General features: G+C 39.6%; 1 protein-coding gene across 1 annotated transcript; it reads right to left on the minus strand.

The window, feature by feature from the left end:
* Positions 1-15,098: 15,098 nt before the first annotated feature.
* On the minus strand, positions 15,099-60,362 carry ECHDC3 (enoyl-CoA hydratase domain containing 3). Its single transcript, XM_072653337.1, has 5 exons — positions 59,874-60,362; positions 53,253-53,374; positions 51,286-51,383; positions 42,130-42,330; positions 15,099-15,778 (listed from the first exon to the last, which is right to left on the minus strand). Exons 1-5 carry the CDS (start codon positions 60,041-60,043, stop codon positions 15,464-15,466), a joined length of 906 nt encoding a protein of 301 aa, XP_072509438.1. The 5' UTR covers positions 60,044-60,362; the 3' UTR covers positions 15,099-15,463.
* Positions 60,363-144,179: the final 83,817 nt, after the last annotated feature.

Below are 144,179 nucleotides of genomic sequence, written 5' to 3' on the forward strand. Positions count from 1 at the left end.
CTTCTTATCTTATTTTATCAATTTTTTTTGGAGGGGGAAAGGCAAGACAATTGGGATTAAGTGACTTGCCCAAGGTCACACAGCTAGTTAAGTGTCAAGTGTCTAAGTTCAGATTTGAACTCAGGTCCTCCCAACTCCAGGGCTGGGGCTGTATTCACTACACCATCTAGCTGCCCCCCAACCCTCTTATCTTGCCAAAAAGCAAACTGAGTCCTGAGGAAGTTAAATGATTTACCCAAGGTCACTCACAATTTCTCACATTAGTGCCAGTGCTCTTCTAGGGGACTACACTGAGGCTTTCCCTTTATTTTAGTGATGAAGATATTGAGGCCTAAGGAAGCCAAGCCACATCCTCTGACTCTGAGGACAGCTAGGTGGCACAGTGGATAGAGCACTGGGTTTGGAGTCAGCAAGATTCTTCCTCATGAGTTCAAATCTAGCTCACATGTTTACTACTTGCGTGACCCTAGGCAAGTCACTTAACCTTGTTGGCCTCAGTTTTTCATCTGCAAAATGAGCTGGAGAAGGAAATGGCAAACCACTCCAGGATCTTTGCCAAGAAAATCCCAAATGGAGTCACAAAGAGTTGGACAAAGAGTGTACTTCCTTTTGAACCACCTCATGAAACCCCTTTCTTTTACTGATGAGGAAAGTGAGACCTGGAGAGAATGTGATTTATCCAAGGATGCACAGGTAGTAAATAATGAGGCAGGAATTCAACCCAGTTCTTTAAGTTCCAAATCCAGGACTGTTTGTTTGTTAACGTGTTCCTCTGTGCCACAATGGAAAAGAATTGAGTTTCGCTTGCTCGACACAAAACCTTTTCCCGGACTAGCTAGAAAGCGTGCTTAAATTTGAATACTAGGCTTTTCTTTCACATTCTTTTCCCAGAAACCCACCTATCTGCCTCACTGGAAGGAACATTTTCCACCACAAACATAGCCTAATGGTAAACACATAGGCAGATGAGTCAGTGTGTGGCTAGGCGAGGTCATTCTTTAGATTCTATTATCATCCAGGTCATTAGTGTCTGGCCACACCTCCTACCTCTTCCTGTTCTTGGAGAGATGCATGATTAAGAACTGACATTAAAGGATGTTATTCAGGAAATATATGATTGGGAAAGGAGGAGGGCTGGCCACGTGACAAGAACAAGGCACAACAGATGGACAGCCAGTGTGCCGCACTGGTAAACCCAGATTGTAAAAACATCTTGAGGAAGGCCTCCAGCACATTGGGTGGATCCTTTCTGGAGAACTGATGGAAGGACATGGAAAAGAAACTCCCAGGAAGAGAAGACACGGACGAGTCACTCTGTCTGCGCCGATGGGTTTCTATTGAGAATATCACAGATGTGAACAAGTATGGTGGTTTTTATTTAGTTGGGTCTGACTCCACTGGGGTTTCCTTGGCAAAGATAATGGAGTCGTTTGCCATTTCCTTCTCAGCTCGTTTTACAGATGAGGAAACAGAATAATTGAGTTCAGTGACTTGCCCAGGGTCATACAGCTAATAAGTGTCTGAAGCCAGATTTGAACTCAGGTCTTTCTGACTCCAGGTCCAATACTCTATCCACTAGGCCACCTAGCTGCCCTAAGAAATATGGAAGGAAATATGAATGTATTCTAATCTGTTAGAAATCTTACTCATTTAATTGTTCCCTTGAACCTGTGTTTAAATTCCACTCTGACACCTACTGTGACTCTAGGTGATCACTTAACTTCTGAGTTTGATGGGGAATTCTTAAGTCTCTAAGTTGCAGAGAAGGTGTCCACCTGCCCAAAGAGTTTCCCCACTTGGGAGCGCCTTTCACCAATGAAACCACAGGTATGGTCCCTAGCTCTCTCTCTTTATCATTATTCAATTATATAATGAAAGCCGGCCTGCAGAAAAAAGATGACATCACCAACCCAGCACCACTAGAACCTGGGCTTTGGGTTTTCTTTTTCCTGCTAGTGAAGATGGTTTCTCAGTTACTTGCCTTCTCAACCCTATTGTGGCCAAGGACAGGGATTTGTTTATAAAATGGTATATGATCATGATGGAATATAAGAAATGAAGAGTTCATTGATTGTAGAAAAACATGGAAAGACTTGCATGAAATAATGAAGAATGAAATGAGCAGAGATAAAAGAATGCTGGGGTGGGCAACCAGTGACCTGGAGGCTACAGGAGGCTTTCTAGGTCCTCAACTTTGAGTGTTCAGTCAAAGGGTTGTAGTTAAGATCTAGACGGCCTCCTGTGACCTTGAGGCTGCAGGTTCCCCACCCATGTATGTATATAGTAATAGCCATATTGTTTTAAGTACAACTTTGAGTAACTAAGTAATTTTGACTATTATAAATACGTAAATGAACTACAAAGGACCTATGAAGGAAGCTGCATCCACAGAAAGAACTGATTATAGATGTATACATAAAAGGATTTTACATATATATGTGTGTGGATATATTTATATATACATACACACACACATATTTTTCTAATGGTAGCCGTCTCAAAGTTGGGGGTGGGGTAGGAGAGAAGGGAAAAAAGGAAAAAAAGAAAGTCACATGATAACTTTATTATCTATTTAAAAGAAATAGTTGAAAATAGTAGATTTGCAGTTTCATGGGGGATCATCTTTTTTTATTATTCTACTATGTTATGGAAATACTTGTGTTATTTCATAAATTAAATATTAAAATAAAATAAGATGGCTTAGCAAACTTCCCTCCTGACTGGGAGGTAACAGACTAAATACACAGACTGAAGAGCACATTTTTGAACATGGTCAATATGGGGATTTGTTTTGCTTGACGATGCTGTTACAAAGGTTATGTTTAATTTTGTTCTTCAGGGACATGGGGCGATATAGATGGGGAAAAAATAAATGCTTGACCCATTTTTAAAAAATAAACAAAATACCTAGCTATTCTCCGTTCAAGACCAACTGGCATAAGGATTAAAATAATTTCTTTGCCTCACTAGCACCAGGCTTTACTTAAATGAGCTAACAACTCTGTCATAGAGAAATCTCTTTTTTTTCATAACATTCCTATGAGTTCAGCAAAGTCTATTGAGAAAAAGTCCCATCATGACCTTACTTCTCCTTGGTGACTTTAACTGTCCTCACCCTCTTTTTCATTTTTTTGCAAGTTAACTAGGGAGCTTAGGGTAAAATAAGGCTCCTGTATTCTCCTGAGGGGAAAAAAGATCAAACTCCAGGTGAACCTGAGTAGTAGCAGCTGCTTGGAGTGCCTACCTGGGAGTTTTCCAAATATGAATAACCATTGCCCTCTGCTGGAATATATTTTCACTGCTCCTTAGTATTTCCGTTAGGTGTTACGGAAAGAAATGAACAGGAAATGGATCAATCATTAGGTTACTTTCATTTAGCAACCTCTGCCATCAATGACTTATAGATCATATGTAAATGCCTAGAGGCCAGTCTTATTTAAACCACTTAACATGAAAGGCTATGTGGTGTAATGGCCAACTTGGATTCAGGGAAGTCTAGATATAAGTCTTGCCATCTATGAGGGACCTAGATGGCTCAGTGGATAGAGCACTTGGAATCAGGGAGATGTGAGTTCAAAGCCAGTCTCAGACATTTACTAGCTGCGTGACCCTAGGCAAATCACTTCATCTCTGCTTTAATGTACTGCAGATGGAAATGGCAAACCACTCCAGTATCTTTGCCAAGAAAACCCCTTGGACAGCATTGATGAGCTATGGTCCAGTGGATCATGAAGAGTTGTACACAATTGAACAACGACACTGACATAAAGACAAGTAAGTCATTTAATGACTCAGTGCCCCCATGACAATAATTATGACAGTAAGTTAGTTATGTCATGGAGCAAACACCACCACCAAAACAAAAACTCTGTCTCCCCTGCGAACTCCAGTCTTTCATCACCCAATGTCTGTTGGGCATTTTGAATTGCATGTCCAGTAGGTATCTCAACCTTAATGTATCCAAAACAGACCTCATTCATTTCACCCCAAACCCACCCTCCCTCTGGCTTTCCTTATTTCTGTCAAGGGCAATGGCATCCTACCAGTCTCCAAAGTTCTCCATCTTTGGCTTACACTTGACTTCCCTTTTCCCTTCAGCCCACATATTCAACCAGTTGCCATTTCTTGTCTTTCCTTCCTCCAAAACTGCTCCCCTCTCAGACCCCTTCTAACTACTTGTATAGCTACCACTTTAGCTCTGACTCCCCTCCCCTCTCCCCTGGACTAGTGTAATAATGACCCGATTTGTCTCCCTTATTCAGTTTTCTCCATTCAGCTGCCAAAGCAATTTGTCTCAAGTGCTCTCTGACTATACCATGTCCCTACTTAGTAACCTCAGGTGGCTCCCTATTACCTCTAGAGTAAAAAATAAACTCCTGTTTTTGACTTTTTAAGCCCTTCTGCAATCTGGCTTCATCCTACCTTTCCGTCCTCATTAGACATGATTCATTTTCTCCCTCAGTGGTTCAGTCAAATTGACTTCTCTTGCTGTTTGTTCCTCATGCACATGCCATTCCCTTTTCTGTCCCCTTGCCTTGGCACTGGGCTGTCTCTCATGCTTGAAATATCTTCCCTCCTTATCTCTACCTCTTGGAATCCCTTCTCTTTTAAGATTCATCTCAAGTCTCACCTTATACATGAGACCCTTCCCTGATCTCTCTTGAAGCTTGTGCCCTTCCTTCCAGAATATATGTATATATACATATATATGCATATATATACACACATATATACAAAAGTATATGTAACATGTGCATATATAAAACACATAAATATATATATTTATGTTAACATACACATAAACATATGTACATAGATTTCTACACATATGTACCCTTTAGATACTTATATATGTGTCAACTTGTCTCCTCCAATAGAATGTTAGCTCCTTCAGGACAATTTTATTTTTGTCTTTGTATCCCTACTATCTCTCATAGTGCCTGGTACATGGTAGGTGTTTAATTAATACTTGTTGATTGAATAATTGATTACTCTAAGTTACAGCCTCATTATCATCAAAGGAGGAAAGTTCTGCACTGGAAGTTGCTCATGCCAGAAAAGTAGCAGCTCTAGACCGAAAGCCAAATTCCTAGCATAGTCTGAACGTGTGGATGCTTTTCCTTTGTTGATGGTAACCCAAGATTTTTCATTGTCATCTGTACAAATACAACTAATTCGAGGTTTGCTTAAATATTCAAATGGATACGTGAACTTCTCTACCTGAATGTTCCTCTAACATAACAATATGTGAGAACTGTTTTCATGCCACAGCATAAAGTAATTGGGAGATTGTACTAGATGATGGTATCATTTGGGCCCAATTTCTCAGGTGTCAGGGTTTGAGCCAAGGAAGATACCAGTTCACTAACTACTGGCAGATCTAATCAAATTATTTATTAGGAGAAGGATCCAAGAAGAACACTAGGCAGAAATGAATGTTCCCTCAGCATCAGCCATGCAGCCATTCTCCACTCACACTCCACACTCCTGGATTCCAGACTCTGGTCTAGAGTGTGCAGTTCCATAGATGGCAGTGAAGTATTTACCAATCTGCAGGCTGAAAAGCACGAATTTGGGATGGACTCTTCATTTGGGATAGACTCAATGGGAGTGATTAGGAATGCAAGCTGTTTAAATGCAGTTTCAAATAATATAAATCCATGAAAAAATCACAAATATTGTAAGAATCAGTTTCCAGCATTAAGAATGGTCCAACTGGGAATATCATGACCAACCAGCAGTAAGAATTAGAGCTAGGCCATCCAGGGAATTGGGCAAATTGAGAAAGTGGTTCTGGGAAACCCAGACAGGACAGAATATCCAGATGTGCCAAAAGCAGCATAAAGGTCAAGAAAAGCAAACAATGAGAAAAGGCCATTGGATTGAGCAATTGGGAGACCACTGGTAAACATGAAATCGGCAGTTTGTCTAGTGGTGGGGTCAGAAGCCAGATTTCAAGGTGTTGAGATGTGAGTGGATTAAGAAGTGCAGTGTTGATTTTTCCCCAGAGCTTATATATGAGAAAAGAGATATAGGACAAGGCTTGAGTGGAAGCTAGGGTCAAGTGGTAGTTTATTTAAGCATGGACAAGATCTCTGTATGTCTACAGATAGCAAGAGGGAGCCAAAAGAGAGACTGAAGATTAAACAGAGGTAGGGAGTGATTGAAGGGGCAACCTCTGAGAGAAGATGGGTAAGGGGAACGGAAACAAGGGCACAAAGAGAGGGGCTACTATTTGCAAGGAAAAGGGCCACCTCCTCTTTATAAACTGGAGTGAAAGAGGAGAAAATGGAAGATGTTGTTGAGGATATCTGAGTTGTGGAATTCAGGGGAAGAGGGGCCTCATGATGGATGACCTCAGTTTTTTCTAAAGCATGGGGCAAGTTTCTCTGATGAGGCTGTTGGGCATAGGAGCCTTTAGGAACAGAGGATGATAGGAGGGGGATAGAGTCAACCTGAAGAGGATAAGTATTTGTACACACCAGTGAAAGCCCAGCTGGGATGAGATAATATAAATTTATAGCAGATTCCATCAGTTTGGTTGTGAGACTTTGTACAGCAACAGTCAGCAGTAACAAATTGTGGAAAAAGTGAATGGCAGGAAGTAATCCAATGCTGGGGTTTGGAAAGGAGCAAATGTGAGAAGACAAGCGGGGGAGAGATTCTAGGGGAGAAAACATCATAAAGTGGAACTGTTGAACTGTAGAGTCAAGGCTGGGAAGAAAGGTTCATGAGCCCAGAGTAGGAGTGATGAATTGAAAAAGCCTGGATTAAAATCACAAGAACACAGTAAGGAAGAAGAGGAATGAGGTGTGTGGAAAGAGGGAAGAATAGGAAATTATAATCAGATAAAGGAATTTCAGAGTTCTAGATTGTAGAGGTGGAAGTCAGATGGGTGATGATGAGACTGTGAAGGATATGACTTCCTGGAGGTGGCTGAGATGGATTGAAGGTGCAAGTCATGGGAATTGAGTAGGTTAATGAATTGGGAAGCTAGAAAGTTTGAGAGCACATCAACATGTATATCAAGCCTCTTAAGTATAAGGGTAGGGGTTGGGATGATGGATAACTTCCCTAGGATCTGGATGAGGGGATAATTGATCTGGATGGAGTGAACTTCAGAGGGGTTAGTGCATGAGAGTGGCAACACTAGCACTGAGTAGGCTGCAGTGTGTCCATTGTAATTGGAAAAGGTGTATCCAGTACTGGAGAGGGTGCCTAGGAATGCCGTTTCTACTGAGGGGAGCCAGGTTTCTGTGGTTGCAGGAAGACAAAAAGTGTGAGAAGAAGTTTAACATGCAGGGTCATTTTTCACCAGTAGAATGGGGTTTCAGAAGGAAGAAAACAAGTATTTATTATGCACCTACTAAGCATCAGGATCTGTGCTAAGTGCTTTACAACTGTTATCTCATTGGATCCTCACAACCCTTGGAGGTAGGTATTATTATATCTCATTTTATAGTTGAAGAAACACAGGCAGACAGAGGTTAAGTGACTTGCCCAAATGGCTGAGGTTAGATTTGAGATAGCACACTGGATAGAGCATTGACCCTAGAGTCAGAAAGACCTGAGTTCAAATCCAGCCTCAGACACTTACTAGCTGTGTGACTCGGGCAAGTCACTCAACCCTGTTTGCCTCAGTTTTCTCATCTATAAAATGAGTTGGAGAAGGAAATGGCAAACCACTCCAGTATCCCTGTCAAGAAAGCCCCAAATGGGGTCATGAAGAATAGGACATGACTGGACAACCATTGATTTCAGGACCAGTATCTGTGTGCTGCATCACCTAGATTCCTTGAGAGCTGAGCAAACTCGAAACTCAGAAGAGAGAGAGAACAGACCTGGATGGTGATGAGGGAATACAAAGTGGTAGCAGGGGAGTGTCTGGGCAGACTCCAGATTCATTAATCATTACACATGTCCCACTCAGCTAAATGCCTTGTCTTGCTCTTCTCCAAAATACTGTGCAAAGCTCTAGGCTACATCTCTCCAGTCATTTCCAGACCCTGGAAATATGTTTATGTATTTATGCATTCTAGGTACTAGGTCCTTTGAAAAGTAGAGAGGCAGATGACAGTCCTTAAAAGCCTATGTGTATTTTGGCACAACTGTGACTGATAATATAATAATTTGTAGGCAACTGATGGTGATTTGGGTTTGATTTCTGAATCGTAGGTTCATAGTTTTAGAACTGGCAGATAGCTTAGACAGCCCATAGTCTGGCCTCCTCATTTTACAGATGAGAAAATTGGGACTCCGAGAGGTTAAGGGATATACCCAAGGTTACACAGTATGGATTTGAAACCTGTTCCTCTATCTCTAAATCTGGGTATTTTCCCATTGCCCCTTAACATCTACTCTGCAATACCTGCATCACTGCATTGGAACAAACTGTTTGGTTTAAGGAAGAGCTGTAGAGTTAATATACACAGATGATAGATCTAGTTATTGATTGGAAGAGGCAGCCTAGTATGGTAGATAGAGAGTTGGTCTCAGTCAAGAAGACCAGTCTCACTTGTCCCACATCCTGGCTCTATGACTCTGGACAAGTCAGTGCCCTAGGCAACTCTATAACACTATAAACTGCAGAGCAGGTGAGTGACCTCTCTGGTGCTTTCCCATACCAGCAAAATGACAAGTCTGATCAAAACATTTTAAAAATGGATGTTAAAACAAAGGATCCAGGAAGGCTGCATGTCATTCCATGACATAGTCCCTCCTGCTCTGATCCAGCATATTAGGGCCATTCAGCTGCTGATCCACTCTGCCAGGAGCACCAACTGACCCTAATGACTCCTGATTTTTAGAGCTCACACTGTTTATACTTAGGAGGATAAAGAAAACTAGAGTCCCGGCCAAATGTACCTATTCTGAGTAAGTGGGTCCCAGATATTTGGGAAAAGACCAATCATGAATAAGCTAGATAAGGAGGCCTGCAGAGGTGTAAGATTCCTTTTGCACTCAGTAGTTACACGTTTGATTTTATCAGTCATTCTGGTTCAAAGGATCTTTCCTTTTCTCTCTGAAGGGAAGTCTGACCAGGAAACTGGATTGAGTCTCATGACACTTCTTAGCATACAGTAGATACACAGATAATAAAACTGGAGCATAAAACTGAAGAATTTTCTCACTGTTCCATAATGCCTCTTAATGGTGACTACTAGATTGGTCCAAATATGGACTGACTCCCTCAAATGAGATTTCTTCAAGAGGCAAAAATTATTTGCTATGTAAGAAAAAAATTACTTAAAATAATGTTAAATATATGCACAATTACTGTATTAAGCTAAAAGTTTCTTTTTGGGGGTTGTGGTGAGGTGGGGGAGGCTTTCTTTGTATCACTTGTTTTTAATACAGTGTCTAACTCATCACAGGTGCATCAGAAATGCTAGCTGATTGACTTCAGTAGATTTTTTCCCATTTCTTTCAATTCAAATAAAGATATCTTAATGAATTTTTTTATCATCACTACAGAAGATAAGAGTATGATCATAGGGTACATATTTAGTTTGGGGAAGGGAGGATGTGTGTGGGTTGTGTTGCTTTGCCCATTTAAGTTGTGTGTCCACATGGATCTATCTAGATGTGGCTCATGGGGAGCCAAGAATAGATATCTCGAATCTTCTCCCTCTATCTTTCTCCAAGGGAGACTTTAATATCTACCAGAAAGGGAAGAAGGAGGTTGGGGCCAGAGACTAGCTTCTCTGCTCTCTTCAGAAATAACAGGTACTGGGCTAGGATTATATCTATCTGCTCCTTTAAATATTATTAGGAGAATTCATTTTTAGGTTCAAGTTGAATTCCTGATTTCAATTCCTTAATGGGAAAAGAGGTTCCTAAGCTATATATTGTTTGGATATATAGATGCCAGTTCTATAATGAACACACAGAGCAATTACCCAAGGGAAATTCCCTGAAATCTCTAGTGTAGCAAGTTAGGGATAGGGACATGATAGTGATTGTCAACTCTTCTATATATTAGTATCTTCCTAGTCTTTTTCTCCCTTCAGGGACCTGAAGAGTGATTGGAATGGGACATCTCTCTCAAATCTGAAAACCAGAAGACTAGGATTTCTCTTCTCTCAACCAGCTCCACCTGTCACACAGGCAAAGAACTCGGAACATTCAGTCTCTGCCAGTGAAAACAGTCCCATGCCACTGCCTTCTGAACCAAGAGTTATATTAGGTTTTAAACGAGCCTGATTTAGAGGACAGTGGGAAAGCCTGGACTATATTTCACAGGGTAATTGATTTAGAACCGAAAGAAATGTTAGAGACAAAATCCAACTTCTTCACCTTACATATGGGGAAACTGGCACCCAACAAATTCAAGTGAGTTGCTCAGAGTCACCCACTCAGCTAGAGTTTGAGACCTGATTTGAACCCGGGTTTTTCTGCCTTCACACTGCCTTTCAAAATGGCACTGAACCAATTCCATTCCCACTGGGAACCATCCCATGGTTTTTGCTTTCCATTTTGACCTTCTTTCTATTGACCCTGTTTACCCTTTGGGAGGTCTTCATAAGTGTACACCAGAGGAAAAAACAAGGTTCTTGTGTAAGTGGACTTATCAATAAAGTCTGACTCAGCAAATCATAACTCTGTTAACACATTCTATGGGCCATTTATTCAAATCTTGGTCTTCTCCCACTTGATGTCCATGTCTTCTTTTAAATCCTTGATTTTCATCTTTCAGCATGAAGGCATAGGAGAAAAATACCAACCTTGATTTTAATATTAAACGCTTGGTGGAAAAACCTTAATAAGTTTCCTCTCAATGCCCTTCCTGGATCATAATTGGTTTAAGAAGGTAGATTTAGCATAGGAAATAAATAGTCCATTAAGAAGGCCTTATATTTTCATTTCTAGCTTGTCATTCCCAGCCTTCTTCATGTCAGTCTTATTATTCTTATATATAATCTGTCCTCAAAAGCAAGCCCTAGCGATTATTTCACCAAGTTCTCTATAACTAGTTTTTTAAAAAAAGAATCAAATCCAAAATCTATTTGTAGGAGAATGATAGAGATGGGATACAGAAAGATGAGCTACTCATTAAAGACCATTTGTCTGAAGTCTCTGTTAGTGCTCCAAGGCAGCTGTCAGCATATTGGGGGAGTATTTAAGCAGGATTATTGAAGCTTTATGCAGCTCTAGAGATGGATAGTCTCCATGTAGAATCTTGCCTATTTCCAGTGACCAAATGTGATATTGAACAAAATAAGTCAGAAAGAATGTCACCAGGCTCTTAATGAGAAGTTGTTGACAGAAAAACTGCTCTCACATTCATCAGAAAGGCAATAAATGTCAAGAAAGGGACAGATTGGAGATACAGTAGCTCATAAATCCCTTCTTTCAGACTACCCTAGGAGAATTTAAGGACAGTACACATGCCATGTTCTTCTCAAAATGATGGAGAACTTTCAGAAATTCTAGGACAACTGGATGGAGAAGTAGTCACTTATTCATTCATCAAGCCTTTTTAAAGCACCTATTATGTTCAAGTGCTAGGTTCAAGTCTCCCTTCTAACACATACTGGCTGTGTGACCCTGAGTCAGTCACTTAACCTGTGAGAGCTCCAGGCAATTCTCTACAATTGCAAATTGCAGAGTAGATGTGCACCAGCAGAGGGAGTTTCTTTGATGGGAGGTCCTTTTAACCAATGAGATCACAGGTCCGGACCAAAAATTAATTATGTTAGTTGCTGCAGAAATAAAGACAGAATAAAAAAGTCCCTGTTTTCAAGGAACTTTTACTCTATAGAAGGGTATTACACAATATAATTTGAGGAAACAGTGAGTAATAACAAGAAAGAGAATCAGGAAAATCCCTTTCCCCATCCTCAAATCCCCCCACAAACTGACCCTGAAGGAATCTAAGGCATTTAAAAGACATCCAAAGACTTGGAGGAGGTAGATGGAGAGCCAAACTCAGAAAACAACAGCTTGACTGGAATGTAGAGTCTGAAGGGGATAGTATAAACTCTCTGGAAAGGTGAGTAGTAGCTAGTGTGAAGGGCTTATGACCAAATGAGTTCATGAAGGCAATAGGGAATGGGACAGACCCTGAGAGCAGGGCCTGTTTGGGCGTAATTTCAGCCTGGAGTTGGCTATGGGCTTGTGCCAAAGGCTTCTAAGTCAGAACAGAACTGACTAGCTCTGTATATTTAATAATGGCTTGACATACTCTTTAGAGTACAGTATATTCACATCATGCTATAATGTGTCAGTGGACCAACAGTTTTACTAGTAATTTCTACTGGAGGAAATACAAGGGTTACGTAACATCTACAAATTCAAACTAAAATCATTGAAAAAAAATCGTCATCTCTCCCTTCTCTGCACTTTAAACTGTTGTGCCAACCTATGGTCATCAATTAATTATGTATTGTTATTAATTATTCACATATTGATTGATATATAATTAATTATGATATGTAATTAATTATATATTGCTGTGTGACAGCTCTCCTATTGTTGCCTGGAATTGTGACTTACATCTTCAATTATTTATAATCAAATGAGATAGTATATGTAAAATACTTTGCAAACCCTAAAGCGTTACGTAAATGCTAGCTACTATTAATAAGTCCTATATTTTTGGTTTGTTTTCCCAACTTGCTTGCAAATGCTTTGAAGACAAAGTAGATAGTTTTATACGTCTTCACCCCTATTCCTCTGAGTTTATGTTGTCTTGCAATAAGGTTTGTTTGCACCTGCCCTGAGGGGGGAAAATCTGGCTCAGAAAAGGGGAGATGGCATTGAAGAGGGAGAGGGTAGAATGGAAGGGAGCATTTGGGGGAATTAAGGAAGGTACTGCTGTGTTGGACATAGGTGATGAGCATCATAGGATCCAAAGATCATGGACTTAAGAGCTAGAAGGCTCTTACACGCAACAAAGTCCTATTCTCTCATCATACAAAAATGGAGACTGAGAGGTTAAATGACTTGCCCAGTGTCTTTGGAATTTGAGGCAGAATTTGAACTCAGATCTATCTACCTCCAAGCCCAATACTCTAGCTATTGTACTCTCAAGGGTTCTAGGATGTGACCCACTTTAAACCCTTCAAATGGTTAGTCTCACTGCTTGACCTTATACCATGGTCACCTTATATCTATCATGTTATATCCTCAATTTTGGAAACCACTGGTTAGGGGCAGCTAGGTGGTACAATGGATAGAGCACTGGTGCTGGAGTTAGAAGGATCTGAGTTCAAATTTGGCCTCAGACTTACTAGCTGTGTGATCCTGTGCAAGTCACTTAACTCTGTTTGCAAAGAAAAAGAAGGAAAGAAATGACTGGTGTCATAGACATTTTTCATCTGTTGGGTTTTTTCCCATGGAAGGATGTACCTTTTAAGTAAGACTCCAGCAAAGTTGAAAGTTTTAAGGGTCAGAAACTGAGATAATGTGATATAAGGGTGAAGCCCTTTTAGGTTTAATTACAGCATTCCACACCTTATAGGGGTTCAGAGATTGAGGAGATCAATGGCATATGAAAAGGCTGACAGAGACTCATGAACTTGTCCCCAAGAGATTGTCTTAAAGGTACAATTATCAAATGGTCAGAATGGGAAAAACACCACTCAGTTCATTCACCTGGGGATTTGAGATTGAATTCCAAACACTCTCAGTTTAATCATAAGAAGCTCAACAGCAAATACATTTGACCTTTTGTTTTCTCTCCAATCAAGCACCAAGTGCCTCAGTAGGTCTACTAGGTCACTTTGATATTCTGAGATATGATACCAGATATAAAGATAAAATGCTTTTTAAAACCCCTGGGCTTGATGCCACTGTAATGGAGCAATGACTTCTGGGAACTACGGACTCTATCAATCTAGGCTCTTACACAGATACATTTACTCACTCTGCCAGAGGAATCAGGAAAATCCTTCACTTTATTAATTTTTTTTCCTCTAGCTATGTGTCCTCTACAGAAATTATTTGAAAAAAATCACAAAACTGTGGACTGGGAATTTTTGAATTTATTTATGAGATCTAACTTCTTCGAGGAACTCCACATAGGTAACAGCAAGGCTAATCATCCAAGCCTGATTAATCCACTGGTGGTAGGAGCTCTGCTGGTTTAGTGCTGGGAGTCAGGGAAGGGCAGCTGGGACAGAGTAGAATTCAGATCTCCAGCCTTACTATTCCTACTTCCCTTTTTGCCCCACACCCATCCTTCCATCTTCTGGTTTTTCTCTACTTACTGTTCAGTCATTTTTCACTCATGTGTGATTCTCTGTGACCCCATTTGGGGTTTTCTCTGCAAAGATACTAGAGTGGTTTCCCATTTCCTTCTCCAGCTCATTTTACAAATGAGGAACTGAGGACAACAGGGTGAAGTGACTTGCCCAGGGTCACACAGTTACTAAGTGTCTGAGGTCACATTTGAACTCAGGTCCTCCAGACACCAGGCCTGGTGCTCCATCCACTGTGTCACCCAGCTCTCCCTTTTCTACAGGTAGCCCTAATACTGTATATGCTAGATCCTAGAAGCTAGGAGGCAACTAGCCTCAGGTGAATAAGACTAGCCCTTTAAAAAGGGAGAAGGTGAATTTCTGCCATTTGAAGTTTTGTCTGGGGGAGTAGGTGTTAGAAACTCTACCCCTTGCTCTGGGCTCTCTGGGGACATCCTTTCCTGATCTGCTATACTGATTTTAGGAAGGGGACATTTTATATCCTTTTTACCCCTAGAAACTTTGTTCTTTTAATATTTTTATTAGTAAAATTGTCTTTTATTGAATTTTAAAGATTGAGAGCATTTTAAACCTGAAACCTGGGGAAGATATATTGGGAGAAGGGGCAGGGGTCAGGGGATCAAATGAGGGAAATTTTCAGTATGGAGATTTCCAGCACTTCTGACATCTTATCTCAGGGACATTACCAATTGTTTCATTTCACTTCACATCTGAAGATAACTAGAGTCAATTCATTCAACCTTGTAGAACTACAACAGGATGGGGCATCTTTCTTTTTTATTTACTTGCATCCTTTCCATAGATTGGTGCCTGTCTTTGCTCATTCAGGTTCCTCTGAACTATGTCAAAGTCCATTCTTTGTAGAACAGAGTAGGTATTCAATAATCTTTCATCACATTTTACTATTCTGAATAATGTTTCATTTTTATTATCTATTTGGATGTCATACATCATTGAATTAGAATCTTTAAAGTGAAATAAATTTCAGTCAGACTAATTTCAAGTCAGAAATTTCAACTTTTTCAACAATGTCCTCGGTCTCATAGAACAATGAATCATTGTTCTTGAGAGCTAGAGGCAGATGTAGGAGACGGGAAGAGAATTCCACAGTGAAGGCCCTGACTCTGAAATCAAACTCATAAGATTACACATAAGGCATTACAGATAATGAAATAAAAAGGTATCATTCTATTATCACTTGGGGAGGTTTGGGCTTTCCTGGGCTGACTTCATTTCTTCTGGATACCTCCAGTGGTTCATGCCTATAAGTGTGACCATACAGGCTTGCGCTTCTGGATAAAGGCTGTGATTCCCTCCTGCCCATCCCGAGTGGCCAAATTGTCCAGCATGGCTTGGGAGGTGAGACGGTAGGCACTCTTCAGGTCCTGGGTCAGCTGTCTGTAGAAGATGGCCTTGCCCATCGCCACAACAGACCGGCTTGATGTACAGATCTTTTGGGCTATTTTCATGGTCTCCTCCTCCAACTTCTCTTCTGGAACCACCTTGCTGAGCAGCCCATGAAGCAATGCTTCCTGGGCTGTGATGGGTTCCCCAGTAAATAGCATTTCTAAGGCAACCTGAGGAGGAAATCAAGTCAGGCTATTAAAGCACTTGGAAACTGTATGACCCGGTCACTCAAGCTTTCTGGTTTCCTCTTCCTCCCCCTTTCCCCAAGATTATATATGCTTTGACTCACCCACAACATTGGGCCAAACTAGAGGAAAGTAGTTGGTGTGGTAGATGGAGTGTCAGACTCCAAAGTCAGGAAGATAGGAGTCTGAATCTTGCTTTGGATACTTACTAGCTATGTGACCTTGGTCAAGTCATATACCCTCTTCTTAAGTTCTTACTTCTAAAATGGAAATAATAATGGGATCTACCTTATAGGCTGCTAGGTGGTGTGGTGGATAGAATGGTGGAGTTGGACCTGAATGCAAATCCAGTCTCAGATACTTACTGACTGTGCGACCCTGGCAAGTCATGTAACCTATGTTTCCCATCTGTAAAACTGAGATTAATTGCACCTGCCACCTGGATTGTTGTAAGAATTAAATGAGATAATATTTGTAAAGTGCTTTGCAAACTTTGAAGCACTACATGATTGTTATGATTATTAATTATCTGTGTGACCTCAGGCAAGTCACTTTCTTTCTCTTTGCCTCAGTTTCCTCATCCACAAGATGATAGGGTTAGCCTAGATGGCATCTGAGGTCTTTTCCAGTTCTACTGATTATATAATATGCTTAATTATATTACAGAGAGATATCATATATCTCTTTCTATACAAAACACGCTGGTTGTATGACCCCTGGAAAATGACTTGACCTTCAGTGCTCTAGGCAACTCCATTTGCAGAGACCTGCACTGACCCACAGTCATTAGGCTTTACATCCTAATTCCTGTTGCCAGTAAAATCACAGCTCTAGTTCCTAGTTCTATCTCTATCCATACTGTTATTTCATCATTTTTCAGTCATGTCCAACTCTTTGCAATCCCATTTTGGGATTTTCTTGGTAGATACTGAAGTGGTTTGCCATTTCCTTCCTCAGTGCATTTTACAGATGAAGAAACTGAGGCAAACAGAGACAAGTGATTTGCCCAGGGTCACACAGCTAGTAAGCTATTTGAGGTCAGATTTGAACTCAGGGTCTTCCAGGCTCCAGGTCCAGCACTCTATCCACTGAAACCACCTGGCTATCCTTACTACAATGCCACTAACTTCAGGCAAGGGCCAGACCAGGTCTTTTCAAGAGAAAAGAAAACTCACAATGACTCAAGAAAAGTCATCCTATTCTCTTTCTCCTTCCACAGAAGTGATCAACTTTCTCCTAGTGACAGTAGATCTGATCTGCCAAGCCCATGTCCCTAGCCATATCTGATTGGATAAAACACCCTAAACTGTAACCAAGAAACCAACCACCACAAATCTATGTACTAGGCACTTTGTGTAAAGGGAAAAAATATTCATTTCTCTTGACACCAAAATTCATCTTACACCATAATAACAAACTCATTTGAACCTAGTTCCCTGCTTGGGGGAGAAGAGTTTAAGGCAAATTTCTTTGAATAGATAAAGGTATGTATATAGCTTTAAATGCTCTTTTGTTACCAAACACAGAGGATGGAAGGAAGGAAGGAAGGAAGGAAGGAAGGAAGGAAGGAAGGAAGGAAGGAAGGAAGGAAGGAAGGAAGGAAGGAAGGAAGGAAGGAAAGAAGGAAGGAAAGAAAGAAAAAAGGAAAGAAGGAAGGAAAGGGGGTGGAGGGGAGAAAGGAAGGAAAAAGAAGGGAATAAAGGAAGGAAGAAGGGGAGGGAGAGAGAAAGAGAAGGAGGAATAGGGGTACAGAGAGAATGGAAGGGAGAGAGGAAGGAAGGAAAGGAGGAAGGGAGGGAAGAAGAAAGAGGGAAGGAGGAAAGTTAGAAAAGATGAAAGAGAGGAAGGGAAAGAGTGAGGGAAAGAAAGAAGAGAGGAAGAGAAAGAAGGAGGAAGAAAGAAGGGAAGGAAGGAAGAGAGGAAAGCAAAAAGGGAAGAAAGAGAGGGAGAGAGGAAGAAAACACTTATTAAACATCTACTAAATACTAGAAACTGCGCTAAGTGCTGGACATATAAGACAAAAAATGAAACATTTCTTGCCTGGGAAGGGCTTGTGTTCCAGCCCATTTCTACCCTAAATGATATGAAACTTCTAAAATCTTCAGGGATGATACTAAGCAGAGGCAGCACAATAGAATGGAAATCCACTGAGCTGGGAATCAGAAGATGTGAGTTCTAATCCTAGTTCTTCCACCATTGAGCTACATGACCTTAACATAGTCACTTCCCCATGTAGACCTTAGCTTCTTCATCAGTAAAATAAAGAATTGGACTAACTGACCTCTAAGAACTCTTCCTGCTCCACAATGAGACTCTGCAAAAGGAGAGCCATGGAGGGACAGCTAGGTGGCACAGTGGTTGACCTAGGAGTCAGGAGGATCTGAGTTCAAATCTGCCTTTTTTAGCTGTCTGATTCAGGGCAAGTCACTTAACCCCAATTGCCTAGCCCCCCTCCCCCCCAAAAAACCAACCAAACAAAGAGAACCATGTCTCCTATGGGAACACTTGGGATTTCATAAACAGGTTTGCAATTCTTGTGGAGCTCATGATTCTCACTGATTAATGACAGAGAGGCAGGTCATAGGTTATAGGGTGTAGCAGAAAGAGCTGACCTTGGAGCCAGGAAGACATGGCTCTAATTGCCCTCTCTGGTCTATAAGGCTATGCGATGCTGAGTAAATCACTTCACCTCTCCATGTCCTAGGAAGCTCTCTAAGACTATTAGTTGCAGAGAAGATACCAACCTGCTTTGGTAGAGAGAGATCCCTCCACTTAGGAGATCACAAGCTCAGTCCCTGTTAGTGACAAACAACAGGGAAGGCGACTAGGCACCATGGACAGTTAACTGATCTGCATCAGGAAGATCTGGGTTCAGACTCCCACCTCGGTGTCTGTGTGACCATGAGCAATCATACCAATTCTCATTCTCCTCCCAGGCAAATGCCCAAGACTAGAAATGGCATTGAAGGTGCTGATTTATAGCAGTAGAGAGGTTTCCTTACTGGCAATTTGAATTTCACAGGTCCAGAAAGTCCACATAACAAATGAACCAGACATACATTTCTAGATGGATGGATAATATTTAAAATGTTAGCGCCCACCCAAATCAGAAGCCAAAGTGGAAGAAAAAGATATTCTTTATGCCCCCATTTACCCAGTATTGCCCTACTAGTACATATGATTCTCAAGAGGACTATACCAATGTGAAATTGCCATTTCTGAGAAATGTGATGCAAAATGAAAAATACCACGTGAAACATCCTCTCTATACAGTTTGGAATGATAAATGGCTCAAATATGTTACAAAGCATTGTAGGAAAGATGCCAGAGTCCTGGGAGGAGCAGCCAGCACTTAAAATCCTAAGTAGGAGCTTGTTTCAGGGTTAGTTCCAAGTGATAGAAGAAACTGTTTATTCCCACGTCGTAGAAGGTGGATGCAGGTTGGTCTCATGATGTTTCCATAGCTACATTTCCCTTTTATCTAATACCTCCTTTCTGCCTCGCACTCTGCTTTCTGACTTTTCTTTTTATGTCTCTCTCTCCTTCCTTCCCCTGTGCCTCTTTGCCTGTGTTCTCCCTTTTTATGGTCCCCATTATAGATTTATAAAGAGCTCCCCTGCCTGTCTCTTCTAGGCGTTATGGCTGCATCAGATCCCAGATGTCACAAGAAGCTTTCCACAAGAGTCTTTTAGTTTTTAAAGCTGCAGTATTCCATAGTAGGCAGAGCAAAAGATAGAGACAGGGGTTGTGGATTCTATTCCCATCTCTGCCACTGATTCACTATGTGAGCCCTGAGCAGGTCATTTTGCTCTTTCAGTTTCCTTCTTCTCAGGGATTCTGGGAGGGATGACCAGAAGGAGGAATGATGAGTCATGACCAGAAAGCATTTGATCCACATAAAGTTTGATGAAAAGGTTAGAAAATGGCACATTTCAGGAAGCCATAAACTGGCAGAGATAATTTTGATTACTTTGTTTTTGTGAAGATCTGAGGACCTAATTACAATCCTCAAGTTTATCAAAGGTAGTGACCAGGTGTTCTCTCTCATCAGTGAAGAGAAAACATGAGAACTGGCCTCAAGTTGCAAGGGGAGACTTCAAGTTAGACAGTAACAAACATATTAAAACTGAGGATTTACACCGTGTCTTTCTTCTGAAGAGCCCCAGGGAACTTTCTGAGATACTATATTACTAAGTGATAGAATCTCCTGGTAAAGTTTATGCTAGGGCAGAAATGTAGCTTTCCAAGTGATGCATCTCGATGCAGGCAGATATTTAATAATGGGCTCTCTGAAAAGGCACAACCTATTTTTAAGTTTAACATGCTCTACTAACAGCCTCTTCATTGGTTCATTAGGTCTAGATAATAAAACAATATATGAAGCCTGATTTGTAGCTTTTGTCTATTTCCAAGGTGTAAATGTTCTCAAATAAATATTCAACAATTAGTTCTCTCCAGCCACTAAGAGCTGGCTCCAGCACACCTCTGTGCCATGCACCTTCTAGTGGGAACACTTCTGTTCAATAAAAAGTTTTAGAGAAACAGGCCTGTGGCCTAGGCAGAAGCAAATAAAAGAGCAGTGAGATTTAATTGCTGGGAGAGAAGCCTCATAAAAGAAGCTGTAGCGAGGTGGAGTGGGATGGTGAGGGTGTGGAAGTTGATTCCCTTGGTTTCTTCACCTAGCTTTTGTCCTGGTTCTTACTTTCATTGGCATAGCAATCAGAAAAGATGTTGAGAATGAGGTCCACCTCACCGCCTGTGGGTTAGGACCTGTTCTTGGACAGGGCAATTGCATCGCAATCTATCAATTGATCAGCAAAAGTCCCTGACAGAATGTTAACCTGTTTGCTCTGTCCACAGCAGTTTAAAGTAGCAGTTCTCAAAGTGTGGTTTAGGGAACCCTGAAGGGTCCCTGAGACACTTTCAATGTTTCTTTGGGTCAAAATAGTCAAAACTATTTCAATAATTAATAAAACTAATGACATTTTAATTTCTAATATGATAAATATCCATAGTTATATAAGCCACATAAACAAAGGGTCTTTGCAGTCCTCAATAATATTTAAGAGTGTAAAGGGGCCCTGAGACCAAAAAGTTTAGAAACCATTGGTTTAGAGGCTAGAACCTGGCCTAGAAAAATTCAGTCAAATAAGAAATTTGGGTCATGAACAAACTTTGATACCTTTGCCCTTTATTCCAGGCCTAACCACCTGAACAGGGAAAGTTGGTCAGAAGTACAAGTGGTGCTGAGGCCAGTAAGAACTGGCCTCCATCTCTAGAAGAGGCCCAAAGGCAGCCAGAGGAGTCAGATTCTCTCTCTACCTCTCCTTCTCCCTTCTCTGCCTCATCAAAAGTCCACAATTTCAGAGCATAGATCTAGAAGAGAAAGGAATAAGCATTTACTAAGGCCCTACTATGTGCCAGGTACTGTGGTAAGTGCTTTACAAACACCATCTCAATTGATCCTCCACAACCCTAGTGGAGATAGTTTTGATTATTTTTGCCTTAAGAAGTGAAGATCAGAGGACCTAATAATAATCTTCAAGTTTATTAAAGGTAGTGACTAGGTGTTCTCTCTCATCACTGAAGAGAAAATTACATGAGGAAGGCTTCAAGTTAGTAACAATACATTAAAACTGAGGACTTACACCATGTCTTTCTTCTGAAGAGCCCCAAGGAACTTCCTGAGATACTGTGTGTTACTAAGTGATGGAATCATGTAGGTGCTATTCTGAATCCTATTTTCCAGATGAAAAAAAACAAACTGAGGCAGATAGAGGCTAAATGATTTGCCTAGGATCACACAGCTAGTAAGTATCTGAAGCTGGATTTGAACTTGAGTCTTCTTGAGTCTAGTCTCAGCACTCAATTCACTGCACCACCAAGGTGCCAAAGTATAAGCAAGTCTAAATGACAGGTAACACACTGCTTCCCTACCAATCACCACCGCAGAACCTCTGAAAATGGAGCATCCTGAATATATGTGAGACTTGCCCTGTTCAAAGACAGAAAGCTAGGAAACCATCTGTGAAGGATCCCATCATGTCTCCAGTTCTCCTTTAAAGACAGGGTAAGGGACTGGACCTGTGATTTCATTCACATAGGGAACTTCCAGGTGAGGAAACTCCCTCCACCAAAGCAGACTAGAACCTTCTCTGCAACTTAGGGTCTTCAGACAGTTGTCCTAAGCACTGAGTCCAGTAATTCATCTAGGGTCACATAGCCAGAACGTATCTGTGTGGATCAGTATATATCAGTATGTACAGCCAGGACTTATCATTTGAAACCAGATCTTCTTGGGTTTGAGGCCATATCCCTTAATAAAATCTTGTTAGGAAACAAAAGTCTTGTGAGTGGATTTTCTCATTTTCTCTTCCCAGGTTCAAGAAGCTAATTTGATAATCGTGGTTGTTTGGTTGTTTCAGTTGTGTCTGACTCTTTGTGATCCCACTTGGAGTTTTCTTGTCAGAGATACTGGAATGGTTTGCCACTTCCTTTTCTTTCTCCTCTTTCAATAATAATAGCTAGCATTTAGATAGCAGCTAGGTGACACAGTGGATGGAGTGCTGGATCTAGAGTCATCAAGACCTGAGTTCAAATCTTGCCTTAATACTTGTGTGACCTTGGGTGAGTCACTTCACTTCTGTCTGCCTTGGTTTCCTCAATTTTAAAATGGGGATCATAATAGCACCTAACTCATAGGACTGTCATGTGGATCAAATGAGATAATACTTGTGAAGGGCTTAGAATAGTGCCTGGTGTTTAGGAGGCACTATATAAAATGCTACCTGCTGCCATCATCATCATCATCTCAAAGTTTACAAAGCACTTTACAACTGTAGGAGCTGAAATGCATAGGAGCGAATCAAATCTTTATTTTAAAACTCCTAGATCTCGCACAAAAAGCCTTCTTCCAAATGATTGCGCTGAGGGGCTCTAGTTCATCCAGCCTCCATGCAGTTCCTGTGGGGCCTTTAAAAGTCAGATTCTCCAAAGTAGATTCACAATCAGGGATGTCATAGGAGTTATAAAGAATATCTTAGTCCTAAATTACATAGTTGTATGGGAACTATAGTCTCTGAATCAGCCCCAGAGACAATTAAAACAATAATCTAGGGGCAGTTAGGTGGACCAGTGTATAGAACACTGGCCCTAAAGTCAGAAGGACCTGATTTCAAATCCAGCCTCAGACACTGGACATTTATTAGTTATGCGACCCTGGGCAAGTCACTTAACTCTAAATGCCTCCCCAAATAAATAAAAGAATAGTCTTTAATCTTAGTCAGGGGCATTCTGCTAGCTTCAGTTGGCTGCTTAGATGGATGTGGTGGCTCAAAGACCTCAACTAAACAGTAAAAGGACGATAGTCAGGGAGAGGCTTTTCAGCTATTACATCCTAGCTGATGATAACTAAGCAGAAACTGAGCAGAAACTCTTAAAGAGGTTAGCTTATTGAAGCCTAAGGCAGGGAAGGTATCCAGAAGAGATGACATGAGGAAGGATATATATATATATATATATATATATGACACCGAGCTCTCTGATAATAGCACCAGAAGAAAATGGCTACTTCAGAGGTGTGGGCCATCCCAGTCATATACATGATCCTATACATGTGCCCTCCAAGAACATGTCTTGGTCACAGAAGCTCCAGATATGTGTGCCTTCCATGTGTTTTTTTCTTGTCATATATTTTCTGCATGTGAATTCTCTCCCTCTCTTTACTGCTAGTGAGGTACTTGTAGGAGCGCGCTGCCTACTTGTATACAATGGGGAGGAGGAGAGGAAGTAAACCTTTTGTTACCACTTTAATTGCTGTGCTATATGCTTGAATGACTTCTGATTTGAACTAATTTTTTTTTTTTTTGTCTGGGCTGGTGAAAGAATGGGTACTGACTCATAGAATAACTAACACCTGTAGTTTTTTTTCAGGCCCACATATGAGGAAATGCCCCAAGTAATAACAGACTGGATAGACAAGACCTGTAATTTCGTTAGTATAGGAAACTCCTGGATAAGGAGACTCCCTTTGCAAATCTAGGCCGCCACCTCTACCATTTATAGTTTTAGTTGCTTAGAGTCTTGAGAGGTTTATGACTTGTCCAGGACCACAAGGCCTATATTAGTCAGTAGGTCTTTCTGATTCTGAGGTTAGCTCTCTAGCCATTACTCCATCCCGTCTGTCTGCACAAAAGATCTCTGTATGGGAGGCAACCAGGAGGTCTAGGGGATAGGCTCTTGTACCTGGAGTCAGGAGGACCTGAATTCCTATTCTGCCTCCAACTTATTAGCTATGTGACCTTGGGCAAGTCACTTAGTCATTCCTTCCTAACTGCTTACCTGAGACTTCATGATCTCCAGAAACTCATTATGCTACAAAATGAAATCAACTCTGAAACTGTCACCTCCTTAGCAACCTCCCTCCCTCTGATTAGACAGAATGGAGGGTGGATATTGAAGATCTCCTCCCCGATCCTCTACCACATAAGAAGGGTTCTCTGGCAATTCATCTCATCATTTCCTATCTAGCTGCTGCTTTCCTGGACTTCATGATCTCCAGAAACACAATTCTGTCAGATGAAATCAACTCTGAAATTCTTACCTCCTCTCATCACCTCCCTTTCTGGCTGCAAGACTTCATCGTGCCCCCTTATCACGTTTTGTGTGTTGTCTTCCCCTTAGATTGTGAGCCCCTTGAGGTCAGAGGCTGTTTTATGCTTTTCTTTGAATCCTGGGCTCTTAGGACAGTTGCTGGCACATAACAGTAGGCACTTAAATATTTATTGACTCTTACTTAATGTCTGTCAGCTTGTTTTTTCAACTGAAAAATGGGAATCACAATACCAACTACCTCATCAAGTCGTGAAGATGAAGGAGGTGATATTTATAAAAGTGCTTAGCCTTAGCACAGTGTCTGGCTTCATACATCCTTCTTCTCTCCTCCACTTCCTCTCTCAAAATAAGAGGCCACAGGGTTAAGTGCAGAGTGAAGCATTTGGATTGGACAGAAGGCAGAATTTCTAGATGATAAGGGCTGATAACATTATCCTAGGTCTATAGGATCATAGCTCTGAAGCTCAAAGAAAACTTAGGAGCCATCTAGTCCAATCCTCCGTGTCCATCAGCTCCCTTTCATGGCTATATTCGCTGTCCCTGTGCCCCCCCCAAACTACAGCTTCCTTCCTTGGCCACCGCTGCCCTTGTGTGCATTGTCTCCTCCACTGCCATATGTGATTTTTGAGAACAGGGGCTGGTTTTGCCCCATTTTTGTTCAGACTTAGCCAGTGCCAGGCACGTAGCGACTCCTTATTAAATGCTTGTTGAATCATTGATTGATTTATGTTTAGCTACCAGATTTTATTGGCTCTCATTCTGTAATCTGTCTGCATGCACCCTTGGGCATTTCAAGAATCAACATATTGAAAGGACCACCAACTTTTTAAAAACAGGAGCTAATCAGGGAGGGAAAGGTAGGGGAGAAGCTAAGAGAGGGAAAAGCTGGTTGAATAGTTTCCTTATTAGCAACTAATGAGCATGTTTCAATCAATAGGAAGCCCAGAATAGATTTGTTGGGGGACTTGTGAATATGCACATATCTCTGTGGTAGAAAGCCAATTTATACATGAGACTTCTCTGCCAAATTAGAAAATAAACCTGGACAGATAGGAGAGAGCTAAGTTACATGTAGTTTTTTTTAGCTTGGCACATCTCCATCTTCCCTTCAGGCTGGAAGACTAAGAAAAGTTTTCTAATGGGATTAATGTTCATTGCTGAGAAGTAGCATGAACTAGGCCTGGACTCAGTTTCTAACGCTGCCTCTGGCTTTCAATATTCCTGTCTCTAAGTCTCTAGATCTTCCTTTCATCATCTAATATCATATCTGATCAGCACAATATTTTGCATATGCTGTTTGTTTTCAGTCTTTTCAGTTATGTCAGACTCTTGTGACCCCATTTGGAGTTTTCTTGGCAAAACTACTAGAGTGGTTTTCCCATTTCCTTCTCTAGCTCTTTTTACAGATAAGGAAACTGAGGCAAACAAAGTTAAGTGACTTAACAAAAGTCACACAGCTAGTAAGGGTCTGAGGCTAGATTTGAAATCAAGGAGATGAATCTTCCTAACTCTAGGTCCAGCATTGTAACACCTAGCTGCCCGCTTAAGAGATGTGACCAAAGTAAAATTGTCAGGTCTTGGCAAAAAAAATTGGATATGGGGAGGAGGAGAGAATAAGTAAGAGCTTAGTAAATGCTTCATTCATTCATTCATTCATTGTCTAAATAGATTAAGTAGAGAATGGCAGCCCAGCCCAGAACACCAGAATCCATAAATACCTAGAGGCAATATTACTGATAATAAAGGATGTTCTTAACCACTATTTAAGTGATCAGGTGTTTACTATGCTAAATATCAGCACAGAGGAGAAAAAGGGAAGAGATTTATCCATTTCACTCTATTCTATAAGATCAAATTTAAGTAAAATTTATACTTTACTTCTCTTTGGTACTAAATGAAGAACTTGACACACTCACCTGAACGCTCATTTGACCTTGGCTTTCTTTTTCTTTGATATACATTCTTTTGCCTCCTCTTCCATCCCCCCCACTAAAGGTACTTTCATGAAACTCAATAACATAGCCATTGACTCATCACTCCCAAGTACTGAAGAATAAATGGAACAGGAAGAACTGTCATGGGTAGAGCCAAGACGACCAGAGTACAGGCAGTAACCCAGTTGGGTTACTCTCCCAACATTCCCCTCCAAATAACTTTAAAAATGCCTCAAATCAAATTTTGGAGTAGCAGAGCCAACAAAAGGTCAGAAGGAGACATTTATCCCCCCTAAAACAGCTTAGGAGTTTGGCAGGAGAGGTCTGTGACACCAAGGTTGGGGCCAGCCAAGAGTGTGGCAGGAAAACCAGCAGTGAGCCTTGTAGGTGGCTAAAACAGCAGCAACAGCAGCAGCAGCTTTGAGAACCCTTAAGTCCAGAGACAGGAAGGGGGTCAGAAAACTGCTCAGAAAGAGACTACTGGGGACACTTTGTTTGCGTTGAGTGTAGCTGGTACTGATTGGCAACTCTATTGTCTACAAACATTTCTCAGTCCCAGTTCCAGGACAGAAAGGAGCACTTGTGATTGGTCACAAGGGATCAGGAGCCTTGCTCTTGGGTCAAGAGAAGGGCTAGCACTTATGACTGCAGGACCACAGAGGACCTGGTTACAGTTCCAAGGGCAAGAGGAGCACTAGTACTTATGGCTGCAAGGGAAAGGGGGCCTATCCTGAGTAAGCTTCAAAATGCAGACCAGAAGAACAGTGATCACATCTCTAGGATAATACTACCTTGGAAGGACCAAAAACTTGCAGACTGCCTTCCTCCCCAAACTAGCTCTAAAAATAGCAGCATGAAAAAGTTAAAACTTGGCATATTGTCCCCTTACTACCAGGTGAGCAGAGCCCAATTTTAACATAAAGTTCAAAGTGAAGAAATAGGCTGGGAAAATGAGCAAACAACAACAAAAAAGAAGCTACTATGCAAGGGAAGACCAAGACATAAACTTAGAAGAAGATAACATTACAAAAACAACCACAAGTCTTTGCTTCAAAGAAAAATGCTAGTTGGATCCAAGACCAGCAAGAATTCCTTGAAGAATTGAAGAAAGAGATGTGTGGTAGAGGGAAAATTGGGAAAAGAAATGACAATGATGCAAGAAAATTATGAAAAGAGAATTAACAGCTTGGTAAAAGAGGCACAAAAAATACTGAAGAAAATATCACAGAATTGGTAAAAGAAGTACAAAATTTCAGTGAAGAAGTAACTGCTTGAAAAGCAGAACTGGTAAATTGGAAAAAGAGGTACAAAAGCTTACTGAAGAGAATAATTCCTTAAAATCAGAACTGGAGCAAGTGGAAGCTAATGACTCCATGAGAAATCAAGAATTAATAAAACATAGTCAAAAAAATGAAAAATTTGAAGAAAATGTGAACTATCTTATTGGAAAAAAGTAACCTGGAAAATAGATTGAGGAGAGATAATTTGACTAGCATCTGGGGACACCCACTTGGGTGGGGAGCACTTTGACAACCACATAGTCAACCATTTCATTACCTAGTTTAAGTGATAGCACAAGAAGGACATCAGTGAGAACAAGAGGTCTGTTCACCATCTGCACACCACTTGGGAAGTGTAAAGTGTACCCTCTCTTCCAGTAACCAGGCCAGTATTGAGACTGACTCCCTCTATGAAAGTATTGACTTCTATACATCAATCACCCAAGCTCAGTTCAAAGAATTGAATGCTGATCTCTTCCATGGCACCCAGGACTCTACGGAAAAGGCCTTAAGAGATGTCAAGCTAGACAAATTACAGATTCAAAACATCACCCTGGTGAGAGGTTCCACAAACATACCCCAAGTCCAGAAGCTTCTGCAAGACTTCTTCAATGGTAAGGAGCTCAATAAGATGATGAGCTCTTGATAAGGCTGTTGTCTATGGTGCAGCCATTCAGGCTACCATTTTGTCTGCAGATAAACTGAGAATGTGCTGGACTTGCTGGTTGGATGTAACTCCCTTTCCCTTGGGATTGAAACTGTTGGTGGAGTTATGACCGTTCTGATTACATGTAATACCACCACCCCTACCCAGCAGATACAGACTTTTACCACCTATTCAGATAACCAGTCTGGTGTACTTATTCAGGTTTATGAAGGTGAGAGAGTAATGATAAAGGATAACAACCTGCTTGGCAAGTCTGAGCTCAAAGAAATCCCCCCTCCCTAGCACCCAGGGATATTCCTCAGATTGAAATAATACTTGACACTGATGCAAATGGCATCCTCAGTGTTTCTGCTGTGGATGATAGCACAGGCAAGAAGAACAAGGTCATCATCACCAGTGACAAAGGTCATCTGAGCAAAGAAGACATTGATACAAGAAGCAGAGAAACATGGTGTCTTCTAAGAGTTCTCTTGAATATTATGCTTTCAACATGAAGCCTACCGTAGAAGATGAGAAACGACAAGTCAAAATTGGTGAAGACAAACAGAAGATCCGTGACAAATGAATGAAATAATCAGCTTGCTGGATAAGAACCAGACTATTGAGAAGGAAAAATTTGAGCATCAGCAGAAAGAATTGGGGAAGTTCTGCAACCCCATCATTACTAAGCTGTACCAGAGTGCAGGAGGCATGCCAGGAGGCACACATGTTGGGTTCCCAGGAGGTGGAGCAGTCCCATCTGGAGGTGCTCCTTCTGGATCCACCATTGAAGAGGTCAACAAATGCACCAGAAGAAATAGCATTCCACACAGTCTTCCAAAAATCAAAGGATTAAAATTTGTAGCCAAGACAGTAGCAGTTTAAAAGTAACACAAGTTACTGTATAAATCTGGGCTTTCTGAATACTTGAATGTGTGCAGAGGGAGAGAAGTGAACAATATTGAACTTTATCAGTACTGTAAACAATTGGAAATACAATTCTTGTCCTGGAGAATAAAATCTATTTAAAATTGCACCATCAAAAAAAAAAAAAGGATTACACTACCTGAAGGCTATGATAAAAAAGAAGACTTGGCATCACATTTCAAGAAATTATCAAAGAAAACTTCCATGATATCTTAGATCTGAGGGTCAAATTGAAATTGGAAGAATTCACTGATCACCTCCTGAAAGAGATCCCAAAATTAAAACTCCCAGGAATATTATAGCCAAATTTCACACTTCTCAGGTCAAAGAGAAAATACTTTAAGCAGCTAGAAGGAAACAATTCAAATATCATGGAGCCACAGTCAGGATGATACAAGATTTATCAGCTTCCACATTAAAGGAATGAAGGGCTTGGAATATGATATTCTGAAGGACAAAGGAACTAGGATTACAACTAAAAATAACCTACCAGCAGAACTGAGTATAATCCTTCAGGGAAAAATGGATATTTAATGAAATAGAGGACTTCCAAGCATTCCTGATGAGATCAGAGCTGAATAGAAAATCTGACATTCAAACAGAAGACTCAAGAGAAGCATAAAAAGGCAAGAGTAATCATAAGGGGCTCAAAGGAGTTAAAGTATTTACATTCCTCTATGGGAAGATGGTACATATAACTCCTAAGAACTTTATCATTATTACAGTAGCTAGAAGCATTTTATATAGACAGAGGGTATGGGTGTGAATTGATTATGTTGGGATGATAGCCAAAAAAAAAAAAAGAATGTAGGGGTGAGAAAGAGGGATGCACTGGGAGAAGGGGTAAGGGAAAGGTAGAATGGGGCACATTTTCTCACATAAAGGAGGCATAAAAAGAAGAGCTTTTATGGTGGAAGGGGAAGTGAGGGAGTGGTAGTAGGCAATACTTGAACCTCATTGGAATTGATTCATAGAGAGAAGAATATATATAGATATACACTCAGTGGGTTATGGAAACCTATCTTATCCAATATGGAGACAGGAGAGGAAGAGGATAAGGGGATAAGGAGGAGGACAAATTAAGGGAGGCTGTGGACAGAAGCAAGAGAGATTTTTGAGGAGGGACAAAATAAAATGAGAGAGAAAGAAGGACAAATATAGGAAAATGGTGTGGAGGGAAATGCACAGTTAGTGATCATAACTGTGAATGTGAATGGATGAAATAACCCATAGAATAGAAGTGGACAGCAGAATGGATTGGAAACCAGACAGTATGTTGTATACAACAGATACATTTGGGATAGAAAGACACAGACAGAGTAGGGTTGAAGGGCTGGAGCAGAATCTATTATGCTTCAGCTGAAGTGAAGAGGTCAGAGGTGGCAATCATGATCCAAAACAAAGCAAAAGCAAAATCAGACCTAATTGAAAGAGATAGTCAGGGAAATGAAATCTTTCTAAAAGGTACCGTAGACAATGAAGTAACATAAAGAAAAATTTACAGAGAATGATAAAGGCCTCATTTCTCAAATACACAGGGACCTGAGTCAAATTTATGAAAATAAGAACCATTCCCCAATTGATATATGGTCAAAGGATATGGACAGTTTTCAAAAGAAGAAATAAAAACTATCCATAGTAATATTTAAAAATGCTTTAAATCATTATTGATTCAAGAAAGGCAAATTAAAACAACTCTAGGCTATCACCAGACACCACAGCTGTCAGAAATGACAAATGCTAGAGGGGATGAAGGAAAATAGGTACAATGATGAATTGTTGGTTAAGTGGTGAACTGGTCCAACCATTCTTGAGAATAATGTGGAACTATGCTCCCAGGGCTAAAAAACTGTGCATACCATTTGATCCATCAATACCACTACTAGGTCTATATTCCAAAGAGATCCAAGAAAAAGGAAAAGGATTTATGTGTACAAAAATATTTATAGCAGCTCTTTTTGTGGTGGCAAAGAACTGGAAATTGAGGGGATGCTCACCAATTGGGAAATGGCTGAATAAGTTGTGGCATATGATTGGGATGGAGTACTACTGTGTGTAAGAAATAACTACTGTGTGTAAGAAATAAGAGAAGAACCAGATCACTGCACACAGTAATAGCAGTGTTGTAATGACAATCAGCTGTGAAAGATGTGGCTATGCTGATCAATACAGTGATCCAAGACAATTCCAAAGGACTCATAAAGAAAAAACGCTTCAGAGAAAAAACTGATGAACTCTGAGTACAAAGTACATATAATTTTCCAGTTTTCTTTATTTTTCTGCTTTTTTTGTGATATGGCTAATATGAAAATGTTTTAGATCATTTTACATATATAACTGATATATTGCTTGCCTTCTTATTGGGTAGGGAAGGGGTGGGAGAGAGGGAGAGAATCTGAATTCAAAATTTAAAAAGAAAACAAAGTTCAAATAAATAAATAGTATTTTTTTAAAAAATGATTAAATAGAATAAGTGCAAAAAATTATTAAGAACCTATTATATGCTAGGCACTATGCCAGGTGCAGAGGATAGAAATCTACAGCCCCTGCCCTCAAGGAACTTACATTTGAATGGGACAGCTAGGTGGTATAGTGGATAAGACCTGAGTTCAAATCTGGCCTCAGATACTCACTAGCTGTGTGACTATCTGCCTCAGTTTCCTCATCTGTGAAATGCAAATAATAATAGCATTTATCTCCCAGGGTTTTTGGAAGGATCAAAAAAGTCAGTGATCATAAAGTGCTTAACACAGTGCCTGGCGTGTAATAAACATTATAGAAATTTTGACCATTACTGTTATTATTAATGGGGGCAGTATAAAACATAGAGGGGAGTGGTGGCCAGGGAAAGGCATTTTGGTCTGGGGAGTCAGAGATGGCGTGTGGAGTCATAAGGCAGTTGACTGTTGCACCCTTTCTAATAACATAGGTAGTATTAATTTGATGACTGTTCCCAGAACAAAACATGGGGATACGAGGTGGGAGAGGGAAGGTAAAAGGAAAAAATTCATGGGAGAGCACCTGGTTTTCCAGTGAAGTTAGATGGGACGTAAAAAATGTTCTTGGCCAGTGAGGTGTACTCTCTCACCAATACAGAGACATTTCAACCCCAAGGTAGAATTATGAAAACTTAGTAGATTATTTCCCCCAGAGTGGATGGCATGGTACCACAAGGTCTGGTTCTAGATGAAGAAAATGGGAGAACAAAGGCAGGGCAAGAAGGCAAAATTCCAGGGTAGATCTTAGAAATAAAAATGGATCTTCAATGGAATAGAGGACTTTCAAGTATTTTTCATGAAAAGATCAAAGGAACTTTGAAATGCAAATACAAGGGCCAAGAAAAACCTAGAGAGGTAAATTTATTTGAGCAACTGAAAGTGGCTACATGATGACTTAGGGCTAACATTCTAATAGGGAGAGAAGAATCTCCAGACCTTGTTGCTGTTTAGTTGTGTCTGATCACATTTGGGGTTTTCTTGGCAAACATTCTGGAGGAGCTTGCAATTTCCTTCTCCAGCTCATTTCACAAATGAGGAAACTGAGGCAAACAGGGTTAAGTGACTTGCCCAGAGTCACACAACTAGTAAGTGTCTGAGGTCATATTTGAACTCAGGAAGATGAGTCTTCCTGACTCCAAGATGGGCACTTTATCCACTATACCACCTAGCTATCCCAGAACCTTAATGTCTTTAAAAAGCATTGAGGAAGTTAAATAAGAAAAACAGAAGACCTAGGGAGTGGACTGGTTCTGTTCTCTGAGTTTTAAGAGGGAAAAGAGAAAGGAGAGTAAAAAGAATATAATAGTGTGAAAAGGAGGAAGAAAGAGATAGAACTTGTTATTTTTATAACTGGGGTATGCAAGAAAGAGTATATAAACTTGGAGAAAGGGATGGGAGAACCACGCATTAGATGAACCTTACTTTATAAGAACTGGAAGGAGAGATGAATATACATACAAGCCTGGTATCTACTCCAAGGAAGAAGATGCCCCACCCAAGTTAAACTCATCACCGCTAATCTCATCAGCACATTGATAACTCAAACCTTGACTGACGCCACCTCCCTCAGTCTCTTCTTTCCTCAGATTGGAGGGCTGGAGGGTGGAGTACCAAACTGCTCCCAATGTCTTCCTTTATAGAGGGCAGAAACTGGACTTTTCAGCTTACTCCGATCTGTTTGCTGTTCTGTCAGGTTTCAACTCCAGGTATTCCTGGTCTTTTGCCCCACCTTTTGCTGCCTCCTTCTGTGTGTTGTCCTCCTATTAGGTTGTATTAGTTTCTTGAGAGTAAGGACTATCTTCTAAATAATTGTATCCCTAGTGCTTAGCCTAGTTTCTGGCACATAGTAGGTACTTAATAAATGTTTATTAGATTGCATTAGATTTACTGGATGTCATGGAATATTATTGTACCATGAGAAACGACAAAAGAAACAATTTCAGAGAATCCTGGGTAATACTGATACTGAGTGAAGCGAGGAGAAACCAGAGGCTGGTTTATACAAGGATAATAACACTATAAAGAAACACAGCTTTGAGAGACTGAAGACCTGATCAGTAAAGACCAATCATGTCTCAAGAGGAAGCATGTTATCTCCCTTCTGACAAAGAAGTAATAGAATGGAGGAGTAGAAAGAGATGCATTCTGGAATGTGGTCACTGTGCAGATTTGTTTTGCTTGCGTCTAAGTTCAGAATTTTTAAAATATAAAAATAAATAGAGCACATTCTAGGACCAGTTCTCTGTGTTGCTATGTATGAAGGGACCCTTCACCGCTCTGTGCTTTCTGGTATATGGTGCATCCACTTCAAGGAGAAAGCCAGCTAATACCAGTTTTGGTGGAAGCTATGAGCAAGACAGTTACAGTGTGGAGGCTACTATATTTGGGATACAGGTAGGATGGTATATGCCCCTTCTCTAACGATGTTGGCCATATTTTTCTCATTATTCTTTCTTTTTTTCTTTTATTAACTGTGATGATAGCTCTGATAAGTCCGTGAGTGACTGTACAAAACTAATGGACACAAGGAAAACAATTTCATTTTTCAGACCATTATTTGGTGCTTGTCATGTCGAGCGCCTCCCAATTCTTTTAGTGAAGTGTTCATGATATTAAAAAGTGTGAGGCTCCTTTTTAACCCATAAGTTGACATCTACCATTTAAACAAGACAATCAAAAATGGGAAATGGACAATAGAAATGACCCTGACACTGATTACAATAATTTCATCCAGAAGTTTAACCAACATAATTACCACAAACAAGGATACTTTCTTCCCAGAGAGTGCCTTAGTCAATAAAACATCAGACTTACTTGCCAAACAGAGAGGGATGACTGCCAAAGGCAACACTGGGTTAGAATATAAACTTGTTTGTAAAATCTTATGAAGAAGAATGATGGATGATTATGAGTGGTATTGTCTCCCAAAACTGAGAGAAACAGTGGACAGTAAAACAAGTTTAAAGAAAGCTTGGCAAGCAGATCTAACTAAGCAAAGTCATCCCAAGGGCATTTAAGGATGAAAATGACAGGAGGGCAACGGAAGAAAAATGGAAAAGCTTTTGTAAAACTCATTATAAAAGACTTTTCTCTCTCAAGAACAGAGGAACTACCCTTGGATCCTAACATCACAGTCTCATATGTGTTTATAGAGGGGGTAGAAGTTGCACTGAAGAGAATAAATAGAAGAAAAAGCAGCCAGACTAGACCAAGGACATATAGAGGAGATCCTTGTGGGAGGCTGCATAATTCTGAGGGTGTCAAAGGACTGAAATATCTGATATCAAGAGCATGGATGGGGGGATACTAAAGGAGTTTGACCTAACCATCCCCACAGAAAAGAATGAGTGGATAAAGAATGTTATTTATCCAGATTACATCATATGCTTGGATGGACAATGTATATAGGATGTCCATCAGTATATGTATATGTATACACACATGAATGCATCTGTCTATCTGTCTGTCTCTCTATCTGTCTATCTCTCTATCTATCTTTCTATCTATCTATCTACTCACACATATATCTAGGGCAGACGCTATAGACAGCCAGTCAACAAGCATCTATCAAGTTCTGACTATGTGCTAGGCACTGTGATAGGTGCTGGAGATACAAAGAAGGGCAAAAAGATAGTCCCTTTTCTCAAGGAGCTCCCAATCTGTTGTGGGAAACAACATGCAAACCACCATGGACTAACAACATACATATAGGATAAACTGGAGATAATTAACAGAAGGAAGGTGGTAGCAGTAGGGGAAAGGAAAAAGAGTGAACGTTTATTAAGAACCTACCATGTGCCAGATGCTGTACTAAGTACTTTATTATTTCACTGGGTCTTCCAGCACAAGCTGGATCCAGAGTTGAATGGTAATACAGTAGGTTCAAGTCTCTTCAAGAAACTACAAAGTTGTATTAATGTAAAGGTCCATCTTATGATGATTTTACTATATGACAAAAGAACATGGAATACACCAGTCTCCGAAGAATTAAAAATGAATGTCATTCAAAGGGCAGTGAAAAAGCTCATGAGAGGTTATAGTTATATACTATATACTAACCAATAGTTATATACTAACCAATGAGGAACTCTGAAGAAAAGCAGGAATAAAAGATTTCAACAGGGAAGTTTAGGAAAGGAGAGAATGAGCTACTCACACAAGTACAAGAGATGACCAAGTGTTCCACTGGAACTCCCTATATGTTAGAAGGAAGGAAGTCTTCCAGCATGTTGGGCAGATCCCCGAGGTAAACTTATGTTTCCATGAATAATATTATTTTTATTATATACATGAATAATATTCCCACAGGTTTAGGAAGCCATGGATGGACTGCAATCAGCATCACTGAAGAGACCCTCTTAAGTGATAAGATCTGATCCATCTGAGCAAGTGAGAATGACCCTGGCCCACTAACACTATGAGAGAAAGTGTGGCAGAGTGGACAGAGAGGTGGCCCTGGAGTCAGGAATGCTTAGGTTCAAATCTCTCCCCTGACACACACTAGCTATGTGACTCTGGGCAAATCTCTTAGCCTGGAGAAAACAGGAAGCCATAGAAGGTTTTTGAATGGAGGGATGACATGATTATGCTTGTGCCTTAGAAAGGTCATTGTAGCTGCAGGCTGCTAGGTGGTACAGTGTATATGTAGAGTGCTGGGCCTAGAGTCAGGATAGACTTGAATTCAAATGTGATCTGAGACACTTATGAGCTATGTGACCCTGAGCCTGAGCAAGTCACTTAACCTCTGTCTGCCTCCGTTTCCTCAACTATAAAGCAGAGATAATAATAGCACCTACCTCCCAGGGTTCTTATACAGATCAAATGAGATAATATTTATAAGTCCTTAGCATGGTGCCTGGCACATAATAGGTATTTAATAAATGCATATTTTCTTCCCTCCCAGGACCTTAGACTACTCTCTAAGACTGTATGTTACAGAAATAATTGTCAGGATGCATTTGTATAGGGACCTTCCTCTCTGAAATTTCTTTGCACTAATGAAATCGAGGGCAGCTAGGTGGCACAGTGGATAGAGTGCGAAGCCTGAAGTCAGGAAGATAGCTTCTTTTTAAAAATTCTTTTTAAAAAATTTAATATATTGTTTTTCCCCAATTGCATGTAAAAATAATTTTCAACATTTGTTTATAAAATTGAGTTCGAAATTCTCTCCCTCCCTCCTCACCCTGTTCATTGAGAAAGCAATTTGATATGGGTTATACATGTGCAGTTGTGCAAAACATATTTCCATATTAGTCATGTTTTAAAAGAAAACATAGACCCAAATAAAACCCCAAGAAAAATGAAGTAAAAAAGTATTCTTCAATCTCTATTCAGACCGTATCACTTCTTTCTCTGGGGATGGATAGCATTAAGTCTTTCAGAGATGTCTTGGCTCACTGTATTGCTGAGAATAGTTAAGTCATTTACAGTTGATCATCTTACAATATTGCTATTAAAGTGTACCATACCTTCCTGGTTCTATATTTCATTTTGGATCAGTTCATATAAGTCTTTGCAGGCTTTTCTGAGAGCATCTAGTTCATCATTTCTTATAATATAATAGTATTCCATCACAATCACATGCCACAAATTGTTCAGCTATTCCTCAGTTGATGGGCATCCCCTCATTTTCTAATTCTTTGCTACCAAGAAAGAACTGCAGTAAATATTTGGGCATAGTTCCAAATTGCTCTACATAATGGTTGAATCAATTCACAACTCCACCAATAGTGTGTAAGTGTCTCAACTTTCCCATATCCCCTCTCACATCTGTCATTAGGATGACACCTTCTTAAGTTCAAATCTGACCTCAGATACTTACTAGCTGTGTGACCCTGGGCAGGTCACTTAACCTTAGTTTCCTCTTCTATAAAATTAGCTGGAGGAAGAAATGGCAAACTACTCCAGGATCTTTGCTAAGAAAATTCCAAATGGGGTCATGAAGAATTGGCACATCACTGAAAAATTGACTAAAATAAAATCAAAGGACTGAACCTAAAACAATTGATTCTGACAACTTTGAAGGTTTAGGTTTTTAAGATTAACCTATAGTGGCAGCTAGGTGATGTAGTAATTAGAGTACCAGACTTGGAATCAGGAAGAACTGTGTTCTAATTTGGCCTCAGATACTTACTGGCTATCTGACCTGGGGCAAGTTATTTATTCTCTTAGCCTCAGTTTCCTCATCTGTGAAATGGAGAAAATAATATCACCTATCTAACAGGGTAGATGTGAGAATCAAATGAGATAGGAAGATCAAACTGCAAACCTTAAAGCACTATGCAGATGTCATTATTTTTAAAAATACTAGATGACATTGGAGATAAAAGGCCTTACAGATAAAAAGTTTAGAAGGATGAAAGAAAATCATTTCTGTCCCTGGTGAATGAATGGCTTGGCAAAGGAGATTCTAAATTTTCCCATTCATTCTCTCTGCTGCCCAGTTAGGTCCAAGCAGGGATGGGGTCTGAAGCAGAGACCCAAAGGGTTTTCTTTACTTCCTTGAACAAAAGCCTTTTTGAACTGCAAGTGACTCACTCCTATATTAGTGTGGGTTGTAGCTGAGGTCAGTCATGGTCACTTTCTCAGGAAGGCCATAAAGATGAATTACTGAGCAAAATAATGAATAAGAGAAACACTTTCCAATGCTTAATATCACCAGAAAGGGTCAACCTGAACTTGAACTCCAGCTGTCCAAGTTTCCGGCATTTAAACTGTGCCCTGTTCCTGCCCTCTCCTGTGTGGCTGAATGGGTTTGCCTTTCTGGGCAGTAGAGGGCACTGGTGACTAGCATATATTGTGCTGAACACAATGAAGGAGGCAGCAGCTTGATTTCTGGTGCCTTTTAGATGAAGTGAATATGCCCTGATGAATGTCTGTTCCACCAAGCTACAAACACTGAGAAATGTTTTCTGATCAAGTTTGGATTTTTTTGTGGATCCATTTTTCTGAATAAGTGGACCGAATTATTACTGCAAGGAAATGGGTCCAGTTGACAGCTGGATAGACAATTCAGAAAAAAGGGGAAAGAACTTACATTCTAATATTCTTTATGTTTCAATCAATTCATCAGTAAACATTTATTAAGAGCCCACTATGTTCTAAGCACTGTGCTAAGCTCTGGGGATACAAAAGAGGCAAGAGATGATCCCTGCCCTCAAGGAACTCACAATCTAATGGAGGGGACAATATGTACTCCAATATATACCAAGTAAGCTATATCCAGGATAAAAAAGAAATAACAGAGGGAAAGCCCTAGAATTAAGAGGGGTTGAGGAAGGCTTTTACTGTGTTTTCTTTAATCAGTACTTTCAATTTTGACTCTTTAGTATTAATCTATTACTATGAGTTAAACTTTCCAGTCCAATTGGAGGAGAAAGCAATACAGAATTAAATAAAATATTTAATGAAGTCACTTTTTCTTCGCTTTAAAATACTGCCTTGCTCAGAGGTGTAGACTTAACAGCTCAGGATGGATATGGTCCACAATACTCCCGAGCATGACCTGAACCGGATTAAAATGTAATTGGGAAATATTTAACCAAAAAAAAGATACAATAAAACATAGATAATGCTAATATATGGCTTTCCAAGTCAATAGGAAGCTCCCAACAAACTGTTCCTATTATGATATTACTGGTCTAGACTGTTGATTAGGAAAAATAGGTTCCCTAAACTTAAAAAAAAAGGAAAAACACTGTAGTTAACCCAAATAGCATGGGGGCCTAGAGGGAGTCCAACCAGTACTGATACAGACAGGACTTTGAGAAAGGCAATACAAATATGACCCTTGTACCAAATTCCATTTTAAGCAATAACATCTGGACAGGGTCAGTACTTTGATGGTAAGCCACCGTTGTTTCTATAATATCCCTTTTATCCTATGGTCTCACTGCACAATAACACAGAATGGATATGGGTAGCTTTATCATTGGTGTTTATAAAGTTTCAGATCTGCTGGCTTCTTCGGAATGAGAGGCCTATTCTATTTTTTAACATTGAGGTTTGCTTCCCCCCATTTCTGTTTTCTTTTCCTTAAGTTAACAAAGATAAAGCAGTGTTCAAGTGTCTAACAGATCTTTCACTAAAAGAAGTTTTGATTTCAAATTTTTGCACAGAGAAAGGATAGAACAAAATAATAAAAATTGTGGGTGGTGTTTTATTAAGGATTTAAAGTAAATGACTTTGGTACTGCTTTCAAATGCCAGGGAGACAGACCATGAGACTAATACCCATCTCCTAAACGGATTGTCTTATATCTACCTTTTATTGTATGTAGGTATCACAATTGGATCCCCTAGTCTAAATAATAATGAGTAATATTTTATAATCAACTTCTAATGCATTTTAATATATACTTACAAAGTATAGTACATTTATTCTTGAAGACAGAATTCATTCAGTGCACTTTTATTAAGTAACAATTAAGTATAAGGCCTAGTGGAGATATTAAGACAAAGTTAAGACAGTCCCTGATCTCAAGGAATTTCCATTCTAAAGATGAAAAAAAAAGTTTGAACTTGTTTTTATCAAACTGCTGAATTCTCACTGGCTCCATTCATTCCAACTCTCAAATTCTATGACTCTTTATAATGGCTCACCATTATATCACCATTTCTGGCACAACAGCCACATTGTTATAGTCCACTTGCAGCTACTTCTCCACAAGTACGTGTGCTTACATCTGGGTTCTCCCCCAAACTTACACTCCTAATGAAGCCCAGTAAGAGACAATGTAGAGACACAGGCTTTACAAAATTATTTGGTCTGGCTGGCTTGATTTCCCTTGGGTCTCATTTTTTCTGTGCCCCAGGCACAGATGCAACTTTTTAATATATTCTAGATAGTCAATTTTCCCTTAAAGTTATTATATGTGACACTGTCTCTCACTTAACAGCAGAGGTTCTTAGCCTTTTTTTGTGTTGTGGTCAATATGGTGGGGCCTGTGAACCCCTTCTCAAAATGATGGTTTTAGGTATATAAAATGAAATGCACAGGATTAAAAAGGAAACTAATTATATTGAAATATAGTATCTATCCATCTGACTGTCTGTCATCTATCTGTCTCTCTACACACCTACACCTACACTCTCTTTCCCCTCTGTCCCCCATGAATAAATTCAAAGGGCTGACGTTAAAGACTTCTGCAGTTTACAGGCTTCCAGTATGCAGTGAAAAGTTAGTAGAGAAACTCCTTAATGTAGTGATATGGTACCTTAGTACAGGATGAGACATCTAAACCAGAGGTTCCCAAATTTATTTAGTCTACCACCCCCTTTAAAAAAAATTACTCAGCACCCCTCCTGGAAAATCTACTTTCTTTAAACTTTTAACTTTTTAAAAAAAAATTTGCATCATTTCAAACATTTTTTTAAAAATTACACATCTTAAATTTAATAATTTATTGTAAATGTGTGTATTTTTCCTGCATTGAAATTTTGATGATGTAGTATTGCATCATGTAACCGTAGAGTATCATACTGTAAACAAGTCATTACACACATATACTCTTGCTGATGCATGCTGGACTTCCCGGCAATGTGTGACATGTTTGCTGGCAACACTTGCTTTTTAAGACATGTAGGTAGACTTGACCACTGATCAGTTATAACTTGCATTTTGTTCATTTGGAAAATAATGAAATCATTACGACTTTAACTCTGTTACATAACCGATGAAACACATATGAACAGTTTTTCAAAATTTTCTCATATTCTCTTCTTTCCTTATGCTTCTACTGTCCTCTTATTTTTATTCAACACCCTCCCCCAATTGCACCTAAGGCTACTACTACCCCACCCCCATCATTCCAGCATTGCCCAGGGCCACTACTGCCCACTTTGGGAATCTATGAAAGGATGCTCAATAAATATGACTTAAAGATGGTAAAACCACAAAGTTCAACAGAGGAAATGGAAGAGCTTGTCCCTTAGGAAAGTTTTGGGAGGCATTCAGGATTTGAGGGAGAAAGGCAATTGAAGATGATGTTTCTCATCATTCCTAATGTAATGGCACCCTTTTATAACGTGGCTTCTTATTTCATAGAGTTGTCCTACCATGAGTCAAATAAAGTCCCCAGAAACAAAACTATACACAGTAAGTCTGATCAAATGTGAGTGTTAATCCTGTCCCCAAACACTAGCACGGCACAGGGGTTCTGCTAAAAAAAACCCAATTGACTGGGATACATGTGACTTCTCACAAATCTACCCTGTTATGTAGCAGACCAAGAGGATGTCAAGGAGGAAGCAGCTGGGCATTCTCGACTTCTTAGTAAATTTCCAAAAAAGGCCATGCTTCCAGATAATGTCCAGTCCTGCCATGCTGTGGGCAAAATCACTCAAATATCAGCAATTTTCTGAGGCTATGGTCAAGTGAGTTTTGAAATCATCTACCCAGGACACTAAAGGTGGAAAAAACTCTAAAGAGATTGATTTACCTTTTTAGGAACTGCTCTCCCTAGGGCAACTGCTGGAGTGGAGCAGAAGAGTCCAATGTTCACACCAGGAGTCGCAAAATGAGATTTTTCACTTGCCAGGGCAATGTCACAACTGGCAACCAGCTGACAACCTGCAGCAGTGGCTAAACCGTTCACTTTGGCAATGATGGGGACAGGGTGTTTCTGAATTAGCATCATGACCTGAAGAAACAAAAGGAATCAATTTCACTTCCACTCAGAAATTAGCTGATATTAGCAGCTCTTATAATAATGCCACTTTGCATTTCTAGAGTTTATGGTTTTAAAGGTACTTTCATAGAATAGCAAAATCATAGAATGTTAGAGTTTGAAGAGATCTCAGTAGCAATACAGTATCTCATTTAATCCTAGACAAAAAAAAAAAAAAAAAGATAAACTAGGTTCATTAGTTTAACAAAATTTACCATGATGAAATTTATAACTTCTCCAGTGAAGAAAATGGTTTATCATAGGGTCTGAGATGGCCCTTCGTATTAATGTATTCTTTCCTTTGGCACATAATTTGTGAGATTTTGAAAAGTCAGAAAGGCAAAGGACTAGTAATGGGAGTCCATAACAGAGCTTGCATGCCACTAAACTCAGTAAATCAACCTAGTCCTGGAAGCTGCCTCCTTGTCTTAGTCCAGGAGTGGATCAGCTTGGAAGTGAAATTGGTGGGGTGGCACACTCTCCCTGCGGAATGAGTTGGTAGAGGAGAGAACATGCCTCCTGGTTCTGGGGGGACGTGTTTAAACTTTGTTCTTATTATATCCTCTCAGTAAATGTCTCTTCAAAAATGCGAATTGAGGGTACACTGCTGAAATGACACTGGGATGCTAATTGCTTGTACTGATGATATTGAAGAGATATTAACTGGCATTGACAAAGGATACTGAGACAGTAATTGCTAGTGATTGACACTGGGGACAACACAACAGAAAGGGTGCTCGACGTGAGACCATTAGAAAGAAGTCCATTTCTCCTCAGAGGTATCCCTAGGACCCTGAAAGGAATATATACCTACAATATATAACCTGCTAAAGGCATACATTGGCTGGAAGAATAAGCCCAGAAACTCACTACATTTCTTGGCTTATCTTATTGATAATTATATCCCTTGAAAGTTGAAAAACCAAAAAGGGAGAAGTTTATTCTGGGTATGACTCTTACCAGCAGGAAGTAACTGTTTTAGGAAGTGAACCACTCCATCCGAGAGTGTATGGTACACAAGGAGAGGAAATACAGCCATAGTCTCACATATACCCTAGATTTTAAGAGAGCAGACTTCTAAGCATTCAGAGGAAGAAGAGGTAGGACACTACGAACTACAATTTTATAGGGGGTGTCAGTGCAGGAAGGGAAACTCTCAAGAAGGAATTTATGAAGACATAAAGGGAAACAATTCTGATTTGGAATGAAAAGGATGAAAAGGAAAAATGGGAGCTGTCTGAAGTGACTGGTAAGACTGCACAGAGAATTCACCAACCAATTGGATTTTTAAAAAGATATGGATGGAATATGGAAATGAAGGTAACAGGGTGAATTCAAAAGTATGGTATGGTACTTAAAGAATTGTGACAGGAGTGAGAAAACTCAAAATAAGCAGCTCTCAAGGAAAGCCAAGGATGACAAAATTGAGTTTTTATTAAGGAAAAGAGAGAAATCAAAGGAAAGGTGAGCAGTCCAGGATGGACAGGATGACCATTAACAACAGAGGGAAGGACTTCATTTTAACTTTGCTTCCACTTCATCTGTCAAAGAGAATGGCCTTCAGACAGGACAGAACCAAAATGGCTCATAGGAAGCAGATACCTAAGATCATAATAAGATAGTAAAAGATGACTTGGCTGCCTTTGATAGATTCAAGTCACTTGGTCCAGAGGAACTTACCTCTTCAGTTACTGAAAGAATTAGCATATATGATGGCTGGGCCATGGAGGATGGAAAAGGTACTGTAGGACTGGAGAATAGCAAATGGCCTGATTTAAAAAAAAAAAAAGGAAAATAATTGGAGCTACAAATTCTGGGCCTGTGAGGTTGTCTTAAATTCCTGGAAAATTCTAGAAGACAGAGTTAAAGATCACCACTCATAAGGTGTGTTGTAACAGAGATTAGGTATGGATTGGAGCAGATGGCCTCTGAGGTCTTCCAACTCAGAGAATCCGTGATTCTGATTCATCTGTACCTGAAAGAGAAACCTCTTTACAACTTACCCAATAAGCATGGATCATCCTGTCTTTGCTTGGGGGATCTTCAATGAAAGAGAACCCATGAAAGGCAGCCCTTTCAACCTTAGAGAACTCTAATTGTTATGGAATTTTTTCTTTACATTAAAAGAAATGTGCCTCTCAACAATATCCACTCACAGGTCCTAATGCTAATCAGTCTTCCACAGGACAGGCCTGCCTTTAAATACTTGAAGATAACTATGGGTCCCCTTTACATTTTCTTTTCTTCAGGATAAATATCCCTAGTTTCTTTAAGCAATCCTCATGTGATCTAACATTTAGATTCCAAAATATCCTGATCTGGTCTCCAATTTAATCATAATCTGTCCTAATATGTGGCACTTTTTACCAAACACAGTACTCTAGGGGTGGTCTGCCTAGGACAGAATATACAGTGAGACTATCAGATTGGTGGGCTTGTAAATGTTTAACAACAGACTCACTATCTGTGTGTGTGTGTGTGTGTGTGTGTGTGTGTGAGCGTGTCTGTATTCTCACAGAAGATTTTTAAGTTCATTCTGCATTAACAACATTTTCCCCATTACTTTCTCAAGTCTAGACAATCAAACAATAGATAAGAGTTCAGAGGAAGGAGAGGTAGGATACTAAGGACTACAGTTCTACAGGGGAAGTCATAAATAAAGTCTCAACAACTGAACAAATCAAGGCCTGACTTGTAGCAGTTGCTGATTATAAAAGCTCATACTGAAAAGTTAACAATTGGCTCTCATGAACTGGTAAGAGTTAGCCCCAGTATCCCTGGTGATAGTTCCCTTGCTATGTTTCTCTTACTGAGGCCCAAGATAGTGTTAGCTTTTTTTAGCTGTCATATCTGATTTCTGATTCATATTGATCTTGCAGTCCACCAAAGTACCTAGATTTATTTTCCCCCAGACAAACTTATCCAGCCATGTCTGCCCATCTTATATTTGTGAAGTCAATTATTTCAGTTCAAGTATAATCAGACTACTGAGATTGCTTTGACTCTGTCCTGACTTTGTCACTCAGTGTATTAGCTAGTTTTATGGCATCTTCAATTTGGTAAATATGTCATTTATGCCTTCATGCAAGTGATTAATGTGTGTGATACATCATTTTTCAGTCATGTGTGACTCTCTGTGACCCCATTTGGGGGTTTTCTTGGCAAAATTACTGGAGTGTTTTGCCATTCCCTTCTCTAGCTCATTTTACAGACAAGGAAACTAAGGCAAACAAGGCTAAGTGACTTGCCTAGGGTCATACAGCTAGTAAATGTCTAAGGTCAGATTTGAACTCTGGAAGAATTATCTTCCTGATTTCAAGCTTAGCGCTCTATCCACTGTACTACCTACCTGCCCACATTTATTAAGCAATTAATAAAAATGTCTAAAAGTAAAGATTTCTAGGGCCCTTCACTACAGACCTCCTCCCAGGCTGACACAGACCCCTGGCTTCAGCTAAATAACCAGTTTCGAATCCATCTAACTACACTATTGCCCAGCCCATATATCCCCAACTTATCCACTAGAATGGAATGAGACTTTGTCAAGTCTTTTACTAAGATTTCAGATCCACAGCAGTTGCCTGATGTAGTTTATTAAATCTGTCAAAAAAGGAAATGAGGTCAGCTTGGCATAACCTGTAACAGATAAAGCCTTTTAACTCTTTGAATTCACTCTTTTCTAGGTCTTTCTTCATCATACCTAGAATTACATGGTTGAAAATTTTGGCAGGAATTGAAGTATAACTCTCTAACTTATAATGTGCCACTTCTGTCTTTTTTAAAAAACAGTTGAGATATTTGCCCAGTCTGGCAGTCATTCTCCAAGGATCTTTCAGAGATACTTGACATGGATTTAGCAATTATATCTGCCAGTTGTTTCAATATTTTGGCATTTAATTCATCTGGGCCAAGTGAGTTGAACTCCCCAAAGGCAGCTTGGTGTTTTCTTTCTCTATCCCACCTATCCTGCTTCTCAAAACCAGTTTTCTCTGTGTCTTCAGGACACCATTCTTGAGAGCTTCCCACCTCTTCTGGGCTGATTTCCCCCCTGGATGTTTAGTTCATAGGATCCTACCTTTTCTTTCTCTGAATCCCCTAAAGTCTGCTTCCCAAATCTAGTGTGCATGTTACACTGTCTTACTTTTCTCCTTCCCCTTAAAAAAAAATAAGTTGTAATTGATGTATTTTCTTTTTCTACCTCACCAGTTTCCTCCAGCATCCTTCCCTGCCTAAAGCCACCCCATAAAACAAAGAGTCAATAAAAGAAAAAATGCAGCATGACTGATAGAAAAACTCTGAAAACATGTTCAATGGACTACAATTTGTAGACTTCCTAGCTCTCCAAAGGGGCAGGCTTCTCCCTCTTTTTTAAAAAAACAGATTCTAAAATGGAAACAGTCACTTCCCACTAAAATTCTCATCATTACCACCTAGCAGCCAACACCCAAGAGATTGCCTTAAATAATTTATTGTTTAAGGTCAATTTTCTTATTCATGGAAAATTGTGTATTTGTTAAAATTTGTTTGAGAATCATATTTAGAATAAAATTTCCCTTTGTGGATGCTTCCACTTTTTGAAAGTAAATAAGGTATTATTAAGAAACTATTAGGATATTATACTAGCATCATATGCTTCTGGCAGAGATCTATCCAATGCTTAGACAATGAAAGTCTCCTATCACTAATTACTGTCATTTCTCTGCACCAGGTTTGTGGCCTGTTTCCTGAAAGCCTTGTCTACTTCCTCTTTCAGCCAGGTGCTTTGTAGGACGCTCTGATGACAAAATCACTTTTGTTTGTCCCTCCATTGAATTTTTTCCAATACTTTCCCATGCTATTCCTGCTCTGGTTTCTGGATTTCCTCATATGAGTAATTTCCTCATGCGAGTATATACATGGCGGCAATGTGTGTAGCGGATAGACTGTTGAACTTGGAGTCAGGAAGACCTAAGTTCAAATCTTGCCTCAGACGCTAGCTGCCGTATGACCCTGGGCAATCTTGCTGTGCTTTTGTTCCCTCATCTACAAAATGAGAAGAGCAATGGAACTTCTCAAGGTTATTATGAGGATAGAGGAGACAGTAAACGCTCTGTAAACCTTAAATCGCTATGGAAATGTTAGCTATCATTATTGTTATTGTCTCTTAATATACAACGCTACTGTTTCCTCTCCGTTTTAACTCACTGGCTCCTTGTGCATAGGCTGTTTCCAGGTAGCAAGCACAGATCAAAGTTTTCTGCAGTGTCATAGATAATGGACTCTCATTACAGGATTATATGTTAATAAGTTACAGGATAAATTGTACATATTAAGACTTTAATACTTGAAACCAAATTTGGACTATGAAAGGACAATCCAAAAGATTAGAGATTGAAGGAACTCCACAGGCAGTCAATTTAGCCTAACCTCTTCATGTCTCAGACAAGGAAATCAAGGCCAAACGAGATTAGCTATCTTGCTAAAGGTCAGATAGGGAATATTTAGCGGAGCTGGGGTCTGAACCCAGGTGTTTTGACTGAAAATCCAACATATCTGGCCTATACCACGAAAGCAGTCTTCATTTAACTTCAAGAAATTGCCTCAAATAATTTATTTTTTAAGGTCAATTTTCTCATTCATGGAAAATTCTACATTTGTTAGAATTTATTAAAAATGAGTATCTCATTTTCTAATAATCTAATTTAATTTCTTTCCACTAGACTCATGAGGCTGTAATGTCACCATGATATCTATTGATAGAGTCACAGAGCTGGGGTAGGAACGACCCAAGAGTATTACTGCTGGAATACTGGCTGGGGTAATAGGAACAATTGAAATTAATATATCATGAAAGAAATTTATCCTAATACTGAGCTCTAGTCCTTCAGGAAGCAAACTAAAGCAAACACTACTAGGGAAACTGTCTGTTCAACATCACATCTCATCTCTCTGCCTGACTATCATTTTTAGGGAAACAAAGGAAAGGTGAAATAATCCAAACTGGGCAAAGGTTGAAGAAACAAGAGGCCTGGTTAATACACAAATGCAAACCCTTGATGATCCTTACTTAAGCCAACTGGCTTTTTGGTTATTTCCATGTTCCACATAAGTCTTTATCCCAGTCCCAGCAAAGCAGAAGCTGTACTTGAGAAGGAGCTTAAGCCTAGAGAAAGGCTACAGTCCTCTAGCTACAGCCCTATCTTATTTATGGAAGGTTAGGGACAGGCTCTTACTTGGACCTACATTTCAGCCCTTAAACCTGAAAAGAAAGAAAACACAAAACTACAGAGCAGGCCTCTTTGATACAGAGCCAAAGTGCGTAAGAGCCCCATCAGTTATTATCTCTGCTTTTCAAATGACCACACTTACCATTCCTGAATTAACTCAAGTTCCTTTTCCCACCCCATGCTGTAAATAATCATCTGAACTCGCATGCAACATTTGTCGTTTGTCCCAAAGTTGCTATATTTGTCAGGGGGTGAGCAAATTCAGACACCTCCTATGTCTTCCTCTCAAAAATCAAATTTTCTCATGCATGAACTCAACAATGAAATATCGAACTCATTCTGTTCCAATCTGCCTTGTTGATTACATTTGGAAATTGAAATCTTGCACAAGTTCGTGGTGCACATATTCATCCAAGACAATTTGATTTCCTCAGAAATGGTATTAAAGGAATCGATATGTTCCTTCTCCCATTCTATTGCCATGAGTCCAGGTGTGTGTTTATGAACTACATCTTTTTTGCGAGGAAGCACTCTCTGCTAAGCTGTATGTCAAGTTATTTGTAACCTGCCTGCCTAGGGGGTCAGAAGAAGTGTATTGAGGTGTGGGCTTTAACCCTCCCAAGGAGAGTGAATGATTTTATTCTCCTTCTCTGGGAAGTCTATATTAGACCTCAGCTCATGTAGGTCAAGGGGTCACGGATTTAGAGCCAATGGCTTAGAGGCCATTAAGTCCAAACCCCTCATTTTGTAGAACAGAAAACTGAGACAGAGAGAGGTTAAGTAACTGGCCCAGCAATCACAGCGTTAGTGTGCAAGGTGAGATCTGAACCCTGATTTTTAACTTTATCTACTACCAGGAGTCCTTAGCCTGAGGCCTGTGAACTTGGAAAAAAATTTTTGGATAACTGTATTTCAATAAAATTGGTTTCCTTTGTAAGCCCGCATATTTTATTTGTGCATTTAAAATATTATTTTGAGAAGGGGTTCATAGGTTTCATTGACTATCAGAGGGATCCATGACACACAAAAAAAGTAAGAGCCTCTGTGCTATGTACCATGATCCCTCTTTGAGAAGAGAACATTATCTTGTAATAAAAGACAACAACTTCTTAGTGTTGGTTTCCTGGGGGGGGGGGGGGGGGGGGGGTGTTTAAGCAACTTCCCCTTTAAATAAATAGCTTACAGGATATAAATCAGGCAAACAAACTCAGAATAAATACTAGGTACTTCTAGTCCCCAGAAGACTGGAGAAAACAGATTGGGAAAGAGAAGCAGAGAGCAGAGGTGTCAAACTCATTAAAATGTAATTGGGTGGGACAGGTAGGTGGTACAGTAAATAGAGCGCTAGTCCTGGAGTCAGCAGTACCTGAGTTCAAATGCAGCCTCAGACACTTTATACTTACTAGCTGTATGACCTGGATAAGTCACATTTCCTCACTGCCTCATCAACAAATTGTAACTGGGAAATGTTTAACATAATAAATAGAAATATAATGTAACAATTTGTAGTTTTTTAAATTTATTCAGTTGCAGGGATCTGTTTCCATTTGAATTTGACACCACTAGTCAAGGGCATAGTTTCAATGACTGGCCCATTACTTCAAATCTAGGCCATAGGGAGTTCTGAGTCTTTATCTTTGCCCTTGAGTAGGGAAGAAATCCCAGAGCCATAATAAGTTCTTGGAGTTCTTGGAGGTCAAAGCAACAAGGACCTGGCCCTCCTTTCCTACTAAAGCCTTCAATGGTTTTCCCTCTTAGTCATGTACACTGAGACAGCCTCAAGATTAGACAAAAGAGCAGAGTGTGTACAAGGAGCTGGGCCCTCCCTCTGGCTTTGCTTCCATCTTTCTTTCTTATACTTTCTTGCCACTTGTATTCTCAATTTCTTAAAAAAAGAAAGAAAGAAAGAAAGAAAGAAATACTATCTTCCCCATCATTATCAGTCCTGATGTGGAAAAAGAATTATATATCTTGGTCAAAACCAACTTTGGTATCCTCAATGGTTTCTAGAAGCAAAGACTTATACATATACTTTCAGAGCTGGGAAGCAGGGCAAAAATCATTGTCTAACTCCTGAATTATACATATGAGAGGACTACGACCCAGATTCAGTTAAATGAGTTGTCCATGGTAATACAGAAAATTAGTGGCAGAGTCAGGATTAGAACCCACATCTCCTGACTTCAGTCAACTAATCAATCACTAGACAAGAATTTATTAAATGCCTACTACATGTCAAGCACTATGCTAGGCTCTGGAGAAACAAAAACAAAAAGGGAAATGTCCCTGACCTCAAGTAGATTACATTCTATCAGGGAGACAATACGTACATGTGTAAATTTATAGAAAGTACATACCAACTTGACACAAGGTGATCTTAGGGGAGAGGCACTAGTAGTTGGAAGAAAGGGAATCTGGTTCAGTGCCCTTTCCATGGTACCAGCCTGAGTACAGAAGGTCTAATTCTGTTTCTCATTAGATCACAGACTTCATGGAAGACTCCAGGCAAGATGATCTATGACAAAGTAACATTAGTTCTCTATTTTATGGAATGGGGGAAGCTCTACTGACCCTCTACGCACACAGGCGTCAGGATGCGTCTCAATTTGTTTGTGAAATGCTATGAGCCACCAGGGAGAAAGGCAAGATCTGGATGAATACAATTAAGCTAGAAGATAAACTGCCATAATTATTTCCAAGCTTGCAATGCTGGTTACCTCACCTCAGCACATGTCTGAAATACTTCATTATGGTAATCCTGGCTTTGCTCATCAGTTAATTCCTTTAAATCATGGCCAGAGGAGAATACAGGCCCTTCAGCTGAAAAAAAAAAAAGTCCAGAGGAGAGAAAAAGAGAGAAATATAAAAGTCAGTTCTAAGAAATCCAACCCTATTTCTACCCTTTGACATTAACGTATATTCATAGAGCCCTGGCACCTGATACATTCTGATATCCATCTGCTGACTTGGACAGGTATATTTAATGTTGTGCTATGATAATTGAAGGAGGCAGTTAGGTGGTTTAGTGGCTAGAGCACTGGAATCAGGAAGACCTGGGTTCAAATCTGACCTCAGACACTTCCTAGCTATGTGACCTTGCACAAGTCACTCAATCTAGGTTTTCTTTAATCCACTGCAGAAGGAAATGGCAAACTAGTCCAGTATCTTTGCCAAGAAAACTCCATAGACAGTATGGTCCATGGGATCACAAGAAGTCACACTCAACTGAACAAAAACAAAATGATAGCTAAAAGTAATATCCTGCACAAAATCAGAATGGGAAACTGATGAAGGTGTGTGATTAAAAAAGGGAAAACTAAAATTCATTCTCCAAGACTGGATGAACATTTTCTGCATTTGTAACTCAAGTCTTTTACGACTAGACTCCCAGGCACAGATGGATCTATAAGCATTAGGTCACTGAAAACTACCGTGACTTTAACAGGGCTGCTGTCTGGGTACCCTACAAAAGCAGAAAAGTGGTCAGCAATCAGGATGGCCAGTGAGGTAGAATGGAATGAGCATAGGGTTCAGTCAGAAGATCTAGATTGAAGTTCTGACTTCCACTTATTAGCTACATGACCTTGGGCAAGTTAGCCAACTTATTTGGGTCTCTCTTTTTTCATCTGTAAAATGGGGATAAAAAAAAAAAAAACCAAACCAAAACCCTGCTTTACTAATCTCACAGGATTGTCATGACTATAGAATGAGACAAGTACTTTACACTTATAAAAAACATTACATAAATGTATCAGTATAAATTATTATTATTATTATTAGAGGCATAGAATGTTAAAGCTGAAGGTATATTAATAGTCACCTAACACAATTCCCTCATTTTTCAGTTGAGGTAGATGACCTCTGCATCATACTTATCTAGCAGGTATTCCTAACTCGCATTTATGTAGTGCTTCAACATTTGTATCAGAGTTTTTTGGGGGTTTTTTTGTTTTATTTTTTCCCACTTAATAGTATTTTATTTTTTCTAATTACATGTAAAGATAATTTTCAACATTCACTTTTATAAGATTTTGAGTTCCAAATATTTTTCTCTCTCCTTCCTTCTCCTCCCCTTTCCCAAGATGGCAAGCCATCTGATACATAAGAGTTTTGAGGTGAATTGTTCAAAGTGACAAAGCTAGGATTAGAGAACCTAGTTCTAATGGTAAATTCTCTTTCCACCACTAACACCACCATGCCACACAAATCCCCTAGTTACTTAACATTCTTCAAATAAAGATTGGTGACTAACCATTGATACAAAATTTAGGGTACACAAAAAGTCATATAAAAAAGAATTTTGAGTGTGTGCAGAGGCAGGGGGAGAAATGAATGGAGTTTTTGAGGGTGCCCTGCAAACCAACTACTGAAATTTGAGAGGGAGATCACTATTACTGAAACTGACAATATACACCATCCAACAGTAAGAAGAAGGAAAAGAAATATTCCCATTGATCAATGTTCATTATTAATGATGCTGTAATCTATACCCAGATAGCAATTTCGCCAAGGTCCTAATCACATTATCATTTTGTACACCTAGAAATTCACATTTAAAAATTCTCTATCTAAATATGAGTGAATTGCCAAATTAACCTCCAAATTTAGATAAATCTTTCTTGAAACTAGTAGAGCATTGGAATAGACAAATATACTCTCAAGACCAAACTCTTATTATTAAGAAAATACCTGAAATGATAATGACTCTTAGATCTTTGCTTTCTGCATCATGGAGAATGTCATTTTGGAGAGATTTCAGCATCGGTAATGACAGGGCATTTCTTTTCTTTGGATTATTCAAGACAATGGTCCTGTGAAGAACATTTTATAATTACTAGGTCAGGTATCCTTCAAAACAAGTTAGAAGCCCTCCATTTTCCTTTCTAAGTTGGGAATTATTTTTTTTTAAAAAGGGAAAAAAACTGATCTGGTACTACTTAGTTTCTGCAATTTAGAGTAGCTGTCAACTTGCTGAAGCCACAACTCAAGTCAAAACAAGGAAGAGAATACTTGAAAGGTAGGGTTGGGTTTATCCGCCTCTCTTGATTTGTTTCTCTTTTTTCTCTGGGTTTCCTGTCAAAAACATTGCTGTCACCTCCATGGAAAGGACAAGGCACAGTAGTTTCAAAATCACTGTCCTCTGCTGAGAAGCTCCAAGTTTTGCATGACAGTGGCAGGAGCCAGAAAGAATCTGACAAAACAGAAGCTATTTCACCTGATTCCTTCCAGCTGCTTTTCAGAATTAGGTTAGGAAAAAAGTCAAATATGACCGTAATTCTTCCTCCCCCTCCTCTGAGCTCCTCTCACCCATTCTAGGGGAGAACAGAAACTGACACATTTGTCAGAATGCCTCTGTGACAGCATTTCTCATCTCCCTTTTCATGGAGTCCTGTAATTCAGCAGAATGCTGCTAATGTGTGAGAACAAAAGGACAAAATTTATATCCGGAGAGGGACTCTTGATAAAACCATCGAACAAAATGCCTTTGTACATGCAAAGTTGCTTGATCATTGTTTCATGATACCCCATGTGCTGACTCTAATAACCTGGATCATCATCCTGGTGGCTGTATGCAGAAATGGATTATTATTACTGTTATAAAAACAGAACAGAAATCAGCAACGAGTCAAATGCAATTTCACTGATTTGACATCAGCCTCCTGTCACTCTCCACCTAGATTTTTTTATTATTACTTTCCCCGTTTTTGATGGATTTCATATTTCTCACTGCAATGTAGGGCAATTTGGTCCCTCCATAATTAACATCCCTTGCTACTATCCCCATTGGTGACTGAATTAATCCCAGTTCAATCAGAATACTAATGATTCTTGGGTAGTTTCAGGATGTCATTTCAATTTTATGGCTCTCTTCAAATGGATGTGATGTTCATTCTCTTGTTTTCCATAAACATTATTTACTTATATGTATAAAAGTTGCAGCAGTCTTAAACTAGTTCAGCTCATAATTTCCATTTGGTAGAGCCAAGAGAACTGCCATAGGATCACAAGCTTAGAACAGAACGGGATCTCCTGAGTCATCTAGTACAACTCTCTTATTTTAAAGGTGAGGAAAGTAAAGTCTAGAGAACTAAACTGTTTTTTCCCCCAAATAAACGGTCAAAATAGGATTTGACCTCCAGTCCTCTGTCTCCAAATCCAGCACTTTCACCCACTGTATCATGATGCTCCTTATAAACATTTCTATTGGAAGGACAAAGTATTCCTGCCTCAGGAAACATCAAAAAGGTTATCACCCGGACAATGATATAAGCTTAAAGTAAATTTCAGGGCCCAAAGCAAAATTTTGGAAAGGATTCAAGTCTCCTAAAACCCTTAAAGTAGGCACCATGATGCAGTAACCTCGCCCACCCCCACCCCACTCCCATCCCCAGGAGATTCCAAGCACTTCAGAGTCTACCTGGTAGTAACTATGACTATATATGTCTTGACACTTTGGCTGAATTATTTTAACTCAGCCTGTTTTAGCCTAGAATCTGGGCATATTTTTTTTTTAAAGAGTAAGGCATGAAATTCATTGTGTAGTATTTAGCAAATGATCATGAAGCAGTTTCAATAGCACTGTTCATAAGAAGAAACTTCTGTTCCAATTAGGTCTGTAAGGCTATTTATTACCAGGAACCAGGAAAGGGAAAAGGCCCATCTACTACAGTGACTGCTGGAGAAAACCTGTTACATATAGAAGAAAACTCTGCTTTCAATTAGTTGCCACCTCCATCTGAATTCTGAAAGTAATACAGGAGGAAAAAAAGGAGCATTTTATATTACTTAATCATTTATAATATAGATACCATGATAGCTCTTGGGTAATTATCTCTTAGTTTTCTCACATTCATGTTGAAGTTAAAAGTCTTGTGTGGTTGAAGCAGTATTATCAAAAGAGGGCTGATATTTCCATCTTACAAAAAGAAACGGACAAACAGTGGTTTACTATTTTGTCTAAAGTCACATAGTTTGAGCTTAGAAGTCAGTACTGACCCTATTGTAGGTACTTAAGGTGGCAGCAGCCAGATGGTTCAGTGAACAGAGTGCTAGGCCTGGAGTCAAGAAGATCAACATCCTGAATTCGAATCTGGCCTCAGACATTTACTAGCTAGGACCCTGGGAAAGTCACCTCAATGCAGTTTGAGAGGTTCAGGGACCCCCCAAAGACCAGAGTATTGGACAGGGTCATCTGGAATGAATTCACAGACTCAAGCATTCTTCAAGTCAATGTGGCAATGGTTTATTGAAGTGCCAATATGGGGTGCAGAACTCCTTAAGGAACTTGTAACTTAATTGGAATGATGTTAAAGCTTATATGGGAAAAGTAGTAGATTATCTGGCAAATATACTAATTAGGCGATAACGTAACCTTGGTCACAGGTGTCATTCACTAGTGGAAAACAGGGGAAGGGGTTCCTCAGGGGAGTATTTGAAGGTAGCAAGATAGCTTTGAGAATTGAGTGTATAGTTTGACCTCTGGATTGAACATAATAATTTTGGGAATCAATACATGATAATTCTGTGATTACCAGATAGTTCTGTATTTACAAGAGAATTTCCCCAGAGGTCAGCTTGTTCTTATGATAGGGAAAGATAGTTTGTTTTATTGGGGCTCACTCTTGAATTATTGCTAGGCATAGTGTCCTTGGGTTGGGGAGAAAACTGTCAGGGATAGTGTTTTGAAGCTAGAAAGAAATGTGATCTTGGAATTGGGGTTCAAGCATAAGTACCCAAACACCCCATCAACTTTACCCTGTATGCCTCAGTTTCCTCATTTGTAATATGAGTTGGAAAGGGAAATGGCAAACCTCTCCAGTATCTTTACCATGAAAATCCTGAAGAATTGGATACAACTAAAAAATGACTAAACAACAACAAGGAAATCATGTTGATTTGGGAATAACAAATTAGCTTTTGTGACTACTTAGGCATTGTTTTTTTTAACTAATCTATTCTAAGCATGGAGGTTAGATTTTAATGGTTTATAACATCATAGAGGATTAGAGCCAGACCAAACCTTAGCCGGACTAGACCAGCTAATATAACTCTCCTCACCAACACCTTTTTAAATTTCATAAAGAAACTGAAGGGAGATTAAGTGTTGTAGTGGCTGGAAATTAACAGGAATACTGTGGCTTCCTCTTCTTCAGTCCTTGACCAACTCTTTTCATTCTTTCAAAAAAATTCAGTGAAAAAAGTGTTTATTGCTTATATTTTTTTTAGCCTATTATTTATAGTGTTTGCTCTTGGCCATGTGCTCAATGGTTTCTAAAAATTAAGGGGAAATAAACAAAGTATAATATGAAAAAGAGCTACTAATAATGTCTTCCTAAATGAAAGGGATTCTGATGTACCTACTATATTTATTAACCATCATCATCATTATTTTTATTGTTTAGTTGTGTCCAACTCTTCCTGATGCCCTTTAGGATTTTCTTGGCAAAGATACTGGATACTTGTCCAGGGTCACACAGCTAGTTAAGTGTCTGAGGCCAGATCTGAACTCAGTAAGCTGAGTCCTCCTGACACCAGGCCCAGCACCACCTAGGTGCCCATTATTATTACAGATAACATTTTTATAATCAATCAATAAACATTTACAATGTGCTAAGTGGCAGGCCCTGTGCTTCAAGCTTTGGCAAAATGCTTTCCTTAAATTACTCTCTTTTAATCCTCATGAAATCCTACAAAGTAAGTGTTGCATTAGCCCTGCCCTTTACAGATATAAACATTGAGGATAAGAGATTAAATGAATTGTCTATGTCAGAGGCAGGATTCGCATCCAAGTCTCTCCTGGACTCCAAATCCAGAGCTTTTGAGTTCACCAGTTAGCCAGTCAGTCAATCATCATTTATTAAGTACTCACAACAAGCCAGGCAACTGTGCTAAGCATTAGGGGAACAAAGAAAGGCAAAAACATAGTCCTTGGCCTATAGCCATATGGCCATAGCTCACATTACAATTACAGAAGACAACATGCAAAGAACTATGTACATACATACAATACATAAGCAAAATGAATAAGCAGGAGGTAATCTCAGAAAGAAAGCAAAGTTGCAGGGGTGGGGGAGAAGGAGGAGGGGAGATCAGAAAAGGCCTCCTTCTATACTTACTATTGCTTTCTTATAAATGAAAATGACTGTGGCCTTAAGTTTTCTATCATGCAACTTTTCCTTCAAAACATGCAATTCAAAATGCTTGACCATCTTAAAGCCACAGTCAATAAATTATACTCCAATACATTAGTAGAAAACATTGTGAAACCAGTGATAACACTTCCATGGATTCCCAAAATACCTTAACTGGTCTACTGATATGTAGCTGCCAAAATGAGGGCAAGTACACATATGGTGTTACTGGAATATGGTACTCAGACCCAGTTGCTAGGAACAGACACATTCTAGTGATGTGGTTGGGACAGAGTTTCTAAAAAGGAAACTAAATTTTTTTTTTTAATGATGTGAAAGTTGTATAATGGAAGACAAAAATGTTTCAGTTAATTTGTGGGTCTCCCTAGGTTACAGCCTTTGACCCAATCTTTGTCACTCCACCCCCCACCTCCCCAGAAACCATGCCAGTAATCAAGCTTATGATCTTTTCTAAGTACAGCAGGGATTCTAGCTATTGAATACAACAATCGAGCAGAGATATTCTGCAAGGAGGAGTTAAAATCCATTCCCTTTCACATTATATATTCGTTCCTCAATTGTGCTTTTTAAGCAAACCATTTCTGTTGAGATAAATGTCTTAGTGTCCCCAATACTGGAAATGTTGGGGGACCTTGAATGGTTGGAGTAAGGAGTGCATTTGGGAGGGAGGATTTCCTTCAATATTCTAAAATCTCACCTTCTTCAAGATGCCTTTGCCAATTTCATTAACACTTTTCCCCTGAGATAACCTCCAATTTATTCTGTATTTTGTTTGTACATAGTTCTTTGCACGTTGTCTTCCCTATTACAATTCCAGTTCCTTCAGAGTTGTTTAGTTGTTTTCAGTTGTGTTCATGACCCCATTTGGGGTTTTCTTGGCAGACACTGGAGTGGTATGTCATTTCCTTCTCTGAGGCAGACAGGGTTATGTGACCTTCCTAAGGTCACATAGTGAGTGTCTGAGAAGAGACTTGAACTCAGATTTTCCTGACTCTATACCTGGTATTCCATCCACCACACCACCTAGCTCCTTCTTTGGAGTGGGCACTGGTCTTTCCCTTCCCTTTCTTTGTAACCTCAATGCTTACCCTAGTGCCTGGCACATGGTAGGTGCCTAATGCATGCTTGTTAGCTAACCAATGTGTTTATATGTGGTAGTGCAACTGTGTACCTGTAAGCTCCTTACAGGGAGAGAGTTTTAAAAAAGTGATATAGAAGCAGGATGGAAAGGGGGAAAGAAGTGAGTACTATTCTATATATATTTTATCCTGTTAATTACCACCACACAGGGAATGAATGTGTCCTTGGTAGAGGGAGAACACCCAAGAGTGCCAGAGCAAGACCTGACAGTTGATCTGTTGACATACTGAACACACTGTACTAAGCTGTTTGAGGCAAGTAACATTGTTTTGAAGGACTTCCTGAAAATCACAGGCCTTCCTCTGAGAGCACATGCATAGTTGCTTAACTTGGCCAGGAAGCACCTACAACTGAGGTCTGAGTTTTGTTTTGTTTTCTTTTCTCTTCTTAAAAATATGATCACAGATATGTGAGGTTATTTGGGACTGACTGTACCACCTTCCCTTAAATCCCACTAGTCTGCAACAAAGGAAGTTCAAGGTCCATCTACCCTGCCGCAGGAGGCAGTGAACTAGCTAAAACTGCCTCCTTTAAGGTCCCTTCTAGCTCTCCTAGATACTAAGTACTGGCCAAATCGGTTCCACATCAACCAGGCGGGTGCCCAAGGGTGCAGCCCCCAGGATACATTGGGGGCGGGGGCAAATAATAATGAGAATAGCTAACATTTATATACTTTTTGTTTTTGAGGGGTCTATTATAACCTTTGCCCCACCTCCATTCCTGAAATAGAGTGATTGAATGAGGAACCCAGAGCTCAAGCCCCCAGTAACCGTTCTGGAAAAGCTCGCCTCTTTTTGTGTGTTCCGCCTCCCCCCACGCCCGCTTCTTGGCCCGCTCTGCTGCCCAGGCTTCCATGGAAGCGGGCAAAGAGCTCCTGGAGGCCACCACCCAACCAGAAGACAGGAAGTCCTGGTGCCCAGGGGCAGCTGACCCCTGCGACCGCCTTAGTCCCCAGGAAACCCCCGAGAGCTAGGGACTGCGTGGGGGGCGGCTCTGCGTGGGCCCTGCGGAGCCTGACCTGATGCCATCCAGCTGCCGGCAGATGGTGAGCTGCTGTTCGGGCTGCGGCTGCCTGGCCCCGGCCGCTCCCCGACTGCAGGCGCGGGAGCCGAGCAGAGCCCGCCGGCAGCCCAGGAGGCGGCGGGGCCCTCGGGCCGTAACGGCTCGCAGGCCGAGAGCGGCGGCCATCGAACGGGAGGGCACGGCCACGGCGGCGGGAGGGGGCCGTGGACGAGCTGGGCTCGCTGCCGACGCCTAGGCCACCAGACCCGCTCTGCAGCTGTGCCAGGGGGCAGGGCCGGCCCCTAAGCCTGGCGGAGAACAGCGGGCGAGCCAGACCTGGGGTGGCCGGAAAGGCCAGAGCTCTCTCCGCCCGGGGCTTAGCTGGGGCGGGGAGGGGGCGGTGCGCCCGGAGGGCCTTCCCCTCGACCCCTTGGCACCGCCAAAGAAAGTGTGTTTGCCTGCTGTTTTCTCGAGCTCCCTGCGCCTAGGTTATCACCCCTCCCCCAGCCAAAGGAGGCGAAAGGGAAAAAAAGCAGATCTTTAATCCTGGTGGTTTCGCTCTGATTTATGGTCGATGTTTGGTTTGGCTTGGATTGCTTGGGGGGGATGGGGTGCATCCTGGTTGCATCTCCCTTTCACACCCTCCCCCCTTCTTCCTGAGGATTGCAATGCCCTCCAGCCAAGCACTTATCGGGGAGAAAAATCAGTAAGTGGAACTGAGGTATGGACACCCACCTGGCCCTACAAATTGTTCTCTCTCACCCGCCCGAAGTCCTCCGAGCGGTGGCTCCAAGGTCGTCTACGTGTGAAAATGTAGCGCAAACAGAACAACATTGTATTTTTCTCACATTCACTCATTTTAAAAGCCTTGTGGGTGCCCACAGATGTATCCCAGAGAAGATTGTATCGCTCTGGCTTAGTGGCGGGCACACTGCAAAAGCTTGGTACCCGTTTATCTTCGTTGATTTATTTTGAGTGCTCCTGAGGCCCCAAGGTCACTATCCTGTAGAGAGTTGTTGTGCATATGTCTTTACTCTTAAAGAGCTTAAATTCTAAAGAGGATTTATCACCCTCAAGACGATTTTAATATTGTTGAATGAGCGAACGAAAGAATGTCTGGGTAGCTGGATCAATGAATGAAGGGTAAACTTTCAACTCACTGAAACTCGAAAATTTTTAGTGCTATGGTTTTAATATTACTTTAATTTCTGAAAATTATGCCTTCTCCATTGTCTGAAAAACCATTCCTTGTAACAAAGAATTAAAAGGGGAGAGAAAAGCAGTTCAGCAAAACTAACCAGCACATCAATCTGGTCATCTGACAGTATATTCAGTCTTCTATCCTCCTCCGCTACAAAGAAGGGAGGGAAGTAATTTTTCTCATCAGTTTCATGGCTAAGCACGTCATTGTGATTATGTAGTAGGGCTTGGAGTCAGGAAGGCCCGAATTCAAATATGACCACAGACACTTGTTAGCGTTATGACCCTAAGCAAGTCACATAACAAAAGCATTACTCTCCAAGGGATTTCTGAGACCACTGACACATCAACAATTCATAGAAATGTGGACAAACTCCTTGTAATGGTAAAGATATTGGAAGTACACTAGGAAAGTCCACTAAAGGTATTAACTGAAGTCCATTAGAATGTGAGACCTTAAAATCATGGGCTATTAATTTCAGTTTTCTATGCCCAGCACTTAGCACAGTATCTAGCAAATCAAATGCTTGTTGTATATTTGGTGAATTTAGAACCTTTGAATGGGTAATAACAAGCAGGGAAAATAAGGATCTAAGACAGAAAGGACAAAGTTGGAATGTAGCTTGAAATAACCATTCTTTATCACTTCTTCCCCATTTAAGACAGTTTTCTTGCCTTTCTTTTTTTCTGGTTATGTCCTTTTAGTCATTCTTAATCACTTATTGTACAAAGTGCAACAGAATACGAAGAATGATGTTAAAACTCTAGGTTCAGATATGATCAAATAGTTTTGCAGATACAATTTTCAAAGAGACGATCATGTTCATTTTAACTAAACACATCCAGGTACAGCAATGTGGATGCACCTGAAAGTACTTCAGTACTATAGGATGATAGACTTAGAGCTGAAGGTGACTGAGTCTAATTTCCTCATTTTACAGATGAGAAAACTGAAACTGGAAAAAGGTTAAGTCACCTGCCCTGGATCACAGTAATAGTAAATGGCACAGTCAGAATTTGACCCAAATCTTCCAGCTCTTGAGTCCAATGTTCTACCCAGTGGTTATGAGGAGCACAGAATTAATTCAAGCCAACAAGCATATTAATCTATTAATAAATATGTGTTAAACATTATTAACAACAGTCCATCCTCAAGTTGTGTGTGTGTGTGTGTGTGTGTGTGTGTGTGTGTTCATCCTTCGTTGCCAAAGAAGACTATGCCATCAGAGAAATAATGATATGACTTGCACTTGACTTTGAGTGAGGGAGAGCTGTGCAGGTCACCAGCCTCACTTCTCCTCCAGTCATCTGAATCCAGTGACCATCTGGATATTCATCAGGATGACTGGAGATGACCCAGGATGAGGCAATTGGGGTTAAGTGACTTGCCCAAGGTCACACAGCTAGTGAGTGTCAAGTGTCTGAGGTAAGATTTGAACTCAGGTCCTCCTGACTCCTCCTCTATCCACTGCACCACCTAGCTGCTCCTCCATCCTCAAGTTATACTGTCATCAAAGATACAGTGCTGTCTGTTCTTCACTGATTGGAGTATTCACCACTGATACAAAGACATGAAAGTTCATCACAGACCATCCAGTCATGTGTTGGCCCCCATCTCTATCATCTTGGGACCCAACAGACTGTGATACAAATGTTCTGCTTCAGGCTCTTCTTTGAGCTCTGATTTCACTTTTTAGTAGTGCTGTGATAATGCTTTGTTGTTGTTCAGTTGTGTCTGATTCTTTGTGTCCCTGTGGATGACAGCATACCAATAGTTTATGGAGTTTTCTTGGAAAAGCTACTGGACTGGTTTGCCATTTCTTTCTCCATTGGATCAAGGGAAACAAAAGTTAAATGACTTACTTGCCAAGGGTCACACAGCTAGTAAGTGTCTGAGGCCAAATTTGAACTAAGTTCTTTCTGATTCCAGGTCTGCATCCCTATCTGCTGAGCTGTCTAGTTGCCTCTATGGTAATGTCTATCATCACTATAGATTTAGGGAATATTTGTTGCTAAATGTTGGATAATAAAGAGAAACTTATTACCTTTCCTATACTTGACATTCACTAGCTGTGTGACCTTGGGCAAATCACTTAACCCCAATTGCCTCATCCTGGGTCATCTCCAGTCATCCTGATGAATATCTGGTCACTGGATTCAGATGGCTCTAGAGGAGAAGTGAGGCTGGTGACCTGCACAGGCTTCCCTCACTCAAAACAAAGTCAAGTGCAAGTCATGTCATTATTTCTCTGATGGCATGGTCTTCTTCGGCAACGAAGGCTGAACACATACACCTATGCTGGATAATTATTTATATTGGATAACTTTACTTTTCATATCGCCTATGTTGGATAATAAGGAGATGATTATCACCTTTCCTTATTACTTATGTTGGATAATTATTTATGTTGGATAATATTACCTTTTATATTACCTATGTTGGATAATAAGGAGACACATTACCTTTCTAGCCTCTGAAATTGACCCCTTGAATATTTCTTTTAGGTTTTGTTTTATCCCCCCCCTCCCCCAATTAACTAGGGTGGAAAAAAGGAAAAGATGAGGTAGATAGTGTTGCATTTTTCAGGCAAATGTCAATATCACTTTTTATAATGTTAGTCCTGGCCCTTTTCACTCAAAGTACTTCTGGAAGCTTCCTCCACTTCTCATTAATTCTTGTTGAGACTTCTTGTCATTCCTCTCACCCATCCATTGTCCTATTCATCTCTTTTTTTCTGCACAAACCTTCTCTCTGACACAATTTGATTTCCGGGTTGCTGGCAGGCTTCCATTTGGCTTCGATTTATGTTCTCCTTGTCTTCGCCACCTGCTTTCCTTTGCCTTCCCGATGTATCTTTGCTACCTTTTTGCTTTTCTTTTAAAGACATGCCAATTGTTGGCAGAACACTGCAAAAATAATCTGGAATAAAAGGCAGTTCTGTGGATCCTGGTGTCTTGGGCTTGGTGCAGGAGAAGTCCGCAGGGTACAGAAAAAGGAGCTGGAAGACGGATCTGTAGATTCACACAGTATATTGTTTGAACTTTCTTTTATTGATTTCCAGGCCCCTACAAGACAAGCATTAATGAGATGATTAAGAGGTCTTATGTTAGGACTGGAAACAGTGTTAATGCAGAGTCCTTTGGCTCCCAGCTTTTCCAGGCTCTGCTCCTAGCTCTTCTCCTTTCCTCCTCCCCCACAAGTAGCAGAATGGTGTCAGCCCAGCAAAATTCCAGTGAGGTGATATTTACTAGTATTATAGAGTAGAAAGGGACATGGTGCAAAGACCTATAGATTCAATCAAGAAATGTGGGTCAAATTCTGACTTTGCTGCTTTACTATAACTGAGATGAGTCCCTTTTCTCTGGCATAGTTTCATCATTTTTTACATGGGAATAGTAGTGTCTTCTTTCAAGGTTGCTGAAATAAAAGTGTTTCTTTAACTGTAAATAACTACTTAATCTTGTCTTTTTATTATCATTTAATAAAACTGAAAAAGTCTTAAAGCACTAGTTTTCTTATTTGAATTCACTAGTCACTATCCAAATGTCTATTGCCCATCTAACTTTTTTATAGTCTTTATGGCGCATATTGGGTAAGAAGCAGTTTAGTAACATAATGAGGGGTTTGGGAGCAAGGGTTATGTCTTATCTTTGCCTCTTCCTCTTTCCCAGTTCCTAGCATAGTGTTGTGCACATGGTAGGTGCTTAAAAAACAGTTTTTAAATGAATATATGAAACAATTATTTTAGAGAATTTTCCCTATATTGTCTACCCTAGTCACTGGCAAAGTAGATGCCTGCATATCAAAATTTATTCTCCAGGAAGTATATGCAGATGACAGATGACATAAAATATATTACCTTTTGGTTTATATACACAACAAATCCTGAACTTATGACTAAATAGTGTCTTCTAGGTTTCTGTATATAATCACTATGGAGCCAGCTCATTATGACTAAAGAAGAGGATAAAGGGAGATTTTCAAATGGGATCAGGCATTTAGTGTTGGGATGAAAGTTGGAAGGGAGAAGGTCTGTCCCTATGATTCTACTTGAGCCCAAAGACTTATGGCTAAAGATTGTAGAAACTGACTTTCTTTGCCTGTACATTTTTGGGAGGGCATGCGGGTGGAGGTATTGATCGAATATGACAAAAGTGAGTACAGTAAAATTGTGGCCATTTGGGCCCATATTTCAGGAGTGTTTAGACTTCTAGAATGACTTTATATTCAAAAGTAGCCGGGGAAATAACAGAAGAAAGCGTCTTTGATAATAAAAAAAAAATTAGCTACTCATAACCAGCAATAGACTGGATTTGTTTATTATATACTTGTCCTAGAGAGGCCTAGATATTGAATAAAGAAAAGTTCAAACCATGCACTGTATGGATTGGCAAAACCACCCCCAGCCCCAACACACACAATCCTTTTTCTGTATCCTGAAGATGTCCAGGTTCTACATCAAAAACAGAAAGGAGAAGTGGAAGCCTGGAGATTACACCTGATGCACTAGGATTGTTCACTTTTCCCAAAGCCCAAAAGGAGTGTGCTATTGTGTAGTCCCTAGAAAAGGCGATTCTTTTTGTACTAATGTTGTGAAGTGACAAAGGAAAGGGAACAAATGAAGTGAAAAAAGTGGTGAAGATCGACAACCTCAATTGTAGGGATTAGAAATGGTGTGATGACCAGTGCTAGGCAGGAGATACTGCAAGAGTGGAGATGAAGAGACAGAATACAAACAGCTCTGGAGTCTTGGTAATACAAATGAAGGGAAGGGAAGGAAAGAAGCATGAATAAGTGCCTACTATGTGCCAGGAACCGTGCTGAATACTTTACAAATATTATTTCATTTGATCTTTACAACAACCCTAGAGGATAGATACTATTATTGTCCATTTTCCAGTTGAGGAGACTGAAACACATACATGACTTTCCCAGTGTCACACAGCTAATAAGTGTCTAAGGGCTGGATTAGAATTCAAGTCTTCCTTACTCCAGGACCATGTAATTGGGGAGGGAACAAACACAGAATCATAGGTTTAGACCTATAAGAGAATTTAAACATTAGGACATCTCTTCTTGTGTGAGTAGAAGGAAATAGTTACTTGTATGGTTACCTCATTTATTTTGGAAGATATATGAGTATTACAAGAGGAAAGCCTATTAGTAATTATACTTCATTAGTTGGGGGATGAAGTAGAGAAGGGAAAGTTCTCTATATATTCCAACATAGTAAAAAAGTAAGTCAAGATATAGAAGGTAAGAATACTGTAGCCTTACAGCAGTTGTTATTCAGTCATATCTGATTCTCAATGACCCCATTTGGGGTTTTCTTGGGAGTGTTTTGCCATTTCCTTCTCCAGCTCATTTTACAGATGACGAAACTGAGGCAAACACGCTTAAATGATTTGTCCAAGGTCATACAGCTAGTAAGTGTCTGAGGCTGGATTTGAACTCAGGTCTTCCCAACTCTAACCCTGGCACCTGTCCACTGCCCCATCTACCTGCCTTTCTTGTAGCAGTCAGTGGTTGCTAACTTGAAGTAGTATATAAATGTCAGCTATCACAAAAAACACTGCTATAATTTTTGTTGCATAGGTTAAAAGTGTCGTTTTTTGGTAATAATCTAGATGCCCATTGATTGGGGGAACGGATAAGCAAATTATGGTATATAAATGTAATAGAATATTGCTGTGTTGTAAGAGACGGTGAAGGACTGGTCATTAAGCCCAGGATAGCTTGCTGATGTATTTCCCTGTGTGGAAGAATTTGAAGAGTCTGTTTCCTGATGAGTTGGGATGCTCTATAATATAATGTCTTGAAGAGATTTTGGAGCATGTGTAGATATTCCGTAACTGGCTCAGGTCTGCTAACCACAGGGCAGATAGATAACAGCTTCTTTGTCTACAGTTGTCAGTTTGGAACTGGGGGCACTTTTGAACAAACTTAATGCGCCTTGGTCTTCTCATTCTCGTTTTTTCTCTGTGTGTCTCTGTCTGTCTGTTTGTCTGTCTCTCTCATCTTTGATTTCTTGTTACTGAATGGGAACAGATTTAGGGAAGACTTCTCAGGAATGTGGAGTCTGCTCCCTGGAATGGAGGAGACCTTAGGCCCTGGTTTCCATTCCCCCAGAGTCAGGTGATTTCCATTTAAGGCTATGTATTGCTTTAGGATCAATGATTGGACATGTATTTTTGTGGGCTTTGTAACGTCCAGGAGCGGGAAATTTGAACTGGGTTTCAAAAGGGATTGGTTAGATTTCCCACCTAGAGTGTAAGACCTTGCTTCTCAGCCAGTGAGAACAATGGTCAGTGGTGGGAGGGGGATTTTCGCGTCAGGGTCTATAAATTGCCATTCTGCTTCTGTAAGGTGCCTCCCTACTCCAGCTTTACTGGTGAAGGGACCGCCCGGTTTTTTGCGAGAACGAAATAAAGGAGATTTTCTGTTTTTACCTTGACATGCCTCTGAGTAGTCAATTTGAGTAGGGGTCTTGCCATCCCGTACATTACTAAAAGGTGTATAATGAGAGACATCATTTTAAGAGGAAAGGCTTCAGGCTTTCTCCCCATCTAAGGTCATACATGAACCTGTAAATATCAGTCTCCGTTCTTGTTGGCTTTGACATTTGGTTTTCATTTTATGAGAAGGGATTAGAGACTATGACCTTGTGAGTTTCAAAAGTTTGGGAAAGCAAGTCATCCACAAGTCTGGGATTCTGGGACTCTAGGGGTCTAGGAGTCAAGTAGCCAGCTGAGCATCAGGCACATAGGTGGCCCAGTGAGTAGAATGCTGGGTGTGGAGTCTGGAATACTTGAGCTAAGGTCTTCTTTAACCAGTCAGAAAAAAGAAAAAAAATCAATCTGAGAAGGAGATACCCTCAGGGTCAATAGGCCAAATCCCTCTGGCTCTCGATGATGGGCCAACAGTAGGTCCCAGGCCAAGTCCCACTTGGTCATTGTTTGGGCCTTGATGGCTCAGAGTGAGTGTAAATAGCGTTGTTTTGGTTTGGGCCAGAAACCAAAGAGACCATTCTTTTATTCATTTCTTACCTAGCCTTAATCACTGAATGGGCATGCCTCAGTGTCATTGAGCCCTGGGAAAGACCTGACCTTAAAAAGGTCAAGGTCTTCCACTGCATCCAGGACCATCTCCAGTCAACCTGATCTGTATCCGGCCACTGGACCCAGATGGCTCTGAAGGAGAAAGTGAGTCTATACTGAGCTTTGCGCAGTGCTCCCTCACTCAAATCCTCCCTGATGTCATGGTCTTTTTTGAGAATGAAGGACAAGCAACAGCAGAGGATAGATTAATATGGTATGAGGCAAAGAATGTTTTCCCCTATTGGCTTTATCATCATTTTGGACCTTAGTGAGAGATCACTTCAAAATTATAGACTTAATTTCCATCTGTAATAATTTGTGAAGTATCTGCTAAGTGCAAGATTCTTGAGGTGCAGGAACAGAAATGAAACAGTCCCTGCCCTCAAGGAGCTTATAGTCTACGGGGGAGAAACATGTACACATATAAGTAAATACAAAATAATTTCAGGAGGTGGGAAGGCATGGTCATTAGTAACTGGAGGATCTGGAAAGGCCTTATGTAGGAGGTGACCATTGAGATGACCTTTAAAGGACATTAGGGATTCTAAAATTGAGAAGTTAGGAGGGAGTGCATTAAAAGAATGGGGAACAAACAGCCTGTGCACAGGCAGAGAGAGATATTGAGACTGATAGTCACGTACAAAGAGCAGCAAGTAAAGCAGATTGATTGGAACATAGAGTATGTGAAAAAGAATAATGTGTAATGTGTAATTAACCTGGAAATGCAGGCTGTAGCCAGATTGTGAGGCCAAACAGAGGAGATAAAAAGCTGAGGATTATAAAGCTATTCTATTGCTAGACAATTCTAGAGCTTATCTAAAGGAAGTAGGGTTAGTGTCTGGTAATATTTTTATCACCTTCCTGTCCTCTGGTGTTATTTCAGTGATCCAATGTATGTACCAGAGTACTATTCAGAATCAGGAAATCTTACTACAGTGGATTTTATGAAAACATCCATCCATCATTCAGGCCTTACTTACATAGGATGTTCTATCTCATTCTAACATTGAAGATGGAATTTTTGATATTGCCTTTGCTTGGAATTCTATTCAAAGTCAATCACTGGAACAAAAATTTGGCCTGATGTCCTGTCTGCAGAAGCATCATCTTCTTTTGTTGAATAAGCCACCACTCTAACACCATTACACAATTTCCACAGCACACTTTCATATGCAGTCACCAAAGAGTGCAATGAGATAGAAGAATACATGGTGAGGAGGAGGGACTTACAGTTCATGTATTCATGATGTGGTTCTAAAGAAAGATGGGTTGAATGGTGATGACAAGCCAAAGGACATTAGTAGACACTGAAGAAGATGTTCTAGAGGGTCAAGAAAACCACTTGGGAAAAGACTTCTTGAGTTTGAGCCCTTAGATCAGAGTCCGATTCCAGCTCTGAAATTTGCTAGCTGTGTGACCATGAACAAGTTGTTTAACCTCTCTGTATCTCTGTACCTCCTTTGTAAAATGGAGACAAAGGAACATGTTTTGCTTTCCTCGTGGGAATGCTGTGAGGAAAGTGTTTCATAAATTATTATTGTTGATTTATTTATTGATTTGGCAGAAAAGTAGCTACGTTACACTTACTTCGCAGGAGGTCAATAGCAAGTTATTGGGATAAGCACCCATTTAACTCTATGTCTCAAATCATATCTCTTCCTTCCTTTTTTGAATGAATGAAAAATAATTTACTAAGTATATTCAAAGCATCATGATAAGTGCTGAGAATACACACGGAAAAGGAAAATAGTTTCTGTTCTTATGGAGCTCACATATAGGAAGTCTCACCTGCAAGTTATATCCAAATGCCTGATAGACAGAGTTCAGTGGCATTCCCTCAGGGCAGCTAGATCCCAGCTAGGTATTAGGGGAAAAGTAATCTGATTAAAGAAATTTATACCCTCCCCCATCCAAGGGATATTGGCATATTATCCTAAATGAATCTCTTATGTAGAATTTAGGACAGATCTCTATGTCTTTTAAATCATACCTCTCACTTATTGCATCTAACAGTTCTTAGAGGAGGCATAGAGAAAGGAAAGTCTTAGATCTTTTTTTTCTTTTCAAGGTGTAAGAGGTAGCCCCTTCTTCACTTTGTCTTCCTGCCCAACCAATCTCACCAGTTTATAGACTGGAGCCAGAGGATAAGGACCCCAGTGTCCAAGTTGTCCTCTTCACAAACAATAGAGATGCAGCTGAATGAGTAGTTTACCCTAAGTCAAGCAGGGTCTTAGGACCTCAACATCTACATTTTCCCAATTCTTAGTAGTTAGGGACAGGTGAATTTGTCACCCGGGGGAACTGAATCCTAAAAACATCTTGTGTTATGGGCACCACTGTTGGAGCAATAGGGAGACGTAGCCATATGTGTCCTCCTGGGTTACTAATCTGAGGGTCTTCAGAAAGTCTGAGAGCCTTCCTACTTGTTCTCTCCTTTTTTTTTTTAAATTTTCCTGCCTTCTATCTCTAAATATGCAGAGTAGTAGGTACAGAGCAGTTATGTACAGTTAGGTTGCTTTTCCCTGAGAATCTTTAATATTTCCACATATGTCTTAGAATAGATTGAGTGATACTGCTTCAGGAAACATTTTATTATGACAGTCATTTTTAACGCAGGAGCTGATTTAATTATCCTTTACTTCAACCTTCACTTAAATCTAGTAACTCTGTGGATGAGGAGGCAAGGGAGAGGGTACCAATCCACAGGCACAGGTACCCCACTTCTCTTTTCATGTGTGGCCCTCAAGGTATGAAAAATTGTGATATGGTAGTATTGGTCCCATGATTTAAAACTTGATCATTTTAGAAGATGTAAATTATTATAATAGTAACCCATGAAGGTACTCTAACCTTCCAGTATTAAATATGGCATAATACATCAATTAAATCTAAAAGTTAAAAAAAAAGTTAAGACAAAGGGTGAGCCAGTAAGTAGAGGATCAGGGTGGAATATATTCATGCTTTTAAAACAAAAGGCATCAAATAAATAAATTTAAAAGCACCTAACACAAAATTTAAAAACAAAAGAAAACATGGGAAATTGTGAATTCTGAGTCCTAGTCTTGGTCATATTGGCCACCGTTGGACTAGAAGATAGGACTTTATAGAATGACTTAGTGGATACTATTAAAGCTTTATTGAGCAGAATTCAAGTGTCATTTCTGTTCAGAGATAGAAGACAAGAAGAGATTGTGTTGATCATCGTGTTCCCACTCATAATAGCTGCTTTCTCAGAATGAGACAGCATGAGGATTACAGACCGTGGTTGTAATGCCAATATCAATGTCTCTCCACATGGAGAACAGAGAGGAAAATCCTGTCAAGCTTTTTTTTTTAACCTCTTCACAGAGAAATTGAGCCACAGATGAGAAACTGCTGAACAATAAGTCTAGTGCAGAAATCTCATCTTGAAATCCAAACAACAGGCTTTCAACCACCTGGTTTGGATCCTGCAGTGCTTGTTTTTTCCAATTTTTATTTTCTTAAAATATATGTAGTGTCTCAAAGGCCTAACTTATACTCAACACCCAAAGCACCACTTTCTTCTCTCTTCTGATCTGTGTCTCTCTCCCTCTTTCCATTTCTTTTTTCCTTTTTTCTCTCTCTCCTTCTCTCTCTCTTTATTTCTGTGTCTTTCCCCCTCTTTCCTCTCCTCTTCCTCTCAGTTTTTCTCCCTGTCTCTCTTTTCTTTCCCCCTCTCTTTCTTTTTTCTTTCTCTTTCTCACCTTCTGTTTCCCTGTCTTACTCTCTCTCTTTCTCTCTTGTCTCTTTCTCTTTCCTCCTCTGTCCTCCTATCTCTTTCCTCCTTTCTCTCTTTTCTTTCTCTTCCCCCTCATCTTCTCTTTCCACCCTTCTGTCTTTCTTCAAATTTCTTGATTTTTAAAAAAAATTCTTTTGTTAACTCATTTGTAGTTAGAGTTTCATTTCCAGTTAAGAATGTATTTTTTTTCCTTCTTGATGTCGGAGATTCCTGTTCCTTGGATGACATTAATGTTTTTGTCTGATGTACTGAATTTGGAAGGATTTCCTTCTATGGAATCCAGAACTGTGTGCATAACAATAACCCTATCTACTGAAACCCGTGGAGCTTCAGAATTACTAGGCTTTACAAGTGATCGGACCATTCCTTTCATGACATCTTTTTCAGGTCCGTTTCAATGAGTCTAAGGTCCTTCTTCAAGAAAGAACAACTCAACATGAATGAAACTTCAAAAGCAAAGAGTCATTCATTTGTACATAGGGATAGAGACTCAGCCTGTGATCTCATTGGTATATGGAGATCCCAACGAGATGCTGCTTCTGCCCATGCAGATGGGTACTTTTCTTGAAATTTATAATCTTATTATCTTGCAAGACTTACCCTAGATCTCCAACCCCCACAAGGAAATCCTAAAATAATCCTATATAATTTCTTAAACAATTGTCTTTGTTTAGCTCCTTGCTAAATCTCAGGCCTGCTGCTTTTGTGTCAATAAAGCTCCCAATGGCTACAGAGAAGGTCTAAGTGAATTCATTCACATTTTGAACCAGCTCTCCCATGTCTCTCTTCAACATAAAAGAAACGATGAAATCCACTGAAGTACACAAAGTACTACAATAATTAACTAGTACCCAGGACAAACGCTGGAGTAGGAATCAAGAGTCCTCTATCTCAGGCCCATTTTCATTACTAACTAGCTTTGAAACCACAGGCAAGTCATTTAAACTATTTCCTCATCTATAAAAAAGGCCAGAAACTTGCATTATTTATCTCACAGGTTACTGTCTCAAGTGTGAAAATTTATAAAGCATAGTGTAACTGTAAATTATTATAACAAATATAAGTTTGCAAGTCAAGCGATGACTTTTGAATGTAAGAACAAAATAAAAAGTAAAGATTAAAAAAAAAGAAATTTATAATCTTAGAGTTCCTAGGGCACTGAGAGGTTAAATGACTTTCTGAAGGTTACACAGCTAATATATGTTAGAGGGAGGACTGGAACTCGGGTCCTCCTAGCTTCCTAGCTCTAGCTACTATGCCGTGACATCTCTCCATTAATGAATATTAATGCAAAGATTTTGAATAAAATATCAGCAAAGATATTATAAATGATACATCCAAAACATTTACTACCACTTAAAATTAAAATTATGCCCTAGTTGCATTACAGAAAACATATAGCCTTATAAAGTAAACAAATTTTCTTATATTAATACAATTAAGACTCTGTCAGCATTTGCAACACCCCCACCAACAGTGGAAAATAAGACAAAGATTTGAAATGGGGAGCTAAAAGGGAACAGAAGAGACACAAAAAGGGAAGTTTAAACAAAGGAGGACAAAGGACAATAATTTCAGATGCTAGAAAGCAATATGCAAGTCACAAAAACACTCTCCAGATGCATAATTTATTCATTTTTACCAATTTGTGCCTTTGTTATAACAATTGTAGGAGTTATATAGAGAAAAGTTCAAGTGGGAATTGGTTCTTGTGATTTTTATTTGTAGCATGTGGCTTCCTCAGAATAGCTTTCTGAAAGCTACGTGCAAATTCATGGTACTGTTAAGATAATCCATAACTATAGCTCTGAGCTTCTACCAATATATTTCCTTATATCAGACCAAGCAAGCCCAGTCATACATTAATTCAAAACAAAAGCCATTTAATTAAATTGAATAATGAAGTAAACAATATGGAAAACTTCCTTATAGGAAAAGGGATATAAACTTTCACAGATTCCCATACTTCCAGGGGGAGGAGGGGATGATTTATGAATTTGAAACTATGTCCAAAGGGCTATGAAATTGTGCTTCATTGATCCAGCATTACGACTACTATATCCTTATCCCAAAGAGATAATAAACAAGGGAAAAGGACCCACATATACAAAATATTTATAGCAGCTCTTTTTGTGGTGGCAAAGAACTGGAAATCACCCATCGATTGAGGAATGGCTGAACAAGTTGTGGTACATGAATGTAATGGAGTACTATTATGCTATAAGAAATGAGGAGCAGGCAGATTTCAGAAAAACTTGGAAAGACTTACATGAACTGATACTGAGTGAAGTGAGCAGAACCAGGAGAACATTGTGTACATTAACAACAACATTATTCAATGATCAACTTTGAAAGATTTAGCCCTTCTCAGCAATACAACGATCTAAGACATTTCCAAAAGACTCATGATGGAAAATACCCTCCACATCTGGAGGCAAAGTGAATCATACTATTTTCACTTTTTGTTTTAGTTTTTTCTTGCTCAGGGTTTTTTCCTTTTTGTTCTGATTCTTCTTTCACAACATGACTAATGTGGAAATATGTTTAATATTCTTGTACATATAGAACTTATACCAAATTGCTACCCTTCTTGGGGAGGGGTAAGGGGAAAGAAGGAGAGAGAAAAAAGTTTGGAACTCAAAATCTTATAAAAGTGAATATTGAAAATTTCTTTACATGTAATTAGAAAAGAAAAAAAATACTATAGTTAGTGGACTCTCCACTGCCTCATTGCCTCTCATGTTATCATTATACCAGGAAAGAAGTTGAAGCTCATACTGATGAAGCAACTTATCCAGGATCACATAGCACAAAGTAACAAAGCTGGGATTCAGACCTAGGCTTTTGATTCCAAGACCAATGTTTTTATTACTATGTCAGATGCAGCACACAGTGTCTACTAGAAACATTAAATTAAGAATAGATTTTTTCATTCTCTTTTTCCAGTTGTTTGTGCAATTCCTACGTACTTCTGTTTCATGGCAACTGGACTGCCCCACATATTCTTATACCATACGATGAATGGACTTTGCTACCTTTTCTCTGAAATTTATCCTGTTGTTGAGTTGGTTCAATTGTGTCCAATTCTTTGTGATCCCATTTGGGATTTTCTTAGCAAAGATACTGGAGTGGTTTGCCATTTGCTTCTCCAGCTCATTTTATAGATGAGGAAACTGAGACACACAGGGGTTAAATGACTGGCCCAGATGTGACATATAAAAAGTTTGAGACAGTTTCTGAGTAATTAATCATTTTGTTAATTATGCTAACAGATAATTATTAAAAGGAGTCAGTGGAACTCTTGAATGTTAAAGATCCCTCATGCAACCCATTCAATGCTTATATACCCTTGGAAGAGTGAGTGTATCTGAGGATAGAAATCAATACTGATTGGTTAACAAGTAATGAGAGAATGAATATTATAATGAGAGGTGGGGTTATTCTAATGAGGGTTGGGAGACATGATTCTGATCACTCAGTCTTGGACAAAGACACTTATTTATACTCATACCACTCTGTCTAGCTTAATCTAGACAAAAAGGGGGAAGTCACTTCTAACAAGACCTGTCTGACTAAAACACAATGGGCCAGAATCCACCAATTCACCTAAACTAAAATATCTTTACCTTTTGATCAGTTTTAAATTTTCCCAGTTGGGTTTTTCTCCAATATTTCATCTCATTATAAGCCCTGCACTTCAAAGGCTGATTGAATAGTCTACAGAGGTTGATTTCTAAATGAGGTAAAGGAAGGGGAAAAACCTAAGTCCTAATTCAATAATTGGCTATTAATATAGGAGAGAAATAATTATTTCTTTCACAGGGTCACACCACTAGAAAATGTCTGGTTTGAACTCAGGTCCTCCTGACTCTAGGGTGGAGGCTCTAGCCACTTTACCCTAGCTGCTATTGGTCTACCTCCTCCCTCTATACTGAAGTGGCAGCTCTGTCTAGCCCATGACTCAGACACTACAGCAATAAGCCAGCCTTCGCCCTGTGGAGGACTTGTCCTCAGGGACTCCAAGGCCTCCTTTCCCATCTGCACCTAGTCATATCTTCCTGATGACATGACTCCTGTCCCTGTTACCCCTTACAGACTTTATCACCCAGCTATGTATCCACATCTTCAGCCTTATTTCTTCATACTACCTCCCCTCACTCTTTGTCTCTTTGTCCTCAAGCTAAGCCTCACCTAATTTCTTGTTGACTTATCTGCCTTTTTTTTTTTTTTTTTTACTCCCAGGAGACCTATGGACTGTTTATTTTGCAATAGATAACATAACTTGGTTTCAGCTGCATTTTTCCCCCTTGTGTATTTCTGATTCAGATAGCAATGAACCTGTTTAATGAGTGAACTCTGTGATCTGTTGTTTCAGGTTGGGAAAGTCCCTGGACTGTTAAATGCTACCATTATCTTTCTAAACTGTTAACACTTGTAAACCATTTTTTTTCAAGTATTAGGAGTAAGAGTGGGAGAGAAAGTATTATCTGTCTGTGTATTTCAGGTAGTCCTTCTCCTTCTCAAGTCCAACCCTTCCACATGCATCTTTGATCCCATCACCTTCCATCTTTTCCCAGAAGATGGCCTTCACCATCATCCCCACCTCTAATCTTTAGTCTCCCCCTGATCCTATCTACCTGCTTAAAAACATGCCCAAGTCTCCCTCATGTTTAAAAAAGCCTCACTTGATCCAATCATACCTACTACCAATCTTCCTTTATCTCTCCTCCCCTTTTCAGTTAATCTTCTTGAGAAAGCTGGTTCAACTGAGGTGCCTCCATTTCTCCTCTCACTCTATTCTAAGCCCTCTCCAATCTGTCTTCTAACCATATCAAGTCAATTAGAATTGTTCCCTCCAAAGTCACCAGTGATCTCTTAATTGACAAATCTAATGGCCTTTTCTAAGTTCCCATTCCTCTCGCCCTCTCTGCAACTTTTGACACTCTTAATCACCTTAGACTTAAATCCAATTCACTTGCAAGTCAAGATTTCATTCTTGTGATGTCATTGGTTCTCTTTGAGAATGAAGGATGAACAACAATCTGAGCAGTTGTATCTACCCCTTAGGGACCCAACCTGCCAGTTCCAGTTGAGCAATGATGCTATTTTTTCTTCTTCTTCTTCTCTGTCCATCTAGGGAGTAGTACCCTTACATGTGGATTCTCTGTGACATGGAATATAATTTTGGTTGTCTGTACTTGAGGAGATAAATTTTTTCCCTATTTATTTTATCATTTTTTTTAAAAAAAGCTGGGACAGTTATCTCTTTTGTCCCATGTAGTTTTCACTTATGATTTCTTGAAATATAGCTCTAAAAAAACCCCCAAGCTTTGAAAAAACTCATTGTGATTCAAATGTAGCTACTTGACTGTGCCTTTAAACCCATATCACCCTGGCTTTCATTGATTGGCCAATAATAGATCCCAGACCAAGCCTCTCTTGCTCATTGTTTGGATATTGATGGCTCAGGATAAGAATAAATAGTAATTATTTTCTATTTTGGACAGAAACTCTCCTATCTACCCCTCCTATGTTGATTCTTTTTTTTTTTTTTTTTTTTTTTGAGGTATTGGGATTAAGTGACTTGCCCAGGGTCACACAGCTAGTTAAGGGTCAAGTGTCTGAGGCCAAGATTTGAACTCAAGTCCTCCTGACTCCAGGGCTGGTGCTCTACCCACTGTGCCACCTAACTGCCCCTCCAGATTGATTCTTTTGGGAAGCAAACTAAGTTATCTTTTGTCTCAATTCCTACCTAGTCCTTACTTGTTGAGTATACCACCATCCTCCAAGTAACCTAGACTCAAAACCTCAGTGGCATTTATAACTCTTCACTCTCACTCCATATATATTTAATGGGTTCCCTAACCTTGTCATTTTTACCTTTTCAGCATTTTCCCATCTATCCCTTTATTCTCCATTCATAACATGCCATACTAATTCAATTCTTTATCACTTCTATCCTGGACTAGACTATTACAATAGCTTTCTAATTTCTAGTCTCCCTGACACATCTTTCCCCACTCAGATTCATTGTCTGCTCAGCTGCCAAAATGATTTTCTTAAAGTGTTGGCCTATCCACATCATCCCATTACTTAATAAACTCATGTGGTCTGATAGTACCCTTTGATTGGAGGCCAGAGCTATGTGCTTCAGGGTCTCCATTTATGAGGGGGCGCAGCACAGTCACAGTCTTCTCACCAATTTCTCACCTGCTATACTGCCTTTAGCCTTCTCCATCATGCCCCTATATTTAGTACCTCCTCCCCTTTTGTCCCATTCCCCTACTTCTCATCTTCCTTCTGTGAATTGCATTGTCCCATTGGATTATAAGCTCCTTAAGGGCAGGAACTCTCCTTTTTATCTATACTTGTATGTTCAGCACTTTGCCCAGTGCTAGGCACATCATAGGCATTTAACAAATGTTTATTGATGATTGACCATTACCTCCAGGATCAAATATAAAGTCTTTTGTTTGGCCTTTCAACTTTTAACAACTCAAGCCTTTCTGGTGTTTTTATACTTCACTCCTCTCTGCACTATTGTTGCTGTTCAGTCATTCTCAGTTGTATTCAACTCTTGGTAACTCCATTTAGGATTTTCTTGGCAGAGATGCTGGAGTTGTTCCCTGTTTCCGTCTCCAGCTCATTTTACAGGTGAGGAAACTGAGGCAAAAGGTGTTAAGTGACTTGCCTGAGGTCACACAGCCAATAAGTGCCTGAGGCCAGATTTGTTGAGTCTTTGTGACTCCAGGCTTGGCACTCATATCCACTGTACCTCCTAGCTGCCTCCATCTTCTATATAAATTCCTTGTTGTCCTGGGTGTGTGGTATTGTCTCTCCTGTCTTCCTTCCATTGTACTGGCTGTCCTCCATGCCTGGAATGCTCTTCTTCCTCATCCCACCTGTTAGTTTTCTTGGCTTCTTTTGACATTCTGCTCAAATATCACTTTTGACAAAGAGCTTTTCCTGGTTCTCCCATTTGCTGGTACCTTTTCCTTTCATCTCCTCTGTATACACCTTGTTATTGTATGTACCCAGTTATTTGCATGTTGTCTCTCCCATTAGAACGTGAGCTCCTGGAGAGAAAAGGATGATTTTGTGGTTCTTTGTATCCCCACCCTTAGCAGAATGCTTGGCAATTGGTCTGTCAGTTGACAAACATTTACTAGGAAGTGTCTAGGCCCCATTCTAAGCTCTGGGGATGCAAAGAAAGGTGAAACATTGTCTTTGCTCTCAGGGGGTTCACATTTGAATGGGAGAAACAACATGTAAGCAACTACGTATGTACAAGACATGTACTGAGCAGATGGAAGGCAATTTCAGAGGAAAGATGAAAATATTTGGAGAAGGGACACAGAAAGGTTTGCTGCAGAAGGTAGGATGTGGGTTTGGTTTTAAAGGAAGCCAGAAGGTAGAAGGGAGGAGGGAGAACAATTAAAGCATGTGAAAAGGCAGTTAGGAGAGGGAGTATTGTGTGTGGGGAACAGCAAGAAGGCTGGTATTGCTAGATCACAGAGTATGAAGAATAGTAATGTGCAAAAAAACTGGAAAGATAGGAAGGGGCTGGATTACAAAAGGCCCTGAATGACAAGCAAAGTATCTAATATTTTGATCCTGGAGATTGTAGGGAGCCATTGGAGTTTATTGGGTTGGGGGATGACATTGTCCAACTTGTGATTTAATAAAAATTACTTTGGTAGTGGAACAGAGGATGGATTAAAGTGGGAAGAGTCTTGAGGCAGGGAGACAACCAGAAGGGTTTTGTGATAGTGTGGGAAAAGGTGTTGAGAAGCTACATTGCACCAGGTGGAGGCTGTATGAGTAGAGAAAAGGGGATACATAGGAGGATTGTTGTGAATGTAGAAATGATAAGATTTAGCAACAGATTGGATACCAGGGGTTAATGTGAGGAGTTAATGATGACTTTAAGATTGTTAGCTTGGGTAACTGGGAGGATGGTGGTACCCTTTATAGTAACAGGGAAGTTTGGGAAAAGCAAAGGCTTTGGGGAAGAAGGAAGAGGGGAGGGTGGCTTGAATTTTGTTTTGAAAATGTTGCTGAATATCCAGTTTGAGATGTCTGGAGGACAATTGGTAATGTGGGACTACAGCTCAGGAGAGATGTTAGAGCTGGATAAAGAGATCTAGGAATCATTTGCATAGATATATTGAGTAAACCCATGGGATGTATTGGGTTTTTTCATCCTTCCTTCCTGAAGAGCATCTATGATAGCACGGGGTGATGTCTTGATTGCCAGTGAGTTGAATTGAAGTGAGGCAGAGCTGCACAAAGTCATCAACCTCACTCTCTCCTCCAGAGTCATTAGAGTCCAGTGGCAAGACATAGGCCAAGATGACTGGCAATAATCAGGATGCAGTGGGAGACCTTGGCCAGGTCTCAGTTTGTCTGAAGCGATGCCCATTCAATGAGTAAGGGCTAGGTAAGCATGGAGACAAAAGATGACTTGATCTGTCATCGCAAAAGGATCAGTCTGGGAGGGGAAAACCTCTGAGTCTAAGCCCAGTCAAAGCCCCAAAAATGAACTAGAGAAGCTTGGACTGGGACCTATTATTGACCAATCAATGAAAGCCAGGGTGATTTGGATTTGAAGGCATAATCAAGTAGTTCCATTTGCATCACAGTGGACTTTTTTCAAAGCTTGTTTTTTCCAGAGCTATATTTCAAGAAATCATAAATGAAAACTGCATGAGATAAAAGAATAAAAGAATTCCAACTTTTTGAAAAAGTTAATAAATAGGGAATAAAAATATAGTTCCCAAGCCTCAAGATACCTTGCAAAGTATAGGAGATCAAAATTATATTCCTTTTGAAAGAGAATCCACACGTAAGGGTATGACTCCCCACATGGATAGAAGGACAGAAGGAGGAGAAGGAGAAGAAGAAATAGCAGCGTTGCTAATCAACTGACTGGTTGATTCCCCAGGAGGAAACTACTACTATTCACAGATTGTCGTTCATCCTTCATTCTCTAAGAGGACCAATGACATCATGAGGATAATGTCTTGACTTTCAAGTGAATTGGATCTAAGTGTATCCTGAAGAGACTCACTCTCTCCTCTAGTCATTGAAATCCAGTGGCAAGACAAAAGTCAAGATTACTGGTGATGGTCCAGCCCATGGGTGCTGATGAAATCACTGAGGGAGAACTTTGAGGAACACTCTCAGTTAGTAGGCATGACTTGTTTGAAGATCCAACAAGGAAGACTGAGAAGAAGCAGTCCAACAGGAAGGAGAAGAACCAGAACACAGCAATGTCACGAAAACCCAGAGAGGAGGGAGTATCCTAGCAGAAAGTTAGCCCTTAAATGCTCATTGATTGACTAATTCCTATTTTCCTTCTACTTTGCTGTTCCCTGCCCTTTTTTTTGTTCTAGTCTAAGGAATAAGGAATGTATCAGGGCAGAGTCTAATTCTATTTTAGCTTTATTGAAGAAAGTACTAGCCTAGTGGAAAGAGCTCCAGATTAAAAGAGGAAGGATTTGAATTCAAGTACTAAGTTTGCAAACTTGAACAAGTTGCTTAAACATCACTGAGTTTTTAGTTTCCTCATCTGTAAAATGGGGATAATAACACACTATCACAGGGCTGTTCTTTTACAAAGTGCTTTGTAATACAAGAAACATAAATGATACCATTTTTTTCTGCTTTGCAAACTTTAAAGGGCTATATAAATGAGATCTGTTATTATTAATAGCCCTTCTGTTCTGTATTAGGAGTCAGGATCTCATACAATGTTTTGCTTTGGGCTCTCCTAGGTTTTGACTCCTGTATCTCTTCTTACTGACAAGGGACTGGCTGGTGCTCTAGTTGGCCCAGGACATTGTTCTAGCTAGAGGGCTCTCTCAGTCATGGGTGGAGCTGAACATAGATGTACCAGCAATTCCTCATCCTTTTGGATCACACTCCTTTGACTTCCTGCCCCTTGGTGCATGCCAGTTACACTTATTAAAGTACAGTCTTTCATTTGGGGCCAGATGTACATCCACCCCACCCATTCACAAAATGAAGTTCTAAGTCAAATGTGTTTCTCTTAAGCAAGGCATCCACTCCTTTGCATTCCTGCAATCACTTGTGTGTATGAGGAAGATGTTATGCCATGGGTTGGGAAAGAGGGCTAAAGTTTCTTTTTACTGGAAATTGGAGCTTAATGATGGCTTGATGCTAACACTTAGGAAAATGGAGTTCTTGAGAAAGTTACTTTTTGGGGGGAGGAGCCAAGATGGCAGAGTAGAAAGATACACATATGCTAGCTCCAAACCCACAGCCCATAAAATACCTGTAAAGAAGAACTCCCAACAAATTCTGGAGCAGCAGAAGCCACACAACAACGGAGTGGAGGAGATTTCTGTTCCAGAGAGACCTGAAAAACTGACCCGAAAGGTCCCTCGCGCACTGGACCTGGAGCAGAGCCCAGCCCTGGCTTGGCCACGTGGCACTGAGAGGTGCAGATCCGAGCAGGCTTCAGGGACAGAATCTCCAGCAGCAGCGCAGGTCCCTCCACCCACAGGTAGCAAAAGTCAGTGAGAGGGGCTTTTCAGTTCGTGGAGAGGGGAGTGGGGTGCCCCCATAACACAGGCCTCCTCGGGAGGCAGCAGCGGAGGCAGGCTCCCAGAGCAGGCAGGAGCTTGGATCCATTGTTGAAGGTCTCCACATAAACCCCCTGAGGGAACTGAGCCCCTTGTGGTGGCCCTGCCCCCACCTGAGCACCTGAACTTAATCTCACACTGAATAGCAGCCCTGCCCCACCAAAACCCTAAGGCTGGGAAGCAGCATTTGAATCTCAGACCCCAAGCGCTGGCTGGGCAAATCTGGAGGTGAAGTGGGTATGGAGAGGACACTCAGAAATCAAGCAACCTACTGGGAAAATGCCCAGAAAAGGGGAAAAAAAATAAAACCATAGAAGGCTACTTTCTTGGTGAACATATATCTCCTCCCTTCCTTTCAGATGAGGAAGAACAATGCTTACCATCAGGGAAAGACATAGAAATCAAGGTTTCTGTATCCCAAACAGGCAAAATAAATACTCAGTGGACTCAGGCCATGGAAGACCTCAAAAAGGATTTTGAAAATCAAGTTAGAGAGGTGGAGGAAAAGCTGGGAAGAGAAATGAGAGACATGCAGTCAAAGCATGAAAAGCAGGTCAACACCTTGCTAAAGGAGACACAAAAACATGCTGAAGAAAATAACACCTTGAAAAATAGGCTAACTCAATTGGCAAAAGAGGTTCAAAAAGCCAATGAGGAGAAGAATGCTTTCAAAAGCAGAATTAGCCAAATGGAAAAGGAGGTTCAAAAGCTCACTGAAGAAAATAGTTCTTTGAAAATTAGAATGGAACAGATGGAGGCTAATGACTTTATGAGAAACCAAGAAATCACAAAACAAAACCAAAAGAATAAAAAAATGGAAGATAATGTGAAATATCTCATTGGAAAAACAACTGACCTGGAAAATAGATCCAGAAGAGACAATTTAAAAATTATGGGACTACCTGAAAGCCATAATCAAAAAAAGAGCCTAGACATCATCTTTCATGAAATTATCCAGGAAAACTGCCCTGAGATTCTAGAACCAGAGGGCAAAATAAGTATTCAAGGAATCCACCAATCCCCTCCTGAAAGAGATCCAAAAAGAGAATCTCCTAGGAACATTGTGGCCAAATTCCAGAGTTCCCTGGTCAAGGAGAAAATATTGCAAGTAGCTAGAAAGAAACAATTCAAGTATTGTGGAAATACAATCAGGATAACACAAGATCTAGCAGCTTCTACATTAAGGGACTGAAGGGTGTGGAATATGATATTCCAGAAGTCAAAAGAACTAGGACTAAAACCAAGAATCACCTACCCAGCAAAACTGAGTGTAATACTTCAGGAGAAAAATTGGTCTTTCAATGAAATAGAGGACTTTCAAGCATTCTTGATGAAAAGACCAGAGCTGAAAAGAAAATTTGACTTTCAAACACAAGAATGAAGAGAAGCATGAAAAGGTAAACAGCAAAGAGAAGTCATAAGGGACCTACTAAAGTTGAACTGTTTACATTCCTACATGGAAAGACAATATTTGTAACTCTTGAAACTTTTCAGTATCTGGGTACTGGGTGGGATTACACACACACACACACACACACACACACACAGCACAGAGTGAATGGAATAGGATGGGATCATATCTTTAAAAAAATGAAATTAAGTGGTGAGAGAGAAATATATTGGGAGGAGAGGGGGAGAAATGGAATGGGGCAAATTATCTCTCATAAAAGTGGCAAGCAAAAGACTTTTTAGTGGAGGGAAAAAGAGGGAAGGTGAAAGAAAAGCATGAAGTTTACTCTCATCACATTCCACTAAAGGAAGGAATAAAATGCACACTCATTTCGGTATGAAAACCTATCTTACAATACGGGAAAGTGGGGGAGAAGGGGATAAACAGGGTGGGGGGGATGATGGAAGGGAGGGCAATGGGAGGAGGGAACAATTTGAAGTCAACAGTCTTGGGGAGGGACAGGATCAACAGAGAGAATAGAAGCAATGAGGGGCAGGATAGGATGGAGGGAAATATAGTTGGTCTTGCACAACATGACTATTATGGAGGTCATTTGCAAAACTACACAGACATGGCCTGTGTTGAATTGCTTGCCTTCCAGGGGGAATGGGTGGGGAGTGAGGGATGAAGAGAAGTTGGAACTCAAAGTTATAGGAACAACTGTTGAGTACTGTTCTTGCTACTGGGAAATAGGAAGTACAGGTAAAGGGGTATAGAAAGTTATCTGGCCCTACAGGACAAGGGAGAGGTTGGGGACAAGGGAAGGGAGGGATGATAGAAGAGAGGGCAGATTGGTGATAGGGGCAATTAGAATGCTTGGCGTTTTGGGGTGGGGGGAGGGGAGAAATGGGGAGAAAATTTGGAACCCAAAATTTTGTGAAAATGAACGTTAAAAGTTAAATAAATAAATTCAAAAAAAAGAAAAAAGAAAAAAATTAAAAAGAAAAAAGAAAGTCACTTTTTTTGGGTCTCAGTTCATTGATATATCAAATAAATGAGTTTGACTTTAGGGTCTCTAATAGGCCTTATATTGTGAGATTGTACTTTTTCTATCAACTTCCCATTGGGAAAGAGCCTGACAATGCTTAGGGGGCAACATCTAAAAGAAAGAACTGTCATTACCTTTCAGGCAACCTGAAGGCAAAGTTATCACATCCCAATCAACCCCTTAGTCCCTTTAGCTCACCTATGGACAAAAGAACTAGAAATCCTTCACAAAAAATGAAGCCACTCAATCACTACCATTGCAAATCTCATAGAGAATCACATACTCTCAGAGTTGGAAACAATCATATAGGATGACAGGATCACACATTTAGGGCGCTTTATGAAAAGACCTTTGAGGCCCAGTCCAACTCCATCATTGTGGAGTCGAAGAATTGCCCAGGGTCAGACACTGGGTCTAGTCTAATCCACTCATTTTATAATTGGGGAAAGTAGGTTTCAAAGAGGGGCATGTTCATACATCCGGTTGAAATGTCACTTGAATACAAATCCCTTTTTATGTGTAAATATATGTATCATCACGTTTATTTTAGAGAAGGTTCTGATGGGTGTAATTAAGATCCAAAGAAGCTAAAGGATTTGGTCAGGGCCTTCTGAAAAGCTACTAGTCAAGGTCACAATTCAAGTTTAAAATCCTTGACTGTTGCTTCACTCTGAACTCTACATCACTATTGCCCCTCCCTTAGGTGTGATTTTTTTTGGCAGGAATTCTTCAGAATAGTTATAATCAGTTGAACATTAATGCATTTTGTGGAATGCAAGTATGTTGTTATGTGTCTGATTGCGTGGGCATCCCTTTTATCTGGATTGCCATGGCTACCCGGGCTTTCTTTTCACTGATGTTTATATACCCTAAGAGGTGAGAGTTCAAGCAAATCAATTCCTGGCGCATGTTCTATGTACATTCCATTTCTGCTTCTTGGGGTTCCATTTCTAATCAGATGCACAATCTGGAAACTCAGATACCTTCTACCACAGCCAGGAGTTATGGGAAGGAGCCGAGCGGGCTTTGGGATGTAACACAGCTGAAATAACACACATCAAACAAATCAAACAAATATGTCAGGGACTCCAGGTTCTTCAAGGAATATTTTCCCCCGTGAAAGAAAATACAAGTTGCTGTTTGTGGTGAACTTGTGCCAAAGATGCCTCCGGTACAAATAGATATCTGGGCTTAGCTCTGTGCCCTACACTCTCGGAGTCATGTCACTTGTTCAAAGTGGGCAAAAAACTGAGCATTTTCTAACAAAGAACCAGGCAGCATGAGCAAGGCAAATATGAGTCCACTAAATGCTGCTGCTTCAACCTTCGGGCAAGTTCTGAATAACCTTCTGTGTCTAGGATGAAAGAAGCATTCTACTTTTAACCAACCAGGGGCATTCTGCCCACCTACCTCACTGTTGTCTGTTTGTTAGAAGGGTGCCAGTGATGGCAGTTTCATGTTTACCTTGGTGGATGTGCTCCACCCAAGGCTGTGGGGGCATGCTGAAAGATTGCCAATAATCCAGTGATTCTCAGAAAGTAGCTACCTCTCTCTCCTAGTACTGCCCTTTTGTGGCTGGCAACTGTTTGCTTTCTTAGGCTGAGGCTGTGTGGTCAGGGTGGATTTGTCCAATTGTAATCTTGGTTCAAGCACCTCCCCATTCCTGCCCCTCCCTACAATCTACTGGGAAATCTCTACCCTCCCCCACCCCTCAGTCAACTGTATTTCAATGAGCCCTTAGCATGTGAACATGGCATAATAAAGTTGACCACAAGCATATATAGTTTCTTTGCTTATGACCAAAAAGTAAAAGGAAAACAATTAAAATATTTAAAACTATTTCAAGGGCTACTTGCCCTCAATCCTCTCCTCAACCTAAGCATGGCTTAACCAGTCTATGTTCCAAACTCTATGTTCCTAAATGAAGTCAGTGTGCCTAGACTACAGAAGCTGTAAATCACCCCAACTGTTTGTAACATGGGTTTCAAGCTATTCCAAAGTCACGGAGAAAGCAAAATGTCAACTGTATTACATATTGAATTCAGGACTCAAAACTTTCCTAAGGATCTCCCATTGGCTTACCTACTCATGGCCTCCTAGAATATCATAGCCCCTGGAGTCAGGGACCCTAGAAATGGCGTTGGCGGGGGGCAACTCCTGAGGTCACTGGATTTTTTTGGTCCCAGATCTGTTGCATCCCTAAATCCTCTGATTTGCTCTCCATTGTTTCTTGCCACATCTGCTCACCTACTGAGCATTCCTTGTAGGCACTTCAGAATGTGTTTTTAGACATGGTCAACATGTTGGTTTGTTTTGCTTGACTCTATTTGTTACAAAGGATAACTTCTGTTGGGAGGTGGAGAGCAGGATTAGCTAGTGGGAAATGACCGATACAAAAAAAAATAAAAGAAGAAGAAATAAAAGGGCATCCATGAATTATTTGAAAAATTCAGAAGGAGAAAGTTCATGTTTGTTATTTCCCTGACACTCTCTGTCCATCTCATTCTTTGCCATCCCCTTTTACTTTTGCTTTCAATCTTTCTCAACATTAGGTCTTTCCCAAAGAGTACTGAGTCTCACTTCTCATTATGTGGCCAAAGTACTTAAGCTTTATTAGTTTTTGATCAGTATTTGACCTTGTGGTGAATAGTTTGAATTAATTTCTTTAAATATTGACTGATTTGACCTCCTTGACATCGAAGGGACTCTCACAAGTCTTCTCCAGCACCATAATTCGAAAGCAACTCTCAGTCATACAATGCTGCTGGAAAAACCATTGCTTTGACTATGGATTTTTGCTGGCAAGGTGATGTCTCTGCTTTTTAGCAGGCCGTCCAGATTTGCATTACTTTCCTTGCAAAGAGCAAGTATCTTTTGATTTTGTGGCTGTAGTCAGTGTCTGAAATGATCTTTGAGCCCAAGAATCTTAAATCTGACACTGCTTCCATTTCTTCTCCCTCTATTTGTCACTAATTTATGGAACCAGTTGCCAAGATTTTAAGGTTTTTTTGAAGTTAAGCTTACTTCAAGCCAACCTTCATGTTCTCCTCTTTCACCTCCATCAAGAAGCTTCTTAATTCCTCTTCACTTAATCCCAATAGCTCTATGAAGTAAATAGTTAATACCAATTTATTCTCCAGATGACAAAACAGACTTTGAATGGCTGACATGCCATGTAGTGAGTGTTAGTTATCAATCCAAATCTTCTATCTCCAACCCCACCATTTTTTCTCACTATATTGCAGTGCTTCTCATTTGGTAAAAAGCAAGCATCTTGCAATTTCACTGCTTCAGGTATAGTGGAAAGGGTACTGACTCTGGAGTCAAAGATCCAAGTTCAAATATTACTTGTGACACCTATGTGACCTTGAATAACTCACGATATTTCTGAGTTTCAGTTTCCTGTAAAAAAAAAAGAGGGGAATTGGATTAGAGGGCCTCTGAAGTCCCTTCCAGTTCTGTTTCTTTAACCCTTTGTCCTCCCTCCCCTCATCAAACACATGTAAGTATTAAAGTGGTGATATACAATAGAAAAAGCCTGACATAAATGTTTTCCCTGTCCCTTTAAGTATTTCAGCATCAGCCATAACGGGACCCTCCTATAAGGTATTGCAGATTGTTGGCAAAAGCAAGAGATGGAGGATGGCAACGATATGCTAGCTGCCATTTTACAAAGTGTAGTGCTCATAACAAATCTGTCACATATACAAAACAAATATTCCTATTTCCATGTTATGGATGTATCCTAAGTTGCTTTTGAATCAAACCCCAGATTTCACTCTAGGAGAGGGACTAAACTTGTGGTTTCACTGGTATTGGGAACTCCCAGGTGGGGGAACTATCACTACCAATGAAACTTGTAGTCTTAGAGAATTGTCCAGACCACTAAAGGGAGAAATAACTTTTCCAGACAGTATGTGACAGAGCGAGGGTCTTGAACCTAGGCCTTCCTGGTTCTTTACATGATCTGGGGCAGCTAGAAGACAAAGTAGATACAGCACCAGGCCTGAAGTTAGGAAAACCTATCTTCCTGGGTTCAAATTTGGCCTCAGACACTAATATGTTAGCCATATGACCCTGAATAAGTTACTTTACACTGTTTGCCTCAGTTTCCTCATCTCTCAAATGTGCTGTAGAAGAAAAGGGAAGATCACTCCAGTATCTTTGCCAAGAAAACCCCAAATGGGGTCAAAAAGAGTCAGACACAACTGAAACAACCAAACAACTGTCCATTCTACCACATGCCTCCCTATCTCCCTAGAAATTTCCTTTTTTCCCCTCCTTTTGATACTGTCTTCCTCACCCAACAGCTTCCCAGACTCATTTGTTAATTAGTCATTTATTAATACCTTAGGATTTCCATGAGTTGGCAAAATCAGGTTTCTTTTTTCTGATCTTTACATCCTAAAGGGACATTAGGACATCAGATATTTAATATCGATCAGTAAGCATTTAGTAACTATACCATGTGCCAGCTAGACATTGTGGATACAATGACAAAATAAAACAGGGAGCTTAAATTCCATTAAAAACACATATTCACATATAAGCATGTATTAAATGGTACAAATAATAGATGCAGTTGTAGAGATAATAATAACAATAGTGTTTAAGATGCAGAGCTATCAGAGCCTTCCAAAAAAAGCACAATTTTCCCTATTCTTTGTTTAATTTTATAGTCAGGATTCCTCCCCTCAGGAGGCATAATTAAGGTGATAGATTTAACACTGTATCCTTAATTCAGAAAATACATTATACCTTTATAAGTATCTCTTCTATGTAGGGCACTGTGCTAGGTACCAGGGGGCACAAAATTCATTGTCTCTGCTTTTAAGACACTTGACAGTGTAGACCATAAAGGGGAGGGTCAAAATTTAGCAGATGGAGATAAGGGAAAGAGACTACCTCATGCCTAGAGAATGACAGGAGCAAAGTTGTAGAGGCAGGAAATCACTGGTTGTGTTTTCATGTTCCTGAAGTGAGGAATAGGCCAGTGATGTAGAAAAATTAGTATGAGACAATGTAGACAGATGATGAAAATTGGAACTGGATTATAGAACACCCTTAATACCAGACTAAAGATTTTGTATTTTAGATACTGGGAAACAGGCAGTATGATGTAGTGACCAGTGGCCTCACTTTGGAATCAGGAAGACCTGGGTTCTAGGTCTTGTCTCTGACTCTGATTAGCTGTGTGGTCCTGGTCAAGTTACTATATGTAACTGGTTCCCGGGCTACTTCTCTAAGACTATAAACTGAAGGACAATGGACAAAGAAGGAATATCCCTTAAGATAGACTCCTGCAACCCTTCCAAAATATGGAGCTGTGAAAGGTTTTTGAGCAAGAGAGTGATGTGGGCAGGGTAACATAGTTATGCTAGGGAAGTTTGTAAGGTAGGAGCAGGAAGGCCACTGTAGGAATTTCATGAGAAACAGTGAGGTTTTAGACTAGCATGGTTGAAATCAAAATCATAATAGTTCACACTGACATAGGTACCAGTACTTTAAGTTTTGCAAAGCATTTCACAGATATTTTCTCACTTAATTCTCATGACAATCATGGGATGTAGGTGGTATTACTATCCCTATTTTGCAGACAAAATTAAAGGTGAGGGAGGATAAGTGACTTGCCCATGCTGACACAGCTTGTATCTGAAGGAGAATTTGAACTCAAGTCTTTCTGACTCCAGGTCCAACACTTTATCAGCTATATCACCTGGTTTCTTCTAATAAGGAGGAAAGAGAAGTACAAATGGCAAGACATAGCAACAGGTTAGATCAGATGGACTGAGAGGAAGGAGACCAAAATAACACTAAGCTGTCAAGGCTGAGTGACCAGGAGAATAAGTGGTACCACAATGGACATGGGAGGGTGCTAACTTTCTATGTCAGGGTTTCTTAACTTTTTTGTGTCAAAGACCCTGTCATGGTGAAACTATGAACCCCTTGTCAGAATAATGTTTTTAAATGCATAAAATGCAATACATAGGATTATAGTAGAAACCAGTTTTATTGAAATAAAGATCATTTTTTTCCATCCAAGTTCATAGATCTCCTGAAATTCATCCACAGAACCCTTGGGAGTCCATGGACACCGCACCCCCAACAGATCCCTTGAGGGTCATAAACCCCTCCCCTGAGGATTTTGGGAGTTCATGGACCCTGCCCCTCTAAGAGCTCCTGTACTAACACTTTGCCATTTCACTTTATGTGTCTTGGCTTTACCTTTTCCTTTGCTTATTTTGCAAGGCTCATGTACCTGGAGCTGACAAGGCCCTGACATTAATACCCATGTCCAAGCATTGTTTAGATTGGATAGCTGTGAGTCTTTCCTTCTATTAAGGAATTTGTCTTTGATTTTCCAGTTCTTCTTCCTGGCTCAGGAAAAAGGCAGCTTGAATTTCTTGAGGAGAATGAAATATGATCTTCCTCTTTGAGGGTTACATATCATATTGGTGTTCAGTAAGTGATACCAAAGAGGCAGGCTTGGTATGAAAACCTGGGCCAGCTCATCTTAACCCACCTTTTCTTCCTCTTTCTGACTCTTCAAAGCCTGCCTATTCTATTAACCAAATTAACTGACCAGAGGATGTTGCTACTCAGTCTCTCTCTCTTCTGGCTTTAGGAATCTCCTCATTCATAGCCTTTCTAAAACCTCTATCATCCTCCCCACGGATGCCTCAGAAACTAGTGGCAGAGGAAAGTTTAGAATCCAGGTTGCTCTGCTTCTTCATTCCTGAGATGCTGCTCTCAACTTTGCTGGAAGAGCATGAGCTCAGAATGATAGCTGATAGGAATGACTTTATGAAATATGGGGCTACTGACCATCAAACTCACAGGGCTTCCTAAGAATGGGAGATCTGCGAATATGTAGGCTAGAGAGAATTCTAGAATTAGCAGGGACTTTACAAGGTAGCTAGTCTAACACCTATCTTAAGCATACTTAAAGGGGGTCTGGTGCATGCTCCTGGTGTCTCACATGTTGTCCATGTGGATCAAGGTAGAGAAGAAGGCTTATCTCAACATGTAAGATGCTAAGGAGATACTTCTGGGAGAATGATGATGATCATGTAAAAGGAAAATGCCTTGGAGAGATAGACTGTAGCACATGTATAGATATTTTGTAACCAGTTTTGATTGGCTAATGTTTAAGGGAGGCTCTTTGACTGCATTCAGAGGTATTTAAAAAGGCTATTAGCTTTAGCTATGCTCTCTTTGACTGACTGCTTTTAGAAAAGCAGTGAAATGGAGCCTATGAATTCATATGTTCATATGTTCAAAAGGTCCAGAGGATTCTGTGGCATCCCATTGTTCCAGTGTCCAATTTTGAATGTGGATTCCTTGGGGATCAAGGAATAATCTTTGGGAGACACTTTTGGGACCCCAGTCCATTGGATAGACTTACCTGTCACCAATGCCACCTCTCTACATGAACCTGATGTGTCAATGCTCTATAGAAACTGAGGTGAGTTTTAAACCAACTCCCCCAGAGACCATGGTGGTGTAGGGAAAAAAATTCCCCCCAAGGAGTTGGTGGTAGTAGGGAAATATTTGCATGTTTGTTTTTATTATATGAATGAAGTAAATATTCCCCTTGTAAAAACCAATCAATGTTGTGCTTAAATTGAACTGGGGTGCTATTCACTGGTCTCCTAGCAATGAGGGTAAAATAACTTGTAGGGGCTCAAGTCAATGGGGGTAGAGAGAAGAGATGCTCCAGGCCCTGTAAGGTATCCTAAAACCCTGAGCAGGTAACACAGTAGCCTAGCCATGAGAGAGTGGAGACAGAGAGTGCTATACTACAATTCATCTTATAACATCTATAACAGATGTTTGATGATCCTTTGATTCAGCACCCTGAGTCCTCTGGATTTCCTCTTAAACTTGGCAGCAACAATTGCAATTAAAAAAGTGATACTGTGATAGTTCTGATAAATGATAATGAGGCACCCTTATCCCAAATCATTTTATGTGTAGGCTATCTAATATATGTCATTAGATGTGTGCCATCTAATCTAAGAAGAAGCCTTTGAATTGCAATTGAATTGCAGATGTGCTGTTATACTAGTAAACACATTGGACTTGGAGTCAAAAATTTCTGCTCTTCTGCTTTTGACCTTTGTAGCTTTGGCAACATAATGGTAGAATGCACAAAGCTACTTGCCTGCTTCCATCTGGCCATGTGTGGTGGCTTGGCACTAAAAGAACTGGGTGTTTTGGTATGATTTATCAAACCTATGTGGTTCCCTATTTCTCTGTCCCCAGAGCATCAGCAGGAGCATGGAATGCCATGCTAACTAAAAGGAAAGTCAGATTCTTTCTTTCTTTCTTTTTTCCTTTGATTCACCAGGATGTGTGGCAAATGATTTTCCAGTAGGTAACGGGGGAGGAGTTGTCTTTTTCCCACCCCAGCAACATAGTGATTGCTCATACATGACAATTAGAACAGGAGGGTTCTCCCAGGTGAATCTAAACCTGGGCTTCTGGCTTCTTTTTCTGCTTTGTGTTCCTTCCCTGATCACAGGTAACTTGAACATTGATCTCAAGAGGAATGTGTCCAGACTTGGAGGTAACCTTGTTAATTCAAGAGGTCCACTTGTCAGAGTTGATTGACAGTTGAGGGATTTTCTGCATAAGAGACACTATCACCTATAGGGGAAGAACTCAACCCCTGACCTGGCTTATCAGAAGATGTGACCTTGAGGGAATTGCTTAGACAGTGCAGAGCATCTTGATATTTGAAGTTTTCAACCTCCAAGAAGAATATAACAGTAGTTATAAGTGATGATATCCTGTTTTAAGTCTTTTTTTTTCTTTTTTGCCAATGCATGCTTATGGGTCTTGTATATTTTAAGTATTTCTTTTGTGCAGAGGAAATAAATAGCTGTCCCATCCTTGATTCATATTGTATATTGGAGACATTTCTAATAGACAAGACCCTAGTCATGAGCCCAAACCTAAATTTTTAGTAATTCTTTTATGACATGATGAGTTAGAGGAGTAAAGAACCAAAGAGTGTGATAAAAGGTACCTAACCCCTGTCATTAGAGGTAGGCTTCCTCAAGAATGAACCTAGGAATCAAAACTGAGGTGACCTCTTTAGTGAAAAAGGCATAACACCCAAGCCTTTTGTGCCTAGAAGCAAATACAATTGTCAAGCTTGCATTATGCTACCCACTTCACAGAGTTCCTATAAGGACTAAATGAGATAATGTTTATGAAGATGTTTATTTTCCAGTGCTATGTAAATGTAAGTTGCTATTGTTATTATGAGAAATAATGATGTACAGAGGACTTTAGTTCTAGTGGGAGGTTTACAAACACTAATGTGCTGTGTAAATGTAAGTTGTTATTGTTATTATGAAGAAATAATTATCTAGAGAGGAATTTTCTCTAGTTCTAATGGGAGGTTAGTCCTTCAAGTGCTGGTAGTGGTGGTGAAGACATGCTGAAAGCATCTTAGATTTCTGGATTGTAGTCCAGAAGAGATGAGATAGAAAGAGAATAGATTCCCTGTCCCCCAAGAGAACTTGGGATTTGCTGCTTGAGACTGGAAGACAAGTTCATGAGAGTTGGGTAGGGTCCTGTGTGCTCAACAATTTTCAGGAGCTGAGTCCAAGAGACAATGGCCAAACTGGGGGTTTAGATGGTTGCAAGAAGAGCAGATTTGGCCTGAAGTCAAGAGGGTACCCCTGGAGCCCAGACATAAAAAAGGCCTTCCTTCTCAATGAATAACATAAAGGAATTAATTTATTGTTGAACTAGGGAGTGAAAATATTATGAAAGGATGGTGACTTTGAGTTTAAGGCTAGAGGAAGAACTAGCAAATGGAATAGAGGAGAAAAGAATCAAAGCAAGGAGAACCTATTTCATGCTTTAACCATGTGCCAAACTAACTAAGCAATGTGGATTTGCTCAGTGGTTATTTTCTAATAACCTGTACCTCATCTGAAGTGTATATAGATCTGTTTCAAAATTTCTTGGCATTGCAGCAGAATATTGTTCACCCTCCAAATTTACTTTCTGTATATATTGAAGTAAAAGAGGTTAGTCTATGTACAAGGAGCATGGTCTTTGTAGGGGACATCACTTCTTTTCCAGTGGATGGTGGAAAGCAGAAAGGTAACTAGGAAACAGCAGGACAAACTGTGTTACAAGATTGCAATAGAATATTGTTGCATTGTAACAAAAGCTGAGAAATTTGGGAAGAATTGTATGTACTGATACAAAGTGAAATAAGTAGAACTGAAAGAACACTAGAAGTTTTAGTATACTTAATGGAATAATATTAGGGAAATAACATGAACATGAAGGAAAATGACAATGAAAAACTTCAGATTTGTATGAATAGAATGACTTGAGAAGACTTATGGTGAAATGTTTTTCCCTTACCTCTTGACAGTAAGGTAATGGACTACAGGTGCAGAATCAAAGTATACATTGTCAGATATGGCTAATATGTTAGTTTATGTGACTTAATGATACTTCTTTGTGGAAAGGAAGGGTTCTTTTTAGGGGAGGAGGGATTATGACAGTGTTGTGACAAAAGAGCATCAATAAAACATCATAAATAAATAATAAACATAAATACAAATAAATGTAGATAAATACAAATATAAAATTTCTGGGAAACAATCCCAGAGTCCTTGAGTAATGTATTAAATTTCTCAGTCAACTTGATGAGATATAGATGGTGAGCTTTCTTTGGAAGTACTTAAGAAGTATCTTCCCCAAAGACAGTATGGGCATACCTTACTGATAAGGCTCAGAATTTCAGCCTGGTTCCCAGTGACTACTGGGAACTACTCCTCAGATAGGCTGTCTAGTCCTCACGCAGAATTCCTGATGGGTTTTCAGTAACTAATGCTGCCTTCAAAATAATTGACTATTTAGGATTCAGGAAGACTCTTGTCAGCTGAACTGCCCCTTCCATGGTCTACAAAAAGGTGCTGAAAGATCAGCTCCGGCCTTTTTAGATTTCCTTCTTGCTTTCTCCTGTTCAGAGCACAGACTGGAATGCTGTAGAATATCCATGATGGAAGAAAATCTGTGTTCTTGCAGGTTCCTCCCCCCAGGAACTGAAAATATCTGTCACTGAGGTAGTCACAGGGGTTGTGTTTGCTTGCTGGTCACATAAAGGAAGTGCTCCTGTGAATGGACTTTCTCAACTTCTTGTGAATCACAACCAGCCAATCATCTTAGTGGTAATCCTAGTCACTGGGAGCCAATTAGCTGTCTGTGTCCTCTCAGTAAGGAGCCAGTGGGTATGACCACACTTTCCAGGAAGGAGGCCCTAAGATGTTTATCAAAAGTCTTATACTCTGAAATATTCTTTTGGCTAAGGAATGCATCAAATTGGTCAGGGAATCTCCTGATCTAGCCTACTTTACATGAATGAATGAATGAATGAATGAACAAATAATAAAGTTATCCAGGAAAACCAGTGATGAGAACCTGATTGTGTGTATGGGGGAAGGTGTCCTTTTGTTTGGGTCCCACTGGTTTTGTCCCAGAGTAACATACTATCCAAATTAGACTTAGAACAACTTTAGAATCCCCTTGTGATCCACTACCTGGATATTTATTTCTCCTGTGAGTATCCTAACAAAGCATGCATTTTTGGCCCCAAATTAAACAGGCTTTTACAAGAGATAGCATTGTTCTCTCCCTCCCCCACAGCTCTGTTGCAGTCTGTTGCTCACACCTGAAACAGATCTTCCCACTGTGTTAGGAACTGTACAGCTCAATACCCATCTTCAGATCCAGATGGTTCCCTTCTACTGTGAGGTACAGGAGTTTTTTCTGATCACAAGAAGCATCTGTGATTATGAACAAGGACAGCAATTCTTGTTCTCTTTGACAGAAAGTTGTGTGTGTTTGCCAAATAATGACCCTTCTCCATGCTGCACTCACTCTTCTGAGGAAACAATAACACTTGGCCCTTGACTCCCATTACTTTTATTTTTACCATACTCAAATATACCACTACCCTTTTCCCTTTCCTTCCCAGCCCTGCTCCTAGTCCATCTGTGGTACTAGAAATTATGGACCTGTTTGTAGTCTATTTCATTTTACAGAATGAAAACTGATGCTCATTTACAGCAACTTTGGATGACCTAAGACAATACTTATGGGCAGCTAGATGGCACAGTGGATAAAGCATTGGATTTAGAATCAGAAAGACTCATCTTCATGGGTTCAAATCAGCCTCAGACTGTGTGACTAGCTATGTGACCCTGAGCAAGTCAACCAGAGAAGGAAAGGGCAAACCACTCTAGTATCTTTGCCATGAAGAGTATTGGTATGCTGTGGTCCATGGGGCCACAGAGAGCCAGACATGACTGAGCCCCATTAGTGTGGGTATTCCTTTAAATATAGTATGTAAGTTAAATCCCCTCTATGCCGTATTAGTCAAGCAGTTAGGTGGTGCAGTGTATAGAGTACCTGGCCTAGAGTCAGGAGGACTCAGCTTCCTGAGTTCAAATTTGGCCTCAGACACTTATCAACTGTGTGACCCTGGTCAAATCACTTACCCCTGTTTGCCCCAGTTTCTTCATCTGTAAAATGAGCTGGAGAAGTAAATGGCAAACTACTTCTGTATCTTTGCCAAGAAAACCCCAAATGGGGTCTCAAAGACTTGGACATGACTGAAAAATTACTGAATAACAAAATATCTTAGTAGACTTCATAAGTCATAATTATTTCCCTTACTTCTCTTACTCCTACTCATACTATCAGTTTGGTCCCCAGAAGAGATTTCTAGGGGTGACCCTATGGTCATTGTAGCTCTGGGGCCCCTTCCAGTTTGTTTTCCATTAACAATTTGCCAGTAGATTCAATTAATTAGAAAAGGCATTTTCTTAAATGGCATATCAAGAACAGTGGTAACAAGGCATCTCAAACCCAAACTTGGGTCATACTCTTCCACAAAGACATACAGAGTATGTGGAGAAGTGGTAATACACACTTAAAGTACAGATATTAGTGAAACAGACAAATAAGGAATAACTCTGGAATAGTAGGACCTCAATGGCCTTTCCCTCTTTGGAGAGTCTGCATAAGGTTCACCATGTGTCATCAGTGATGAATATATTGCTCTGTTTCTCATTCGGACTGATTTCTTACTGGGCTTAGCTACTCCTGGGCTGGACTGGGTTGGCCTGGGTAGATTGCTCAGCCCTGGGGCTAGCTGAATTTCTTGATCTTTTGACTCTTCATAGAGCATGTTGTTTCTGCTAGATAGGTCTATCTGCTAGACTCTCTGGACTCACTTTTCAATGGGCAGTTTTATTCTCCATTAGATTCTAGCCTCTGGCTCGGCTGGGTGTTACTGGACTCTTTTCAGCTGGCATGCTTTTTCAATAAGGGCAGCAATCCACAGCCAAGGATTGGCAGAACTCTTTTCTTCTTCACTCTCTTAGTCAATAGAGTGCTGGGCCTGGATTCTAGAAGACTCCTTTTCTTGAATTCAAATCTGGCCTCAGACACTTACTAGCCCTGTGACCCTGGGCAAGTCACTTAACCCTGTTTGCCTTAGTTTCCTCATCTGAAAATGTGCTGGAGAAAGAAATGGCAAACTGTTTCAGTATCATTGCAAAGAAAACCCTAAATGGGATCGTGAAGAACCAGACAGCACAGGAAAAAGTCAATAACAACAGAATTTCCTTCTAGATGTTTGTCTGCTCAAGGCAAGAGTAAGAAGTCTAGCCTTTCTTGTTTAACAGTTTCTCCAGATTTGGAGCCCAGCTCCCTGGTGAGGGAACCCACCCTTTGTTATGAAGGCTAGCCACTTTCATTTCCCAGACTGGGGCCTGATACATGGCTAAGGACAAGGATAGAGAGGAATTCTGTGCCCTAAGGCAATTTCATTTTCTTGAATGGCCATTTCTTATGTAGCAGAGCTATCCAAATCTCTGATTTCTCTTGGATAGAAAGTTTTACTTGCTTTGGGAAGGGCCTAATCTTTATATCTTAGTGTTTCAGAAACCCTTCATGACTTTTAACTTTGCAGAAAAAAATTCATTACTTAGTGATTTTCTAATGATGAGTCTCTCCACATACATGCTTACATTAGTCCTTTCCATCTTAGGGCCTGTTGGAGTTGACCACCATTACCCCTTCGACTAACATAGACTTTGGGAAAATAGACCTCTTTGATACACCAAGATGAGGCACAGAGAACTTTGGTATGGAACATATGCAAAAAGTATTAAAGTAAAATACAAATTAATAAGAACAGGAGAGATCAGGAGGGGGGATCAGAGAATATTTCAGAGAAGGAGTGGCATTTAGTTTGGACTTAAAAGGATCGGTAGAATATCAAGAGGGACATGTGTGTGGAAAGGGAGGTGGTGTGGTGTGATACATGTGTCCATAGCAGGAATCTGGGCGTAGGAAACAGTTTAAACACAACTACAAAGGTGGGAAAGCCCAGGGTATTTACTAGGACAGGAAATATTAGTTTCATATGTAGGCCTCATTGTATCATTAAGTACCACTAACTTTAATGCATTAAGTTCTAAAAGTACACTGTATAAAATCTCTGCTTTTCTGAATTTCCCTCTATTTTCATTTTGACCCAGCATGTGGTCAATTTTCATGCATGTTTCATGTGTGCTTGAAATAAAAAAGTAAGCCCTTTGTTTTTTCCATCGTGTTGAAATTTCTACAAGTTCTTCTTTCATTTGCCCTTTGGATTTTCTGACCACTGTTCATTTTTCTTCAATTATTCAAATTAATTTGAGAACATCTCTCAGGATCTCTTCTGTTATTCCTTTTCACATTCATGCTATACTTGGTTTAATTGTGCTATAATATATTTTTTAAATGTTTTAGGACTTTCACTTTGTTCACTTTTTGTTTTGGTAGCTTTAGAATTATCTTATGTAGTTTCTTTCCTATTTTCTTCTCTTTAGTCTTTCTATTGCTTTGGAAGAGGCCTCGGAGGAATCTGACTTTCTATCTCACTCTGCCATTTGAGCTAAGAACAGTCAATTCAATTGTATGTATAAATAGAAAGTAAAATGAGGTAAGTGTGGAAAGTTAGGGTGGTGGCAGATTGTAAAGGGCCTTCAATGCCAGGTTATTTATTGCTTACTCTGTAAGCGATAGAGAGTCATTTTAGTATTTTGAGCAGAGGAATGATATGGCCAAGACCATGCATAAGGAAAGTAAATTTATCATCAGTATGTGGCATCAATTCTAGAGGCATATACACACAAAATGATTTAGCAACAGTACAAGGAATATTTATAGCAGTTCTCTTTGTGGTGGCCAAGAACTGGAAATCGAAGGAATGCCTATCAATTGGGGAACGGCTGAACAAGTTGCAGTATATGAATGTAATGGATACTATTGTGCTATGAAAAATGATGAACAGGAAGACTTCAGAGAGTCCTGGAAGGACTTATATGAACTGATGTTGAGTGAAAGGAGCAGAACCAGGAGAACACTGTACACAGTAACAACCACAGTGTGTGAGCAATGCAAGGATCTAAAACATTCCTAATGGACTCGAGGCAAAATGCCTTCCACATGCAGAGAAAGAACTATGGAATTAGATCGCAGAACAAAGAAGAATATTTTCTCTTGTGTTATGTTTTGTTTTGCTTTTTCTCATGGTTTCTCCCATTCATTTTAATTCTTCTATGCAAAATGACCAACGTGAAAATGTGTTTAATAAGAATGTATGTGTAGAACCCATATAAGACTGCATGCCATCTCAGGGAGGGTAGGGAGAGGGAGGAGGAGAAAATCTAGGATTTATGGAAGTGATTGCTGAAAACTGAAACAAATAAATTGATAATAATAATAGTAATAAACAGTACAAGGAAGTATGTGATTAAGTGAGAGGATGATAGCAAGTGCTTATCACAGTTAAGAGAAAGAGATTGAGAGGTCAATGAATGAATGAAAAAGCATTTATTAAGTGCTTTTGGTGTATTCTAATTCAGTAACACTGGCCTCCTTGAATTTCCCCAAACTAGACACTCCATCTTCTGACTGCACACATTTTCACTGGCTGTCTGCCATGCCTGGAACGCTCTCCCTCCTCATCACTGCCTAATGGTTTCCCTGGCTTCTTTAAGTCCCTGCTAAAGTACATTCTATAGGAAGTCTTTCTCAACCTCTCTTAATTCTAGTGCCTTCCCTCTGTGGATTATTTCCAATCTATCCTGTATAATATATATCTTGTTTGTACACAGTTGTTTACATGTTTTCTCCCCTAGTAGATCATAAGCTCCATAAGGGCAGAGATTATCTTTTGCTTTTTTTTGTATTCTCAGGACTTAGCACAGTGCCTGGTATATAGTAGGTGCTTAATAAGTGCTTACTTATTAATAATTTTATTTATTACTTAATAATTTTACATAATTAACAAATTACTTAATAATTTTAACCTTTACAATGTAGAAGAAGTGATGATGGAAACCATTATTCCAGAACGGATGCTGACTAATACAGAGATAGTTATTGGTGAAGTAAAAAATCTAAAGATCCTAGAAAGACCAGAGGCAGCTAGGTGGTACAGTGAATAGAGTACTACCTGTGGAGTCAGGAAGACCTGAATTCAAATCAGGCCTCAAGATACTTACAAGCTGTATGACCCTGGGCAAGTCACTTAACCTCAACTGCCTAAAAAAAAAAAAAGACATGACTATGCCACCTCAGAATTCATAATAAAGAGAAATCCAAGCACTGTTCAACATAGATTTGAGATTTCAGAGTTCAAAATAGGGATAGTTATGTTCACTAGGACTGAAATTATACAAGAGAAATTGGTCCAAGAAGGGAAAGGCAGACATCACAATGAAATTCTGATGGCACATATAAAAATCATTGTGAGAAGAGGGGTGGCTATTTAAAGAAACTGATGTGGATATATCATGAACTAATTGATCAACATAGATTTGTAAAATGCAAAAATTGAAAGTGAGGGTGTTTAACACAAGATGCCTTTCTCTGTATCCTCAATGCTTAGCACAGTGCCTGGAACAAAGTCAGATCTTAGTAGGAATAATTGTTTTTTGACTAACTAATCAAGCCCCAAATTTAATATGTCAATCGAATGGAACTGGCCTCTAATCTGTGGGTGGCTGGAGCTAAACAGAGCAGGCTAGAGACAGGAGAGTCGGGAATCAAACAGAAGTTTAATTTTAAAGTGAGGGAAATGGTTTGCAAGCAAGGACACATGTGTCGGAGTCTTGTCCCTAGTAGGGGGTCCCAAGACAGTGTGAGGAGATCTTAATACTTATACCAATGGATATGCAGCGAGCTGTATCCCTGACAATGAGGGGTAACAGTGACAATGTGACAAGTTTGATTCATAGCAGGGCTTCAACCAACAGTTGGTGCTTGTCTGAGCTCAAAGAACACTTGGTGCTGGTCAAAGCAATTCTGGGATTTTGCTGTGACTAAGGGTCACAGAGGTGAGTGCAAAGGATTGTTGTTATACCAAGCTCAGGTCACATCTTCTTTGCTGGGTCTTAGCTCTGAAAAACAGGGTGTCTCCTACTCCTAATATCTTGACAAGTGCTAAAGATATAAAAGGAAAAACAGGCCCTGCTCTAGAAGACTGTCATTTCTAATAAGGGATAGCATAAATAGAAAGGCTGCAGAGAAGACCTCGGGGAGAAGGTGCAATTTGAACTGAATTTAGATTAACCATGGGCATCCTGCAGGGCTCTGTCCTGGGCCCTCTTCTCTTTTCCCTCTATACTGTTTCATTTGAGGATCTCTTTGGCTCCCATGGATTTAATTACCATCTCTATGCCAATGATTCTCAAATCTGCCTGTCGTGCCCCAACCTCTCTGCTAACCTCCAGTCTCATCTCTCCAACTGCCTTTCAGACAGCTGTAACTATATGTTGTCAACTGCACCTGAACCGACCTCTAACCTGGTTATGGCTGGAGCCAAACAGAGCAGGCTGGAGATATGAGAGTCAGGACACAAACAGATTAATTAATTTCAGAGTGAGGAAAATGATGCTTGCAAACAGAAGCCCTCCTCCTGAGAAGGAAGGCTTAACATGCTGGGGCAAGACAGTGCTTTATATACATAAAAATTCACAAGTGGGCTGAATTATGAAATAATGATTTGGGGGGTCTTGAGTCATTGTTCCCACAGCAGGCCTATGTGTGGTGTTCCTGGGTCCTGTGAGAACAGTTTCCAATTTGATTGTTTTACAGCAAGGTATAGAACCAGCTGGAATCAGAGCGCAGTACCTGGTTTGGTTCATATGGAAGATACAAGGAACAAGGATTGTGAGCATATCAAAGGAGGTGACAGATGACTTTAGGCTGCACCACATTGACTTTCAGGTCCCTGGGAAATAGTGGGGCATAAATCCCTCCATGAGCACCTGGTTCTGGTCAAAGCAATACACTTTGCCAGAGTGTGAGATCATCCAGAGAGCAAAGGATTGTTGTTATGTCAAGCTCAGGGCACAGTCTGCTTGCTGGGCCTTAGCTTTGGGAAACAGGATGTCTCCAAAATATTTTGACAATGTCCGGTAGACGTCTTAAACTCAATGTGTCCCAAACTAAACTCATTATTTTTCTCCCTAAACCCTCCCCCTTTTTAATTTCCTTATTACTGTCCAAGACAACATGATGTTCCCACTCCACTCTACTCAAAAACTAGGTGTTATCTTTGTATGCTCATTACCTTTCACTTCCCATATCCAATCTGTTGCTAAGACCTGCCTATTTCACCTTTGCTGCTCTCTTGAGCACCTCTTTCTCTCTTCTGACATTACCACCACCCTGCTTCAGGCCCTTATCACGTCACACCTGGATTATTGCAATAGCTTGCAATAATATGGTAGGTCTGCCTGCTTCAAGTTTCTTTCAATCCATCCTCCATTTAAAAGTGATTTTCCCAAAGTGCAGGTCTGATCACCCCCTTCCCTCAGTAAACTCTAGTGGCTTCCTATCACCTCAAATACAAATGCAAATATAAAATCCTCGCCATTTAAAGCCTTTCAAAATTTACCCGTCTGCCCCATCTTTCTGGTCTTCTTATTTCCCACCATGTACTCTTCAATTGGAAGATATTTGGCCTCTTTGCTGTTCTGAACAATACCTTTATCTCTCAACTCCAGGAATTTTCTCTGGCTTTCCCCCATGCCTGGAAATGCCCTTCTTCCTCATCTTTAGCTCCTGACTCCCTGGCTTCCTTTAAATTCCAGTTCTGATCCTATCTTCTACGGGAAGCCTTTTCCACCGTGGACCCTTTTAATTCCAATGCCTTCTCTTTTTTTTCATATTTATCCTGTTTATTGTCTCCCTCATGAGCTCCTTGAAAACAGGGGCAGTCTTTTGACTCTTTTTATATCCCCAGTGCCTGACTTGTTGTTGATGATGATGATTCAAGTCCAGTTCTTCATGACTCCATAGACCATGCTATCCATGGAGTTTTCTTGGCAAAGATACTAGAGTAGCTTGACATTTCCTTCTCCAGTAGATTAAGACAATCAGAGATTAAATGACCTGCCCAGGGTGACAAAGCTAGTAAATGTCTGAGACTAGATTTGAACTCGTCTTCCTGACTCTAGGCTCAGCACTTTATCCACTGAGTCAACTAGCTGCCTCCCTGGCTCCTAGTAGGTACTTAACAAATGCTTATTGACTGTCTGTCTGAAAATTGGCAGAAGAGAAGGGGAAGAGCATTCCAAGTGAGGGAAATCATTTTGGAGCTAGGAATGAATATGCTATGAACTGGGCAAGAGCAGTCTGGCTTGGTAGTAAGTCTCCTTCAGGATATAGTACAGTGCTCAGCACATAGTCAGTGCTACCAAGTTTGGCTGTCCTCCCAAATCTATTGCCATGCTCAGCACATAGTAGGTTCTCCCAAGGATCACAGTAGGCCCAAGTCAAGATAATGAATCTGTTTCAAAATGGACCCAGGGCTGGTTTGTGAAGTACAAGATTAAGATAAAAAAAACAATTCTAAGGAGAAACCTCTCACCTGTATTGTCCCTTTCCTTGGCCAAGAGGAGATATCAACATGGCCTTTTTTGTAATTCTGTTTGGAGAGGTATTTCTGCTCAGAAACTGACTTTGAAACTGACTTCCTTTGAAAATCATGATTTTTCTGGAGCCTGACATCAGAAACTTAGTTCAAAAGCCTGAAGGCAGCTAGCTTTAGACAGGTGCAACTGGTTCTTTGTAATTGGCCAGTGAAGTAACCAGAAAGTCTTACACAGATGTCTGCCAGTTCAAATGGCACAGGCCCAAAACACTATATTTCCCCAGGGTAATTAGGAGGGATAGTGGGAGTGTTTGGGAAGAATCTGAGAGCTATTGTCTGCTCCCAAACTTAAAATCATAGAACATTAGAGCTAGAAGGCTACCTTAAGATCAAGTTCAACCTACCTAATTGAAAGATGAGGAGACAAAGTCCTAGAGAGAGTAAACAACTTAGTTAAGGTTACAGGGTCCACATTAGGACCCTCTTCTCCTGACTCCCATTTTGGTGAATTTATGATTTTTTTGACCTTATGGGTCAAAAGTGCCATTAGAAAGGAGATATCTTCCATTTTAACTCAACTCTTCATCCTCCTACAGTCTTGTGTGTGTGTGTGTGTGTGTGTGTGTGTGTGTGTGTGTGTGTGTGTGTCCCAACCCTCCCTTCTCCATGGGTCATCTCAGTGTTTTTGGATTCTGACATCTAATCTGTCCTGAGTCTCATATTGATCCTATCTTCCCACCTGTTATTTAAGAAAATTCCTAGAACCCTGCCACTTTCTTTGCTCTATGCCTCAGTTTATTACCTGGCTCCAAGAAGGTTTTTATGGAGACAGTCTCTGAATTGCTTCCAAATTTAACATGCCATGCTGCTCTCCTTTATGAGCATTAGTTTGTACAGTTCCTTGGCCTGGCTTGGTCATGCATGTTGTCTGAGGTTCAGGACCCTCAGGGCCCACTACCTACATCTTGGACAGCTCAGTGCCAAGCCTGTTCTGGGCCACGTCGGACCACTTACTCACATGGATCATCCTTGTCACCTTGTCCTTTGTTTCCTTGTCAAACCCTAACTCTGGATTATTCCCACCATCTGCCTTATCAACTCCTATTCATGTGGTTCTGAATGATGCTGGAGGAAGTCACACAAGCAAACTGATTGAGTTCATTACAAATTTTTATAATTTAATTTTTTTCTTTTATAAATTCATTTTTACTAGATCCTCATTGCAGCAAAATTATGGTAGAAGCAATATCCTAATTTCTCCTGCCATTCAACTTAGACTAGTTTTTCTTTTTCTTTTTTGTTTCATACGCTCGTATTATTTTTCCAATTTATTAATTATTTTAAATTTTCAACATTCACTTCATTCAGTTTTAAATTTTCTCCCCATCCCTCCCCAAGATGGCATGCAATCTGATATAGGCTGTACTCATACATTCCTATTAAACACATTTTCACGTTAGTCACCTTACATAGAAGAATTTTAATGAATGGGAGAAACCATGAGAACGAAAACAAAACAAAATGAAAGGAAACAAAAAAGAAAATTAGAATAGTCTTTTCTTAAAAGATATTGAAACCATTGAGATATTGTTGATTTAGGAGACCAAAGGTTCAGGCTGTTGATGTTACTTGCCTGAGTAGAAGGAAACCACAAAAAGCTTCAAGAAGGATCTGATGCCTGGCTGTTAGATCAGGAGGTACCTCAGGGAGGTTTTCTTGATATAATCAACTTGAGGGTCCTTAATGCCCACTTTGTTGAGTAGCTATGGCTAAGTAAAACTTTTGTTAACTGTTGAATGAACTACAAATGTCTCATTTTGTTCCAGTTTTGAACCTAATCTACCAGGGGACTGACTTGAGGTATGTTCAGCCTGGGATAAAGTCTTTTATTCTTCCCTAGTTGATTTATAACACTTTCCATAATCTTCCCTCAAACCCTCCACACCATCCCTTTTCTTCACTCATTTATTTAAAGACTTTGCCCTATACGTTAATGAGCTAATAAAGGTTATTTACTTTGAGATCCCTCTTATTCTCTGCTCTTCTCCTGGCCCCCCTTTCCCCAATCCCTTTAATGTCATCCCTAAACACACGCTCTGGTTATTTCTTCCAGTCTCTGATGAGATGGTCTTTTTCTTTGTCTCAAGGTCAACACCTCTGCATGGATCCTTACTTCTTTCCCCTTCTACCTTCTGCAGTAGATTGCCCATACAATCATCCCTAGATTCCAGCCTTCAGTCTCTGTCTACTCGTACCTTTGCTGCTGTCTACAAATATTCTAAAATATCTCCTGTCCTTGAAAGGTGTTTGGTAGATCCTATCATCTTCTTAAGCTATCATTTTACATCTTTCCTCCCTTTCTTTACCATATTTCTAGAAAAAGCTGTCTCCAAGTCTCTACTTTCTCTCACCTCACTTCCTTCTTATCTATTAATAATCTGGCTTCTGAACTCATCACTCAAGTAAAATTGCTCTCTCCTAAGTTACCAATTGGTACCAAGGTACCAAGAATCATCATCCTTGGCAATACTAATTGCCATGGGCGATGGTCATTTCTTAATCTTCATCCTTCTTTCTGCATCTGACACTGTTGACCACTGCCTCCTCCTGATTATCCTTTTTTTTCTGGGTTTTTGTGATACTCCTCTCTCTTGGTTCTCCTCCTACCTGTCTGACTATACTTTCCTTCTCAGTATCCTTTGTTGATTCATCATCAATATCCCACCCCCTCTATGTGTGAGTATTAGTGCTCAAGTTTCTTTCCTGGGCCCTCACTCCCTCTTTACACTCTTTCACTTGGTGACCTCATTATTTCCCATGAGTTTAATTATTGTAATATGTGTGCCCACATGAATTGTCTAAATATATAGTAGTGCTTGTAAGTGGTGTCCATAGACATGATCTCAGGTCTGCCCTGCTTCTGTGGAAAGGAAGAGAGCTGAGGACTGTGCCTGCACCAACAGCACTCTAGCTGGGGGGAAGGGGCAAGCAGACCCCAGGTACTCTTTTGTAAGTGTCTGAAATGAATATTGAACTATAATAATAATGTATTGTTCATATATGTATGAATATGACAACATGTATACATACACACATGTGTTTATATGTGTATATGTATAAATGTGTATCTTCCCCCCCCAATATTTATAGTCTAGGGAATCACAGGTTCAGAACAAGAGCTGTTTTCATGATGTTTAAGGGGTAAGGTAGGCTTTAGCTTAAACATATCAGTTTGCTCCTTCCCACCAAAAGTGCAAGAGTGAATGAGCTTTTGAGCTAGGAGTGAGATAAGAGATCAGCTCAAACCAGGAGAGAATAGTTTCACTCAGAAGAGGTCCATTTTCAACAGCCTCTAGAATTTCAGAGAAATCCATGCACATCATGGGTCTGACTTCCCATGAATGTTCAACATTTCAAAGTCTTTATCACCTCCCTGAAGTATCCTCTTTCCATATGTCCCCCTGAAGGAACTCTCAAACCAATTCAATGTCCCCTCATTTTATAGATGAGGAAACTGAACCTCAGTGAGGTTTAAGGGACTTGCTCAGTGTTTCACATTGAGCTAATATGCAGTAGATCAAAGCAAGAGAAGGACTGGACCAGGGTACTGGGAAGCATTCAATTCAATCAATAAACATTCATGAAGTGCCTACTATGTGCCAGACATTGGCTAAACACTTTACAAAAAGGCAAAAGACAGTCTCTGCTCTCAAGGAAGTTATAATGTAATGGGGGAATTTACAAAGCAGGTTCTCAGGAATGACTAAGAGACAGAGTGGTGCTTCCCACTGACCTTGGGAGTCAGAAAACCTGACTTCTAAGGTTCTTGGTTCTGCTCTTCATTTTGTGATCATAAACAAATCACTTAACCTTGTTGACCCTTAGTTTTTTCATCTCTAAAATGAGATGGTCAGACCATGTGATCTTAAAAGTACCTTCTGGAATTAATGTCCTATGGTTCTTCCCAGGGCTAGTCTCATGTATAAGTAGGTCTATTCAATCAAATTTCAGGGACAGCAAGAACCATTTGATTCTCAACAATGCCTTCTCATCCTTTAGATGGTCCTTGAAGTTCCAGCTGGAGATTCACTCCATTTGCTTAAGGCTTTGTCTGGGTCAGATAAAATGTAAATACAACTCTTAGTGAGACTAAGCAACACATTCGGCCGTATCAGTTGTTTATATTTTCCTGACATCTAGTTTATGTAGAGAGTGAGTCCACTAGGCACCTGAGGGAGGGAAGAATGGAGGAAGGTAGTACCAGGAAGTTTGGGATAAAAGAAGCATAAAAGCAGGAGGTTTGGGATGAAAGCTGATTGGAGCAACCAAATATCAATTTGTCCTTCTTTATAATTTTGCTTAGGACTGGTTCTTTCTAAGAATAATTATGCCCTGATATATTTAGGATCATTGCCCTATTTAGAGATTCTTGAGTTTAAGTTGGAAGAATTCCTTTGTGATCTCACACATTGCTTGCATTTTACTGTGCCTCATAATTTCGGAGGCTTAATTTGACTCTATGCTATTCCTTTCTCTCATCCCTTCTTTCTTCCTAGGGACATAGGGTCATTGGTTTAGAGCTGGAAAAGATTTGTAAGGCCATGGAGTTTAAGCTATCTATTTTCTTGACTCATTTCATAACATGAAAAGACTGAGGCTGAGAGAGGGTGACTTTTCCAGTGTCATGTAGCTAATAACCCCCAAAGTAGGATTTGAACTCATGTTCTCCTGATTCTAAGTCTAGCATTCTATCTACTATGAGCCTTCTTCGAGGTAGGTTTATTATAGTATGATGGGCTCCTAGATTGCTTTTTTGTTTTGTTTTCCTTGGTAATACCTATCAAGACCCTCTAAAGGGAAGGTGCTTCTTTTATTACTTCTTTACTGTTTATCATGGCAGGCAAGAGCTATGATGTTGGGTATCTATCAAAATATGGAATTTATGGAATAAGAAAATGTTGGGGGTTTGCATGGCATTAGCATCAATTTAAATAAGAATCTTAAGTGTGGGTACAGTAAAGACCATTTTATATAATAAGCTGAGTCCTGAAAAGGGGGTATGTAAATTGAATTTTTCTAAGTTGTCTTATTACCTTAGGGGAATTAATTTTTAATGCTAATAACCTCCAACCCTCCTTCCCCCTACCTACAAACAACATGTTACTTCTCTTTTTAACTTCAGATTTTATCCACTTAGCTTTTCCACTTTTAATGAAAATGTGTGCAAATATTTGCTGCCAGTCTTTGCTGATCTGATCTTGGGGTACTCCTTTGTCTTTTCCCACCATATCCTTCTTCTGGGCATCCTTCTCTTCTTAAATGAGTACTAAATATACTTGACTTTTCAAGTGCCCCAGGAAGCAGACCAAGATATCAAGATGGTGACACCCTTCTGGTAGGTGGAAGCCATCTATTTCCTCAACCAGTCAAACTGGTAAAAGATAATTACTACTTGAGGTGACGAGTTAATGCCACCCAATGCAAACAGGTTCAAACGTAGCTTTTCTTCCTCCCCCCCAGTTTGAATGAGGCAGCTTTTGTTTACCTGCTCATCCAGAAAGGTGTAGAATCACCTTCTCTGGAAGTTTTTAAAAATAGGATTAATTCTCTGACTCCCAGAATAGTTTAGGTGTGGTCTTGCCTGGAGGCAAGGGGTTAGACAAGAGGACCTCTCAGATTTTCTTCTAAGCCTGGAGATTCTCTGATTCAGTAATCTCATCAGTACCTGAAGGCATTGGCACCCACAAACTCTACTTTATTTGGCTGTAAACAGACAGGGAATCACAAGTTTATTTGTTAATTTAGGGTGTGAAATTGACAGCTAATTTAAATAAAATGTGACCTCTCTCTCTCCCCTCTTCAAGAGGAAGCAGTTCTTTTGTAGGTTACCATATTGTTTAGATACCCAGAAGAGCAGCTGAACTCAACGCCAAGTTGACCCAGTTTTGAGAACGCTTATGAAGATGCACTACAAATGCCTCCTGCCCTATGATATCAAAAGCTTTTTTTTCAACCTCCAGCTCTGCCACTAGCATGAGGATGCCAGGGATATTTGAACAAAAGAGGTGGCACATGGAATGAGATTCATTCATTTTTTTAAGTCACCTGTTAGGCAAATTAAGATGTAGTAGTAGTAGTAGTAGTAGTAGTAGTAGTAGTAGTAGTGGTAGTGGCAGTAGTAGTTGTTCCCTTCATCACCATAGGAACCTGGGAAACTGAATCAGAAAAGCAGTTTCTGAATGGAGGACACCCAGGAACTAAGCTGAATTTCTAGCTTTTAGAGAAAAGAAGAAATTAGAGAAGTTTAGGGGAAATCATTGGATCTAGGAGTCAAAGAACTTAGGTCCAGGTAAAGACTGTTATTGATCAGATGCTCGTGCCACCTTGGATAAGTTCCTTCATCTCTCCGAAACTTAGTTTTCTCACCTGAAAAATGGGGGACCTTTAGATAATCTTTATGTCCTTTCCAGCTATAAATTTTGAGCTAGGAATATGTTTACAAGGCATATATATCAAGGGAGTCAAAGACAGACAGAAGTGGGTACCTATCAATTGGAAATAGTTGAATGAATTATGGTATATGGATATAAGAGATATTTGTTACATGGTAAGAAATTGTGAATATGAAGGAGCTGGAGAAACCTGGGAAGATGAATATGAACTGATAAAAATGAAATAACCAAAACCAGGATAACAATTTACACATCAACTACAGTGTGAGGAAAATAATGTTGAAAGACTTCAGCTCTCGTAAGTTATGGAATATGAATGGGGTGAAATACTTTTGTGCTATAACATGAAGGGGATAGTTTCAGAGAAGCCTTGGAAGACTTACATGAAACAATGCAAAGTGAAGTGAGCAGATCCTGGAGAACAATGACCAACCACAATTCCAGAGAATCCATAGTGAAAAAGGTTACCCATTCCTTATAGAGAGGGAATGAATTCAGAGTTTAGATTGAGATATATTTTGGTTTTTTTTTGGTGGGGGAACATGGAGAATTTGGGAATTTGTCTTTACTTGACTATATGTGTGTGTAAAAGGGGATTTTGCTTTTCTTAATTTCCCAGTTTGGATTAGAGTAGGAGGAAAGAAGGCAGATCTTTGTATAAAAAAATTATAAAAGAAAGACTTTAGAACTCTGATCCCAATGTAGTAATTATGCCTACAGAAGACTGATAATGAAACTTTCTTGTATCTCTCAGCAGACGAGAGGTTCAAAATGAGACATGCATTTTCAGGCACGGGAAATGTACTGATTTATTTTTGCTTAATTGTAGTTGTTTGTTCCAAGAGAAAGTTTCTATGGGGGAGCGAAGGGTAAATTAGTAGGAAGTGCCAGGGATATGAAAAAAAATGTACATCAACAAAATATTTTAAACTGAAAAACAAGTAAATCATATGACCTGAAGTTTAGGATAGACTTTACATTCATTCTTCTGTACAAGGGAAGATCCTTCTTCTCTATCTATTAGGGAATCTATTCTAAAACCATATTATAAGTGAAGACAGGAAGGTGGTATTATAGGTCCTGGGCATGGGTTGTGTATGTGTATGACATTCTAGTAACGTTTGATAGAACTGTGTGCCCTACTTCTAGGGTTTTGCAGTATGCAGGGATGTAATCAGCAATAAATGAATGAGTAAATTCAAACTGAAATTCATCCTCACATTGGAGCAGGTGCTCCTGTCTTCTCTTCCATTCCTTCATTAATTCAACAAATATTTATTGAGCACCGACCCTTCTTGTGCTGTGGAAGCCAGGAGAGAATAGGAGTTTTAATGTATGTGTGAAGTTTAGCCTATAAATATCCGCCCATATACTTTAAAGGTGGACCAAGAGGGCAAGAGAAGATTGAAATTACATTGTTTCATTAGCATATATACAAGAATATTTTTTAAAATTAGGTTTAACCTAGAAGTTAAGCCTGGTGGAGACACAAGGATAAAGGAAACATAAGTTTAGCTTTCATGAAATATTTGTATTAAAAATGGAATGATGACTATATTTGCCAGCAGGTCATTAAATTTAACATACATCTATTAATCACCTACTACATGCTTAAGGTCCTGTGCTAAATGGTACAGATTAAAAAAAACAAACACAAATTAAACACTCCCTGCCTTCAAGGAACTTTTTATTGGGGGAATGCAAATGTTTACAACAAGCTACAAAGCATATAAGTACGAAGTACACAAAATGATTTTTTAAAAAAGACAAGTAAAAAAAAGAAAACAAAAGAAATTTTTTAATTAAAAACAAACAAAAAAAGGAGAAACAACTGGAGAGGGAGGAATTAGGAAAGGTTTCATGTATGAGATGGTACTTGAGTTGTGTTCTGAAGAAAGCTAGGGATTCTGCAAGTGTAGGTGAGGAGATAGTGTATTCTAGACATGGGAGACTACCTGTGTGGAGACATGGAGGTGGAAAATGAAACATCAAATTCAGGGAAGAGCCAGCAGTCCAATTTGACTAGACGAGGAAACACACAAAGGGGAGTAATATAGAGAATTGCGGGGTGGTAGTCAAATTACATATTAGGCTGAGGATTTTTTACTTTATCTTAGAGGATAAAAGAAAACAATGATGCTCTTTAAGCACATAGTTCAGTCTATGTTTTAGGAATAGCAGTCTGGTGGCTGTGTCATAGATATATTGCAGAGGGAAGAGACTGGAGGCAATAAGGCCAACTAGGAGGCTATTGCTGTAGTCCCCACAAAAGGTAATAGAGGCCTGAACTAAAGTAGAGGAAGTGTGAAGAGTAGAGAGAAGGGGGAAAATTTGAATCTATGGAGATAGAATCACTAAGACGTGGCAGGTGATTAGATATGAGGGTTTAGGAAGAGGAAGAAGTTAAGAATGACTACAAAGTTGGGAATTTGAGTGATGTTTTCAATGGAAATCAATCAATAAGCATTAATTAAATATCTATCGTGTGCCAGCCATGGTGCTAGAGATCTGATTACAAATGATGAAATAGTTTCTACTTGTAGGGAGATTATGCTCTAATGTACAAATGTAGTACATATTATAAATAGTACCTATAAAATACATATACAATATGTCCATATATACAGTACATATGTAAATATATACAGCATAACTGTACAATGGATAGATACATACATAGAAATGGGGATGCTTGGAGAAAGGAGGAATTTGAGCATAAATATAAATTTCATTTTAGACACACATTTGAGATGGGGCATCTAAGTGGAGATGTTCAGCGGCATTTGGACACTTGATCACGTGTGTTCTGGAATTAGGTAGAGGTTTTGGAGTAGAGTAGCCTTAACAAATGCAGGTAGATTTACTTTTTTGAAGGAAGATTTAATGTAGATTTGATTTGTCATAGCCTAATACTTTTACCATATTTGAAATTCTACCGTAAAATATATAAACTAACATGCTAGGCCAGTACATTAATGGACTCTCCTTTTAATGGACTTTTTCACTTGAGAATTAAATCCTATTTTAAAGTAGTATAGGGCTAAGGTCTGGTCCTAGGGTTGGGGAGAGCAAAAAGGGAAATATGTAAGGTCTATAGCAAATCTCGTTGTCCGATCCTTTTCAGGGCCATCTTTAGACATTTAAAATTTTATAAAAATTAACATCTAGATCAGCTTTGAAGAAAAGCTACAAAATTATTGGAGGTTATGGTTGTTAGTGAAAGAAGGCCATTGAGCTAATTTCATATATGTGGGTGTCAGTGTTTTTTTCCTCTTAGGATATTTTTATTGATGTATTTTTTTTAATATCACATTCATTTCCAAATATACCTACCACTGTCGATTGAGCCATCCCTTTTAACAAAGATTAAAAAGAGAAAAAAGCAGTTTAGCAAAAATGTCAGACAAACTGTCCTGTCTGACAATGTGTGCCAATGTCCCACACCTATAGTACTCACCTCTGCCACGAAGAGAAGTAGCGGCATTTTCTTTATTCTAGGGCCAAGCTTGGCTATTATAACTCATAGCATTTAGTTTTGAGTCTTTTTTTTCTATCTGTTTATATTGTTGTGGCCAAAATGTATGTTGTTTTCTTGTTCCTCTTTTCACCAATCAGTTCATGTATGTCTTTCCTTGCTTCTCTGAATTCTTCATCTTCATCATTCTGTAGGGTGTAGTAGTATTTAATTTCACTCATCTATCACAAGTTATTTAATCATTCTCTAATCAATAGGCAGTTAATAGTCTGTGACAACAGCCACTGAGGTACTTGCTGTCCTGAGTATGGGACAGGTGACAGCATATATGAGCTGGCCAGCTTTATTAGAATTATACATTGCATGACACTTGAACATTAGGGCCTGCATTGTTTTATATTTAGGAGCTGTTGTTTGTCATTCTCGGAGGACCATGGCATCAGGGAGGTGGTGCCATGACTTGCAAGTGAATTGGATTTAAATGAGGGAGGGCTGTGCAAAGTCACCAGACTCACTTTCTTCTCCAGAGCCACTTTGGTCCAGTGGCAAGCTATAGATTAGGATGACTAAAGAAGGTCCTGGATGCAATGGGAGACCTGGGTTTTTTTAAGCTAAGGTCTTTCTCAGGGATCACTTTGACTGAGGCAACTCCCATTCAGTGATTAAAGCTAGGTAAAAAAAATGAGGCAAAAAATGGCATCTTTTCCCCAATCAAAAAAAAAAAAAATTCAATCTGGAAGGGAAAGACCCTCAGTGTTTCTGGTCAAAACAGAAACAATTGCAATTTATACTCATTCTGAGCCACTGTTGATCAGTCAGAGAGCCAGAGTGATATGGATTTAAGGCATATTACTTAAGAAAGAAATCTAGTGGGTAAACTTCAAGACATCTTGTAAGAAAAGTGTGTGTATGTGTATTAGTACCTTTTACAAATATACCAGTCTAGGGTAAGAAAACTTTTAGGTTTTTATGAATAGACAAGTCATGATTAAGCTGCATCAACACACATGCACAGGTTAACAAAATTTCTTCAGTGTTTAATGGTTATTATATCTATGGACTCTCCAGTCATTCCAGGTTCCCTTTTCTCCTTTTGGAGAATGGGTTGTCTAATTAGATTGTTTCAATTACCCAAAATGTCACCTTTTGGGGCGACTTCATTGGATTACTGTCCAACTACCTTTCTCCCAGAGTTATTGGTTGACATTGTGGGGTCCCATATGAAATGATAGTCCCTATTTGCCTTCCTCTAGGAATAAATAAGATTAGGGGTATAGGATTTAGCCTAATTTTACCAATTGCATCCACTGAAATTCTATTCCAGTTCATCATCTTGAGTAGGAGGGGATTGTTTTTGTTGTTGTGTCCTTCCTTCATTTTCAAAGAAGACCATGACATCATAGAAATGATGACATGACTTGTGCTTGACTTTGTTTTGAATGAGGGGGTGCTGTACAAAGTCACCAACCTCACTTTCTCTTCCTGAGCCATCTGGATCTAGTGACCAGATATTCATCAGGATGACTGGATATGGCCCAGGATGCAATGAAAGACCTTGACCTTTTTAGGCCAAGGTCTATTATACTGAATTCCCAAAGGTTATGCCATTACAACTGAATTTTGGCAAGTTGGTGACCAAGTTGGAAGGACTTTGAGCCTGTCCTATAGATCTATTATCTTAAGACTAGCCTAGCTCCATTCTAACAGGCTTGTCACTAACAAACTAGGACTCTATGAGTTCAGTGCAATTAATAGAACACCCTCCACAAACAAGAGCATTATCTGTAGGAAATCTCCTTTTTTCCCCAATTTATTGATCAATTTATTTTTAGTTTTCAATATTCACTTCTGTAAGTTTTAAATTTTCTCCCCTCCCATCCATCCCACCCATCTCCCTCCCCAAGACAGTATGCAATCTGACATCATATCTACACATACATTCCTATTAAACACAATTTCACATTAGTCATGTTGCATAGAAAAATTATAATGAATGGGAGAAACCATGAGAAAGAAAACGAAACAAAACAAAAAAGAAAATGGTCTGTTTCGCTCTGCATTCTGACTACGTAATTCTTTCTCTGGATGGGGATGGCGTTTTCCATTATGAGTCCTTTGAAATTGTTTTAGGTCCTTTGATTGTTGAGAAGAGCTAAGTTTATCAAAATCTGTCATTGAACACTGGGGCTGTTACTGTGTACAATGTTCTCCTAGTTCTGCTCACTTCACTCAGTATCAGTTCATAGAAATCTTTCCAAGTTTTTCTGAAGTCTGCCTGTTCATCATTTCTTATAGTACAATTTTTAATTTGGTATTTGTAAAGGATGGTCTCTATGACACTGGCAAATACTTTTTGCAAGTATATGCCTCTCTTTTGTACCTGGCTTAATACTAGTAATCAGAGCATATTTCAGCACAGTTTTTCTCTAGTCACTTTTATTAAAGCATTTCATGGTCCCAGCATGGGGCATACATTTTTGAATGGAAAAACCTTTAAAAGGTTCTTTTTGCTCCACTGAGTTAAATGCTTTCCTTTTCTTTTTTTGATAGTCAACACACAATAAAGACGATGAAAGAAAAAACCCAGAAGGAACACGTTCCATGTGCTCATGGACATACGGATGCCTGTTGGGAGAAAGAGCAATCAGTACCATTGCTCCACAATTCTTGCCCAATCTGATATCAGAAAGAAAAAATTCAAAAATTCAAGGGGAAGAGAATATTGAGCATTTTGTATAAAAGCTCAATTCTAGTTCAGTGCCTTCTGAGTTTTCAGATCTTCTAGCTCTGCAGCAAGAAGACTTCTTGTCACCATATAGCACCAACCTTTAATAACCCCACCTCCTTTACTCTTTTCAGGAATTAGACTCAACAAGCTTCCAATTGTGGTTAAATTAGAAGCAGCAAGTAGATATATTCACTTGGCTATATATAACACACAAGGAAGGGCAAATATGAGCATGCTGTAAGGACTAGGCCTTCATTGTTCAGTACCCAGTTATGCTACTTTTCCATTTGGTTTGGTACTTTATTACAGGAGAGTCACTTGCATCTCCATGAAAATTACTTTTTTAGTGATACTCTACTAGATTTTTGTTCTTTAAAGAAAAAAATAAAGTTCATTTTTTTCTTCAATTTTATTGATATGTTTTTCTTTTACCTCAGAAATATTTACAGATTATCATGCTTTATGAAGGGTCTCTTGTAACAAAGTAAAATAGTTAGGTAAAACTAATAATACAGTGGCTTCATCTGAAAGTTCATGTAATATTTCACATCTGTAACGTCCTTACCTCTCTTCAAGGAAAAAAACTCAGAAAAATCTATTTCTCTCCTACCTCATTGAAATAAAAGGGGAAAGAACAAATTTCTTGTAACAAATGTTCATAATCAAGCAAATAAAAATTTCCCAATGGTATACAGATAGATAGATACATAGATAGATGGATATAGAGATGTGTGTCTCATTCTAGACCATAAATCCATAATCTCTCTGTAACATAAACATGTAATAGCGTGTTTTATCATTAATCTTCTGGAATCATGAATGGTCATTGTATTGATCATAGTTTTATAGCTTTCAAAGTAATTTGTTTTTACAGTGTAGTTATTGTACAAATTGTTCTTCTGGTTCTGCTAATTTCATTTAATTAAATAATTCCTTGGAATTCACTTTGAAGGGTACATTTCATTAGCACAAATCCAGAGATATTATATTAGGGTGAGCTCTTGCTAGGTGATATTTCTTCTGTCTTTGTAGTGAGAAATATACCATTCTCTTCCTTTATCCAGTTCAGTGAACTCTTCCAGAAGGAGGAGGTCAGAGCTTGTCCTCATTCCTATCTATCATCTGAGGTCAAAGAGTGAGTCAGTACCTGAAAGTCACATATCTAGGCATATGACAATCCCGGTGTGGCACAGTGTTCAGTCTGTCATTTTATCGGGTACTCCACCCTAGTTAGATGATACAAGATGCATTGTTCCTTTAGCTTATAGAATAAGGAAGTTATAATAGCTATCTAAGAGATACTTGAAAGAAATGACTATAGGAGTATTTCATTTTCCATTCCATAAGGTCTTTCCTGAACCCAATACCATAATGAATATTTAATTTTGCTTCATAATACTTATATTATACCTAAACCATAATACTGACTGCCCTCTTTCTGTATGCATAGGATTAAGAAGTATCACCAAGAACATCAGACTTTTCATCCACACTTGCACATTAGTAGCATTATTAATCCATCAAAGAGTATCAGATTCACCCATCTAGAAGTCACTGCCAACTAGAGAAAATACCCCTAATACAAGATACCTTTGAAAGAAAAACAAACATATAGGTGCATAATGCAAAAAAATTCCAAATTATCATGGGATATGGAATTACTATGAGAAGTTTTTTTATCCAAATTTTTTTCAATTTAAATTAAAGGTATGTTTTCATCATCAAAATTGCCTTCGTCATCATTTTCATCACGTTTTCTTTTGGATCCTTTCAAAATAGGTCATCTTCACTATGACACATTGGTATTAAGAACCCAAGTAAATTTTGTTCAGGTTGCATATAAACCAGATTTGGGGCCAGTAAGAACAGAGAGAGAAGAAGATGTGGTCTCCATAGACAAATGTAGTATTTATTGAGTTTAACCAGTGTAAACTGCACCAAACATTACTGAGTGAAAAAGACTTTAGTCTAAGATTTGGTCATTGCCCATAGAAAACTTAATGATCTGGTTGGGAAGACAAAACAACTGTGAAATAATTATTACAAAAAAGCATTTTTAAATAGGTTCCATCCTGGACCCTCTTCCATTTTTCCTCTACACTACTTCACCTGATGATTTCATCAGCTTCCATGGATTTAATTGGCCTATAGTTTTCTTTCGCTTTAGCTCTTCCTGGTTTAGGCATCAGCACCATTTTTGTGTCATAAAAGGAATTTGGTAAGACTCCTTACTTGTCAGATTTATTGCCATACAATTAGGCAGAAAAACTTTATTTATTGTTTTAATTTCCTTTTCATTGGTGGTAAATTTACCCTTTTCATTTTTTGATACTTTTTATTTCCCTGCTTCCTATTTCTCCCTGTTTCAAGTGATGCTTACTCCCCTCCATTCTTTTCTACCACTGTATTAAGTTTTTTCCCCACCTCTTCACGTGAGATGATTTACTCCATTCTACCTCTCCTTTCCTCCTTCTCTCAGTACAATCCTCTTTCTCATCCCTTAAATTTTTTTTATATCATCCCCTCAAAGTCAACTCATAACCCCCACCCTCTGTCTATGTGTAATCTCTCTAATCGCCCAAATAGTGATAAAGTTTTTTGAGTCTCTTTCCTGTTTACTTTTTTATGCTTCTCTTGAGTCTTGTATGTGAAAATCAAATTTTCTGTTTAGCTCTGGTCTTTTTATCAGGAATGTTTAAAATACCTCGATTTCATCGAATATCCATTTCCCCCCTTGAAGGATTATGCTTAGTTTTGCTGGGTAGATGATTCTTTTTTTTTTTTTAATTTATTTAACTTTTAACATTCATTTTCACAAAATTTTGGGTTCCACATTTTCTCCCCTTTTGTCCCCTCCCCCCACCCCAAAACACCAAGCGTTCTAATTGCCCCTGTCTGCCAATCTGCCCTCCCTCCCTCCCCACCTGTTCCCTTTGGAAGGCAAGCAATTCAATATAGGCCAGATCTGTGTAGTTTTGCAAATGACTTCCATAATAGTAGTGTTGTATAAGAACTAATTATATTTCCCTCCATCCTATCCTGTCCCCCATTACTTCTGTTCTCTCTTTTGATCCTGACCCTCCCCATGAGTGTTGACCTCAAATTGCTCCCTCCTCCCCGTGCCCTCCCTTCCATCATCCCCCCCACCCTGCTTATCCCCTTATCCCCCCCTTTCCTGTATTGTAAGATAGGTTTTCATACCAAAATGAGTGTGCATTTTATTCCTTCCTTTAGTGGAATGTGATGGGAGTAAACTTCATGTTTTTCTCTCACCTCCCCTCTTTTTCCCTTCACTAAAAAGTCTTTTGCTTGCCTCTTTTATGAGAGATAATTTGCCCCATTCCATTTCTCCCTTTCTCCTCCCAATATATTTCTCTCTCACTGCTTGATTTCATTTTTTTTTAAATTTTAAGATATGATCCCCTCCTCTTCAGTTCACTCTGTGCACTCTATCTCTATGTGTGTGTGCGTGTGCGTGTGCATGTGTGTGTGTTATCCCACCCTGTACCCAGATGCTGAATAGTTTCAAGAGTTACAAATATTGTCTTTCCATGTAGGAATGTAAACAGTTCAACTTTTGTAAAGCCCCGTATGACTTCTCTTTGCTATTTACTTTTTCATGCTTCTCTTCATTCTTGTGTTTGAAAGTCAAATTTTCTTTTCAGCTCTGGTCTTTTCATCAAGAATGCTTGAAAGTCCTCTATTTCATTGAAAGACCAATTTTTCCCCTGAAGTATTATATTCAGTTTTGCTGGGTAGGTGATTCTTGGTTTTAGTCCTAGTTCCTTTGACTTCTAGAATATCCTATTCCACGCCCTTTGATCCCTTAATGTGGAAGCTGCTAGATCTTGTGTTATCCTGATTGTATTTCCACAGTACTTGAATTGTTTCTTTCTAGCTGCTTGCAATATTTTCTCCTTGATCTGGGAACTTGGGAATTTGGCCACAATGTTCCTAGGAGTTTCTCTTTTTGGATCTCTTTCAGGAAGTGATCTGTGGATTCCTTGAATACTTATTTTGCCCTCTGGTTCTAGAATCTCAGGGCAGTTTTCCTTGATAATTTCATGAAAGATGATGTCTAGGCTCTTTTTTTGATCCTGGCTTTCAGGTAGGCCCATAATTTTTAAATTGTCTCTCCTGGATCTATTCTCCAGGTCAGTTGTTTTTCCAATGAGATATTTCACATTATCTTCCATTTTTTCATTCTTTTGGTTTTGTTTTGTGATTTCTTGGTTTCTCATAAAGTTATTAGCCTCCATCTGTTCCATTCTAATTTTGAAAGAACTATTTTCTTCAGTGAGCTTTTGAACCTCCTTTGCCATCTGGTTAATTCTGCTTTTGAAAGCATTCTTCTCCTCATTGGCTTCTTGAACCCCTTTTGCCAATTGAGTTAGCCTATTTTTCAAGGTGTTATTTTCTTCAGCATTTTTTTGGGTCTCCTTTAGCAGGGAGCTGATCTGCTGTTCATGCTTTGACTGCATGTCTCTCATTTCTCTTCCCAGCTTTTCTTCCACCTCTCTAACTTGATTTTCTATGAGCTCTTCTATGGCCTGAGCCCATTGAGTGGGCTGGGATACAGAAGCCTTGACTTCTGTGTCTTTGCCTGATGGTAAGCATTGTTCTTCCTCATCAGAAAGGAAGGGAGGAAATGCCTGTTCCCCAAGAAAGTAACCTTCTATAGTCTTATTTCTTTTCCCTTTTCTGGGCATTTTCCCAGCCAGTGATTTGACTTCTGAATATTCTCTTCACACCCACTTCACCTCCAGATTTGCCCAGCCAGCGCTTGGGGTCTGAGAATCAAATGCTGCTTCCCAGCCTCAGTGCTTTGGGTGGGGGCAGGGCTGCTATTCAGTGTGTGATTAAGTTTAGGTGCTCAGGTCGGGGCAGGGCCGCCTCACGGGCTCAGTTCCCTCAGGGGGTTTATGCAGAGACCTTCAACAATGGATCAGGGCTCCTGCCTGCTTGGGGAGCCCCGGTCTGCTCCCGTCTCCGCTGTTGCCTCCCGAGGGGCCCTAAATTATGGGGGCACCCCACCCCCCTCTCGACCCGCCAAAGAGACCCTCTCACCGACCCCTGTCACCTGTGGGTGGAGGGACCCACGTGGCCGCTGGAGATTCCATCCCTGAAGCCCGCTCGGATCTTTTCCTCTTGGTGCCGCGGTCGCAGCAGGGCTGTACTCAGCTCCCAGTCCCGGCTCCCAGTCCGCGGCGCAAAGGACCTTTTGCGAGAGGTTTGCAGGTCTCTCTGGAACAGAAATCTCCCTCACTCCAATGTTCTGTGGCCTCTAGGTGCAGAATTCGCCATGAGCTACTTTTTTGTAGATGTTCTATGGGTTGTGGGTTCGGAGCTATGTGTATGTGTGTCTTTCTACTCCGCCATCTTGCCTCTGCCCCTGGGTAGATGATTCTTCATTATAATCCAAGCTCCTTTGCTGTCCAGAATATCATGTTCTAAGGCCTCCAATCCTTTAATGTAGAAGCAGTTAGATACTGTTTAATCCTACTGTGGCTCCTTGATATTTGAACTGTTTCTTTCTGGTTGCTTGTAGTATTTTCTCCATAACCTGTGAGTTTTGGGATGTTGCTATAATATTCCTGGGAACTTTCATTAGGGGATTTCTTTCAGAAGGTGATCAGTGTGTTCTTTTGATCACTCATTTACCTTACAGTTCTAAGATATCAGGGTAGTTTTCCTTGAGAGTTTCTTGAAAGATACTGTCCAGGTTCTTTTTTTTTTTTATCATGGCTTTCAAGTGGTACAATAATTTTAAATTATCTCTCCTGAATGTATTTTCCATGTGAGTTGTTTTTGCAATGAGATAGTTCACATTTTCTTTTTTCTTTCTTTTGATTTTGTTTGATCGATCCTTGACGTCTCATTAGAGTCATTATCTTCACCTTGTCAAATTCTACTTTTGAAGGAATTATTTTCTTCAGTTAGATTTTGTACCTCCTTTTCCATTTGACCAATTCTACTTTTTAAGGAGTTGTTTTCTTCAGCAAATTTTTGTACATTTCCCCCCATTTTTGTGCTTCCTTTACTAAGCAGTTGATTCTTCCCCCCCCCCCATGATTTTCTTACATAACTCATTTCTTTTCCTAATTTTTCTCTGTCTCTTATTTTTTTAAAAAAATCTTTAAAAAAAACCCAACTCTTCCAGGAGTTCCTTTTGGGCCTGAGACCAATTCAAGTTTCTCTTTGAGGTTTCACATGTAGGCATTTTAATATTGTTGTGCCTTTCTGAGTTTGTGCTTCAATCTTTCCTGTCACCACAGTACTTTCTGTAGTTTGGGCTTGGTCATTTTTTTCTCATTTTCATTCTATTTTGTGACTTCTAAAGTTGAGCTCTGCTTCTGGGGTATAGGGGGAGCTGTACTTCTTGCCGTGGAAGCCAGGGGTCTGGCTCCTGGCCTGCTGTGTTGGGACCTCTGGACCGTTAAGGCCTTAAAACTTGCCTGCAGTGCCACTGGCCTGCTGCACTGTGGCCACTGGGCCTTGGTTGCTACATTGTGCTGGAGCTAAGGGCCTCTCGCTGGCTTGTCTGGAAACCACATGTGCTGGGCTGCCCTCCCCTTTTACAGACTGACCTTTCCTGCAGTCTTTCTAAGTTGTTTTGGGTGGGAAAATTATTTCACCCCATCCCAGAATTCATTTTGAGGTGTTTATTAAAGTTTTTTGCAGGGGATTTGGGAAGAGCTCAGGCAAGTTCCCACCTTTTTCTGCCATCCTGCTTCGATCATCATTTCTACTGATGTTTCTCAAATCTATCTATTCTGCTCCAACCTCTCTATTGACCTCATTCTCCCATCTCCATCTGCCTTTTAGACATTTTGAACTGGAGGTTCAGTAGACATCTTAAGCTCAACAGGTCCAAAACTGAGTTCATTATCTTTCCCCTAAGCCCTCCCCTCAATCTTTACCTTTTCTATTACCATAAAGGGCAACACCATCCTCCTAGTCCCTCTAGCTCGCAAGCCACAAGTCATGCTAGGCTCCTCCCTCTCTCATACCCCTCATATCTAATCTATTACCAAGGCCTGTTGATTTCACCTTTGTAACATCTCTCCAATATGTCCCCTTCTCTCCTGATACTGTCACTGTTCTGGCGCAGGCTCTCATCATCTCACATTTGGACAATGAAAATAGCCTGCTGGTGTGTCTGCCTGTCTCAAGTTTCTCCCTACTCTGCTCCATCCTCCACTCAAGCACTAAAGTGATTTTCCTAATGTGCAACCCTAATCATGGCACCTCCCCTGCCTCAATAAACTCCAGTAATTCCAATCACCTCCAGGATCAAATACGAAATTTTTTGTTAGACATTGAGAGAGAGAGAGAGAGAGAGAGAGAGAGAGAGAGAGAGAGAGAGAGAAAATAGTATGCTTTGATGTGTATTCAGACTCCATAGTTCTTTCTCTGAGTGTGGATAGCATTTTCCATTATGAGTCTTTTGGAATTCTCTTAGATCATTGCATTGCTGAGAAGAGCTAAGTCTATCAAAGTTGGAGATCGAACAATCCACCATTCTTTCTGTTGTATTCCCCATGCTTTAAAATAATTGATCTCAGCTCTAAACCAATCACATCACTCTTTTGTTGGAAAAATTTTCAGTGTCTCCCTTTTGCCTACTGAGTTATGGCTAATTATTTTTATATCACCTACGTTTCCCAATGTTTTTCCCTCTCCCTCTCTTAAAGTGCTATCCCTTCTAACAAAGAATAAAAGAGAGGAAAAAGAATTAAGAAAAAAAAACTTTCTCAATTTTTTTCTCTTCAAAATAAAATAGACAGCTTTCTATAATTTATCTGGGCATTTTGTTTTTTATTTCTGAGAGTAAGGAAGCTGGCTTTTGTCTTCCACATTGCAATGAATACTTTTTGAAAAAGCAATATGATCTGAATGTAAATGGAGTTTGAGCAGGTAGGATCCTGCTGTGTGTGTGTGTGTGTGTGTGTGTGTGTGTGTGTGTGTGTGTGTGTGAAAGCATTCTCCTTAGAATATTATGCCTTCCTCCTCCCAACCTTACCTCTACATTCACCCTGACCCCTCCAATGCCCCCCCTTCCTGACACCCCTGGATTCCAGTGTTCTTTCTCCTTCCCCACAGGAAGAATTCAGCAGGGGCTCCATTGTTCATTCTAGCCTCACACTTCTATACATGTCCCTTGTTTTAATGCCTTCCCTGCAGAGCTTCTGTTTGCCTAATCCCATTCATGTCCATGAAAGGTTGTCGATATTTAAAGTTCATTTCAGGAAGGTTTCATAATAAGAACTGGGGAAAATAACACAATCTCTTTTAAAAACGTTTCCTTCCTCTGTTCTGTTGATGGAATCAAACAATTCAGAGTACCATCTGTCCTGTAATGGGTCCAGATTTCATGATTTATTTTTGAAGTTATTTGTTTCCTTTGTTTTAGAGCACCTACTGGTAGGATTCCCTTCTCTCCTTGATGTATTCAGACTCTGTCACTTATTTGATCCTTGAATTTGCAATTCCAGATGCAAAGTAATCCACCAGAGCTCTAGGAAAATGTCACTCACTGCTCTAGCTACCAAAACTAGGGATGGGGGATGGGAATCATGAAAGACAGGATGGATTTACTTTTCATTTAGGGGTGTCTTTTCCCAATTAAGTTCTTAAAGATGAGTCAAGAAGAGGTATGGAGGAGGTAACCTCAGCAGCAGACCATTTTCTATCTCTGTCCTTAGTGTAATGACACCAGGTCATATATGTGTGGCATTTTCCTCCTCTTTTTATTCTGTGCCACACATCACTTGCACACAACCTCTAAGTTCCTTTGACCCTGCCATCCTCTCTCTTCACTGCCAGACTCCTGGAAAAAGCAGTCTTTAGCTGCTGCTTCCTTTTCTTCAGCTCCCCACCTGGACCCCTCAATTAAGTATGGTAAAAGGAGCCCTGGATTTGGAGGTAGGTGATCTGCCTCTAAATTGAATTTCAATTCTGCTACTTACTACTAGTGTCACCTTGAGCAAGTCACTTAATTTCTTTAGTGTCGTTTACTTCTTTGTAAAAGGAGAAGTTAGACTGTGTGATCTGTAAGATCCCTCCCAATTTTTACATCCTGATGTCTCTTGCAATCCAGCTTCAGCCGCCATCATGCTACTGAAACAGTTCTCTCCAAAGTCACTTTGTAGTTTCTCTTTATTACCAAAATCCACCAGGATTTTTTTCTGATCACATTATTCTCAACTTTCCCATTGTATGTGACGCTGGAACACCTCCTTTATGCCCTCTCTTCCTTTGTTTTCCATAACACTGTATCATAGATGAGGTAGCTCATAATTTTGGCTATAAGAGTAAGCCTTACTTTGTCCAGAAGAAGCTTTCTAATCACTGCACCTTAAATGATGGAAGCTGAGAGAGCCTGGTTAAGAGCAGACCATAAGAGTTATTATTACCTAGAGCCTAGACAGTGCCCTCAGGCTAAGGTTAAATCTCTTCTTTGGCTACCTGTCTTTTGCTGATCTGAAGTCTGGTCCTAAAATTAAAAAAAAAATCCTTGTAACCTCTTATGGAATCTTGTGCACCTAAACTCATTTTAAGTGTGCTGCCAAAAATTCCTCAGAAACTGTGTAAAGTTGATAAAGCTGACTTCACTTCTTACCTTTTGGCCTGCAAATTAAGTCATGCAAAAAAAAAGCTAAGTCAGAAAAGTAAAATGATTACCCTCCATCTTCCTGGCCTTATCCATGCACATTGATCTACACACACACACATGCACACACATGTGTATATATGTAGGTCTAGAGGTATATGCATGCATGCATGCATATAGATCTATATACACATATGTGCCTATGTAAGTGTATATGTATACATTTATATTCATACATATATGTATACATACACATCACACATATACATAAATACACATATATGCATGTATGTACATGTACATGCACACACCTCCATTGGATTTTGTCAGGAAAAAGCCCCACTGTCTCCTTATACCTCTGTTTCTCAGCTAATCTGTGTGGCAGAGATACTGTCCTGAGTACCTTCATGTCCTCATGTCTCTCAAACTTGGTAGCTGAGACCACTTAAGCCTGTACCTGCAGGCAGAGACAGAACTAGGGTTGAACCTTAAGGCTTTGCCCCTGAATGACATTTAGAGGACCTGTACCAAAAGTCAATCCACCTAGTGGGCAGGGTGTTAGGGGTGGGGAACAGCCATGGGTCTATGCTCAAGACAGTGATGGTAGGAGGGAGATTCTCCGGGGAGCACAGTGTTTGTTATGGGACTCGTATTACTTGAAGACCTGCACCAGGGTTTGGGGATATTTAGCTAGGTACACCCTCCTCTCATGGGCTCACTGCAGACCCAATATTCTAGGGGTCTCCTATCTAAACCAAGGCCAGGCATTGATGTAAAGATCAGAACAGTGGGTGCCCCTCTACCCCCGAACTTTAACCCACTATACTGTGTACTTGGGATGATAGCAGGGGCAGGGAAGCAAGGGATTGCCCCATCCACTGAGTATTTGGGCACTGACACAATGAGTTGCACTCCTTCTGCTTGAGAATCTTGACACATTGGCCTGATGACTGCAGGAAGGAGATGGTGCCTGAGGCTGCAAAGGGACCTTCTTCAATAACTGATAACCCAACCAAACGATGTTTCCTTTGTTCACCATGTCTCCACACAGAGTAGGGGCCAGACCACTCAGGAAACTAAAACATCATCAGCACAAAAGAGAGACAGGTGCCTTGGGTGACTGTGGTCAAGTGCTATGGAAGAGAGAGAAGAAGAAGTGGGGTGGCAAAGGGTTTTAAATTTCTCGTAGGACTGTCATACCTTGGTCAAAACCTCAACCTGACCAGCACCTTGTTGGTATAACAGGGGCGCATCCTTAGAGTATGAACAATATTCTCTGCCTGCTCCCAACCTTGCAGGAGGCCAGGGAGCCTGCTTCTAGAGAGGCAGCATGTATAAAGGAAGGGCCTAGCTCCTCAAAGCAGAATATTAGAAGATATACTTGCTTCTGGTCTCCTTAGCAAAGGAAAAAAGAGCTTTTTGATTGGTTGCTAGGCTGGAACTGAGAATGCTTTCAAAAGTTACCCAGTCAAAACTGTGGCTCCTTCCTGCCTGGCTGTGCTTAAGGGAGGAGGCAAGGACTGCTTTAGGCCTCTGACTTTTATCTCCCTGCTGGAACCACCAATGTGTGACCTATGAGCCCTGTTATTCTTTCTGTCTCTGATACCTGTTTTTCCTGCTTTAAGGAGGAAGAGGATTGGATATGGCTATGACTTAGGGAACTTGGAAAGGTCAAACTAGTGAGTACAAAAAATCCAGGAGATGAAGTTCATGCTACAATTATTGGGAGGCTGGGCATGAGTGAGGCAGCATCCGTGTACCTGAAAAATAATCTGCATGGCCCAGCTCAGTGGCAGCAAAGACAAGGATTCCTTCATCTATTGGCAATGCTGCATTTGAAGGCAGACTTGGTGGGTAAATTTTTTTTTGTAGCAGATTCTTCAAGTATGAACCAATTCTTCCCCAGGAACTAAGGATGGGAGAGTGTTCCTTGACTTCCTGTTAGGGAGGGGATACTTCGAAACTTCTATTCTTGCTATATTTTCACAGTAAATATTTTTTTGTAAAAAGTAACTGATTTAATTGATTAAATGAAACTAGGGCACTAATCGCTGGTGCTAATTTTGAGGGGAATACCACTGGAAGACTGATCTGAGCCAGTAGCATTAGAAAAGAAACAGTCTCCACTCCCTCAGGACTAACCTCAGAGCCCTGAGGGGCAGACACTGCCTTGTTCTGAGAGACCCAACTCATCCGTGAGCTTATAAGGACCACATAGCAAGAATAATTTGTTAAAATAGGAAACTGCCAGATGGTCTTCTGGGATGAGCTCCAATCCTCCTCCCCATGCCCTTCCTAGTTGCAGTCTTGTGCTGGCATCCCTAGGTCTCTATATTTGCCCACAGGGTGGTGTCCAGTCCTTCCCTTAAACAAGTGTGCCTTTCTTTATGCCTCTTGACCCAGATGTAATTTAGAGTTACTTAATGCTCCGTCTTCAAGTTTAGCTGTTCCCCAAACTGAGACCAATCCTATCTCCAGACGATTTGACCAATATCAGGGGGAGTTTAAGGAGTCCTTGGCCTTTGGTTTAGGATCAGTATTTTAACAGAGTGTTAGTATTGCTACAGGTACTACTCTGCCCTGGTATTCTGGTTGCAATATCTTTTTTTTTTTTTTTTAGTTCATTTAGTATTTTATTTTTCCCCAATTACATATAAAAACAATTTTCAACATTTGTTTTTGAAATTGAATTCCAAATTCTCTCCCACTAGAGAAGGAGCCCCTTCATTAAGAAGGCAAGGAATTTGATATAAGTTCTACATGTGTAGTCATACAAAACATATTTCATATTAGTCATGTGGTAAAAGAAAATATAGACCAAAATAAAAACCCAAGAAAAATAAAGAAAATAAAAAGTATGCTTCAATCTGTATTCAGACTCTATCAGTTTTTTCTCTGGGAATGGATAGCATTTTTCATCCTAAGTCCTTCTGACTTGTCTTGGCTCATTGTACTGCTGAGAATAGCTCAGTCATTCACAGTTGATCATCTTACAATATTACTGTTACTTGTGTACAATGTTCTCCCGGTTCTACTCATTACACTTTGTACCAATTCATATAAGGGTCTCCACATTTCTCTGAAAGCATCTAGCTCATCATTCTTTAGTGAACAGTAATATTCCATCACAATCATGTAGTACATCATTTGTAGCATCTAAGCTTTTGGCTTCTTTATGCTTCAGCTGCCAACACAGGAGAGATACATTGGTGTAGTAAGTATGGTTAGGTCAGATGTCAAATCCGGAGACATTTAGCTGTGTTACTATGGGCAAATTTCTTAACCTTTCTGATCCTTACTTTCTTCATCTAAAAAATTAAGATTATGTTTAATAGGAATGTGCATGTAGAGCCTATATCAGATTGCATGCCATCTTGGAGAGGCAGGTGAAGGGAAGAGGGAGAAAATTTAAAACTTATGGAAGTGAATGTTGAAAACTAAAAATAAATAAATTAACTAATAAAAAAACAAAAAAATTAAGCAATAATATCTGTAGTGCCAGCTTCACAAGGTAGTTATAAGTATAAGGTAGAGTGGCACACATACAGAGTACCTCTACCAGTATTTCCCTAAGTAGAAAGGATGCAGAGCCTGCCTCTAGGAGAGTTAGGATACTGTGTATTAGAAGTACAGTGTAGAGATCTTGTAGCATGCATAGACATTCTCTCACTGCTTCTGGTCTGATAACCACATGACAGACAGCAACCTCTTTGATTGGCTGTAGTTATAAAACTAGAAGGGCAGGGGAAGGGGGAGGTGCCTTCAAAAAGGCCTTAGCTTCACCCATTAGCTCCTTTGACTGCTGTCTCTTGTTTTCACTTTTTTTTTGATGGCATCCAGTGAGAGAGAAGACAGGTCTAGAATCTCTCCTCAGAGGGCAACCTACAACTCCACAAAATGGACCTAAGTTTTTGGTTTTCTGTGTTTGCTCTTTTCTGTTTTAGGTGAAGGAACAGGGTACTCAGAGCTTGCTAAGTTTCATAAAGTCAAGAAAGTGAATCTATAGGAATACGTGGTACCAGCCTCTGGGTTTTAATCAACCTGGCTGGGACTCTACTCTCAGATTCTTGAAGGCTTTATCCTCTGACCTTTCAAAATCCACAAGGTCAGAGTTCCAAATGAATGTCCTTCATCTAGAACAAAGGAACAAATGCAGAGGCAGACAAAGGACAAAGGTCAGGCTTCAGCAGGCCTCTGACCTCAGAGGGGAGAAGGCCCCCTGGGAGAGGCACTGCTTCTTACATTGTAAAAGGAGGCAGACTAAGGGAGAGCATCCACAAGGAGTAAATGGTGGGGGCTGACTAAAGACTTTTTGAAGGTGCCCCCTATTCTAGTTCTGCAACTCTAGCCAATCTAGGAAGCTACTTTCCATCACAGAGTCAGCAGACTGAAACAGTGACAGAATGTCCATGCACTTTTCAAGATCTCTCCAATATACTTCCATTACACAGGATCATGACTCTCCTAGAAGTAGGCTCCTCAACATCTCCCACGTGGGGGGCAGCGTCAGAGGGTTTCTGCACTTGGGCCAGTCCCTGTTACACTGAGGTTACACTGAGAGACTTCAAGAGAAGTCAACCACAATGACATTGGCTGGGCATCAATGGTGAGAAAATGACCCTGGGTTCTTGAAGGCTATGTAAGCAAAGATCTGACGGCTCTTAACTAAGCTGGAAAGTCTTTGAGTATGGTCCAGAGACAAAGTGTACACCTCCCTTTAAAAGAAAATCTAGTAATTTGGATGGACTCACTACCAGATTGACTGGAGGAGGATGACAGTCTTTGTCAAACTGCCTCTTAAAGAACTACTAAGTCATAGAGGGACTGTGATCTGTGTTGAGGGAGGGGATACCTAGATCAATGAAATTACAAATCCTTTAAGTATTGAAATGTTTTAGCTTGGTAACTCTTATTTAGGTATATGATACTGAAAGTGCTCCATAGGACCTTGGAATATTGCATATATTCTTTCTTAAATTTGTTTCTATATTGGTTAGGAGGAAAGGACATTAGATTTTCAGCTAGAAGATTTGGCTTGGGGTCTTATTAATCATGTGACCCTGGGAAAGTAATTTCATTTCTAAGCTTCGGTTTTGTCATCTGTAAAATAGGGATAAAAATACCTATATAAGCCAGAGGAAGGCCACCCTCATGAGCAAACTAATGATGTAGGACAGAGGTATCAAACATTCTGACAGCAACACTTTGAGTGGAAGAAACCAGATTAATATATGATTGTGAAACAGTTAAAATAAATAAAAATACTATTTGTTATTCTAAAAAAAGCCTGTATACTTACATCATAGGGCTTTTATGTGATAATAAGAAATAATGTACAAAAGAGCTTTGAAAAAAGAAGAAAAATCCTATGGATTGTGTGAGTGATTATTTCTTGACTACAATAACTTGTAAAATTGTCTCCTATGTCATGGTGAATTATGAATTGCATGTATAGAGAGGAGATTGATGTGACTCTGGGCAAGTCACTTGACTTCTCTGTGTCTCAGTTCCTTCACCTGTAATAAATCAAGAAGTAAGAGGAACACATCTTCTGTGGAAATCTGTGAGGATCATGGATAGAGCTGACTTAATTGTTCACTAGAATGCTAAGAGCTGACATTTTGCTCTCATCTTAAATTGTAATGTCAATGTTAAAACTACATGGATACACAACACCAAAAATTATTCAAGTGTATGTATCAAAAAAAGAGTTGGATGTATAACCTATATCAGATTGCTTGTTGTCTTGGGGAGTTAGGAGGAAAAAGAGAAAGGGAGAAAAATTTGGAACTCAAAAATCTTACAAAAAAGCATGTGGAAAACTATCTTTATATGTAATTAGAAAAAGTAAAATGCTATTTTAAAGAAGAAAGAGCTGGAAGGTGCTAGATGTGGAAAACAGAGAACATTATAAAATAAATGAATCAACTAATGCACAGGAAATGATTATTAAAGAAGTAGTCTTCTCTGACTTATCTGCTAGTAATCACATCATGGTCTAGTTATAGCAAAGGTCAAAATCAGCATCAAATTAGAAGAATGGATAACTCTCTAAGCCTATTCCTTTATCTAGAAAGAGTGAAGGTTGGAATAGATGGCCTCTAAGATCCCTGTTTGATCTCAGCCTGTGATGTGACAATCCTATGAAAGAAGATAATTACAACTTTATTGATTCTGAAAAATTTCATAAAAAAATAGAGATAATGACTGATCATCAACAGAAAAGTTTATTTGATATAAAATAGTCACTGCTACAAGAAAATATCAATGTAGTCCCCACAAGACCTTATCCAACAAAATTTGATCTCCTCACCAAATAGAAAAATATGTTAGTCACTGGTTGTACTCTTTTAGAATACAAGTCTATTTATAAAATATCATGAAAGACAAAGAGAGACAGCATAGAGGATAAAGAATGGATCTGGGAATCAGGAAGTTCCAGATTCAAGTCCTGCCTCTGACATGTATAGCTGTATGACTCTAGGCAAGTGATGTAATCTCTTAGTTTCTTAGGCAATGCTCTAGGACTACAAGTTGCAGAGACAATGCCAATCTTTGTATAGAAGGAGTTCTGTCAATGGAAGTTTTCTATACTAATGAAATAACAGATCCAGTTTCATCTTAACCTATAGAGCAGGATAACAGAAGATTACACATAGTATAAATTCATAAAACTGAAATGCAGTACAGGAGAAAATGGGCCTGCAGGAAACATTTTATGAGATCTAGCTAAGACAAACCATCCTAAGAGTATTTATAGATGAAACTGGAAGGAAGACAACAAATGGACCAGAAATGGAATATATTTGTCCTTGTTTCTATAGCAATATATATTCATGATCGATGACAGTATAGCCTCTAGATGTGCTATATGAGGAAGCAGAAATTGCATTTGGGAAGCTGAAGTCTGAAGTAGTTGAATCTGACCCAAAACTGAAGAAATACATACTGAAGATGACTAAATTTCAAAGGCAGTCAGGTGCCCAATTTTCAAGATATCAAAAATGAATTGTAGTTGTGAATAGGTTATAACATGAACCATCATTAAGGACATATATGACTACTAAAGGAAGAGGTTGGAGGGGTAACATTTTGACAGCCCAGGTATTTGCCTTGGTATCCATGAATTATAAAAACTCTAGAAAGAGGCCTTTAGACCACTGGGTAGGTCCTCTCTGAAGGGTTTATAGGAGATGCATGAGAATCACAAAGAACTAGAAAGTGTGGATGAATTGTGCATGATCTGTACTGAAGGTACTGCCCACATCAATAACATCACAGATCCATCAAGTTATTGAAATATGTACCAGTGCAAAACTTCAAAACAAGGTAGAAGAGGAATTAGTGACCAATCAAAACCTTAAAGAATGTTGAAATTACAATGGCAATTTCAGTGCCTTCGTTGAATATAGAATGGGGCGTGAGACTTCCACTTAGAATCTTTCCCACCAATAACTGCATCTATACAATGGACATTTTCCCCCTAAAAGGTAGAGAAACACTTTTGAATCTAAAGAAATACCAGTAGAATGATATTCAATCACATTAGTTTAGTTCTCTATGATCACAAAGTTTTTTTTTCCCTGATGTATTTGTCATCTGAGAAGGAATAATTTAAGGTGGAATGGACTGTTAACTCTTCAGTCATCCTTTATATTATGAAAGATCAACTAAGAAAAACACAAAAGATCCCCTAGAAAATAGTCTTTGTTTCGAAAGCCCTGGCCAGCACCATCAATTCAAAAGATTTTCAATTCTAAGAACACAAAAGAGTTGATGCAGACAATGAAAACGCTGTTAAGAAAGAAGACTCTGAAAGATCAAATGAAAAACTTTTGCATGTACCTGGTCTAGGGTGAGGCTGTGGACACTGGCTCAGCATGGAGATGTATGGTGTTCGCTGTATACTGAGGATTGGGATGCTATGGAGACCTGATGGTCTGCAAATTATGGGAAAGTGCCCTAGTACTGATCTTCAGTTAGTAGAGTCCACATCCGTCCTTTAATGTGGAATGAGAGTTGGCTCACAGACTTCTATGAGAGACCTAAGGCTTTATTCATATCTTTTTGAATGATGTCACTTCTCATAGTGCCTGTCCCAAATCTTTTCCTCTCTCCTCAAGCCCCCAGTTCTGTCCTGTCTCCCAACCTTAGAAAATGGCAACACCTTCTACATTACTAAGAAAATTGCCTAAGTGACAAGAGATTCTTCAGATCACTTCCTCCATTCCACAAAACCTGTCTTACTCCTTTTTCTCAGTTCTACTCTTGTCTTAGTGAATGAGTTGGTGATACACTAGGATGATACACTAGGTGATGCAATAGGTAGAGTGCTGAACCTGGAGTCAGGAAGATCTGAATTCAGATCTGGTCTCAGCCACATAAGCTGTGTGACCCTGGGTAGGTCAATCTCTGTCTGCCTCAGTTTCCTCAACTATAGAACAAGGATCCTAACAGCAGGTACCTCCCAGGGTTGTTGTGAGGATCAAATGTGATAATTGTAAAGTGCTTAGCACAGTGAATGGCGCATAGTAAGCCCTTAATAAAAGCTTATTCCCTCCTCTCCCTTCCCTGTCTAAGGCTAACACCTCCACCTGTTCAAGGGTTCCCCAAATCCCACTTTTTAGGGCATTTTAAAATCATTTCTTTACTGGCTTCTTACCAACCTGACTACAAATACTCTCAGGTCTCCCTTATCCTTAAAAGAACTTCTTTTGACACTACTATGATTTCAAACCAGCTTTCACCTTTTCTCTTCCCTACTGCTTGTTGCCAAAATTCTTGAAAGAATAGTCAACATTCACCGCCTCCACTTCATCACCACCCACCTACTCTCACAAATTTTTTTTCATGAGCTTAACATCAACAGCCATGAATATTTCAATATGAAAGAACGGAAAAGAAGATTGTCTAAGAAACTGTGAACTTACTTTATGGACAGCTTTTCAAAAGTGTATATTAAATTTAACATATTAATAAAAAGACTGCCCTGCTTGTCTGTGTCCTCTTCGGAAAGGCTTTCCATTTTGCTCTGTGTGTTTTTAATGTTTCAGGAATGTTCTTTTCTTTCTTCTCTTCTTCCTTTTTGTAACTCTTTCACTACCTACTATCCTTCCCTCAGTAGATGCCCTCCCTTGGGGTAAAAAACATCCAAGAGACACAAATCAACACATTGGCTGTATCTGAAAATAGATATTTCATTCTGTACCTCCAGCCTCTCTACCAACAGATAGGAGGCATGTTTCATCACCAGTTTTTTGAAATCATTACATTACCATACAGAGTTCTCCAGAATTGCTTTCCTTTAAGATATTATAGTCATATAAATTGTTCTCCTAGTTCTCCTTACTTTACTCTGTATCAGTTCATACAAATCTTCATAGGAGTCTCTGAACATCAACTGAATCTTGAACCTTATGCAATCTGGATTCTGTCCCCACCCCTCTATTGAATTACTATTTTTTTTTTTTGCCATGTTGCCTCAAGTCTCTCAATTGTCTAATCCAGGTTTGGGGAACCTGTGACCTCAGGGCCACATGTGGCCTTCTGGATGCAGCCTTTTGACTGAGTCCAAGTTGTATAGAACAAATCCCTTTATTAAGGCGATTTGTTCTGTGAAGTTTGGTTTCAGTCAAAGGGCGGTACTTTAGGACCTAGAGGGCCACATGTGGCCTCAAGGCTGCAGGTTCCCTATCCGTCTGATCTTACCTAATCTTACCTAAATTTTCATTCTCCTAATCCTCTATGAAGATTTTGATGCTATTACTCTCTCTCTTGTTACAGGACAGATCTGACTCAGGCTGATTTGGTACTTCCAGTTCCATACTATTTAATAGTTAACAAAAGGAAGTTTACTTAGTTATAGTATAGGAAGGATATTCATACAGACTTCTCTTCCTCATCTCCATTCAGAAAGAGTCTAGACAGCAGGGCAGGGTTTGGTGATCCATATGGTAGGACATCCACTGAGTTTAACCCCTTAAGTCACCAGGAAAGCTTATCAAATTGCTCTAGCCCTACTAGCCTGGACCAATTAATTCTCTGCCATTTAGGTGGAACAAAAAATAACCTGGTTTACTTGTTGGAGAGTCAGTTAGCTATTGTTTCTATCACATCCTTTTACCTCTCTGATAAGCCATTCTAAATCTCTTTTTTAGCTTCTTTTTCTTTCCATCCCCTGTACACAGGCATTCCCCAAAGCTCAGTACTTGGCTAAATTCTCTTTCTTCTTTATCTCCACTGATGATCTCACCATTCCCATGTCTTTAGTTATCAGTTCTATGTGAATAACTCCTAAATAGATGTATTAAAAAGTACATCTATAATTATAAGCATATAATTATATATAATAGTGCATATGTAATTACATATAATAATACACATACACACATCTATCTTTAGACCATGACCATGCTCTTAAGCTCCAATTGCATATTTCAGATTTTCTTCTGGACATCCGTACCTAGATATTCTACTAGCAACTCAAATCCAATATGTTCAAGACAGAATTCATCTTCTTTCTCACTTAAACCTGACCTTCCTCCAAACTTTTTTATTTTTGTTGATAGTATTACCATCCTTCCAAGCACTTGGCTGAAAACCTCAGGACCATCTTTGATACTTCACTATCTCTTATCCCTCTCCATTTGAGGCATCAGTTGCCAAATTCTGTTGATTCTATCTCCTTAATATCTCTTGAGTCTTATCCTTCCCTTACATTCTTACTGTTACCACCCTAGTTCAAGACCTCACTTGGGCCTATTTTTATAGTCTCCTACCTGGTCTTCCTGTGTCCAGTCTCTTATTTATTTTTTCCCATAGCTGCCAAAATGGGGTTTTCTTGGCAAAGATACTGGAGTGGTTTGTCATTTGCTTCTCTAGCTCATTTTATCGAAAACCGAGTCAGATAGAATTAAAGGAGTTGCCAAGGGTCACACAGCCAAGAAGCATCTGAGACTGGATTTGAACTCACATCCTCCTGAGTCTAGGGTTAGTGCTCTATCTACTGCACTACGTAGCTACTTATTTGCCATTCCCCTAAGTTATCCTGCCTTCTCCTGTCACCAACCAATTAAGAAGCATTTATTAGTTACCTAATATGTGACAGGAACTGTGCAGGAAGTTGCAGATAGAAAGACAAAAATGAAACAGTCTGGTGCAGCTAGGTAATGCAGTGGATAAAGCACCATTCCTAGAGTCAGGAGGATCTGAGTTCAAATCTAGACCCAAACAATTGACACTAACTAGCTGCATGACCCTGGGTAAGTCACTTCACCCTGATTGCTTTGCCAAAAAGAAAAACACACTAAAAAAACCCCCCAAAAAACAAAACCCAAAACTATGTCGTCAAGGATCTTATATTGGCCAAGAAGAGAATCTGTACTAAAGTTTGTATGAAATATATGTGATATCAATATAAAGTGATTGGGGATACGGGAGGGGAGACAGTCATAGTTCTAATGTATTTGAACTTGCCATACTAGCAGTCTTGGAATGAATTCCCTGCCACATTTCTTCCTATTGAAATGTTTATTTCCTTCCCAGGTCTGAGGCTGCCTCCTCCACGAGGTCTGCCTTGATCCCTTTGATCCCCTTTCTTCTTGGATTTCTCCCATTATTATTTAACTCCTATTTGACATTTGGTGATACAGCGGCTAGAGCAGCAAGCCTGAATTCAGGAAAACTTGAATTCATTCCCTTCTCAGACACTTACTAGCGGTCACTTAATGTTTGTCTGTCTCTGTTTCTTCAGTTGCAAAATGGCATAAAAATAGCATCTACCTCTTGTGGTTGTTGTGAGGATCAAATGAGAAAATATCTATAAAGTGCTTAGCACAGTGCCTGGCATGTAGTAGGTGATTAATTAATGCTTTTTCTTTTCCTTCTTTTCCCCCACTCAGCACACAATCATATTTTACCACAGAGTCAGGACTGTATTATTTTTTCATCTTTACAGACTTATGACCTACTCCAATGCCCTGAAAGATTTTGCTTTGGTGTAACCCTGTAATTTCACTGGTGAAACAGCCTTCTCTGCGAGGAAAGTCCCTTTACAAGAGCAGCAAAGCAGCTATTCTGAAACTCACAGTATTGGAGTTGCCTAGAAGTAAGGAGAAGTTAAATTAATGTCCCACAGTCACACAAGCAGAATGTGTCAAAGGGAGTCCTTGACCCTAGGTCATCTGGACTTCTGATCTGCTTCTCTACCCACTAAGCCACACTGCCTCTCTTCCCTTAGATGTACCAGATATTTAATAAATATTTGTTGAATTAAATTGAAACCTTTCCTTTATCCACGAAGAGAAGACTTTCAGATTCTGCTCACATTACTGCCTTGGTAACACTGGAAAGTCCCTTTACCTGCTTGAGTTTTAAGTTCTTCATTTGTAAAAGGAGAAGATTGGATGAGATGATCTCTGAGGCTTTCTTCCAGTTCAAATTCTCCTGTCAATGAAGAGTAATCACTAACAGGAATGACAGAAATGTTTTCAAAATGGGACCTTAACCTACATCTGGGCCAATCTTATTTTTTGCCCTTTGATCAGTCATAGCTACAACCCAGTTTGGAAGTCTCACGTTTGGAGCATAATCAGGAAATGGGATTTGATGGTGAGTCAGACCTCCTCCTCAATGGGAGAAAGATATTTTGAAAGTTCAGACATGTGATTTTACTGTCAGAGGAAATTAATGGTGTGGTGCTTATTGATCTGCCTTCTACCATCCTAGAGAGTGGCCTTGGGCTCTGAGGGGGCAAGTGGCTTGACCGCAGTCATTCAGACAGTATAGAACATAGGCAAGACTCAAACCCAGGTATTAACTCCAAGACTAGCTCTCTGTCTGCCATTCTGAGCTATGTTTCTGATACAGTTACTGAATGGATTGTAATTTTCCACTGGTTAGAGGACAGTCTAAGTTTTGAGACATGAGTCAACATCAGTTGTTTTCATCAGTTTAGAGAACTCCGTCATCTCTGATACTAGTTCTTTGATCCTGTATCAATCTTTTAACTTGTCTGAGAGAGTTTCCTCATCTGTAACATGGGAGAATAGTATTTCACAAAATTATTGTGAGAAACAAATGAAATCATTCATACAAGGTATTTTGTGAACTTTAAAGCATGGTGTAAATGCCAATTATTATTATTGCTGATTTAGTGTTTTAGGATTATCAATATAAACATCATTTGTCAATATATTGCATATATGCCAAAGTACTTTTAAAGAGTTCTAGTGGAAAGAATATTCAAATAAATCCATTTTGATCATATTTGGTTAAAAAAAATCACAGTAATTATTCTTCCCCTAGATTAGTATTGCTTGAATTTTTTGAATTAACTAATAAGGAATTTTTCCAACTCTAATCTAACATAATTAGATTATATGTAATCTCCTAATATCACATTATATTCTACAGTGGCTATGAAGAGAACTATGTATATGAATCTGAAGTCCATAGCTTAAAGTGTGTTCTGAAAAATTAGAAATTTACGTCCTTTCAAGTCAGTTAATGAAACCTCATCATCTCCTAGTGTTGTGTTTTTCAAACATTTTGGTTTTAGGTAATGGAGGATTCCAAGGAACTTCTGTTTTCATGGGAGATATAGATATTTACTGTGTTAGAAACTAAAACTGTTAAATTTTTTTAAAAAAAAAACATTTATTGATCAATCCATTTAAAGTAATAATAATAAATCTACTTTATGTTCATATAAATAATTTTATGAAAAATAGCTATTTTCCAGAACAAAAATGCTTAGTGAGAAGAGTGGCATTGTATTACATGTGTTTTGCAAATCTCTTTCAAGTTTGGCTTAATAGAGGACAGCTAGATTCTCATATCAGCTTCTTCATTTGATCTGTTGTGATATGTATGCTGTTTGGGTTGAAACATATAGAGAAAATCCAGACTCACATAGATATGTAGTTGGAAAAGGAAGTAGAGTTGAATCTATTTTACAAACTTTCTTAAAGAGTCTAAAGGATCCCTAGAAGTCTACAGACAAGATTTTGAGAACTGTTCTAGTGAAAGTTTGTAAAGCCAAAAAGAACTTGTTAAGGAAAGGCCCTTATGAAACATTTGTAGATAATAGATTCAGAACCTATAAAGTTTTACTCAAAACACACAAAATTTGTGAGTTTTTTCTCCTCATTGGTCCTCCCTTGAGCTAAATATAGCACTAAAAATTTAGTGGCTAAAGGTGTTACTAGAAATGTAGCTGAGATAGCTAAGCCACATCATGGTAAAAATGTTAGAGTTGGAATCAGGAACATTTGTGTTTAAAGTCTACTTCTGACCCCAGTCGTGTGACCTTTGGTCTTAATAACTCCTTAGCCTACTCTTTCTCATCTACAAAATGGTAGTTATAATAACACTTACCTTTCAGGGCTTTTTGAGAATCAAATGAGATAATGTCCATGAACCACTTTGCAAAAAGTATTATGTAATTGACAACAACTATTACTTAGGATTTTTATCAAGATATCGAATCAGAAGCTGAACTGAATTTTCAAGGCATTTTCAAACAGAACAGCACGTCTGGGACTGGGAGCATATTCAAAGCAATTCTCTGTTGAAGGAGACAGTGAGACTTGTCTAACTCAAGTAATATGAGTCCTACACAGAAATACACTTCCTATGAGCCCTAAACAGAAATGCACTTTAAAACTTGTCTTTCTTGATCATGGTTGTTAAATTTAGTTGGATTCAACACAGAGGATAGTTCTGTTTTGAAAAAGAAGAATACTTGTAGCTATTTGGTGATTAACCAACTATTAAGATTCAGGGCAAATGAAACCTTTATTTTTTGTTTCTTTACTTTCACCAAACTCCCACTTTCCTTAATGACTTACATATGTTATGAATCTCTCTCCTTATATTCACTGTCCACAGATGCAGGAAGAAGCCATATGGTCCAAGTGGAGAAAGTGTTATTTCTCTGGACACAGAAGTAGCAGTTTCCCAAAGCAGGATTTCCCAAATGGTGTGTTACACCAGGAAGTCTTGAAGATGTCCTGGCTCCTTTTATTTGCCTCTACTCTCTCTTCTATCTGTCTTTCTGCTTCTGACAGCCAATGTGCCAGGCCTCCTGCCAAATTTCCTAAGTGAGAATAAAGTGGGGGCCTGCTGTCACTGTCTCAGAGTGTAAGATCATTTACAAATCTCCAAATGTGCTAGATAACTAAAAAGACTTGAAAGTACTACTGCAAGACCACAGGAATTCTCCCTGCCCCCTACATCCTTAATTAGTTCTGCAAAAACAGGAGGCTATGAGAAATGATGACAGCAGTTAGTTCCTTAGAAACAACATGGACGATTGAACAGACAATGGTACAGCAAGGTTTCATGACATGTAATGCAACAACAGTGTACTATGAAATAACTTTGTCTAGGGGCAATATTGTGTAAAGTTTGTCTGCACGGTAGTCTTAAAATTAGGATCAGAGAATCACAGGATGTTAGAATTTGAAGGAACTTTCAAGATCATTTAAATAGATGGTCTCCAAACTTTTTTGATCATGCATATCTCTTAGTAAAAAAAATTATGAGCATACCTCCTCAATATGTACATGTTAATTTATAAATTGATATATGTATTGCCATGCTAAAAGATTATGTACTTGCTTTATAAAGCATACACAAATAGAAAATTTAAAGGCTAAGATAAAGATGGAAAAAGAATATTTAAAATAGTTTTATTTATGTAACAGTTCAAGAATGTTTTAAAATTAATTACTTAATAATTTTAGCAAGAATATTATAATTGAATATACTTCACTATTTTTGAAAATCCTCATGTAACATTCTATGATACAGTGATTCAAAGGTTTTAAGTTAATTTTTATTTTGATCCTGAGTTTTTATTGTTGTTAGAAAAAAATTTCACAAAGATATGTAGATGCAAATAGTATAAATGCTTTGTTGGTTGTGGTTACTAAATTATGATACTCATTTTCCAATCCCATTCACCGATTTTACAAAAGTTTTTGTTGAAATGCAACTAGGAAATTAAAGTTTTCCTTAATGTCAATCAGTTGCTCTTGCAATGTAATTGGAAGGTGTTGCAGTTTTTTATTTTTCACAAATGAATTTAAGACCCATGGAAATTCTCCATTTGGAAGATTCCGTTTCTATGATTTTAAAGTGTGCAAATATAAGATTTTATAGGGGACACATAATTTTATCATTAAAAGCTTGGTTTTTAAGGGTCTCAGTTATCAAACTGGCTTCATTTAGCATTAGCTAATATCCTAAGGCACAGTATACTTATTGCAAATTAACACAAATTGAAAATTAAACAAATTTTCTCATGGCAGAATAACAATACTGTATATAAATGCTTATTTCAAATAATCTTTAATATTTTACATAGTTTGGTCTGTCTGCCAGGTCTGATTAAATTTTCATTGTTTTTACCTGTGATATGGCTGATGAAGAGCTTATATTATGTATGAGTAATGAATTCAGCTCTGCCATTTTCTTATTCATAAGAGCATAGGATCATAGATTTAGAGTGAGAAGGGTTCTTAAAGGCCCTTGAGTCCAAATTCCCAGTTTTACAGATGGAGAAACTGAAGTACAGGGATTGTTCACTTGCATTTGCATTATTAATTTTCTCTTCAGTCTTTTGAAGCCAATTGTCCATTTTGTGAAGGTTAGTTTTGTTAAAACTGATAACATAACTTGTAAATCTATTTAATCAGGCACAAGTGAATGAAAAAGTTTGGGTGTCACTGTCAATCCCTCATGTTGTGAAACTTCCCATTTTCCCTCAGGACACCTCTCCTACCATATGTGACATGTGACTACCTGACATATAGATATGACATACAGAGAGATGGTGCAGGTGTCAATCTCTATATTCAATATAAGTAAAGCTTAACTTGTTAAAAATAAAAATAGAAATTCTTCAGTTTCCCCCCCATATCCAATAAATTGTCTCCTGCTCCCACTTTAGAGACCAAGTCCCTCATTTTACCCAT

The sequence above is a fragment of the Notamacropus eugenii genome, chromosome 3 (assembly GCF_028372415.1).
Source record: "Notamacropus eugenii isolate mMacEug1 chromosome 3, mMacEug1.pri_v2, whole genome shotgun sequence".
Classification (NCBI taxonomy): Eukaryota; Metazoa; Chordata; class Mammalia; order Diprotodontia; family Macropodidae; genus Notamacropus; species Notamacropus eugenii.

Bases quoted from the DNA above. Each gene is read 5' to 3' on its own strand.
- ECHDC3 (XM_072653337.1), bottom strand. From the start codon at position 60,043: ATGGCCGCCGCTCTCGGCCTGCGAGCCGTTACGGCCCGAGGGCCCCGC. The intron at 51,384-53,252 runs GTATTTTCTTAA...TTTTTTTTTCAG, and splicing joins AAGAGTCATTATCATTTCAG to CTGAAGGGCCTGTATTCTCC. The intron at 15,779-42,129 runs GTAAATCAATCT...TTTCCTCCTCAG, and splicing joins GGAGAGCAGTTCCTAAAAAG to GTTGCCTTAGAAATGCTATT.